Source organism: Opisthocomus hoazin, chromosome 1, assembly GCF_030867145.1.
Source record: "Opisthocomus hoazin isolate bOpiHoa1 chromosome 1, bOpiHoa1.hap1, whole genome shotgun sequence".
In the NCBI taxonomy this organism is placed as follows: domain Eukaryota; kingdom Metazoa; phylum Chordata; class Aves; order Opisthocomiformes; family Opisthocomidae; genus Opisthocomus; species Opisthocomus hoazin.
This window is the reverse complement of record NC_134414.1, coordinates 35,750,632-35,888,887: the sequence shown is the minus strand read 5'-3', so window position 1 is coordinate 35,888,887 and position 138,256 is coordinate 35,750,632. Positions and strand designations below refer to the sequence as shown.

Here is a 138,256-nt window from a genome sequence, read left to right as displayed (position 1 = left end):
TAATAAATCAAAGAGGGTTAATTTAATTAGCTCTCTGCCAGAACTTCCTATCAGGGTGCTATTTAGGCTTGCTAGCTAAGTACTCAGATGGCTTATTTAGCCTTGGTAATCCTTTTTCCTTTCAAAGCAGAATAGATAAAAGTAGCTTTTCTTTCTTTGCTTTGCCTCTTTTTAAACATGAGCCTGGCGCTAGGGGTGAGGCTTGTGCTCTGGACAGAGCAGCCCCTGTAAAGCGCAGGCTTCAGCCTGGGACTGGGTTGTCACAACTGCTTCTTCCCGAATCAATACTGCAATACTGGCTCTGCCAGACTGCAGAGAGCCTGTGCGTTAAAAAAAAAAAAAAAAAAAAAAAAAAGGAGGCGAAAAATATGTGGGATATTGTGAATGCTGGAACAGCTGACAACACAACACCCCCAAAAACATTAAAGATGGGAGGAAGATGTATCTCTCCGTACTTAGCATTTGCTTGTAAATGAGAACAGGAGATAATTTTTGCAGTGCTGAGAGACTCTTTGAGAATATTTTGAGACAGACTTAGGACAAGTGAGTGAATTGATTTGCTTAAATGTATCATTTTCTCTGTGCTCAAAGTAACTGTGAGCATCCAGTTATTTATTATTTATTTCTTCCTGATTTGGAAGTAGTTGGTAGCTGCACAAACACTTTATACTAGCAATTTCAGTCTGCACGTTATCAGTGCAAGTATTCTGCCAGCAAAGCCTTAAATGAGCATAAGGTGCTCATTATATACATTTATTATTGCTACCTAAATCTCCTGGGATTTTTTCTGTTTGGCTGATTGACTTCACTGAATGTGTAGCTTGGGGACCACAACCGCATCTGTGGGCAGCAGAGAAGGCACCCCTCACCCCTGCCATCCAGCCTTGGGGCTCTGGTGGTGCCATGACCCAGCCCCCCTGAGACCCAGCTGCCTTCCTGAGGGTCCAGAGAGGTGTCCCTGATCCCAGAGGTGCAGGGGGACACCTTCAACCTAAATATACATCTTGGCCACTGGGCTGGTATACAAAAAGGGTTGTCGTTCTTGCAAAGATAGGACTATTCTCAAGGGTGAACATGGGACATATGCAGTGCCCAAATCCCCATGCGCATCTGTGCCCATCTCGCTTTCTACACTTGACCTTCTGAGCAGCAGGTCCCCACCAGCAATATTTGTGCAGAAGGATGAAAATGAGTGCTCTGTGCTTCTGGAGGTCACTGCTGCTGAGAGCGTGAGTTCACATTCGTGGCAATGCTTTTGCGAAATTTTTTATTGCCCATATCGTTCATGTCCCGAGACCCCCACGCAGCACCCGCTTATTGCATTTCAGCACACGACTTAGCACCAGCTTGACAAGGGACCCTACATCTGCCGAGCTGCCACAGCCAGCCGTGCACACAGCTTCACTTATGAGCAAAAGCTCAACAGCGCGGTCCGGTGTGCAGATGTGGATCCAGGTCTTTCTTCTGCTTTTGCACCTGAGGGCTCTCGACCAGCATAATGCCTTTAATTTGAGTTTGCAGTGGTCTCATCCAGGCAAGGTCTGCTGCCCTACCTGGCCTCAAACCGTGGAGCGGGTCCTCAACAGCGTTATTTAGCAGTACGGATGCAGCCAGAGAGAGGAGGAACAAGTCCACCTGCAAGAGGTACTTGATGAACCTCACTCACCTGCTGGTTGCTGATGTCTGGAGACTGTAGGTCTTATTTCCAAGACCATTAATTCTGTAACACACAAATAGAATGTGGCAAAAGGCCATAGGTTAAACCATCATTAGGATCCAGATTTTGCGCAATTAGCGGCTCTAGTGGCATCACCATAATACTCGCAGGACTGTAATGCTCTAGCAACTGGTGCAGCTGCATAAGGTTAGCACGATGATAGGATCAACTTGACATAAAAACTGGCTGCAGCAGTGCTAGCTTTCTGGTTTGTCCACTTTGCTTTCAGCCCAAGCTGCCGAGGTGAGAGGGAAATGCTTGTGGGAAACCATGGGTGTCTGGGCACTGTGCGCCTTGGCAGGACGACAGCCTGGGAGATGTATTGCTCAGTCCAAACCCAACATTAAATTGCAGAGTCTGGGTTTCAGTCTGATCTCTTTATCCTTCTGACTTTGGAGGTGACCTTCCTACATGCTTCACTCTCTCCTTTCCTGACCTGCTAGACACCACAGTGAATCCAAGTCCCTTTTCATCCCTACCTGCAAAAACCTGGGTCAGCACCCCTCGCTGACATCCACAGGATGAATCCCATGCAGCTGGCACCAGGGTCCTGTCCCTTTCCAACAGCTGTAGGGGAAACCTATCACGCCTCAGATGACACCAACACTAGCCTCTATCCCAAGGATGGGAGAAGTGGATGCTGTTCAGGGCTTCATCTGCATCCATTCAGGCAGCTTAGCAGCCTGCTTGTGTGTTGCTGACTGCCAGTAGAATTTGTGGCAGGGCTGGCTGACATGGGATGTACTGTGGTTCCACTACTTACATTTCTTTGGGGAAGGAGCCAGGCCAAGCTAACCTGCCACTTCCATGTAGCTGGGACAGCCCATGCAGGTATCCCAGTGCAGGGAAGGACCCCTTTTACACCCTCAGCCCTGCCTTTTAGGAATGCTGGTTGGCTATTTAAACAGGTCCTTGTCCCCTTCTAGCCAAGGTGGGAGTCCATTTCCTGCCTGGCAAGGGGCTGGAGGAGCAGGATCCACGCCAAATGGGCACCTCTCTTGTGAGTGTCTACATCAGAGTGCATCAGCTCCTTTTGTAGTCTTGCGGGGGATGGGACGTGCTGAGGATGCATTTCCCCTGACCTGGCTAGGTCATCAGGTAGTTTTCTACATCTTTAGATTGGATATTAGGAAAAATTTCTTTACTGAAAAAGTGGTCAGAAGTTGGAACAGGCTGCCCAGGGAAGTGGTGGAGTCACCATCCCTGGAGGTGTTAAAAAAATGTGTAGATATTGCACTTTGGGACATGGTTTAGCAGGCATGGTGGTATTGGGGTGACAGTTGGACTTGATGATCTTAGAAGTCTTTTCCAACCTTAATGATTCCATGTTTCTATGATTCAAACTTAATGTATGAAGCTTCATCTGCTCTCCTGGGTCTCATGGCAGGTTTTGAGGACAGGTATTTGCACTGTTAATGTTTTCCTCTGTTGTCCACCAGGGCAATGCTTTGGTAATAGCTCAGGGCAATGCTCCCTCCAGCCCAGCACCTTGTCCCCAGCAGTGACTACAGCAGATGTCATTTCAAGATGGCTCATAGGCAGGGGCCACCATCTGCTGTCCATTCTCCTGGTATTCCCCCAGCATCTACAGCTGTCGTATCGGGGCATTGGAGGGCACATCCCTAGAGAAGCACAGCCAGTTATTTTTAAAACTGGGAGGAGAGTTGTAGCCTTGCAACCAGCTCTCTGTAAAGCACATGTCACTTCATACCGACAGCTTTGTTGGTGCTTTCATTGGAGCCCATCCTTTCCAAACAGCCTGGCTTTGAAGTTTCCCATGAAGGAGACCAGTGGCACCTCCAGGTAAATTCTTCCAAAGGTCATTTATCTTCACCACTAGCATTTTTTATCACATTTCTGGTCTGCATTATTTTCCTGCATAAGATTCTGTCTGCAGAGTCATTGTGCTTTCGCTTGCTGACCTGGGGCAGCCTCTGCCATCACACACCTTCCCCATGTGAAGACACAGTTTTTGCCTAAAACCTCCTCCAGCAAACCCAATAGACAGATAGTGTTTCCGTTGGAAAGCACCTTTCTTGCCCAAGCTCAGGTCACTCTTTCACCTTCTCCATGTATTTTCTCTACCTCCTCCTCATCTCTTCTTGAGCCTGACCTGCTTATCACCATTGATGAATCCAGAAGTAAAAGGAGCCATTTGTCTTACAGCATCACAGTGCACTGATTACAGGCACGACCCATCCACTCCTTTGGGTCCCCATTCCCGCTTGCAGGGCAGATTTCACACTGCTTCAGCACAGCCACGTGGGAGCCAGAGCTGCCTGCAGGCAGGGAGGAGGACCGCAAACCTCCCTGGAAAATGCATGGAGGTATTCCCTCCTCTCGTCTTCTCTGGTGTCTACAGTGATGGGAGGCAAGAGCATCAGAGAATCTTTTTCCTTCTTTTAAAAAATTATCCATTTTACCAAAAGCAAAGTGCCGTAAAAAATTGTTGGCTTTACCAAAATACTTTATTTGTGGTGGATTATTTTGCGACATCTGTTTTCAAAAATCCATGTTGACCCCATGCAAAGATACAAGCAGTAGCTGCAATGGAACAGTGCGGATGCTTTAAGAAGAAAGCGATTTTCAAGGTCTCAACAATTTTCGTTTTCTCAAAAGGACAGCTTTTATTGGGCAAGAACTATCAAAAGCAGTCTTTAGAGCAGTTAAATAACATGCCAATTAAGGTATCAGTGATAAATGCCATAGATAATCTCATACAACCAGGGAGAAAATGGAACTTGCTGAACTGGAACCAATTTACAGTTCTGAGGTTCTTCCCGACATTTCCTCACCGTTACCTTCCTCCTCTCTCCCAACAGCCTGTCTTCAGCCGTGTGCTCATCGCCCTCAGAGCTGCTTTGCAAGGCTGCACATCCAACTCCATTGCCGGAAGAACCAGGGACGCATGCAGCCCCCGTTCGCACCCTTGGGCCACGTCTCCCCCGTCTGTCACAGGGCAAAGTCATTTCTGCACCCCTCGACCTCCTGCAGAGCATCGTCAGTGCACAGCTGCTGAGCTGGGCTTTTCCTGCTAACCTCCCCTCGGCAGAAACTTACATTTCCCTCTGGTATTGAAGGACACTAATATGGCAAGAGGTGTTTTTCTTTTTTTTTTCCTTTCGTATCCATCCTTCCTACATTATTATTAGCAGTACACGAATTTTCTAGTCGCTGGGTCAAGAGGGGGATTCTTCATTTCTCCTTGGGAGACATCTGCTGCCCAGGGAAAAAGGTTGCTGCCTCCACTATCTTAATTTTGTCCCTTCACGCCTCTGCACTTGGTATGCTCTCCCTTCCTCTGCTCGCTTATGAACGGGAGAGTTTGTGGCAATATCTCATGCCACTTCTCTCTGCAAATGTTATACCCGAGAGAGCATCTCTTTTAACTCTCACCAGCAAGCTAGCAGCTCAGTAAGGACACTTTACCTTTTCATGCTGTTATTAGATAAAGTAACAGCCAACATTTCCTATGCACGGTGGCTGCCTGGTGCCCACATTACCATAAGGACAAATTGCTTTCAGCTGCCAGCCTCACGCAATGCCCAGCGGAGAGTCCTGTTGTGCTGGGCCATACTGGCATGGGGTGCGGATGGACCAGAGCTGCCTCGGTCGCCTTGTGCCGGAGAGAAAAATCTCCAGGAGCCAGTAGTGATGGATGGAGAGGCTCCTTTTCCTGCTGCTAGCCCAGGCAGCAGCTTGTTCAGAGACAGCCTCTAACTCTGAGCAGGTTGTAAGGGTCAGAGAGTTTCTGATTTGCCAGGGAGCCCACCTCAAAGGCTGTCTCTGGTCAGGCTCTGCAGGCTGGCGCTTCGCTCCCAGCACTGCACTGAGCTGGAGGACGCAGCAGTCGGAAACGCAGACCAGCAGCAGCACCGGTGTCACCCTTTAATCTCCTTAGTGTGCTCTCAGCTCCAGCGCTGGCTTGCAACAAGGATGCCGGGGGCCTCCCTAGCAGCCTGCCAGAGCCACAACAAGCTTTTTGTTGGTCCAGGTGCTTTCAGACACAGACACACATGCACAGAGACGTGGGAAGGACAGGCAGGTAGCAGGGACGAGACAGACTTGCTGTGCTCACGTCAAAGTGTGAGCAGCTTCTGGGCGTGCAGAGGAGCCCTGCTGAACCAGGTCGTGCTGCTCCTGCCTCCCCCGCAGAGGAGGGCCTGGGAGATGCAGAGGTGCAGGGCTGTATGCAAACAACCCACCAAGACAGGCTGAAGTCCCTGCTTTTCTGGGTCACAAGAACAATAAGTGATTCAGGCTTGCTTCAGAGCTTTGGACCTTACATCCACATTTTCCTGGTCTTGGACTTTTCTGTCTTCAAAATCTGGTTGAGGCAGATTGAAGAGACATTCAAAAAGGATTTTCCGGCCATCGGAGGTGGTACACATCTTCCTCTAGCGAATGCCTATGCCTGAGTCAGCCGGCCTTGCCTATCATGACAGTGGGAAGAAACAGGTCTGGGGCCTCCCTGGTTAAAGGAGATATCTAAAATGGGTTAGGTGACTCCCCACCCAAAAGTACTATGTTGCCTCTGCTGACTGTACACCTGCGACTCTCGCAGAAGTAGCACCACGCTCTTCCATAACCAGGCAAGATGAATCCCAAGCCCAGCAAGCTGGGCATTGCCACACAAGGAGGGTCTCCAGTACATGTCATCCTGCCACCCTGCACAGGCCCCCACAAGTCCCACCTGAACACTGAGTGCCATAGCACTCACTGCTTCAAGGAGGTCCTACTTGTCACCAGGAATGCTCGGCCAGCACTGCAAGAAGGTCAGTCCTGGCCCTCGCCGGGGTGAGCAGTCTCTGCGAGGAGTCTTGCCTGCTGTAAGCGTACGTGCACAGCCCATGCTGCTCTCCCCAGCCAGGGAACCCCCCTGGCCTCACCCTAGCAAAGACCCCAGAGTCCAGGAGACCCCAAATTAGTCTGGGCACACACCAGTACAAGTGTCCGCTCTGGCCCCCACCCTGCTTTGGGCAGTGGAACTCCCCATTGCCAGCTGTACACCAGCAGAGATCCCTTGCCAACACAGACTTGGGCCAGGGATGGCTGGACAAGAACCAGTTAGCTATAAATTTCAAAGCCCCTTTCTAAATTTCTAAAACCCTTTCTGTGAAAGTCTCTGGGGCAGAGACCTCCAGGACAAAGCCCAGCAGTAACCTCCTGTGCAGTTGTGGTGAGCTCAGGGGCCACCAACACTATCTGAAGGTCTCACCAGCTCCTGCCATCTAAAGGTTCACAGGTACCACTGATGACCTCTGGCCAGGCAGGACACCTAGCCCTTCCAAATCTGTATTTACTGGTTTGAAAAATGTGCCTGCCAATGCCAGTGTTGCTGAGGTTTTGATGCAAAGCCCAATTAGCTAATGGCATAGAGATTCAGAGAGCAACGTGGATGGGAGGCAGTACTCAGTGCCAAGTGCTGTTAAGACGATTACCACATCCCAGTGTATCACCAGAGGCATCCATCCCTCATGAGCTGCAGCCGGTAACACCTTGCCTGGACCACGTCCTTTCATGTCTATGCATGCACCAAAGGCACCCTGGCAGCTGGTGACATTTTTTTCAGCCCACAGATAGCTAAGGTTGAGCCCACCTTGGTCAGAGCTGGTGCAGGGGCTCATATGCCCAGAAAGTGTGCACAAAAAGGATGCTGAATAACAAGGGTCTCACTTGGAGCACCAAATCCTCTTCCCACATTCATATGTGGTGCTCCCAAGTCACCAGTGGCTTTTGTAGACAGGTATCTGATGGCAGAATTCCCTTCTTGGCCAGCTTATTTTACCTTCAGGATCTTCTCAGGAGGAAAACCAGAGGTGGCTGGTCCTCCCTGAAAAGGATTTTTGGGCTATCCTTCATCTTAATATACCCTTGCAATTATGTTGATGTCAGCAGAGATGAAGCAGACCGATGCCTGCTGTCACCAGCTGGCCAGCGCAGTGAAAGCCACCCAGCTCCCTCCAGGCTACGTCCTGCAGCGATCATTTCTTTCTCTGCATCTGGACCAGCGTTTAATGAGCTAGATACTGCGGTGATGTCCAGGACCCACATGACATCTGTCTTGGCTTGACTTACATGGCAAATAGCAAGTCGAGAAACACTGGGGAGAGTTGTCGAAGTATTACCTCTTTTTACCTCCTCTTTGCATCATAGGTGGAAGAAGGATGCTGTGCCGTGCTTCAGAGATGATCGAGGTCATGGATAGGGCAGAGGATGTTGGTAGAGCAGTGGAGAGAGGCAGGAGGTGAGAGTTAGGGGGCCAGAACACATTCCTGTAAATAATCCATCTTCTTTGGGTGGTAAAAGCAGATATATCTGGAGTTATTAACCTTGGTTATAAACCCTCAGTTGACTATTTCCTTGGAGCAAGATGGTACAACTCCCCTTCATGCAGGTGGGCATGCCACCCCACCAGATCCCTCTGGGCAGGTGGTTTCTCATCAGTGTAGGTATTCAACAGTACTTGAAATAAATTTGAAATATGTAGCACTGGAAATGACAACGACCAAATACATACTTGCAGCCACACTGCACTCTCGGTTTCCCTGGAGAGAGCAGTTTTAATACCGACAGTGTTGCCTCTGTTTTGGGGCACAGCCACAGGACAGACCTTATTGCTTTTCTTCCTGCCTTTGTAAATTTATCTAAATTAATTTGATTTATATAGCCAATAAACAGGCGCTTCTGTCCCCTTCTCTCAGACACAATTGTCAGCTGGACTGCTCCCACAGCCGCCCCTCTGCCAATAAGAACAATGTCTTTTAGTCAAAAATAATCATTTAAAGGGGCAACTGTCCTAATCGCCTAATGTCTTAATTCCAAGTCTGTTATTCAGAGAATAACTAATTTTTTTCATAACAAGATCAGTTATCATCTCTGGAGATACAACCACCCTCTTCCTGGAATGCTTTCCATGCTGGAGGACACGCATTGAAACCGAGAGCGACATTGCCGGTGAAAATCCCAGCTGACGCTACGTGTTTCTGCCTGTGATACAGCTGACTCCCGAGGGGCGAGCAGAGCCTGACCTCAGCGCAGCCAGCAGAGACTGCGGCTGCAAGCTCCCAGCCCGGGAATTCGCTCTGCTACTTTACGCTGAAGGGAAAACTCCCAGAGCCTGCTCTCCGAGAAGATATTTCCAGCAGAGCGCCTGTTTTCAGTTAAATGTCTTGATGTGCAAACATCCCTCTGCTGGCAGTAATAGCTGAGGGAGAATTCCCGGTGTGATTTGTGTGCAATAGCACTGGGACTAAAACTGCTTGCGTTGCTTATCATGGCACATCAAAGAGTCAGGCAGTAATTCAAGGCTTGATTTCTTTTTTTGGGGGGCTCAGTGTTTAAATTTCTGGTTGGCATTTCTTACAAAAAAAATCTGAGCCTTCACTAAAACTAAGCATCCAGATAGCTCAACACAAAGCCTAACAGAAGGTTACCAAGACCATCCTGACCCATTACTAGAAAATAAACCATTCCTGTGGATCTTTTCACCAGCAATTAGCCGGCGGACATCAAACTGCTCCTCCCCCAGCCCTCTGCCACTGCCACCTGCCCACCGAGCCATCGCCCTCCATCTCTGAAAACCCCACTGAGCAGACGAGCCCTGACCTGCAGCCTCGAGGCCACCGTGCTCTGGCCTGGGGGGTCTCGAGAGGCTTCCTTCCAGAACACACGCTGGTTTACATTTTAAATGGCAATTTAGAAAATCACTATAGAGCTGACACTGAAAACACAACTTGTTTGAAAGCAATCCCTGTCATGCAGTGTGGCAATGGCATGCCTCGGGGTTTGCCTTTTTTTTAAATGTAAAGATATCAAATGATCAGCTGACTCCTCCGGTGTTATTTCACCTCTCTGTACGAAGCAAGCCCATCAGAGACACTTTTCTTAATTACTCAGCAATCCCACTGAGATTCATTTATCTCCAGGGTTAAAATATGCCAGGAATTTAAAGTGCAAGCCAAATGGTTGTACTAAAAGTTTGCCAGAAGAACTATCAGCTTTTTCTATGTGTAACATCCCTGTTCAAACGATTCAGAAAGGTGGCTGTGATATATTCCTTTTAATTATTTCTTTAGATGGTTCTATAAATGTGCTCTCTATGATCTACAAGCAGTGTACATCTCGATTATATATGACATGTTTGTTTTTAACTAAAAGCAAATCAATAAAGAGACTCCACTTTTTATTTAATGTTTCTATTGGATGGTTGCTCCCAATAAAAAACCCACAAATATTAGTTGAATCATAAAAATCCAAACAGGCCACTTAACAAAGCATAAAAAATAGATGCCAGCCTTTGTTTTGGAATTAGATTGTAAACCATGCCCCTGCATCTGAAATGCAAAGCAGCAGAGTTGGAGGAACAGGCACGAAGCAGCACCTTCACCCCTCTGCCTGCCGGCGCAGTGGCTTCCGTGCATCAAAGGAGCCGTCCTGCGGTGGGGAGCATCTACTGCCTGCCCCGGTCCCATGGCCCATCTTCAGAAAGGAGGAGTTGTGACAAAGTGCAGTCCCAAAGTTCAGATCAAGAATTTTTAGGCTTTTTTTTTTTTTGATCCAGACCTCATTCAGGTGCGCAGCCTGGGGGTTGCCCCATCGTCTGCATTTCTACTGTGCCTGCTGAGGCTGAGATGCTCCAAAGTACAAGTTCGAGCAGAACAAAGTCACGATGGAGGACCCCTTTGGTGGTCTTGGGTGCCAAATCTATTTCCCTCTAACAAAGAAAGAAAAGAAAAAAAGTATATTTTTGTTCCTCTGAAACACCGCTGGAGGAGGTTTCGCCACCCTGTGTCTCTTGGCCCTTTGCTCCCCGGCTGAGGTGGAGCCTCTCGACAGGAAGGCAGAGATGTGGGCTTGGGGACAGTAGCAGCCAGGACAGAGCAGGACCAGGCTCTGAGAGTGTCTGGGCATTCCAGGGTGGGGAGACCCCATGGCAGCTGAATCTCAGCTGCAGGGGCAGTGGCAGCCCACGCGGGTGTCCTCAAGCCCCTTGCAGAGTCCAGCCTTTCCCAGCCCACGTGCTCTCCTGATGAGGTTTTCGCTCTCGCGGTCCTGTTTGCCTCCCACTGCCAGCCTTGGAGTGGTGATTTCTTGCCTCCCATGGCAAGTCTGGAAGTGGCCACATCCACAGTCGAGATGGACTTTTCCGCCTCGAAGATCAGGGCAAGGAGAGTGGTGGAGGAGGAAAACAGCACCCAGGTGAATTCACTCTTAGCAGTTACTGCTAATATTACTGGTTTTCATAATGAGAAAACAGCGTAAGCAAAGAAGAGGATTTAAATGGCTTCTGTTGCTTGTACATCTGCCTTTTCCACTGTTAGCAGATCCCTTCAATTAACTTCTCCTGGAGAGGAGAAAGCCCTTCTAGATCGTTTTCCAGGGCTTTGTAATTAATGTAAGCAGAGCCCGGAGGGGCATTCGATTTGTGTTAGAATGTCATTCTCATTTACAGTTAATTTGGGATGGATCCACTCCACTTTGCTTTGCTGGACTGTAGCACGGAGTCAGATCTGTTTATGAGATGCACTTTATTACCAGCAGAGATACCCTCAGGGCACTACATCAATTTACAAGTACTTAGTCGCTGTTTTCTCTTAACCCTCTGACTGCCAGCATATTTGCATTTCGTAAGTTAAATAAACAGTAGTCCCTGGCTGATGGAGGCAAACAGCAATTTCTTTAGCTGGTGGATCCTAACTAACGAGACAGGAGTAAGGCACCCACCCGCATCCTGGTTATGCTGTCATTGCACCGTAATGCTTCAGGTGAGGATCCCTGGGACCTTTACGTTACAGTGCAGGACACAGAAAGGGCACGGGGGTGCCTCGGTAGTGAGTACAGGAGTGTCCCTCTGCAGATGGACACAGGGGTTGAGCAACCCACCACTACCAGCACAAAAGATCTGGGCAGTGCCTGGAAGAGAGCCCGGAAGAAAGCCCACAAGCCCCAAATTCCAGAGCTCTGCTCCCCTCTCCTGGAGCCTGAAGTAAGAGAGGAATCGTCCAGGTGGTTTCACCCCAGCTCCAGAGCACCACAAAATCCTGCTGGTCTCCTGGGCGTTTAAACGATGCTGTGAGCCCTCTGCAGGAACTGAGCCAGGGAGCCACGCTCCTTTGACCATGGCTCCGTTCCTGTCGGTGGCAGAGAGGGAAAGGGGCATTTTGTGGGAAGGAGGCAAAATAAACAGAAATGAAACAGTGTTAAAAAAAGAGCTCAGGCTCCAGTGTGACTCGATCTGCTAGAGCGGAGAAGAAAACTGTCCCTGGTGGGTTTCAGTGAAAAACAGATTTTCCACTCAATAAACATTTTCAACATGTGTTACTTTCAGTGATTTTTTCAAGATCTGAAAAGTTTCCATTGCCAAGAAACTCCCAAATGTTTCAGTTTCTCAAGCTCTGAGTTTCTCATAGAGAAACTTGAAAAAACATCAGCACGGGCAACAGAAGTCCCTAATTCCATGGAGAGAAGAAAAACAAAAATCCAATCAGTTCTGGCTGCAATCTGTCCAGAAGCAATCCCACAGACAGGACCCAGGAACATCTTTCCATCACGGAATCACAGAACGGCAGGGGTTGAAAGGGACCTCTGGGGATCATCTAGTCCACCCCACCCCACCCCCCTCTTTGCTCACTTCACTGGCAATGAAAACTTTCCGCCTGATGAGGTCTGCAGAGCAGGCTTCCTCCTGCATCCTCACAAGAGGGAGTAAAGGTTACACCGTGTAGCACGGGGCAGAGGCAATGGCTCTGTGTCCTGCGTCAGGGTCACTCTTCTTCTAGACTTTTAATAGAAAATCATATGCTAGGAGAGAAATGGATGCCCACTCTACCAGCTTTTTGGCCATTTTTCTGCTCCAGTAACACTTCGATGAAAGTTGGGGCAGAAGAGAGGGGCGGGAAAACAGGGATCTGCAGGAAATGATAACAGAGAGAGTGTGTCAAGGGGATTTAAATGGACAGCTTACATGGGATGAAAGAGTAAAGGCAGTTAACACAAAGCATTTTAAAGCCGATGGTAAATGACAACTACGTTCCTTTGCTGCTTATTACTGAATCGTGTTGGATTAATCTGGCATTTAGTGGTATTTCTGTCTCTCTCCTCTGTCACACAGATGCTTCGTTCCTGTGAAGTGCTGGCTCGGGTACATTTCACATGAGCTTCAACAAGCAGCGTGGGATCAGCCTCTGTCTGCAGAGGTTAGAAACAGACTTATCCACCCTCCTGTTCTCATGACTGTGTTTCTTGACATTATGTGTGAAAAGAGAAGCTTGCAAAACTGGGGCATTGACTGTTCGGATTCGGCTTGGCTGGTTCTGTTCTTCCGAATAAAAATCTGGCTACCTTGGAGAAATTTTTCCTTGTGAAAACCACAGTGTACCGTCACCAGACAAAGTTGTGATGTTTGACCTTGGAGAAGACAGTAGAGAAGAGGTGACCCTCCAGGACACATTTTCTCAGCTGCTCCGGAATGTCTTGGGAAATCAGGAGTGATGGGCCTCAGCTACACACAGAAACAGACAGCTCCTTGAAGAAAGTCCACTTTTGTTACGGGTGCCCTGAAGAGTGAAAGGAACAGCTCTGCGAGCTGTGCCACTCCTGTGGAAGTGGCCCTAAGAATGTTGGGGGTTCTCCAAAATTGGGGGTTCTCCGCAAGATTTTCCACTGATTTCTCAGGTCATTTGGACAAATTCCAATTATTCTCTTCTGGACCTCAAAGCTGAACTACCAAACAAGAAAAAAAAAAAAAGTAAGCTAGAATAGCAGCTATTCCTGGCAATTCTCCTGAGGTTTCTGGTATGGTCCTAGTAACATGTATCGGGAAGCAGAGAATGACTGCATTCAGCATTTGGCATTGATTGAATGTATACATTGGTGATGTCTCAACTTTTGTTTTACTCTTTCCATTACCTATGGCATTTTTTACAGGGAAAGCCTTATTATTTAGAAACCCATTTCTATCAGCCTTCAAATAGATGAGAAGCTGCAGCATCTTAATGGAAGGTAAATTACTGGTGCTTTCACAGCCAGAGCCTCTCCCTGGTCTGATGGAAAGGTTAACCATTTAGCACCTCCTCAGTCTGAAAGCCATTTTCCAAGTGAATGAGAATTTGGCAGAATTTGTCACGGTGTATTCAATAGCGGGATAAGCTTCTCCACATCTGCTGTGAGGGATGCTTACTCCGGTGCCAAAGGGGGCTGAATTTTTAGCAGCAGGGAAATCCCATATGGGGAGAGCATCTGGCAGGGGAACGACTTGCGGGACATATGCGTCGGCGGGCCACCCCACCTACCAGCGTCGATGGCCCCAGTCCTGGTGACAGCCACCCCTCAGCCACCAGACTGGGGCTCTTGGCCGCCGGGGTAATTTGGATGCTCTATCCCCACCTCCCTGCCCCAAAGCAAATGAGCAATTTCACTCAAGTGTCAAAATCGGATTCCAGCCGAGGTGTCTAGGTGGGGAAAGCAATTGCTTTAATCCATTAAGCTACTTTAGCTCCCCGTCTTTATCTGAAACTCACAGACAGAAAGTGTCACTGGGAACTTGATGGACTTAGCGCAATCAGTGCTCCCGGGTGCAAATTGGGGTTTCTTGGTTACCTTTTTTTTAAAGGGAAACAGCCAAAAAGAAAAGGCTCTATTGCAACCTTGGATGCACCATTTTGGAACCGAATCCTCATCAAATAATCTGTGTCAGCCAAAAAGGGTCTCAGCAGAGGATAGCGATGGGAGTGGTGTGGGGTGTTTCGTCTGAAAACAGCTGCGAGCCTGAAAGCCCGTCTGTTTTTAAAAGCCTTGTAAATCCAACACATACACTAAAACATGTGGAGCTGGTTAAGTCAGTCGGACTACCCGCAGACACTGGTGTGACACGTTGATTTTCCTGTCTCTCCCAGTTATTTGGTAAACCACAGAGGCTTCCCACACCTCCAGCTGTCACAGATCCGTAATTTAAGGTGTGCACCAGCATCACAGCCTTTGGATGACTGTGAGCGGCGCAATGCTTAATGAAGGCTGTTTTTGGCATCAGATTTTTGAAGCCCACCCCCGACTCCACCCCACCCCACCCCACCCCCCACTATTATTTGGCTTAGATTTTGATGAGGGGGAACGCTAAAACCCACCTCTAGCTCTGCCTGTGGGTGGGCAGCAGGTGCAAGGCTCAGACAACCCCCCCTCCATGCTGCGTTCTTGTAGTCCCTCAGTCCCAAATTTCCACATGAAAGTCATGAAGGGACTAGGGATAATTTGGGAAAGGATGCGGAGATGGCACCGAACATGAAGGCAGCTCTCCAGGCTCTCAGGTGAAACCGCTGCAGCAGCGGAACCCTGTCCCCGGGGCTGAGCCTTGGAGTGCCTCATCCCCACCCCAGGACCCTTCGCAAAGGCATCTTGAAGCCTCAACCAGGTGTCCCAAAGCCCTCATGTCCACCCACACCACACCAGCCAGCCTGACACCAAACCTAAAATGCTTCGTTACCCTTCATGAGGTTATTAAAGGCAATGAAGTGGGGGGCTATGGGAGGTGAAGGCTGCTTCCAGTGTCACTAAATCGGGGAGGGGTGTAGCAGTTGAACAGCTGAACCCTCCTACAATGCTTTCAAAGTCGAAGGCAGAGGCATCGGGAAGATTTATCGTTACTTTGGCCTTTATAATCCACTGAGGCATTTTTCTTCCGTAAGGGATCCCTTCTGCGTTCTGCTCTGACGCCTTGACCAGGTGCCAGGCTGCCCACTTTGCACCCTTCCTTGCCTGGATCAGGAGGTGACTGATCTTTGGTAGCTACACCCCTGCCTGTGTTTTACGGGGGAACGGCGTTCTGCCCCTTTGTCTGCAGAGTCCATCTCAAAACAGTGGTCGTTGCCCAGAGTTTCACTCCATCCGTCCCTCCTGACTTCTTCTTCCTTACACACTCCATCCTGGGGCGGGAAGGGGGGGAGTCTCTTACTGTTTTTTCCCCTCTCATTCTTTTTCCTCTGCAAGTTGCCCATTTCTGGATTTTCTGGCCCTTCTCTCACCTTTGGGTCAGGGCTTTGCTCTATCCCTGGGCGGCAGTCACCAGCCTAGGACTTCGCAGGCTGGCAGAAGAGACAAACCAGCGGTGCCCTGGGGGAGAGACCACAGCCACTTGCAGAACAGTCCCCTCCTGTATGCATTTCCCTGAGCCCAGCTCCAGCCCTGAGGACAGCACAGCTTTCCCCGTGTTTCTCTCGTCACCCGCTAAGAAGACCTCCAACAGTTCCCTAACCCCATGGCTGTTACAGTTGTCCCCCCAAAATCGAGATGTGATTTAGAGGGTTTTTATTCCACAACCCAGCCTCTGTTCCCCAGACCTAGGACGCTGCTGGCTGACGGTTAATGGTAATAGCCGCGTGGATGAGAACCAGGAGTAAACTGAAGGCCCCCTTGAAAACAGGGGAAACAGATGTTTGGAAGGCTCACACTCCTCATCGTTAACTTCAGAATGTAAATGCCTGCTAATTCCTTGTTTTATTGCCCAGCCTCATGCTCAATGTCAGAGAGAACAAACCTGCAGGGATGCTCCATACGTCAGCTCTGAAGGTCACCGCGGTGGTGGAAAGGCACCTAAACAGGAGAGGGGAAAGGGGGCGGGGGGCCGCTGCTGCAGCCGGCGGGCTGTGGTTGGGAACAGCAGGGTCTCCGGAGCGACTGCGAGAAAATGAAATATCAGGGTATGACAGCAGAGAAGTGAACGGGGAGCCCTGTCCTGCACAAGCAGGACTACTGGAATTGAAGATTATAGTTAGCTGGATTCCTGACCAGTTTTGGTGTTCAGATTTTTTCAGTAAAAAGCCATGACATTCTTTTGCTTGAGAAGAAGATTGTGAAAGGCAGGTCCTTTAATCCAGCATGACTTTGCTGGGAGCTGGGTCTGTCCTGGAGAGCAAATGATTTTTCTCTGTGTAGAGGGGAGATTTTTACTATCTGATGAACAGAGATTTAACAATATCTGTTTTGTCATTTTCTCGCTCACCTGCTTCTTTTTCAAGACCTTTATTCATACTCCTTCCACTTCAGGTTTCCTTCCTACTCTTCCCAAGCACTGTCACTGTTCAGCGCCAGCTGACAGTGCTTGGGACTACAGACGCGGTGGTGAGCTGGGGGGGACAGGGTTTCACTGTCTCTGACATTGTCCCTTGGACCTCTGCACTGAACTTCATGCTCCCTCAGGATCTAACTCCTTCTGTAAGGGAAGAATCCTGCAAGAAGAGCACTCTTAAGGAGATTTTTACTGAGGACAGCACATGAACAAGTTAGTGGTGTTGCATCTTGGAGGTTCCTACACTTACTGCAGCAGCTCAGCTGGCCTCCACCGCAGCAAGAGGGACCTGGCATTGCTCGTGGAAGAAGGTGTCATGGAAAGCAAGAGCCTAGAAGACACAGAACGTGCAATGGGTCCTCCAACCCGCAGCACAATGGAGTGGTTTACTGGACCTTGATGCATGGCAGGGAGCACTGCTGATAATATTAAAGCTGGATTTACAGTGCAAAGGCTTAACTAGCGAGCTGTATTTCCATGCAAATGGATTTTTATGAATGCATGTATGGAAAAACAGCATCATGGATGAGTGGAACAGAGCTGAGGCAGGCAGCTGCATCCAGCGTGAGCAATTTATTGTGTTAGTTGAGAGATCAGTGGAAACTCCTCTCATGTTCTCTTAATGTCTAGAGCTTTGCTTAATAAGCAGAGAAAACATGCATATTTATTCTAACCTTTAACCGTGCATATGAAGTATAGGTCAAATATGTATTTGAAGACAGCATGACCACAGCGGTATTCCCTGGGGATCTGAGGAATAAAAAGGCACCTAAAAGTTTTCCACTTAACAGGCCTCTGTATATCGTCATGGACACTTGTCTGCGCTTGAAATGTGACAGTTTAATAACTATGAAGCAACTGGAAATAATAATTGAGAAGACGGCTGACTAGAGCAATATTAATTATCTGTAACAAGTACATCAAGTCAATATGCTGTTATACACATAAGATTAACTTTGGCTAGTACATTAAAAGGTCAGCATGAAACGAGGGATGAGAAAACATTTCTGATTTGTGGACATACACTGTAGACAGCAGTGAGGTATTCCAGCCCTCATCCCAATGTTTATAAAAACACAGGAGTATGTTATTCTAATCAATCATTTCCCATTTATGACTTCCAACTTATACTCGCCAAACACAAATCACGTGCACATGTACAAAGACTATTTTTGATTAGCAGCTAAGACCCATTCCTGAAAAGGCCACAGGCACAGGGGGACTCTGCAGCTGTGCCTACAACCATGATAACATCTTGACGGGGAACAAACCTCCATTATCCTTGAGGAATAAAAAATGCACAGTAATCAGGCAAGGGAGATGTCCAAAGTACAGTTAATTTTGGAGAAGCATATTGATCATTTTGCAGTAGTAATGAAGTGAGGCAATATTTAGCGGTCTCCAAGGGTATGCTAATCAAGAAGGTTTTGCCTTGGTGCTTCAATGTGGTGCATTAGAGACAGCATGGACAACACAGAGAAACCAGTCTACAGACCACTAGGCGATGATCTGCTCTATGACCACATCCCCTGAGTGCAAGACTCTTATCAATATTCAAGTGTGCGTAGCAAAAGACCATAAAATAAACCTGTAAGATGTCATAGGCTAGTCACAGAGGAGTCAGGCAAACTGGGACTTCGTCCAGACACGCCCAGGCTTTTGGTGAGGGGGAGCATGCAGTATAATAAGCCTGACGCCAGCAAGAATTCAGACAAGATAAAACCCTAACATCAAAAATATGGGTATGCATGAACGCATTTTTGTCACACTGCTACTTTCATGTCATAAATGTTTTGCCTAGTCTTTCTGAGATTGTTCCATACAAAATAAATGTAACCAGACATTGAGTACAATATTTGGATCATGGGATGCAGGCATACACAGAGTCAACACCTCCGAGTTGGGTATAAGGATGGCAGTTGGTCTCATGAGGGACAGGGACTGACATGGAAGTGACTGTAGCAGTAGACTAATATCCCTGCTGAATTACTAACACCAAACATTCAAGGGCACATTATTCCTTTCCAACCTTTCTTTTTACAGAATCTTTCTCTTCTCCCAGAAGATGTAACATGTATGTTAAAAGGGAGCTGAAGACGGTAGGTAACTTCTCGTGCAGGGAATTAAAATGCCTTTCAAAACAAAGCTATAATATTAAGTATGGGCACCTTGCTTCATGGCCGAGACCTGAGCGCTCACTACTAAAAACGCCATGAAGCACAAGGGCAATCTGGTCACTGCCTTTTACTGCTGCATCAAATTGTATCAAGCAGAAGGTTTATTCAACTCATTAATATGAAGATATGTTTGATCTTGTTTGTCTTTTTAGGATAAGTAGATGACATTAGAGTTTGCTTCTGCCTTCCCGCTCAGTGTAACCTGCTCACTACAGACAAGTGTGACAAGTTTAATTTATGCCGCAACAGAACAGTGATGAAAACCACCGAATCAAAATAAGGTTTTTGATATAGCTTTCTTACCAGAAGAGGAAAGAGCACAGAACTCCTGCACGCACGTACACTCACTCATACACACAGAGCCACTGAGTCTTATGGCATTATTAATGAAGATGTTTGGCTTTGTTATTTTTAATGCCTAAAATATCTTTGTTGGATGGCTAACTTTAATGTCATATTGGTCTCAGATTTCCCCCTGAGGGAACTTGCAGTCTGTATTAACAACCCAATTCAACAGAGAAGCCCATTTAACACTCTTATTAGCTCAGTACAATGATTAATTAAGCAATAATCTCTTCCAAACAGCTCCTCATCAGTGGTTAATAACATGTTTGTTAGTTAACTTCCTAAGGCTAGATCTGTGATGGGGAATGTTCTGGTGAGCTGGTTAACTGTTTTAGCAATTGTTAAAGGTTTTATTGCCAATATAAATTGTACTTCACGATTTGTAACAGGAGCAGTGTTCATAAAGTTATCCGCAGAAAAGCAGATTTAACCACGTAGACAGAAAGCGGATCATTTAACCAGCAGGGGTCTAAGACTCAATTAGAAAGAAGGCTATGCTGAAGATAACTATATGCCAACAATGATCTTTATGATATTCTTTACAATGTATTTTTAAATGCACCTAAGACTTCTGTTGGCTTTTTGAATGTTTTTATTTAAAATAGCTTTCTATTGCCATCTAATAACCCTTCCACGATTCCTTTTCCAGCAAGCCTTCATGGATCTGCCAGCCCGCAAGCGGCAGCATGTGCCAGCAGTGGAGGGACAGAGCGGGCCGGGGGCGACAGCTGAGAAGTAATTGGGATCTGGCTATATATTGCCCTACCCATCACTAATCCATGTCAAAAGCTGCATAAAATTTAATTTTTGTGAGGCTCTTGATCAGTAATGTTTTCCCAGCTCTTGATCAGTAATGTGTGATGAATCACAAAGCTGCCTGAGTCTTGTGGAAGAGAGAGGATAAAACCAAACAATTCAGTTTAGTTTAGGGTTACATTGATTTCTCCTCCATCCCTTTATGGGACAGTGTCAGCATTTATTAAAGTAGGTCACAATGTCTCCACATAAAATATTTCTTTTGGAGCTTTGGACCTCGTGCTTTTATCCCCTGCTTAAAAATGGCGGCATCATGTAAATCCTCCCAAAGATGCAGACTGCAAACACTCAGGACATGTGGGCAGCCCGAGGTGCGACCAGCCCCGCGGGGCAGTGGCTGACACGTTGATGCTCCTCGTCAGAGCTGCTCCGTCTCCCGCGCAGGGCTGGGAGCAGCACGCCAAGCCCATGGCACTGAGACTGATGGCAGAAACACTGCTGTCTCTGTGCAAGCCTGAGGCAGAAGGCTGCCCACGCTCTGCTCTGGCCTGTGGCCGGACCACACAAATTACCCCCTGGAAACTGTAACAAATGCACATGTATGTATTTCAATAACAATCAGGGCCAAAAGCCAAGGAAACTCCCGCTCTTCACCTAATATTCCTTTTTTGATACACAAATCAATACAACAGTCATTAGGCACTTCTAGAGCAACACAAAATATTTCTTAAAAAAAAAACAAACCTAAACAACAAAACACCCAATAAATCCTCCTCTGCTGTTCTTGGGTGAAGAGCTGAAAACCAATTTTTACGGTTCAGCAGCAAGCAGGGAAGGAAAACGTCTTTCCAGATACTGGATTTATCGCTTTGGTAGTATATCAATTTAATCATGTCATTCTCTTCACAGTTCACATTGGTTTATACAGGTGAAAATTAGAGTTGAATCTCCCGTACATAAACGTGATCTTTCCTTTCTATCCAGATGTGCATGGCTGAGCTGAGGCTGGAACTGATATATGCCTGTTGCCAGAAAAAAATGTCTGACTGAAACTCTCTGTCCTGTTGCCTTATTTATTAACTACCCAGTACATTTTATTACAGGCTCCAGCAATTTAATGCAAAATCAGGCTGTTTTTATGCTCCTGTGGCATTTGAGCAGTATTAAATTGCTTTTCCTAAAACGGTGCTGAAGTGGGACCCGAACTTGAGCGTTTCCTTTTGAACGAACCTTGTGGTTAAGCAGCACTCACTCCTGTGATGACATTTCCACGTAGATGATGCCGCCATCAGTCCCGCGTTCCATGAACAGGCTTGTGTGCCCATTCGAACACATACAATGAACAGACAGCTCTGTTTTTCACAGGTTTGGAAACGCTTTAAAAGCGGTGTTTATCAGCCCTTTTTTTTAAGCTTCAGATCTGATAAGATTCCATGCTCCCACCTGGGTCAGAGGATGCCGTGATTTACGCTGTCATCGGACAGCACTCCCCATTTTTTATGTACAGTTATGAACGCAGCGTTAACTAGATCAAACAAGATAGAATCGTGCATCACACACCACACGCGCTTCAGCGTCTACTGATGAATAAGCGAGGCCATCTTTATAATTTGTGCACCAAGAAAGAAAAAAAAAGTGGGTTAGATTATAGCAATAAAAATGGAAATTAAAGGGATGAACACAGCAAATAGATTATGCTATCATTCCAGAGCAGACAGCAGAGAAGTCACTGTTGCCCATTTATGTTTGACAGTTCATGCATCAGATGAGATTTGCAAAGAGGGGTACCACTGCTTAGGGAAAGTGGAGAATGGAATAGTTGCTGCTAAGTGTGAATTTAACAGTGCATTTATTATTTGGGCAACTTGCTTTTGGATAAGCTGGCAAGAAAGCCTTTTACATAAAGAAAAAAAAATCAGATCATGCAGGAAAAATGCCGCAGTTGGGGGTGTTATCTGTCAATTTATCTCTCTCTTACAGTGGTCCTAACCTGAAACCTCAAAGGAAAATGCAAGAGCCATCAGATATGGTCTCCTACCAGAGCTAGACACAGGCTGACATCGCCTTCTCAGCAGGTCTTGCTGTGTCTGAGGGATGAGCCTCTTAAGCGCACACATATGACACCCTGTGAGACTCAAACATGCCCAGGATGGTTCCCGAGCACAGCAACGCGATTGTCGGAGTCTTGAACGATTGCGTGACTGAACCTGGCCCCTCCCAACCTGAATTGTCCCCACGCAGATCCCCCGCGTGATTTGGCAGCTGGGCCAGGGGCTTTTCCTGACAAGCAGCCGTCCCACTTCGGGCGTTAGGACAGCTTCCTCAGACAGAAACAAGCTGCCGGGTACCAGGCGCTCGCAATGCCCGAGAGCCTTCCCCCTTGTGTATAAATTCATAGAATACAAGCTGTTGTAGCTGCAGTCTCGGTTTACCTCCCAGGAACAAGTGCATATACTCACAGCATGCTCTTGGAAATCTTACTAAGTTTTTCAGCTTCTGCAAGATCCTACAGCTTGAACTCTAAGCCTGATTAGGCATTGTGAGGAACACAAGAATTTCCATTTTATTCTTCAATACTGCCACTCTAATTTTACTGAATTAGGGCTGAGCTCTGTCATAAGAAGCAGGAAAAAAGTATCTTCTGTCCTCTTTTTTTCTGGAACACGGTTTCATATACTTTAATCGTTGCTACTATTACTCCTTTCCTTTCTAAGGACAGGTCCCAAGAATTTTAATAACTTTGATATGAGATTTTGTGTGCCTTCCACGAGTTCTCACCTGTTCTGCAACAACCTTTCTTGCATTAGAAGCCTACTCACAGGGCAGTTTCTACCTTGGCACACATCATCTTTGCTGTGTGTTCTTCTATTTTTGGCTTTATGCGTGTCTCTTTACATCAGATTGAAGTTATCCATAAATTTCTGGTGCTGATATTTCTTACTTATGGCACTGTAAGGTATAAAAGTTGATGAAATTTTCCCCTTCAGTGACGTGTCACTTTGCACGTCTTGATGCTGACTGGCAGAAAGACTTGAAATGAGCTAAATGAATGGGCCACATGGCAGCAAATGCAGCTCCGTGGGTTTTTCTCTAGTTTTAACAGACTTGCACATTTTCTAATTTTCCGTCTCGGTCAACTCCTTCCCAAATCACAAATGTACAGGGAGGTCACCCACTGTGAGCTGCTTCTGATGAGACGTGATTATTTAATCCTCTGCTTTACCTTCTGTTTCCCAGCTAATTTTTCATTCATCTCATTTCTTTATCCTCCGCTTGCTACAGCTTAATTTTTTCTAGTAACCTTGTGCGAGACATTTCAGAAGTCCCGTGAAACCTCCTGCTAACACGTTTTCTGTGAGCGTGCAAGACACAGACGCAGGAACGATGGCTAAGATAGCAGCAACTGTGGGTTTCATGCTGACACAAAGCACCTTCGCAAGTCTGAGAGAAGGTAAATCTCGTGTGCACCTATTCCGGTCCTTAGGGGGTTCCAGTATCCAACTTCAAGATACATATGGGCACCTTCGGCTCACCTGCTCTTTTGCTGACCTTCCATTTTCTCTTCCCATTTCTCACTTTCCCAGCTTTTTAGGAGACAGGAGTCATACTCCATGTTTCTCTTTACTTTCAGGGCTCCCTGTGTCTGTAGGTTGAATTAATCTTCTGCAAGCACAGGGGAGCAGCCCAGAAGAGACCGGGTGAGAATTCACAGGTACTACAGTGAGTAGTAAAACCACTTTTCTGCCTGCTGGAAACACCTGTCTTGGAGCCGTGTCAGGGCTACTCTGCCTTCTGCCAGAGGTCTTTCACCAGTGCATGGTGTGCTCAGCTAGGACACCTAGATCTTTCTGTCTCCATCATCCCAATGACCGAGCTCCCAGCTTGTAGAATTGCAAAGTCTCACTCCCAGGCTCACTCCCAACTACCACTTTTACTACTCATTTTGGTCCCATTTCTATAATTCCCTTCCCCAAGTACTTTCCACACAGTGCCCCAAGCACCCCTCAAATGCGTAATGTATTCAAACAGCAAATTTAATCATGAAGTAGATGGAAAAGAGCATTTTGTATTGCCCCCAAAGCTGCAAGTTTTCTTGAAATCCCCATCCACTACCTGTTACTTCAATCAACCCTCTGGTTTAGGAACTGCATGTTTGCAGCCAGCACAACCCTTTCACACGTGAACATATGCTTAGAATCTCGCACCCCATTGCTTTGTGCCACAGCAGTTTGTTCTAGCACATCTTCTGACACCTCAGTCTTTAAAGATAATCCCTCGTCATCATTACTAATGGAAAAGCAAGCCTGTGGTAGGTGCATCCCTGACAGTGAAAGGTGATGTCAAGAAATTAAACTTGCCCAGAATGCACTTATCTTCCCTCTTTCATCTATCGATCCCTACCAGCAGGGCAGAGGCAATGAAACCGGCTGTTAATTATAGAAAGACTGCCTTCTTCCAAAAAAACTTAAGCTATTTGGGTTTTGAATGCTATTTTAGCACTATTCTCGCTGCACATTTGGACTCCTTTATTGATTTTGATGGGATAAATTTCCAAATTTTTAGGAGGTCAGGTTGGTTTAAGGAACTCCTTGCATCTCAGTACTTGGTCACATTGTTTTACTTCTGAGTTTAGGGCTTCATTTAGAGTTTTTAATTACTATTTTAACAGTGTATTTGCCATTCTCATGCTATCTCCTGAAACTGCACCCGAAAAACCTTGGATGCTCACACTGCACACAAAACCTTACCTACTACACAAGGTGTGTACCAAGATCAAGCATTCGGTACAATCTCCTTGGGCTTCCCCCTAGCATTAAGGCGAAGACCCGTACAGTAGAAACAACTGTTTTGTACAAAGACCCTTTGAAGAGCAGAATTCGACCGTTACTGCAAAACAAAGGAGGTTCTTGAACTCTCTAAGCTGGTAGCAACCGTTTGAATCGAACACGCATCCCGTGCCCTGCCTCGTATGGGCAGAGCAGCTCCAGCCAGCCTGCTCTCTGCTGAAGGGCATCCCTGTGGCGGAAAAGAGAGAACACAACCACGTCAAGGCAATTCAAACAAAAGCCTTAATTTAGTAAAACTGCCTAAACGCCGTCTTTTGAGCACACCACTGTGCAGATGGCCCACTGTCAAAATGCGTCTCTCTCTCCACTAGCTGAAGGGTAATAGCCTGAAAGTACTATTTGAGATGATGAACTTGACAATATCCCAAGGTACAGGTCGCAGGCCCATTTGTGTCTCGAGGCTCTGAAAATCTGCTCTGTCTGTGAAATCATTACGGCTGCAAGTGCTTGCGCCTGGGTGGAAGCCTGCCTCAGCCTACCAGCACACGGCAGCTTGTTCTTCTGCGGCTCCACGGTCCAGACTGCACCTCGGGGATGCTTAAAGCTAATTTATCATCCAGCTAGGCGCAGCACGGGCTTAGCAGCAGAAAAGGCTGACATCTCTGCTTTGGCACAGGGACTGCTTTGAAGCTGCTGTCACAGCTTAAAAGGAGAAACCGAGCAGCAACAGAGGCTTCTCTGCATTTTCAGGCTTGGAGCCGGAGCACACAAGGGCGTCCAGGCACATGTCCAGCCCTGCCCTCACACTGCCGCCCAAAACATTACAGGCTGCTGCGTACTGCTGCTGGAGCCTTGCAAGACGAGAACCGGACTAAAACTCTTCCATCTACTCTTCTTCCATGCAAAAAATCCAGCTAGGAGAGAAATGGGGAGAAAGGAAGCAGCAGGTTAAAAGGCCTGGCAGACCGCATCAGAACAGTGATGACCAACACAGGGCAGGGGATGGAAGGTCCTGAAGCAACTTCTCAGATTCAGACAAGTTTCACACCTGGTTTTGTGAAACTGGTATGTGGGCAAATCTCCTCTTCCGAAAGTTTTTGTAAAATTACCTGAAGACAGCTTTCTACCTCACATTCCCTGTCAGACAGAATACCTGCAAACTAAACACTATTTTATGTTAAGTGGCGGAGATCAACAACATTCACACACAGGAACTTCACACTCGCTGGGCTCTACCTGCGCCGTAACTCCTGCCAGGTGAGAGGGGAATTGCTTGAAAAAAAATCTCAGTGCTTCCATCAGAAACAGGCATGTTTCCCGCCAGTACCACAACGTACTTCTGCACTCACAAGCACTGTGAATCAGGTAAAATCAAAGATGTGTCAGAGGTAATTTCAGCACCTTTTTTATGTAATTCCAGCAAATGATGGTACAGGTCAGCACTGGATTTAGTCATGGAAATAATGAATGTTCGGGGTTGGAAGGGACCTCTGTGGGTCATCCAGTCCAATCCCCCTCCCGAAGCAGGGTCACCTACAGCAGGCTGCACAGGACCTTGTCCAGGCGGGTCTTGAATATCTCCAGAGAAGGAGACTCCACAACCTCCCTGGGCAGCCTGTTCCACTGCTCCGTCACCCTCAGAGGGAAGAAGTTCTTCCTCATGTTCAGACGGAACTTCCTATGCTTCAGTTTGTGCCCGTTGCCCCTTGTCCTGTCACTGGGCACCACTGAAAAGAGTCTGGCCCCATCCTCCTGACACCCACCCTTCAGATATTTATAAGCACTTATTAGGTCCCCTCTCAGCCTTTTCTTCAGGGTGAACAAGCCCAGCTCCCTCAGCCTTTCCTCATAGGAGAGATGCTCCAGTCCCCTCACCATCCTTGTAGCCCTCCACTGGACTTTCTCCAGTAGCTCCTCATCTTTCTTGAACTGGGGAGCCCAGAACTGGACAAAGTACTCCAGATGGGGCCTCACTAGGGCAGAGTAGAGGGGCAGGATTTGACCTTCAGTGGGCACTACCACTTCACAAGATACTCGCAGCAGCCCACCAAGCCTACTTTACTTTGAATTTGCCAGAGTAGTATGAAATACTCTTCTGCAGACTAAGCACATATATACACCTTGACTGTTTTACAGGAAGTGTTTAAAGTAAGCACAGCATAATTAAATGCCACACAGTGAATCTACGTTGTGTACTGCAGTCTTAGACAAGGCTGTTTCTAGCTATCAAACATTTTTATGTCTTTTAGAGATGGAGATTAAAATGGGCTTTAACATAATTGGAAGCAATGATCTAATACTTTCAGCTTAAAAGCAGCATTATTGTAGCTATAAAATAGGTGAGAATGCATTTAAATGCTGAATAGAACAGGTTTTTAACTCCTGCTCAGGTTAGGGTACTAGTGTGTTTAAAAGACACACTATTTTTTGTAAGTGTATATAAAACCACCAATGACATTAAAAATAATAGCCTCCAAGCCCCTTAAAAATGTTCCAGTGAAAAACTTAGGAAAATAAAAGTTTTGCCTGGATCACATGGTTTAATAAGAATCAAACAAATGGTACAAATTTCTCAAGTCATTTATATTTGATAGAAGTACATATACACTGTGTGGGCACTTATGAATATAGAAATACCCCCCCGCCTGCATCTTCTTTACCATCAGTTCTTTAAATGTAGTATAAGAATATTTTACTGAATGCTTATGTACGAGGCATTACAGAAAAGCATTATAGTAAGAAAGCTTTGTATTTGAACCAGATTTTGCTACTCATATTTAGGGCTTTGCTTGAAGCCAACACAACCATCAGTAATCACGAGATGCGAGACAGGCCTGCTGTCAAACTGCACAGCCAACATCCCACCTCAGCGGCTGGTTCCAAGGAGAGAAAAAGGGTAAGAAACGAATACAAACCAACTGTCAAGAAATTTAGTGGTTCATAATTCATTTTCAACCTGAATGAGAATAATGAAAACAAGTTACACTGCAGCAAGCCAGTATCAAGGTTAAACTACGGATTTCTTGCCCACCCTCTGTGAGCAGAATTAGAAGCAACTATTCAGGTTTAAACCCAGGAAAAGCAGGGAGGTGTATACAGAGACTTAGCCTGTAGTTCTGGAAGTCTCAGTTTCAGGTGGAGGCCTCCACAGAGTACCGAAACATACCTGACTGGTATAATTCAAAGATTCCACACAAGATACAAACTTGTCTCAGACTGGAAACAATTCTAACAAAATTGAGCCCAGGCTTGACAAGCCTCTAATCAGGCCCCCGAAATCTGTAACACCCAGTGAAACGTCACTGCTCACTGGCTTTACCGCTAATGTCCGAAAACTCCCAAAACTCATCACATCTGAAATACCCTCAGGTTGCTCCACTGCATTGATCTGCCCTGATACTTCGCAGAATACAAAATATATGCACTAGTCCTCATCTGTAAGCCGCAGGCACTTCCAAAATGTTTTTATTCGCATAAATATAGGTATCTAAAACTGGTCATAAATGACTTCCTGGAAGTTCTTTTTACTTCTTTTCATCAACAAGAAGCGGATCCTTAAGTGACTAGACTAGATCTTTGTGTTCAGAAATAATCCGAGGAAATCTACACTAAAGCCGGAAACGAGCTAGAGTTTGGTCCAAATGCAGATCCACACCAGAGGCTGCTGTGGTAAGAAAGGGATCTGGAAAGTGGAGGTAGACCGACTCCCAGTTCCAGATGTGTATTGAGGGACCAGAGTGGTGGTGGAAAGACCCATTTATAATGAAGCAAGCGACACGCAGACAGTTTTCTTCAGTTTAATATCAGGTGCTGTTATAAACTGCTAAAACAAGACATCTTCACATTATTACACATGATGCACCATAAAACAGGTTTATGTTACAGTGTAAGATTCAATATTACAAAACTTGCAGAGAAGTTCACACAGATGTCTTAATTTTTTACCCCTTTTATTCACATCCAAATCCATTAATTCTTATCTGTGTACAAAGGGAGTATTTTCCACCATCTTCTACGGCTGCTTTCCAACCAACCAGTTCTAAACATCAATACCAACATCAGCAGGGGAAAATCAACTACAAAATGCCACCACGGTCATTTGCTCAAGACACACACACTTCTTGCTGGATAGCCGGCTGGGGAATTTTACTGTCCTCTGTCTTTTCCTGCCCAGGAACTTGGCACACAGTCTTTCGTTTGAATAACCGGAGACTCAACCGTAACAAGTCACTGTCCATTGCCGCAGAATTTGTGTAAGTTTGCTTTGTTGCACCCTGTTGACATGAAAAATTATTTAAGAAAAAGGAAGAAGTGAAAACAGTGGCTTTTAACGTGCAAGCTGAGAAATTAACCTCAAGTGTGCTCAATAATTAGGCGTTTAATCATACATATCCACTAGAAAATACTTTGAGAATTAATGATTTTTCTATTAGCATGCAAGACCATAAAACCTACTGTAGTGCAAGAAATGGCAAAAGTATTTTTACTTTCAATTTTGAAAAGAAAATTATCTAGGTACTTTTATCTTGAAAGAACAGAATCTTCTAATTCTTCTAAAGTACATGAAATCTTAAGCAAGAGAACTATTCAACCATTGCCTTGAAATTGTACTTTAACCAATTCTTTTTATCACGTATTCTCTACATACAGAAAGTGTATCTCCAGAATTTAAACCCCAAAATAAGAAACAGCACCTACCTCTAGTCTCAATCTTAAATTAATCTCTCACCCTAAATAAAAAAATAAAGACCCTACAATCTCTTTCAATAAAAGTTTGTTCTCTGTTATTTAAAGGACTAAGTTTGCTCCAGAAGAACAAACAACAAATCCAAAAATAATCTCCCTAGAGAAATGTTTTGCACAGTAGAATCTGCATTTCCATATTTTGACTGAGAACTGTAAACAAACCACTTGCCTTTTCATTCTTCATAAGCTGCTTACGGATTGCAGAGTCCCTTCGAAAGCACAGCGCTTTACAGCAGGGACCCAGGTTACTGAGAAGACCTGCTCTCTCTTCTTTTCGTAGAAGCGCAGCCATGTTTAGGGCCCCCAGTTCATGTTCAAAAAGGTTTTCTGCATCTAAAAAGAATTGATATATACAGAGATCAACATATACGTGGTATTTTGGAACAGCAATACACAGTACTATGAAATATTTCTCCCTTCTAAACAATACCTAGGTTTGGAAAAAAAGGATTTGCAGTTTATAGAAAAACACAAATAAATCCTTCACCATTTAAAGGGAAGGACGGGTACCCTTATATGTAGCTTCAGCACTGGAAAGCAATATTGAGACAGCAATCACTGAGAGGCCTAAAAATCAAGTGACAGCTCTCAGATAGAAGAGGGGATATCACTTACGATCAGACATGTGACGAAAGCTGTTTACTACTAGCATTGACCAGAAAGTGGTCTAAATTTCACTTCTCTCTAAGGCATAGGATAACTGTACCAGTGTCAAAACAGGGTTTGTATGGCTATGCAGAAGTGAAATATGACTGTGTGGAATAATTCTTTTATCCATGGTGGATGAACCTGGATAACAAGTCAACAGATGCTAACGAACTACCCCATCCTACTGGCTCATTTAAAGCCTTTGTTAATAGTACTCAAAGCAGCAGGATTAGTCCTTTAATACATTTACCAAAAGAAACAGCATGCAGCTAGAACACTTTAACCAAAGACAGCTCCTGAGGTGAGACTTATTCTGTGACATCTTTTTTCTATGAAATGTAGACAAAAAGAGTGCATGTGGCTGGACTGCAGCTCATTGATTTATAACCCTTTTACAATAAATAGGAAGATTATGGTATTATTAAAAAACAAAACAAAATGCAAAAAAATGGCAAGGTATGGAGCTAAGTCCAATCCAGCCACCTCTATATAGTAAAACACTTGGTGTTTAGCAGAGAATTTAAGACCTAACTATAGAGACACCAGCAAACCTGGGGAAAATTTAGCAGCTAAAAGCAAAGACTGCTACAGCAGTTTGGCAGAACGCACACAGAAGAGAACAAAGACGCATTTTTAAACCACTCGGTGAATTTGTGGTGAAGTCGAGTCAGACCAGTTTTCAAACGAGGTGAAAAGAAACAACAAAGTTACATGAAATCCAGGGCAGGTTAAAGAGAACTGCACTGAAGTCATCAAGACAACCTCAACGGACAATCAACACCACAAATAAGTGACAAGACATAAAAAGGTCACTTCAAAGGCCACTTGTGTCCCTCAGGGTTCAATTCTAGGGCCAGTCCTGTTCAATACATTTATCAATGATCTGGATGCAGGGGCTGAATGCACCATTAGCAAGTTTGATGATGATACCAAAACGGGAGGTGCTGTTGACTCTCTTGAGGGACAAGACACCTTGCAAAGGGATCTAGATAGATTGGAGCATTGGACTATGATTAATGGGATGAAATTTAACAAGTCCAAATGTTAGATTCTGGACCTAGCATGGTGTAAGGCCAGGCATAAGTATAAACTGGGAGAGGAGTGGCTGGAGAGCAGCCCTGCAGAAAGGGATCTGGGGGTGCTGGACAGCAGCAGGGTCAATAGGAGCCAGCAGCGTGCCCTGGCAGCCCAGAGGGCAAACCGTGTCCTGGGCTGCGTCAAACACTGCATAACCAGCCGGTTAAAACTGGTGATTGTCCTGCTGTATTCAGCGTTGGTGCGGCCTCACCTGGAGTACTGTGTGCAGTTCTGGGCCCCACAGTTTAAGAAGGAGGTGAAAGTCCTCAAATGCATCCAGAGGAGGGCAACAAATCTGGTGAAAGGGCTCAAAGGCATGTCCTGTGAGGAGTGGCTGAGGACTCTGGGCTTGTCTAGTTCGGGAAATGGAGGCTGAGGGGTGACCTCATTGTTCCCTGCAGCTTCCTGAGGAGGGGATGCGGGGAGGGAGGTGCCGAGCTCTTCTCCCTGGGATCCAGTGATAGGACATGTGGGAATGGCTCAAAGCTGTGCCAGGGGAGGTTTAGACTGGACACTGGGAAGCATTTCTTTACCAACAGAGTGGTCAAACACTGGAACAGGCTTCCTAGAGAGGTGGCCAACGCCCCAAGCCTGTCTGTGTTTAAGAGGCTTTGGACATTGCCCTTAACAACACGCTTTAACTTGGTCAGCCCTGCATTGCTCAGGCAGTTGGACTAGATGATCGTTGTAGGTCCCTTCCAACTGAAAGTCTATTCTGCCCTATTCAAAAGGTAGTAACACTGACAGCTTGTAAAGTCTGCCTGTGTGCCAGATGCTGAGCATATCTGGCAACTAAGCATGTCCATATCCTTAAAGGAAACAATTGCATATACTAGATAGAGAGTAAGTTACCCACAAATCTCAATTCTATCACTCACTACAGGCTTCTGTTTCCAAAGGAAATTAATTAAAAAACCCAACCCCCAAAACAAGCTATTGTTTCCTTTCTGTCTGCATTTCAGTGTATTACCAGAAACTTTTCATCCACAAATAAAAACAAAGAAGGGAACACCAAACTCAGGAATAACACATGGAAACAAGGTATACCACCATGAAGAAGTCCAATGTGAACACACTGCATTTTCACTGTAAAGCACACAGAGTATCTAGCTCAAACTCAGCAGGGCACCGTATTTGTGCTTTTGTTTAGAATACACGTGCTGCAGCTATGCAATCACTATACAAGGAACTTTAGCCTAGCAGATTACAAAGGAAATGCATACACCTGAAAGCCTACTGGCAGTTCCACATGTAGCAACTTTGATGTGTGAGAGACTGTACACACCACAGGGAAATCAACAGATGCACTTCGACACCCTCTCCTCTCCAGAGCAAAGTTCCACTGACTCTGAGTACACTTAAGACAGCCCAGATGCAGTGCTGGAGAGCCTCCTATTATCACCACTCCTCTGGACTTTATTTATTTTTAGAGAAGAATGCAAGGACTGCTGAGGTTATTCCGGCTATCACTTTAAATAGTCGGGTGGAGTGATTCTGCACTGCAGTTCCTGTTGCAAGGAATCCCTGATAAGAAGCATTGAAGAACACAGCAAAATTTGAAGCTTAGAGGGACAGAGATATAGTTCATACCTTACTGTATCAGAGAGTTTGCAAACTGAGGAAGACTCATTATGGTATTAATTACATCAGTTCTGTGAATTCTTAAGCATAAGAGTTGAGATTTTTTTTAAAACTAGAAGACAGCTAATGCTGCATAGAAAGAGCTGCAAATATTGCAGTGGGATGCTTACAGTACTTAATAACACCAAGTACACACCTCAAATTACACCATCTATGATGCATTAAAAATGCTTACATTTAATCTGACTTTAAAAAAAGCAGAAGCAGTAGCAACAGACCATGATTAACAGTTATACAATTTAAATGGCTCAAGCAAGCAGTGACATTCACGGAGATTAACAGGGTTGGGAGACATAAGTTGATTTCTTTTATTCCTCCCCACTTCTCCAACACTGTGACGTTAACAAGACAACTGCATGAAAAATACTGTTGCAAAGAATTAAAAAGTATTGTTTCAAACTAAGAACTAGAAATTACAGAGGAAAAAAAAAAGGGGTCAGAAAAATCCGCTATTCCCCAAAAACAGAGGCTCCACAGATACTATTGTTTGTAAGCGATAATCTTCTCACATTTACATCCCAGAATAATTTGCATACAGATCTTATAGAAAGCAAATGTTTCATAGTCCTAAAAACCCAATTCTACCATGCAAGTTGTTGCAAGTAGCATTCTCTCTCATGCAAAAACCCTGCTTACACTAGAGACCTGTAATAAACAGCACTGGCATAGCTGATGACCGTCCTATCTATCACACATATTTTATGCCACACACTTTGTCTAATTGCAAGACTTGTACGTTATTTAATTTCCCACTCCTAGCAGAGACATAATATACAAACTTCACTGAGCTCCTTCATTCTGACCCAAAATCCTATCTATGCATTCTGGAGAGGATCCTCAGAAGGACAATAAGATGACATGTAGAGGATCCTTGGAGAAAACAATAAATCTTCTTTCTTTCTCACAATATTACTGCAAATTCACTGCAGAAGATATTTAGCTCTCAAAAAAAGAGCTGACACACTTTAGGCCAGCAAAGCATGAATGATCTCAAAGAATATTCTACTAGGATGAAAAATTTTGTTTTTATTCAAGACCTCCTCACCACTGCTGGAATTAAAACACTAATTTGATTGACATGCAGCTGTATTACATTCCTGTAATGTTCAGATAATACTCATTATACACTTTCTCTGGTCTTGAAACCTAAAATAATGAACTAATGCACATTTCATAAGGACATTCACTAAGTACAGAAGACAGCTTAGTTCCCGCAGAAACAATTACCTTTAGGTTTTTCTAACACTCTCTGGCAAGTCTCTTTGATTTTGGTGAAGAGTTCTGGTCCTGCCAATCGCTTAGAAATGCCAACTCTTAACATAACAGCACCCGGTGTGAATTTTAAGAGCGCAGCCCCAGGCTCCCGTGGTTCTTTTGGCTGCTTTGGCATAAGACTGGACCAATCTACATCTATAACATCCACAGGATCTGCAAAAACAGCGACAGAGTGAGTTATCACATCATCATCCCTTACCACAATTGATTAGTTTTACATGTTGTGTAAATCCCTGTCTCCTAAAGGCAATATATATGAGGTAAACATTCTTCTGCAGTTCTCAAAGCAAGATCCTTGGACACTTCAGGTAAAAAGATCAAAACTCACTTAGACTGGTGGAAAAAAGGAGCAGACAAATATAAAGCTGTCTGGATTAAAAAAAACACCCATAATATTCTGCTTCATTTTTACTGTAACCCCTTTGCGGAAGGCTGCTTGGACCTTGCTTAGCCAGCAGATTTGGACACATCACTTATGTATCCACAAAAGTCAATTAAATGCTTGAACAGCTAGTATTTCAACTCTGGATGCTGGATGTTTTTTTTAAAGGAGAGATATATACTATTTATTAAATAACCATACAACTGTTTGTCTAGTACGTTTAGCATAGAAAATACGAACACTGATCGTATGGCCCAGATGACCCAACTGAACTTACAAGTAGAAGATTCCATGCTTCCCAGTGCATTTAAGAAGCACTCAAGTACAGATAAAGTCTGTTGATAAAAATATCAGTTCCAAATAACAATCAAAACCAAACAGGGTAAATGAAAACATGTTTATAAAAACAAAAAGCTTACCCTTCTAGCTATATAAAACAAGATAAATTACTTCACAATACAGCTCCCAGTACACTTTACTTACCTCTAGACTTCTCAGGCTTACTTGACTATTACACAGAACAAATGAGAAATACTGAAGAGCATACAAACTGCATTCCTCATTTAGAAATACTGTCAACATCACAACACCATTACATGTAAACTGATCTAATCTTTATATTCAAATAATCATAAAGGGGTTTTGCTATACTTTTACCAGGCATCTTCTCATCCTCCTGTTGATCCTCCCGCTTTTCAGCATCACCTGCCAGAATTTCATCCAGTTCATCATCACTGATTGGCTCGTATTCTCCAGCACCAGATCCCAGTGACTGTATATCATCAATCTTTGCTTCATCTTCTCCTCCTACAGAGACAGACACATACTGTAGCTTTAAAGCAATAATTCTTGTTTTCTAAACATGCTTTAAGCAGCCTGAAAAGAAAGAGGTTCAGCAAACTTAACTGCTAGTTTTTGGGGACAAGTATATCCAACATGGAAACAGAGAAGTTATTTCTCCTGTATACAATGCGATAGTTTGAATTTTACGTATCTCAGTCATCTTTTTTGGTGCAGTATTAGTCAAACTGCACACAGAAGGTCTTATTCAGAAGAAACATGTTGATTATCTGATAATCAATATGTAGTTAATAATACAAATCTAAGTTAGCACCACAAAGTCTTTCAGGTGCTTTTGCATATGAATCCAAACTCAGGATTCAGTCCAAAGGCTCTACAAGCAAAAGAAGCAACAAAACCCCAAAACACAAGAAGGTGCAAGATACCCTGACTTAAGCAATTATTCACAGAATTTTAGACTCTTTGTGGAAGTCACAAGAGCAGCTTTTAGTAAGCCACGCCAAATTTCTTTAGTTGTTCTTACACTCCCATCCATCCACGTACTATATGCATATACAAATACCCGTGCTGTATGTGTAAACACGTTCCTTGAAACCTGTAACCACAAGACACTCAAACGCTGCATTTTGCTGTTCATGAAAGGAACACCTGAAGATATTCTCTCACCTCCAAGACTAAAAGATCTGATTCAAGCTTGGAAACCTATTGCTCAAAACTCAGGCTTTCTTAGTGTTCTCCTCCACGGCACAGAATTTACAGAAATTTACAGAAAATCCCCTGTGGATGACTATTCTAACATCTTCCAGCTCCCTTATCCAGAAGGGAAACCGTTTCTGTCTTAAGTTGCCTGCATTTTTTTTTTTTTGCTTGCCTTTGTAAAAGCTACAGAGGGGGAAGAAAAAAAAATTAATCACCTCAACCAACCTAAAAAACAGCATGGGAAAAGCAAGTAAAAGACAGGTTAGCAGAGCATAAATTAACTACTCAGACCACCCGATCGTGCTTTGGAGGAAGCATATAGCATCTTGGGTATTATTTAAGCCCACTCCTAGACCAAACACATTAATATTGAAGATATTACAATAATCTAGTAGTTATATCCTCACGCATTTTGTTAGACAATACACTACAGCAATTTGTTCAAGTAAATATCAGATACCTCCTCAACATCATCAGATCTGGAAACTGCATTTAGTTTTCTTAAAAGTTTTTCCTTTTTAAAAGGAAAAGAAGGTGATCTGTACTAGATTTCATTTTGTGTCTTACGATTTTAAATATTCACTGCCTGTATGATCAATCTTCTGCCTCCACACTGATCTACCAGATACACTAGCTTGCCATAACTACATGCTTGGACAGCACAGAGGAACCACAAAAAAAATAATTACTGCATTAAGTCATCAAAAATAATAATCCATAGTTCTCAACACATGATAAAAAGATAGCTTTCCCAATTTTGAATTTCAAATCAGTTTGATAATTTCTAGATTACAATCTTATCACTACCTTTGTTGCTTTATTGCAGAAATGTGCTTTTATATTAATTCTGCCTTAAAAATGTGATACACTAGTCAGCTAAAAGGAGCAATGTAAACAGGAGTAATAAAGTAATGAAAGACCATAAAGTACACTAAACCTTAGAAAATCATAAACATGCTATATTCAGTATGCTTTAATAAAATGGAATGCCATCTAATATTTTACTAAAGACATTTTTCTAAAAAAATAATCTGAAATATACCATAACTTCCTACAGACAATAATTTTCAGAGAATTTAGAACAAAAACTCTGAAAAATAAACAGAAGAATACACACGAAAACACTTACAAGAAGTCTGCTGAAAGGCTAGACCTAAGAACATATTTAAAATCCACAGCCTGTTTACTTACAGGCACCCTCTTGGAAACAGATAACGTACCTAGGAATAGCCTTTCACCAACTCTTTTCTTAAGTTACCACACTGTACTCTCAGATTTATTGCACCATTTCTTCCTCTAACTTAAAAATCACTGACTTCTGTCCATTACAGCAAGACAGAGCAGAATTCCCCATGCTCACTTCAAACACTATCTTTGACAAGTGCTTCCACCCCACAGACCATCTCCTTAAATGGAATTTTCTCCATTGTACCAGCCAACCTTAACGACCACTTTGTGAGCAATCAGGTAGGAGATAAAATAAGTAATAAATATTCCTCATCGTCCTCTCCAGACAACATTCGATTTAACTGCTCAAATTAACAATCAACATCTACTGATAATTCTTATTAAGCATGCAAATATGACGAGATAGTGTTCTGTATTCTTGTGTAAAACTACAAAAGCTTAATTCATTTGTTTTGATTTGTGAAGACTATGGACTTCAGGCCTTACCATCCCAAATATCCAAAAATACCAAATTCTACAATGCCTTTTTTCCTCTCAACACATGTTAGAGAAGGTAACTCCTGCAATCACCAAAAAAGGCCAACTTACTGAACAGAATCATAACGTACACCAGTTACTCTGGATTTAGACTCTTGCTTCCTTTACATTGTTGATATAGATTAAAAGTACTTACCAAACTCCCTAACCATGCAAAGTTCAAGCTGTCTGATATATGTGACAAACTCTTAAAAAATTGTCAGTGTTTGCCCCTTACTTTATCTATTAAATCTACGCACATTTTCTACAGTACCATTAGGGCCACCAAATTGAGGCTGCCAAATTGAGGCCGCATTTAGTAAGATTACCTCAGGAAAGCCTTTTTTGGACTGTTGTGCCAAGCCATACATATGTTTCACCTACTAATCAGACAATCATTTCTATGGTAATTGGGCTCTGCAGAAAAAAGCGCCAAAGAACAGTTCCAAGCCAACGCTAATTTTTTTTTTCACTCACTACCTGTCACTTCCAAACTAAGAAAAAGATCTTATCATGATATAACAAGGCAATCAAATGTTGGTGTTACTCTTTAGCAAACTGCCTATTCAGAAACATTACACCTTGGTGAAATTATACCTCAGATCATTTACGTTTCTTTGCCCTAAGACTTCTTTAGAAATTAACAAATAACACTAACACAATTAACACTAAGGAAGATGCTCATCACACTTCTCTCTTACTGTGTCTGCTTCCACAGTAGAGAAGCTGGAGCCAATAAGCCTTTCGGTAGAAAATTATTCCAATATAGTTCAGTTCAGCACTATGCTAAAAGGGAAAGAATAAAATATTTGTCGGTCCAGGTTCTTTCCCAGAATATCTCACCTTCTAAACTCTCTACCTTTTCGGCCTCATTTCCGTCGTCAAAACCTTGTAAAGGTCCTAGATCTTTGTCTGCTCTTTCCTTCTCTGAGGCCACCGAATCCCGACAAACACCATCAAATTCTTTTTCGTGATCTCTGTCCAGTTTCGTTTCACTGTGTTTTGTTGATTCTTTTTGAGAGGAGATGTCAAGAGTTCTGTCTCTCTCTCTTTCAGTAGTATCGGGTAGTTGTCTCTCTCTCTCTCTGTCCAGCTCCCGTCTTTTCTCCCTCTCCCTCTCTCGTTCTCTGAGTCTCTCTCGTTCCCTGCTCCTCGGCCAGTCTTTGTCAACATCTCGGTCCCAGTCTCTCTGTCTTCCCTCTCTCCTGTCTCTCTCTCGTTCGCGATCATGTTCATGTCGATCTCGGTCCTGAAGCCTTTCCCTGCTATCAAAGGACCCAGATCTGGAATGGACCTGACGATCTGATTCAGGAGAGCTTCTTCTTGAACTGTGGCTTCTTGAATCTTGACGATCTGAATAAAATATTTTAAATATATGCATGACTACAGCATGTAAATGTAATACCATTTTACTAGACCAAAGCATTTAAAAGATTCAGCTATGAAAATGTACTGCTCGAAAGCATCACCTTCAAATTAATAATGCTTTCAGACTGCCTGTAGATTTAACATTACTTAAAACCATAAGGCATTTCTCCCACTCCCAAAAAAGATTTTTAGTGACTACTTTCTACTATGACAGAAGCCAAACTGAAGGTACATCATTATAACTGAGAAATTGAGATGGGGGAGAGGGTTGAGGGAATAATCTCAAAATTCAAAATTTACAAAACATGTATTTTAAAAGCTAGAAACGCCTTGGCTAGCAAATGATAAATTCAGAAAAATAATTTCAGGTATGTTATAACCTTGACAAAAACAGAAAGTCAAAGTGCTTTAGGAGGAAGATGCTTTCCTATGATGCTGTTTAAATATTAAAGCATTTTACCTTTTTTTTTTTTTTTTTTTTACAGGAACTACACAAATAAAACAAGTCAATATGTGATTATTTTCATTTGCAAAGATGATTTCTATATGCATTAAAAGTATGCCTAACAGGAACCACGACAGATTTACCTCAGTGAAAATAGCTCCTGAGATGAGAATGGATCTCTATCCCAGAGAGAAGCGACAGTTTCATTTTGCATAGATTTCAGAATTTCCATCTCAAAATGAATGTTAATAACGAATTTAAGAACATTATTTAGATTATAAAGCACCTCAATGTTCTGTTAGCACAACCATTTTCTCTATGAGTTTTTTTTGGCCTACTTTATTCCCCAGGCAGCATGAAGTGAATCTAACTGAATGTTTTGGTGTAAACAAAGTAATAATCCTGCCCACTGAGGATCAGCTTTTTAAATATGGTAACACCTGCAGGAACCTCAATTCACTATTTTTACAGTGAACGGCAGAGAGCACCTCCCCCTCCCTTCACACTAATTACAAATGAAAAGAGTATACAGCCAGGAAAGAATGATCTGGGATTTGTACCTTCACACTTTTATACAGAATGATAGGTCAGTCTCACTAAAACACATCTTGTTACCTGAAGATGTGCTGCGACTGGGTTCCCCTCGTTTCAACTGATCAATTCTGGACTTGCGTTCCCCAGTGATTTCTAAGCTCTTCTTCTCTCTGTCCCTGTCCCTGTCCCTATCCCTGTCTCTAGAGCTACTGTGCAGGATCCTCTTCCGTCCAGTCTGGTCGTCTCCACTGCGATGAGCTGACTCATTGGAAGGGGATCTAAGTCTGCTTGAAGCATGGCTCCGATTGCTACCAAGGCTGCTGCTGCGCTTCTGATCCACAGGTTTACGGTGTGGGCCGTCATCTATCGTAACATGAGGAGCTTCCACCTTTTCTCCCCTTGTCCTGTGACTTTTTCTATGGGAGTCCTCATTGCTTCTCTCTGGAACAACAATGTCACCGCGTTCAGGAACATCTTCATCTGACCAGTCACTAAACGTTGTATCTTCTCTTTTTTGGGGGACTTCTGCCACAGCTTTCTGAGGTGGTGCTTCAACCAATTCTTCCTTTGTTACAGGGGGGGTTCTCGGGCCTTTCTTCTTTTTATGATGTGGAACAATTTCTTCATCAGAAACTTCAGAATCACCCTTGGACCTCTTCCGCTTTTTCTCTACGTTTTTCTTTTTTTGACCTTTCTTGGGCGAAAAGACCTGGCTTTCCTCAGTCGTCGATTCATTAGCGTACCTTTCCACCACACTGTCATCATCTTTCTTCTTCTTTGTGGCCTTTTTCTGTATTTTAGACTTCTTCTTGCTGTCATCATGCATTCTATCAGAAGCATCTCTTTCTTCAGAGGGGCGGTGTCCAAGATTTTCCTGAACCCTGGACCGGGAGCTTTCTGAAGTATCTGGTTGCTCTCTTTGTTTATCCGCTGAAGAAACCCTCTCTTTAAACTCTGGTTCTTCGTAACGCCGGGAACTTTCCTTTCTGTCTGATTTTCGCTCTTCTTCTTTCCAGCGACTCTGACGCTCCTCTGTAACATGAGAGGGGCTCAGTGACCGGGATTCCTGTGGCCGCACAACCTGGCTCAGAAGTCTGTGCTTTTCATCTACAAAATGGGAAAAACGATATACTTGTATTGTTTAGGAAGGAGAACAGGTGAACATTTGGTATCTTGTGCATGCCAAAAAGTGTCAATTAAAACATTATAATCTATTAATTCTGTTACATTTCCTAAGGTCTTCTGCTGCTGCAGCAGCAAAAGACTATTTCCATTTAGGTAAACACGCATCTTTAATGACAGATGCGGAAGCCACTATCACCTGGCAGACACAACACGTCTTGACAAGATGAAGATAAAAGACAAACATATAGTTTAAGAAAAAATTGTGTTGTTCATAAAAATAAGGGGAGGAGGATACTTACAAAAGCTTTCCCAATGTTTTTTTCTATTTAAATTTGAAAATTATTTTCCACAAGCAGTGGGTAAGCTGGATCCAGTTGCAGAGATAGCCCACTCCTACTTACTTTTATCATCTCCACTGTTGTAAGCATCACTGTCAGGAGAGTGCTCACGACGACGTTTGGGTGACTGACGAGGACTTGGACTGCTTTCATTTCTGTGGCGCTTCCTGCAGAACAAACATGTATGGTCAAATTTCTTCAGGATTCTTTAAAGAAAACCTTCATTAATTGAGTTTATCATCAATACAATCCCTGAAGTTTAAGAAGACAACATACAGAAGACAACACATCTAAGGACGCCAGGAAATTTTGTAGTTTTCTAAGTTGTTGTTCCAAAACCTCAAGTATGATCAGTTTTCTGATCATACTGTAAGATACCTTAAACTAAAACTCCAACACTTAAGACAACTATCTTTTCAACAAAAACTTATGAAAGACTATTAAGATCAAATTTTCCCTGTGGCAATAATCCTTGCAGTAAGTTGACTGCAGCTGGCAGCTAAGCCCCCACCTAGACGCTTGCTCACTTCTCCCCCAGCAGAATGGGGGAGAGTCCGTACTAGATGACTTATAGGTATCCACAATTCCCTCACATAAAAGCTACTAATTAATTCCAAGCAACACAGCCATTCAGGGCAACGCTGTTTTGCTTATTATTGACAGAACAATGAGAATTTTATTGCACTAAATGAAAAAAAAAGAAAGGTGAATCAGTGCCACACACTTGCAAAAGGAAGCACCACGCACTTACTCACGATATTGTTCACCCCTTCACTGACAGCCTTGTGGCACTGAAAATTTATTAGCACAAAGGGTAATGTATGTTCCACAGAAATTTAATGAACAAAGCCATGAACCATAACCTAGTTAGCTGCTGTCTGACTTTCCAGGCTTCAAAAGGTACCACAGTCTGCTATTATGTTTCCAGGAATGCCTGCATTATTAAAGACAAGGCCACGTAAGTAGTTTAGATATAAGGAAGAATTTTTTTTTAACATAAGGGTGGTGAAACACTGCAACGGATTGCCCAGAGAGGTAGTGGAGACCCCATCCCTGGAAATATTTAGGACCAGGTTGGACGTGGCTCTGAGCAACCTGGTCTAGTGGAAGATGTCCCTGCTCACTGCAGGAAGGTTGGGCTAGATGACCTCTAAAGGTCTCTTCCAACCCAGAGCGTTCTGTGGTTCTACGATTCTAAGTATCCTTAGAAGGGAAAATTATATGGGTCTAACTAAATTGCTAATTCTGGAGTAGTTCCACGATTCTGCACTAACAAAGCATCAGATCAGCTTCACCAGCATAGTACTGATGTGGGGGCCACCAGCATATGCCACACAGATGCAGGGGATACATGGCTCCGAATCAGACCTCTGCACAGACAGGGTATCTTCTTCCTTATGACACTACCCTGCTTATTAAATCACCAAAATCAACAGTAAAAGAATGCCTTTTTTGGTTTTTGTTTGTTTGGTTGGTTAGCTTTTTTTTTTTTGACTGAAGTAATATTCAGATCCACTCACTTGGATTTTCTTTCCTCATGGACATCTCTTGAACTTCTTTCTTCTCTGATATCTTCTCTCTTATCCCTGCGGTCTTCCCTTCCTTTTTCTCTGTCGTCCCAGTCTCTCTGGCGATCTCTTTCTTTATCCCTGTCCCGACCTCTCTCCCTTTCTCGTTCCCGCTCTCGATCTCTTTCACGCTCTCGCTCCCTTTCTCGTTCCTCCCGCTCTCGCTCTCGTTCCTTCTCCCTCTCCCGTTCTCGTTCCCTTTCCCTGTCATGGTCCCTGTCTCGGTCACGCTCGCGGTCCCTGTCTTTGTCCCGCTCTCTCTCCCTCTCCCGTTCCCGAGCACGATCTCGTTCCAACTCTCTTTCCTTCTCCCTTTCTCTTTCCCGGTCTCTTTCTCTTTCCCTCTCTCGGTCTCTCTCCCTTTCTCGCTCTCTCTCCCGGGCCCTTTCATCTCTCCTATCATCAGACCGATCTACCCTTCGCTCTTCTCTTCTTTCATCCCGCTCAAGGTCATCACTTCGTCCTTGATGTCGTATCGGTGAGCTTGCTCTCTGATCTGTGAAGAGAGGTAGGTTTGGTCACCAAGTGCTAAAGTGACATACACCGCTTCCACTACACTAATAAAAAACCCAAGAGCTTTTGTTCTGACAATCTAGATACTGGTGTGCATTAAATGAAAAGCAACTCCCTGTAGAAACTTGGAAATTCAACTCAGGGATGGAAAAAGACAAAAAGCAGTACTAATTTTGAAATACTTTTTCAATATTTAGGGAGTGGGCTTTCCTTACTTTAGCCAAAAGTTACCACAAAAATTTTATTTTCTACCATATTTTTCTGAATGGCTTCAAAAGCTAATTATATGCCTCACAGCCTAGCTATTACTATTGCATTACTCAATGATTCAAAATCTGGTATAAGATCTCAAAAGTTCTGAATAACATATACATATGAAAAGAAATGTTACAAAAAATTTTATTTCCTATATCTGTTAAAGAGTCATGGGCCTTATAAGAACTCACTAAACTAGTAAAAGTTACTACAAAACAAGAAATACTGTCCTGTCTCATCAGAGAAGAGATCCCTGCACAGAAATACACAACCAAACACACAAGAAAGGGATAGATGAGTACAAGATACGGGAAGCAGAACTGCTAGAAGTTTTCATACATACTCACTGCAGTGTCTTACAGTTTAAGAATCTGAGTTTTTCATTGTTCAGATAGTGGATTAGAGTCAGGGAGAAAACTAAACTTATGTAGAAAACGACTGATCCAGAAGGACAGTGAAACCTGATTTATCTAATGGTATTTACTCTCCACAGAATTAGCTGCATTTTGTTAACGATATTTTGGATTTTTTTTATTATTTCTATAAATTATGATGACTTCATACAATTTCTATACTGATGTTAGTAGTATTTGAACGACAACAAATCAATAAAACAATTTTTCAATGACATATATTAAAAACACTATACAAAAGAGCAAAAAATGGCACGAACAGAGGTTGGTATTTTTCGGTCCATTACTCTGAGGCTGAGAGTGCACTTCACTGTAAATTGAGACAACGTCCACCAGGGGAGAGCAGGCAGAGTTTGCACAAGACTAAATCAATATAACATGCATTTCCATCAGTTTAATCAATTTTCATCTCTGAGTGAATTAACAATGCCTTAATGCTCCCCTGTTACCAGGTAAAATTAAAAGCAAACTTGAGTAACATTTCTGCCATGGAAGTAACGCTTCTTTTTTAAAAAGGTAAATCACCAATCCACGCAATTGTCTGTGAACAGATTTCACAATCTTTTAATGGTGCCTATAACACTACAATATGATTTACTGTGCATACTAAATATTAGATTTTATACAGAAGTTCCGTAACTCCTGTTTGTTATCTCTGTTTTGGTGACAAAACATCCACATGAAAGTCTTACATGAATCAAGACACTGGAAGTATATTAGACAATTAAAGTGAATAGTCAGAACCTTTTACATGACTTCATTTTTTGAAGCACTGTTCCAGTGGTTGTTTGAAACGCCTACGTATTTGCCTCAGTTGAATAAGGGCATCCAAATTCGCAAGCTTGCGTTTTAAAATCATGCTAAAAAGATTCCTTACATATCACGGAACTAAGTACCAACCAAAATCTATCTCGATTTTTCTCTGACTGACAAGTGTTAAGACTGTGGCCTAATTATGGAAACTATATCTTCAATTGTAACTCTGAGCAGGACTTACTATTAGAAAAAGTGATTTAAATTTTTAAGGGAGAAAACAACAAATCTTATCTCCATTCACGTTCTTTGTATTTCACCCCAAAAATGGAAACCCAACCCATTCAAAGCAACCTTCCTTCTAAAAATTTATTTTGTTGTGATGACATATTTTTATTTCTAAGATTTTTTTTTTTTAATTCTTAATAAATTAAGAACTTGGTGTGATATGAAGAGTACAAATTACATTTATTGGGGTTGGGGAGATGGAAGAGATTCAAGCTAGTCTGCCAAAGCCAATCCCCAGGACACATTCAGACTGCAGGATTTTTCAGCTGACAAGAAAAAGGAAGCCTGGCGATCAGGTTTGTTGAAATCCTGCCTTGAAGATGAGACAGAATCTAAAGCAGAGCCTTTCATAAGAGCAAGCAATAATAGATAGATTTCAATGGGCCAAAGAGTATATCTCAAAGTAGCATACAAAATACCCACTTGAAAAACTGAAGTTAAACAACAGCTAGAACATATCTGTCACTTCCAAATCAAAACTCAAGATAGAAAAAAATTCACTGTAATTTTATATTTATTCTTCACAGGTCCTCCTTTCATATCCATGCTATTTTTATTTGCCTGACTCCTTCTGTTCTCTTAATTGGTGAGCAACACAAATATTTTCCAGAGTGAAAGTTGGTACTAAGCTTCTTAGAGACAAGGCAGTACTCTTTCAGGTGCAGAAGTGTGACATCTTCCATACTGTGTCTAAAAGAAGCCTTGGATACTCTTTCCATGATCACTGGTATCTGTACCAACACTTACTAGCCAACTTATTGATCACAGCAAAGCATTCATCAATATTAAATTCCTAATTTTTGAACTAACCATAAATTTAAACTGTCACTTACTGTAGTAGTGAGTAGTCTGTAATTAAGTCAGTCTAGCAGTAAGACCTTCCCCAAAACACACTCAAACAATTTACACTGCAAAAGTACAATGTTTCTATACAGACAAACCGTAATGAAAAGCAATCACAACTCTAAGCTTACATTTGTATGCACATGAAGTGGAGCAGGAGGCAAAGAGGATGAAAAAACATTTTTACACTGAAGTTGTACTATGAAATCTCTTGAAGAAGTTTAGTTTGTTTAAAGACTACTTGGATGAATAAAAACAGAAGGTGCCAAAATCTAGCCACAGGAAGAGAGAAAGGCCATAGCATTCATGCATACACTGTCAATGAGAGATCTTACTACAGAAGTTAACTTACATCAAGGATAGGACTAGTGTCAGTGTGCAGCGTCAAATGAGTTATTTATGCATAAGTGGTGCGTGGGTGGAACAAGGAAGAAAAAGAAGGGGGATAGAAACACACGCATACATATACATTTGACTACATATATACATTAAAATACCTCTTTCTCTGTTGTCACGCCTGTCCCGTTCACCATGTCTTCTTTCAAAGGAGGAATCCCTTGCTTGTTCTCGACTATCATAGCGATCCCGATCAGCATAGCTACTCCTTGATTCCCAGCTGTCATGGTAGTTTCCACTACTGCTGTGACCATCGACCTGGGATCCTCTAGTCCCCCGGCTTCCTAATAGAGATGTATCAATATAAAAGATGAGTCTCCATATGTAAGGAAATCCACTGATATTTTACACCAACTAAAGTAGTAACTTCTAATAAACTTGAATCAACTGTTCACAGAAACAGCAATTGTACATAATGAACAATTCAAATTTTGCACATTTTAATTGCAAAGTTATTATTTTCAAACTGCAAACTCAAGAATTCCTAAATCACCATCCCCTGGTCACAGCTCAAGGTCTCCCGACCAGAAATATCATAACCAGTCCAAAAGCCAGTTCAGATTTGTTCCAAGTAGGATGTAAGCTTATAGACAGGGCGGCAGGAATAAGCAGAGAAAGTAGATATAATTTCTCCTGTAAAATTGTATGGCATTTCCCATGTGAATATGTCACAATAAGACTGAGAAAGCGATAAGTGAAGCTGTTCTACAAAGTGCATCAGACCTTCAAGAACACTGCCAAAGGTTACAATCCCACTGTTTTGGGTTTGTTTTTTTTTCAGTCAGTCAAGAAGGGGAAGGGCAGCAGGGGCAGCCAGAGATGGGTGTGTGTGAAAGATGTTTTTCAAGCAGCTGAGACATGCAGTTGCTTTTGAGAGAACACAAAAAACCTGCCGCCCAGTACTTTGAGACACACTACCCCCTACGAATCCTCCACTACACATCAGCCTCCTACTTGTATTTGTAGCTCATGGGAAAAACTAGGGTTGCAGAAACATTAGATAGTGTGGTGTAAGGGTTAGGGTTTGTTTTAAAATGGGATGACAGAATACCAATGTTATGCCACTTCAATGAATGGCGAACATGTAAGTGCTATAAATTTAAGCAACTATTCTAACTTAACGACAATACAAATGAACATAGCTTTAAAAGCATCAACTATTTGGTAACACTTCCATATCAAGTATCAAACAAGATTGTATGCATGTCATTATTCAGTCTGCAACAACAGGGACACTTGTTAATTTTTTAAATCACACAATACCCTTTTCAGATAGTTCTGGACCTCTGCCTCGACTTCTGCCAGTTCTATCACTTCTGCTCTCGTTTCTGGAGTCACTTCTGGAGTCATTCCTTGTTTCAGCACGAGAGCTCTCCTCTCTGCCATGGGATCTTCCATAGCTGCGCGAGTCCTCCTGATACTGGTCATCCTTTTTATGGGCATCACGACTCTCTCTGTCTCTGTAGTCATGAGAATCTCGTGTGGAGCGCGACTCTCTCTGATCACGACTGTCTTTGGTATCTCTGCTGTAATCCCTCGTATCTCTGGAGTCTCGAGTGTCTCTGGATTCCCTTGTCTCCCTCCGATCTCTGTTGTCTCTTGTCTCCCTCCGATCTCTTCCATCACGTGACTCTCTGTCATCTCTATGATCCCTGGAGGTACTCTGCTCCTGGTCATAATCACGATCATCTCTTGTTTCTCTTTCTTTTTCCCTTTTCCCTCTAGTTTCTGTAAAACGTTTAAAAGAATATTATATACCGAGCTTAATCAGAGTAGGCAAAAATTTAGCAGACATATAACATTAAAATAACAGTCAAAATACACTTCTGACATAGACATAGAAAATAAAAACTAGTATGTAAGCAGGAGACGATCATGTTGGGTAACTACCTATACATTCAGTAGGCTTTAAAGATCCTTTTGTGAATTTGAATCTGTACTTTACAAAGATTTGCCTGTTCAAAAGACAGTAAGTATAGTAAAAATAAATATCAAACGTATTAGAGAGCAAGTACACTTCAATAATTTTAAGGTAGCATTGTTTCTCCTCCAATCATAGGGGAACCTATCAGGCTTGCCAGCGACAGGCTAGGGGAGGATACACAATGGTCAGAGGGATGGGGGGCTAGTAGGAGCCCTCAACCCGTTGCCCAGCAGCAGGTGAGGGACACTGCAGCAATGTGGAAGTCTTGCCGAGGGGAGCTGGAGGCGCCTGAGGTATCAGGTGCCAACAAGAAAATACCCATGAAGCACCTCAAGGGAAAAAAGGGTTCTCTGCTATGAAGGTAATCAGGCCGACAGCTCAGATGAAATGCCTCTACACAAACGCAAGCAGCATGGGAAACAAACAGGAGGAGTTGGAAGCAGTCGTGCTGCTGGAAAGCTACAACCTGATTGCCATCGCGGAAACTTGGTGGGATGAATCCCACCACTGGAATGTGGCTCTTGATGGCTACAGGCTGTTCAGAAGGGACAGGTGAGGAAGGAGGGGCGGGGGCATTGCCCTTTACATCAAGAAAACACTACAGAGTGAAGAGCTGTCCCTGAAGAATAGCTACGAGCAGGTCGAAAGCTTATGGGTAACAATCAGAGAGAGAGGCAACAAAGGGAACCTAGTGGTTGGTGTCTACTACAGGCCGCCAGATCAAGAGGAGCTGACAGACAAAGCGTTCTTCCTCCAACTCCAGGAGGCTTCGCGCTCACAGGCTCTCGTCCTACTGGGGGACTTCAACCACCCCGACATCTGCTGGAAAAGCAACACAGCAAGCTGTAGGCAATCCAGCAGGTTCCTAGAATGCATTGAAGACAACTTCTTAAGCCAGGTAATAAGCGCCCCTACCCGAGGGGATGCAATACTAGACCTGGTGGTCACCAATGCGAGTGAGCTTGTTGGGGATGTCAAGATCGGAGGTAGCCTGGGCTGCAGTGACCACGCGCTGGTGGAACTAACGCTACGGAGGGAAATGGGAATAACAAAGAGCATAGTCAGGACCCTAAATTTTAGGAGGGCAAACTTCCAGCTCTTCAAGGAGATAGTCAGAAGAACTCCCTGGGAAACGGTTCTCAGGGACAGGGGAACAGAACAGAGCTGGCAGGTCTTTAAGGATGTATTCCACAGAGCGCAAGAGCTCTCGATCCCCAAGTGTAAGAAGTCGGGCAGAGAAGGGAAGAGACCAGCATGGCTGAGGCAAGAGATGCTGGTCAAACTAAGGAAGAAGAGGGAACTGCACAGGCAGTGGAAGCAGGGACTGGCTTCCTGCGAAGAGTATAGGGAAGCTGCCCGGTTGTGTAGGGATGGGGTCAGGAAGGCCAAGGCACAGCTGGAGCTGAACTTGGCAAGGGATGTGAAAAATAACAAGAAGGGCTTCTACAGGTATGTCAGCCAGAAAAAGATGGTCAAAGAAAGCGCACCCCTGCTCATGAGCGAGACCGGCAAACTGGCAACAGCAGATGAGGAGAAAGCTGAGCTACTCAACAACTTTTTTACCTCAGTCTTCACTGGCAACCTCTCTCCTCACCCCTCCCGAGTAGATGGATGGCATGAAGGAGACCAGGAGGGTAAAGTCCCTCCAGCTGTAAGTGAAGACCAGGTTTGGGACCTCCTGAGGAACCTAAAGGTACAGAAGTCCATGGGACCTGATGAGATGCATCCCAGAGTCCTGAGGGAACTGGCTGACGTAGTTGCCAAGCCACTCTCCATGATATTTGAAAAGTCATGGCAGTCAGGGGAAGTCCCCAGTGACTGGAAATAGGGAAACATTGTGCCCCTTTTCAAAAAGGGCAGAAAGGAAGACCCTGGGAACTACCGACCTGTCAGCCTCACCTCTGTGCCTGGGAAGATCATGCAACAGATCCTCCTAGAAGATACGCTAAGGCACATGGAGGCCAGGGAGGTGATTCGAGACAGCCAGCATGGCTTCACCAAGGGCAAGTCCTGCCTCACCAACCTAGTGGCTTTCTAGGATGGTGTAACAACAAGGGTGGACAAGGGAAAACCTATGGATGTCATCTATCTGGATTTTTGTAAAGCCTTTGACACAGTCCCCCACAACATCCTTCTCTCTAAATTGGAGAGCCATGGATTTGATGGGTGGACCGTTCGGTGGATAAGGAATTGGTTGGCTGGTCGCAGCCAAAGGGTAGTAGTCAACGGCTCAATGTCTGGATGGAGACCAGTGACAAGTGGAGTCCCTCAGGGGTCCGTACTGGGACCGGTGCTGTTCCATATATTTATCAATGACATGTACAGCGACATCGAGTGTACCCTCAGCAAGTACGCAGATGACACCAAGCTGAGTGGTATGGTTGAGACACCAGAAGGACAGGATGCCATCCAGAGGGACCTGGACAAGCTGGAGAGGTGGACCTGTGTGAACCTCATGAGGTTCAACACAGCCAAGTGCAAGGTCCTACACCTGGGTCGGGGTAATCCCCGCTATCAATACAGGCTGGAGGATGAAAGGATCGAGAGCAGCCCTGCTGAGAGGGACTTGGGGGTACTGATAGACGAAAGGCTGGACATGAGCCGGCAATGTGCGCTGGCAGTCCAGAGGGCCAACCGTGTCCTGGACTGCATCAAGAGAAGCGTGGCCAGCAGGTCGAGAGAGGTGATTCTGCCCCTCTACTCTGCTCTGGTGAGACCTCACCTGGAGTACTGCGTTCAGCTCTGGAGCCCTCAGCACAAGAAGGACATGGAACTGTTGGAGCGGGTCCAAAGGAGGGCTACAAAAATGATCCGAGGGCTGGAGCACCTCTCCTATGAGGACAGGCTGAGAGAGTTGGGCTTGTTCAGCCTGCAGAAGAGAAGGCTGCGGGGAGACCTGATTGCAGCATTTCAGTACTTAAAGGGAGCCTGTAGGAAAGATGGGGACAATCTTTTTAGCAGAGACAGCAGTGACAGGACGAGGGGTAATGGTTTTAAACTAAAACAGGGTAGGTTTAGGTTGGATATAAGGAAGAAATTCTTTACAATGAGGGTTGTGAAACACTGGAACGGGTTGCCCAGAGAGGTAGTGCAGGCCCCATCCCTGGAAACATTCAAGACCAGGTTGGACAGGGCTCTGAGCAACCTGATCTAGTTAGTGGTGTCCCTGCTCGCTGCTGGGGGGTTGGACTAGATGACCTCTGGGGGTGCCTTCCAACCCAAAACTTTCTATGATTCTATGATTCTACAGATTCCCTTTTTTCTCTGCACACACATATTTTCAGGAAATTTGTGCTGTATTTAGACCACTTGCTTCTAAGACCTCAATGCCCTGCTAAAGTCTTTCTCTTTGTTATTTTTTTTTTAATTCCATATTTATAATGTTACCACTACAGGAAGGTAAGTTTACAGTCAGTCTAAAAAAAGGTGACATCTGTACTCTGTGTAATCTGTCTCTTGAGAGAAAGTGCATATTTGCCCATCACAAACTGCTTAACCAGCTTTACAGATTTCCAGAGGGAACAACTGTTTCTTTGCTCACACCTCACTTAATGTCAGTTAAGAAGACAACAGACAGAGCAATCAGTGAGGACTGGATTAGCACTTGGACACTTCACAGAAAAGAGTAATAGTTACTTACAAATATCCTGCTGTCACTCAGTTGATCCACTAGCATATGCCTGATACCAAGAGATCACTTACCTACTGACTAACACCACCATTACATTACACAAGAAACACCTAGACAGATGCCTACAGGATCTTCACAGTCATCTGAGCCTACATAAGCAGCCCTAGTAGGAATACTCCATTGCACAGTCCCTGAAAACAGCACCACTGGCACAGGAATGATAATGCAGCCAGTATTTTCTTCACCCCCTAGCCATTGGGACAGGCATAGACAATGCCACAATCTGAAAATGAAGTTTCAAAATGCAATTTGCAAACAAATAAAAATTATTCTGAAGTGCTATTTCTTATTCGTACCATCCCGTCTTTCATGGCGCCTATCATGAGACTGTGAAGTTCGATCACGATCATGTCTTCCCTTTTCTCTTCCAGGAGATCGGTGTCTTGAAGGGCTTCGCTTCCTCTGAGGAGAAGAGGACGAGTGTGGGGGATAGGGAGAAGATGATCGCCTTGCAGGTGGGGAGGCTGTCCTTTGGTAGGATGGAGAAGGAGTTCTTTTGCGGTGTGGGGAAGGAGAATGTCTTTGAACAGAGGAGCCTGACTGTGATGAAGAGGAGTGATGTCTGGAGGATATGGGAGAATGATGCTGACCTGATGGGGAAGCAGACCTGCAAGTAAGAGTTAGAATAGGCACACATGTAATAGCTTGATCTGAAAGGTTCTTACCATACCCTACAAAAAAAGCGTGATTAAAACAGTTTGTGCATTCTCTACCCTCTATCTGCGGAAAGTAAGTGCTGTTTCTATAAAACATCAAACTAGCCTTCCCTCAATGGTACTAAGGATATCTTCTCAAAGCATGCTTATCTTTAAATGGTTATAGTTTATTTAATACACAAGAAGAAGTTGTCCAATCAAAACTATATTACACAGCTATCAGAATGCTTTCCTGTGGGAAGGGAAGAGTCAGAAAAACACATGATCTTCTCCCTGACCCCCAAAGCAAGAACAATTGTTTCATTCAATATAAAATGCTTTTTTGGAGTTCATGGTAAAATTAGGCAGTTAACACTGTAAAAGTTATCTAAGGGGAATTTTTCTTCTTTTGTTTCTAACACCATCCAGTTTTTTAGAAAGCAACAGTGTCTCCTTCTTGTGCACTTTTAACTTCTTTTATTATCATCATTGATTTTTAAACAATTTAGGCTTGAATCCTGAACACCCATATGCCTATCTACTTAAAATTTTTGCAGACATAAATTTTTACACAAACAGGGAAAACTCATATGTAATAGAATAAGAAAAAAAATACAAAGCGCGTCTCATCTCCAAAATCCCGTCACTTCACTAAAGACCATTTACACAACAGTAAACACATTTCCTCATAACATGTTATCTCACACACAGTCTAACACACACTTCAAACACACACTTCAAGCCTTTGAGATCAGTAGTGCTTTTTTGCTTATTAGCATCAAAGCAACTTGCAAGTATTTTTTCTCATGAAACATCCATTGCTCTTAACTCCCAACTCCCTTCCACCTCACAAAATTCCAGAGACTCTAAAAAGAAGAACAGTCAGAAAAACCACACAAGGACAATACATCTTCAAAAATCCCACTTAAGTAATTTAGTTCCTGCTTTTGAACGTCCATATACAGTGTTTGCGACTTCAAACAAACATTCAGACCATATAGATGAAGCTCTCAGATTCAGGTGACTCACAAATGAGGGACTACTTTACCAAATGCAGTGGTACCTTCCTGCAAACTTCTGCAATAGCCCAGCAGCTGGTAAAGATATGTATGTAACACAGCTTTTCCTGAATATCTTGCAAACATCACAAACAATTCTTCTCAGTGAGACAGCTGATGTCAGCTGGGCGCTGAAGAGAATGAGCTCTGGAATAATTCAGGTTAGCAGGCTTACAGCCTGCCATGAGACTCTCCAAGAGCCAAACGGACAGCTGCCCAGCCAGTGCTACTCAGCAGTGGATCTCCTGGCTAAGGCTTCTTAAAGACCCAGACTCTACAGGTAAAAAGATTCTCCTCATGTCAAGAACACAGAGCAATGATTCAGCTTCAAAGGAGCAAAGCTTTAGACACAGAAGTGAAAGCACTGGCAACCTGAGGTAGTAACTCAGGTCTATAAGGAAGGCCTTTTTCGGTAAAAGACAACATAGTGATAATCTTCTATTAATATCCTCTTTCCTTCTAGTTAATGTCAGGGACTCAAAAAACTACCTTCAGAACCCCACAGCATAGTATGTTGATTACCATAGGACTAATCTCACAAAGATGGTGGTTTTACAGCCAGATTCCATTACAGAACCAAATATATTCACTAAAGGAAGCATCTTGACTCGATTGTTGAGGCACTTCAGACTTGTCAATTGAGAGAATTCAAAAGAGATTTGCAGGACAGGCTGAAATAACACTTCAACTGAGCCACTTCTTCTCTGCTAGAAAAATATACCCAGAAAAGTAGCAGAAAGAAAGAGGTGAGACAGAAAAAAAAATAAATAAAACCAGCCTTTGGAACATGTTTAACTAGGACACTCTGAAAAATGGCCTGCATCTGGTTTTTTTTCAATTTAATTCATACTATGTCTGTAAATTTGTATGCTCAGATTTTGCCAGGCCTGGAGACTATCCCACTGAGATGTGCTTATGACACCCAATGCCAAAGAGTATTTTGCACACCTCAACAATAGACTAAGATTCTGTATCTCCTCATCTGAAGGCCTAAAAGCGCATGGGATCCAGCGCTTCCCCACCTCCAAGATAGAAGACTTTCCACATTTTCTACTTTCTAAGAAGGAAGAAGGCGAGGAAGCAAAAAAAGTTCCCAAAGGTTCACAGACTGACTATGTCTCAAATCAGACTTCTGAAGTTCCACCTGAAGCCAGAACATTCGAGAGGAACTGATAAATGGAAGTCTGCACCATGACTTGTGTTTTTGACCTGATAGGTACTCTCAATGTAGTAATTTGGCAAAAGGTCTCAGAGCTCAAGTGTTTGAGGCACACATATACTCACAACAGACACATATGAACAAGTAGTCAAACCAATAGACGAAGTTTCTAAACTAGAAATATTCATGGAAATAAAATACATGCAATTGACCTCCCACCTGCGAGAGGGTGAGAAGCTATGTTTGTGAGTGGTTGACTTGGCTGGAGCTCGGGAGGTTTGCCTTCGCCTTGCAGCAGGTGGTGAATACTCCCTGGAAGGGGAAGAATTACTGCCAGAATGATCCGCAGGACTAGGAGAACGCTTCTGTCTATGGGAGCTTTCTGAGGGATCCCTGGGAAACATAAACAGCAGCTTGTTTAACAGGTGTAATATGGCATTAGTACATTTCTAAGAAATTACAAACAACTCCAAGACAGAACATGTACTTACAAGATCAAAAACTATCTTATAGAATTATTTGTTCCATCTATAATTTCATATATGAAATTACCTTAAGCTAGCAAAACTCACGAATGCAAGATATGCACTAAGTTCCTTGCTAATCACTGGACTGTAAAATACAGAACTAGAATACGGTAATGCCAAAAATATAGTCTTGTAATTTTACCTACTATTTCATGTGGTGGTGAAACAGAATTCCTATCAATGGAGAACTATCTTGTTACCTTATTTAAAAATTTCATTAAAGTCAGAACTTTATTTAAGAAGCCTCAAGCTCACAGACATTTTCGAACACTAATCATAGTTGCAAATGAATGAAAGAGGTCTGTCAGAATCTTCAACTATTTAACTTACTGCACATCATGAAGATCTGAGATTATTTCTTAATTTTTATTTAGGAAAAAAAAGACAAAAATCCAAACACTGAAGTAAAAGCGTGTAGTCACCACAGCAATACCGATTACAGTACAATGATAAGCCAAGTACTCTCTTGATCCTTTCAGTACTACCTAGAATGTTCTTTTCTACTGCTTACGACCTTCTCCCAGTAATGAAGTGTGCAGGCATGAGGGAAATACATTTTAAAGTAAGAACGGTGCCATTTATTTAATCAATTAAAAACAGACAATTCACAGGCCTTCCACTCTTTAGTCTTTGCTATGCCAGTTACAAAGTAAACATTTACGAACGTGTACTCTATTTTTGTCAAGGGAACACAGGACTTAAAAATGCAGATGTTTCATTTTTCAACTTAAATGGACACCTATGCTTCAGAAAATAATGGAAATAGTCATATTAGTCCACCATTTGAGAGATATATATATGCAAAAGCGGAGTAATTCTAAAATCGCAGTTGTCTCCGACTACTTCAGAAATACTTTTAACCTACTGAAGATTAGGGAGAGTTTCAATATGTCACTGCCAATTTAGAAAGATATTAGTCCTCTAAGATTTCAGAAGAGCAGGCAAGCAGACAAGTGAACGACTTTGACCCAGATTTTGGCAAATTAATTGCTCCACTGGTGAAGGTCCACCTTCCTGAAAAGTAATGAATCTTTGAGAAGGACATTTTACAAACTCCTTAAGTTATGTAGTTAAAACCTACCGATCTGTTAGTTATAGTCTATCAATCCATCTATATAAAGCACTTAAAATATCTAATGAGTTCTGAAAAGGTTGTTGGCAAAGCAGGTGTAAGTCCCTCATTATTCAGTGTTCTATGAAAGATAACTTTAAAAGCAAGGTTACAGTAATGTTAAAAGCTAATAATGCAACTTAACTTACCTCTGCTTCTCTTTTTTCTCCTTGTGCCGTTCAAAGTCACGTCCTCTCTCTTTCACCTCCCTTGCCTTTTCTTCTGAACGTTCTTTTGCTTTATGTTTTTCTTTGTGTTTTTTCCCCAGGGGAGTTTCCTCTTGTACTGGAGGAGGAGGACTAGGGGTACGAGGGCCTTTCTTTTTACTCTGGTTACTTTTAGAACTCCTAGAGATAAATTAACAGGAGGGAAAAAAAAATGAAGGACTGCCAACTATTTCAAATAATGATTTCTCAGATGCTGGCATAACCTAAAGCGCCTTGAAGCTTTTAGGATAGGATTTACCACTCCATTAGCAATCAGCGCTCAGTAACTGTACTTGAGTGAAGGGTGAATGCAGCTGGTAAAAATTCACATTGAGCTCTGTCATTTATAACCTTTATTTCTGAAGCAAGTGAACAAAAATATGAATTGCTTCCACTGAGACAGAACCAGTTTTCCCAGTTAAAATGCCCTTGCATGACCTACGCACAACAGAGGACCAGAACTCTACAGAGTATCACCCTGTCTGTTTAGACTCCCGTTTCTGCAATGCAATACCCCAATCACATACACAAAATGACTTGAACAATTCATGTCTTTGATTTAAAGTTAACTACCTGATGGAGGATAAAGCATTCAAAGCATTTTTGAACATGCATCTCAGAGTATGAAATAGTATGTTTTTCCATACAAACTACCACTGACATAAACCCTATAAACTAGATATCACTGCATACTGAATGTCAGTAGCATACTAGCCCATACTGTACATTCTCATAGCAGAAACAACATTGTTTTGTCCCTATTTTAAAGGGGACTTTTGCTTAGCAAATACAGATGTGTCTGCGTACACTGCTGCAGTAATTTCTTTCCTATCTAAAAGCTGCAAACAGTGATTCAAAAGGTCCTGCAGCCAGCAAGAACTTCAAAACAGGTTTTGGAGACTGACTTTTTGTGGCATGGCACTCAGTTTGAACTTCCTGCGATCTTCACATGCCTTGTCCTTACTTTATTCCCCTCCCCACCCCATCCCCTACCTCTTTCCCCTCCCGAATTCTGAGAAATTCCTTGCCTTGAAAGTCATACGTTATTTCCTGAACAGAAATATGCACTATCAATAGAGTGTGCAGTCAGCCAAATTATAAACATTTCACTTCAGTCTAGCAGAGCTACTTCACAGGCTGCAGCATCTCAAACAAAACCACTTCCCACTTTTTAATGGTTTACATTTCCTGACCACCTCACAGAAACTCTGGACATTCAAAAAGAACTGCTTGTAAACCATGAAACTGATCAACTGACAACTACAGGCATATAACAATTTTCTGCAGAAGATGATTCACAGTGCACAATTTAGAGACCTTCCCCTAAAGTTACATAATCAAAAGTCCTGAAAGCAAGGAAAATAAACCCCCATATTAATTACGAAAAAAACAGTAATAAAAATCAGTGCAGTTCTCTGTTCTCACTTTCTCACAAGATGCATCTACATACTGACCTCTGTTGATCCAAAAGCGGGGAAGACACAGTAGATGCTTTCTTCTCCTTCTTACTAGCTGAAGATGATGATTTGGGACTGGATCTTCGTTTTGGAGATTTGCTAGACTTTCTTGGTGATGGTGATAATTTAGATCTAACCACCTCTGGAGAAATCTTGAGGAAAAGAATACTTTAACCGATAAGATACTGATGCTCAAAAGCTTACCTGTATGCTGATATATGTGTCAAACACATAAATTCAGTAACAGCCTACATCTGAGATCTTAACCATGTACACATCTACCTCAAATGAACTAACCACATGGTTTTCAAAGAACACCATAAAAGGAAGATGACAGGAAGAGAAGATAATGCACTCTGTAATACATTACAAAAACCATAACTAGAAGACTAAAATCAGGACCTTCCCAGTTAGCACTCAAGTTTGTCTGAAAAAGAAAGACCTCCTTTTCAGGCTTTTTTTTTTTTTTAATCTTCCCCAAAATTTTAGAGCTTCTAACACTTACAGCCTTGCCTCTGGTCACTCTACTTTACTCTGTTACTACAAGACATGTTTGAAAAGGAGCTTGGCAAATGCCTTGTGTTCTTTTCTACCTGTTAAAGGTCTTATTAGTTTTATATCATTAAAATGCATTAAATCCTACTCATTTAATAGCTGATTTCATAAAGCAGAAAACTTGTTATGGTGCTGGATGATTGATCAGATACAACTAATGTCCGAGCCACATACTAAGTTATACACATGCCAGTTACTTACTACTATGTAACACAACAGTACATTTGTAGCCCAGGAAGCTCAAGTCTTCCAGCAAACAATTAGAAGCCTACAAAGTGGCTGACGACTTATTTTTCAATTTCACATTTATGGAATACAAACCTCTTTTTTAATGACTATTTCCTCTCGTTTCTCCATGTTTTCCTGTTCCAACTTCATGAGTTCTCTCTGAATCTTTTGGCGCTTCATTTCCAAAGACAGCTCATGATCATAATCATAATTAACATCTCCATTATCAGAGTCTTTATTAAAAAAAAATTAAATAGATTGGTAAACAATCACATATGAAATAAACAATAATATTTAGCACACTGGAGGTCAAGCATAAATATTTCTGTGACTTTAAGCACTGCATGAATGGATCAATGAAGCTAAGCCAAATCTCTTCCACATAACCTGCAGTTAAATTCTCAAGCTTCATTAAAAAAACCACCTTAACTTAATTCAGAGACTTGTATCAATTATTAAGCTGAGGTAGCAAGGGAAACCCAGTAAACCATTTATTTATATTTAAATAACAAAAAAAGAAAAACGTGTGTCTTCACAAAGACTAAAAATATGTAGAGCACTACTTAATTGGGAAATCCCACATGAAATGGATTTAAATAGTGATACATGATACTAGAGGATTTTGTTTGATAGAGTATCCCACGAATCAACGGATACACTTATTTAATTACGCCTAGTAACTGATTTTAAAATAAAAGAAGAGGCCTGTATGACCTCTTTCACTGGATAAATGCACACTTCAGGAGTTTATTTCTGTTTTTAAAACATTATTATTGTTTGGTTTTCACATCAGAAAAGGTACTATTTCTCTCACTTTTTCATTAAGTCATGGCTAGTTAACATCAGATGCTTCAAGCCTTGCAACTGAAATTTTACTGAGAATTAAAGCAGTTTTACTCACTGTTTACATTTCTTATTTTGTTTATGGCTATTTAAGTCTAATGCTCAAAAAGCACTTTATGAAAACAACTGTGAGAGAAAAGATGACTTCATTAAAAAGGCATTAGCTTTCACTCCCCTTCCTACACACAGAATCTATATAAAAGGTTTTTCAATAACTAAACTCTAAACTCAAGTCTACAAATTCCCTTCATGTATCATGAACGCATGGGAACAGCTTACAGAGAGGCGAGCTGCCAACTGCATAGGTTCTTTTCCAGTCCATCTGTCTGCCTACACAGCCCTCACTAGAACTTAACAGACAGTAATTCTACTTCATCCACCTAACTATGATCAACACTATTTTGAAAAAAATCATGATTCTCAAGCTGAAAGCCTCAGTGTCTTAAGACTTAAGACATTATTGCAAATACATTCATTATATCTGAATCCACTCAGAATGGATCAGGATTCCCATCTTCTCTTGCAATATTGTAACTACGTAAACAACACAGTTCATGAGAGCTGTCACAACCTCACTGTCAGGTGATCTCGGTCTCTAACAGTGCAACTCAGGACAGAGAGGGTGAAACAGTCATTTCCTCAACTGTGTGCATATTAAACAGGCACGTATTATTGACAAGGACAACAAAATCACCTTTTAAACTATTAAAAACCACAAAAACCCACCCACCCAAACAAAAATTACTACAGAAGGCTAATGCCAGACTCTTACCACTCGAGTGTTTTCAAAATATAAATAGCCCACCAATTGCTACCTCTAGCTGTTTTACTCATTCTAATGGAGCCCTTGTTAATGAGACAGTTCACACCATTACAAATGATGCAACAAAAACCTGCTGACTTTTCAATTCAAAGGAGTTATGCTCTCTCCTCAGACCGATCAGTTACAAAATTACATTGGATGTACCTTGGATTCAACCAGTGATCTAATGGTTCAGCCACAGCGTAGCCTATGGCCAAGTTCCTTGTTGTCAGACGAGTCAAAAAAAAGCAAAAAGAAAAAAAAAGCATGTTTTCAAAATAAGTTGGTTTTACCACTGTAGCAGTCTAACTCAGATTGCTTCTTTGCTCTCCTCCAGAAATAAACACTAATGGCTACTGCATAAAAGTATTCTGCTTAGAGACTATATCTTTAAATATTCTGCTTTATATACAGTCCAGTAACCTTGCAATTCTTTGAGCTGTAGGGGGACCATTAGTTTAATTACACTTACCTTCTCTATTTGTTTCCCAATCCCCATTTTCCTCTTCACTTTCTGGTGTTCTCTCCTTTGTGATTTTGATATCTTCCTTTTCTCTATGTCTTCCTCGTGAAGACTCTTTCTATAAAGGGAAAAATACTGCATTAGAGTAAACAACTTTATTTTAAAAGAAGCCTGAAGAAGTAGGTATATTTTACATGGTATTTGGGCTGGCTGTTTATTATAGTACAAAAAGCATTTTCCCCTTTCGCCTGTGGAACAAATACCTTCTTAAATAAGCAGAGACTCCACAGGCAACATGTTCTAACGCATTTTCATACAATCAATATGCAAACAGCAGACAGGGAAAAGGGAAAAGAGAAGAAAGGATCCATAAAATAAGAAGGTTTAAAGGCAGGGCAAGAATTTAGCATGTATCGGAGAATAAAGTTTAAAACAGGAACCGAAAGAATAGATCAGGCTCTCAAGACCAGAAGTTTAATGAACATTTAAAGAGTATAATTTTAGCAGCTTGAGTAAGAGTTCTCAGCTCTAAATAAGAGTACTGATATGCAAGGCAGATGAGCCTCAGAAGCTGAACCATTTAACTCTCCAGAGGATAAAGTGGGAGGGGGGAATAATAAAATAATAATAAAAAAAAAACCACCAGAAACACTTGGCTGGCAGAAGGAAGGGGAAAAAGTCTGAAGTAACACACTGCAATCAAGTTTTGTTGATAGCTTTATATTTGAACTTTCACTGGCCCCGAGTTGTTAGACAAGTCTAATTATTGCAGTAGCACCCATATTGCATGTGGTATATGGTCCTGTGCATACCTAAGGCAGCCAGAGACTGTTCTTACAGGAAAGAAGATAATTTCAAAAGGCAACTGAACCTGTGCTGCCCTTCTCCCCCTGCTAAATTTCAGTAGTAAAGCAGCATAGTTGCATTCTTGTCTCTGCCAAACTGACATTCTCTAAATTATCTATGTGGCTCAAGTGGAGTACGGGACAAAGATTTTTCACTATTTGCTAAACAAGAACATTCAAGCTTAGAGAAGTATCTCAGGTTAATTTATTAAGCAGGAAAACAGAAAGAGCAAATAATGAAAGTCTGTCCCATATCTCTTTTGTTCTCACCTCCCATAGTGCCTTATTTTGTCTTTTGGGGATTCTTCAGTGTCGATATGTAGGAACCTTTGTTTTTACGCCAAGAAAAGGAGATGCCTGAGAATTTCACTAGCTATTCCTTATTGGGACTTAGATCTTGACTTAATTTAAATCCTTACCATCACCTTAGAAACAGAGTAAGGAAATAACATTGTGGATAGTCACTCCCAAGTGTGGATAGTCACTCCCACGTGAGTAAAATCCAACTGTCCCTTTTTATTCACAAACTACGTTAAAATCTTATCTCTAATTTAATGACGTAAATGATGACAGAACAAGTACTGCATTTATTTTAACCAGTGAACTAGAAAAATTCTTCAATGGAACAGTTATCTTCAAGACTCTCATCTTGATGTATTCAGTATATCATAGCCAAAGCCTCAGAAGGTTTGGAAAAAACTGACCGGTTGCTACATAACACGAAGCAACCTCACATTAAAGAACTAATTTGCGTCATGTTTAATTTAAAGCAGCTTGTAGAATAAGGAAAAAAAAAAAAGTTATTTTTCTCTATTTCATGACAGGATCTTTAAAACGATGCACAAGCTCCTAACCTATCAAGTCGTGTTGGTTGCTGACATCAACTGCACACAAGTCTACACCAACTAAGCCATCATCACAACATGTACTAAAGGTATTTCACTCTTAAGAATCAAAGTACTGTTCTACACTCCAAAGCAAGTTACTTTAAAAGAAACTGACTCTGATGAGATCTGAAAATATGTAACTTTATCAACAAGTCTCTCCTGCAAGCACTCTTTTTTTTTTTTTCTTAGATTATCTTAATTTTTCTAGACAGCTCTCCTTGAAGGCTGCATCTGTTCTATTAAACTGTGTAGTTCTGCCATATACTCCAAGTAATTCCTACAATATAAACAAACAATGAACACACTTTTTAAAATAAAAATACTGGTTTCTATTAATTCAACACTTTGTTACTAGCAAACTTCAATACACGTTAGAACATCCTCTGTATACCAATTTCAAAAAACTTCTCCAAGCCAAATCCCCAAATAACTTGTCAGCAGAGAATGTGCAGATAAATCAGAATGCTTCAAGACCAATTTAATAACCCACTTTAAAAATACTACACAACTTGTATGCATCTCGCCTACATCTCCAAACTTATAACCAAACACAAGCGTCTTGAAACTGCCTGTATTTTCTCCTTTCAGTGGAGAGATGCAGTAGTGGCACAATCATACTTCCACAGAAGAACTGAGAACAAAAACATCTATGAAAGGAATTTTATTGAATTACGGAATATAAAGGAAGGGAATAGACAATTTTTATGCAAGCATGCTATTTTACAAGTCGGGACAACTTGGCCCGAGCCCTTTCATACACTAAATGACTTCAGTTTAGTTGCCAGGAAAAAAGACTCTGGTAACACTGCATCTTGAAAAACAAATCTCAGTTTAGAAATTGAGTATATTTTCCTGGGGCACACAAATCAAGAATTTAAGTTATGATAGTTTAGAACATGTGTTTTGATTTTCTCATGAAAAAGTCTTCAACATATTCCTTTTATCGTACTTGTTCCACTTACAACACATTTAACTCTCTCATACTATGGGGAGTAAGTATTTCCTTCACATCCTTCTAGACCCTCTTGCATTTTACACAGGTTTTTTTTGTCTCTCTCTTAATAAGCCAATAACAAAATAAACCAAGCTCCTAATGGCCAATAGCATGCCTTTCACTCATACTTGAAGATGCTGTATCCACTTCAGCCACGCCTGTAAACTATTTCTCTGCAGATTCTGAAACAATGCCTTTTACTAGCTGAGATATAAGTAACTTTCATAATAGTACAATTATTTACTTAAAAAAATTGTTGCAGATTGTCCTAAGAGTAAACAACAACTTAGCAGACTGTCTATGCTGTTTTCAGATATGTGCTCACAGTTAAACTATTTACATGTGTTGGACAAATTATTACAGTTTAATGCTGACATTCAGGAGAAATGCTACTTAAGAAATGAAAAAAAGAAAAAAACCCCACTACAGTATGGATGAATGCTGTGAGATTTTATTTAATTGACTGTCTACTTAAGTCGAAGTTCCACACCCAGTAAGATACGATCAGCACTGTACAGCACAACACTTGATGTCTACTTGAACCAATTTCCCACTCCAGACAGAAGAGTTTGGCCAAGCACAATAGGAAACATCCAGTCTGCAAAACATGCTTCCAGCCAAGAAGTGCTATTTTGCCAACACTGATGGAGAGAATATTTAAAAGACTCTTACAACCTACAATTCTTCTAAGGCAGAGGCTTCGGTTTCAGCCTCATCAGCACATGTACATGCAGCAGAAATATAAACTTATTCAAAACAGCAGATTCCTTTAAATCTAGAACAAGCTATCACATATTACGGCTAGAATCTTTTGGGCAAGCACAGTGCTATTTTGCTCTACGTATGATACCTTTATAGTGTAAACTACCACCACACTACACAAACATACAAGAAAATGAATCTGAAGTTTCCCTGAAATGAACAGGTATTGTTTGCATTCCAGAGATGGAAGACAATGCTGACTTCCATTTCCAGTGGAGATAGTCAAAAGCCAGTGACAAAAAGCACAGACATGAAACAAGTGATACACATACCTTACAAAAACCTTTCCTAAATGTACATTAAGTTCTTCCCACTGTTTCTCCCAAATGACACACACCTCTCAGGTAACACTTCAAAAACTCCAATGTAACTGTCTTCTCATTATATGGAGAAAAATTCAACATCAAAATTTCCAACTAAATACAATAATGCCAGGAACCTTATCTAATTATTTGTATAATAATTGACACACTAACATACAGTGGTGAAATAATTCCAAACACAAATTTGAGAAACACAGAAACAACTGAGTTCAATGCAGTTGTCCACGTAACGCAGCATATTATCTCTGAAAATAATAGTTCGGCACAGGAAAAAAAAAAACTGATGTGGGATATATTCTATAAACTGTATTTATAAGAAACTCCCTATACGGACATACAGATTGCACTAGTTATCTTACATCTCCAACGAACAAGAACTCTCTTCTAAAAAGATTTTATACTAGTTATACTGTCTCAACTTTTTGTGTAACCTACTCAGGTTTTTGACTGTATCTTCTAGCAATCAGGCAGAATTGTCATATATAACGTAAATAGCATTTCCTCTTGTCATTTTCAAGTTTGCCACGCTTTCCACTGGGATAAAGTTTGAATATGACGCACCTAATTTACATTCTCTCAATCATACATTACATACATTCGCCACATGTCCTTTCTTCTCTCCAGTATCTTTCTTATCTCCTTGCCCACTTCAAAAAGACTGTATTTTCTTGCATACAGATGATCCCAACCAAACAGCATTTCAAATAAAACTGGACCATTAACATAATATTCGTCTACAACATAATATTGATAATTTTCTATTCCATTTTTATGTATCTGAGGGTTTGCTTCTGCAACTGTGACTGCACTTGAAGAGATGGTTTCATTGAGCTGTCCACAATAACTTCTTTTTCTACTGGACGGTTTCAGTTACTTTTAAAATGTTCATTCATGATTTTTTGTTTTAAATACTTTCTTTACTGTGCATTACTTCGCACTTGCCAACACCAGGTTTCATCTGCCATTGTACTGCCAAAAACCTTCCCCAATCCCTATGGCATTCCTCAGACTTTAGTAATCTCAACTACTCTTTTTGTATCTTCTGCAAAGTTTGACATCTGGGATGTCCAACATTTTTTCCACACTCTTAAAAAGTTATAGCTCTTTAGATGAAGCACCATAGCATCCTCTGTAAATTCATCATTTGAAATTAATCTAAAAATGTTTCCCCTAGTTGGCTTCTAAACCTGACAATATTATACCTGTTCTTCTTTGACTATCTGTATGCTTCAAAAGCCTTGTTTTTTGAAGCTATTTAAGGTTTCACCTGTATCAGACAGTTCTCAGTCTTCTCTCTCTACTCTCCATTATTCAGGCTAGTACTGGTGAAGCACAAATTTTGTCTGCAGGAACAATGCTGCTCTTTTTTTTTTCTCAAACCACAATTATGAATTTTTTTATGGAACAAGCTACCTTTTGTAATCTCAAACAAATTTAAGATATCTTATCCAGCTCCTCTGTTATCCCAAAAGCTTTAATAAGAGATGGAAGTGTCAGATATCAGATCTCTACCATAACAGTAGCTCTAATGATGGAGCAAGATTTTGGTCAGCAGTTCAGTCACTTCAATCTTCTGTTCTTTTAGATATCCTTGTTCTCTGCAATGTAACTCTTGACGACTGTCCCTCTTCATCTATTTGTTCCAGAGTATTTTCTTTGGATATCCTGTATTTTGAGAGTTGCTCCATGCACCTAGTACAAAAGCTCAGTGGTTTCCTCAGCCTTCTGTTTTACAAGATTGAAGCAGAGTAATTTTTCCTCTGCAGAGTGCTTATGCTGTAAATAATTCTCTGGTACTTTAACAGACCCACTAAGTTCTTCGATTCCTTTTGATTCTTGCTTCCAGTTCATGATTACATGGGGTTTAGCTGTTTAACAGTGTTTTAATGTCACATTAATAGAACACTATAAAAAGCACGGATAACTAACCAAAAGTAAGATTTACATCAAAAATAGAGTTGTACCAGGACAGAAGTTGTTACAGTAAATTTTTAATACCAGTCAGAAAAAACACTTTTCCCACCAACCATGTACTCAATAACTGAACATTTTATTCAAATCATTAGAAAATAAAAGAAACACATTTAAGCAATAGAGTAGAAAGATTGAAAGTTTACACAACAGCAACTGAAAACATGATTGGAAGGTAAGCCATTCTGTTAATTTAATGATAGCAGCTGCTGTTGATTTCTTTACACCTGACATAAAAACTAATTTTACATAGCAAGTAGGAACAGATTGAGAGGAAAAAAAAGGAATGTCGTTAATACCTGCAGAAGCAAAATTGATTTTTTACAAATAAAATCTTTAAATTATTATTCATATGAAGATGGTCTTAAAAAACATGATGCAGGAATACACTGGTGCTATTGTTACACAGGTGCAGGATCACACTACCAGCTCTGCTCCTATTTCTTTGTAACATCAGTGCAGGAACAGATAACACAATTTAAAAATAAGTAAATTCCCATATTTGAGGGGTATTGAATTGCAGAAATATGCTTGAGAAATGAGAACAATAATGAATTTTTTGCAAAATCCAAAAATGAGTAGTTGGGATGGGTCATGAGTATGTAAGGAGGAAAGTGAAATGAACCAGCACAACAGTAACTGCATGGTCTCATCAAAAGCATGGGATGAACAGCTGGGGTCAAGATGCATGTGAACAATGGGTATGAATATATGCCAGGTAAAAACAGCGCACGATTGGAACAACGGGTAATATATTTGCTTGCTACTAATCAAAGAATCTGCACTGTTATTAAATAGCTGTTTATCAGTATTTGTAACATATTTTAGTCTAAATCTTTGGGATCCAAAAGATCAGGAAGTGCTATAAAATTTCAAAATCATACAATTGTTAAGACACTTCATAATAAAATACGCCACATGCTACGTACAAAATGATCAAGTCATTAAAACATTGTAAATATTACAAGTCACCACAATCAGGTTTCTAGGACACACTGCCCAACTGCTACTGAGGGATTCTGGAGTTCTGCAAACTCCATTCTTACCCTAACAGGAGAGGACGATTCCTCTGTACTTCGTTTCTGTGGCTCTGCCTCAACGTCTTGACGTTTGTTCTTCATTCTTTCCCGAAGATCTCCAGTGGGTCTTTCTGGTGACCTGTATAATACAGAAACATAATATAACCAGTTCTATGGGACTATTTTTAAAGGAATACAATCTGTCTTTTAATTATTTTTCTAATTAGTATATACAGAAAACCTCGCATATAGAAGTGAAGTGCATGAATAAAAAAAATATTCAGTTCTGATGGGCTTAAGCATTCCAAAAAAAAAACCAAACTCAGAACATTAAGGAAGACTTGACTCTACGAAGAAAAATTACTTATATGTTTATATGGCATGACTCAGTTACTACACTAGATCAGCTTCAAGTGATCCTACTCAGAACAAGTCGTCTTCTGATCATCATGCAAACATGTTTCCCAATCACTCCTACCAAGTCTTTCAAGATGTCTTTAGCCTTCTCCATATTCTAAGCTGCACCAATTATTAATGTATAGATAATATATATATTTTTTATACATATAAAAAAATAAAATTCATGCAGAGTCAAACTATTGTAGACTAGCAATGACAGTCGCACAGAAGCACAACTCTGAATATGGATGAAGTCCACAAGTGGAGATAACCTGACCTAGGTGCCATCCTCCTATGACCTTGGTGTGACTGATACACAAAAAATGCTGTTGCAAGACTATGCACCAGAAATTCACTCTTGGAGGCCTCCTTCATTTTCCATCTTGCAGTAACACAATTATTTCATTATTTAATTACAAAATATTGGATGAATTCTACTAGTCATGCAACTTTAAGGTGTATCTTCTGTAAAAGATATTACTGTGATGTGGGAAGGGAGGGCAAACAATCTACACTACAAGACATCTATATAATTTTGTCACCTCAGTATTCCCAAGTTCATTTATCCACTATGGGTTAAAAGAGAACAACCCTCACATTTAAACAAGTTCCTAAGCAAAGGAGATGTAAGAGTTGCTTCAAAAGATCTTTCCATTCAACAGAAGAAATTTTCTCTTCATATACATCTGTCTTGATATTGAGTTTGGTACTTCTGTGATGGCTGTTAGCTGTAATTACAGATTCTTCTGTGAAATGGTTGCCTGAGAAGTACTGGATCTGTACCTACCAGCTGACACTAAAGAATCACAAAGAGATACTAAAGCTGCCTCGCTGATTAGAAGAGTTATTAATAATATCTGAACAATGAAATTTGCATTTGTTTTGTTTTTCAGACTGAATTAGGGTTTCCATTTGGAAAGGGCTGTTTCTCTCACCCTTCCTCTGTCACATAATACATAAAGGGTAAATTGTCTTTCGCAGACTATGCATACAAAAATCCAAATTAATATGATTTCATTTTCAACCTGTGCATACTTGAAACACAGTAATTGCTTTCCATTTCCTCTTTTGCAAAGTTATCTATATATTTCATTATTTAAACTTTGTCATAAGTTTTAGGATCTAACAAGAAAAAGAACAGTGACTGCTCACACTTTTAAATGCATTTAATTCTTCACAAAGTTGTAAATACAGGTCACTAGATCAGAGGAAAGGTACAAAACAGTAGCATGCTGCTTCTCTCAGCACTAAGAAGGATCAAATAATATCCAGCATACAAATATAAACAAGTTATCTTCTTTGCATGCATGATTATATCATCTTTAAAATGCCTGGCTTTAGCAAAGGTTATGATTCAAAGTATCTTTCTTTTCCCCCTCCTCTCATCTTAGAAATATAATTCCTTTGCATTATCAAAACTCTCTGAAGCATTCCAACCATCAGCTACCTCAACAAATAAATTCTCTTTCAACATTAAAGCAGCAATTCAATGCCTTAATTTTGAACAATATTTCAGCTATGGCATAAAGGATTTTGATTTGTGAAACTGAAAACTAATTTAAAAGTCAAAAAGGTTATAGATAATGTACTGGTAACATTGTTTCTCACCAGAAGCAATTTCAGGAAAAACCTCAGCAGCTGAAGGAGAAAGCAAGAGAACTGAATGCATCTCGTGTACTTTCTAGAGATACATCTGACTTTTTAATACTGGGCTGTTATTTTTTAAAAAAAGTTATATGCTGGAGTGAAAAAACATCCAAGCCATTTCACTCTCAACTAATACATTTTTCAGTATGGGAGGGAAGAAAAAACTTACTTTGTTAAAACATTATTCAAATCTACTTAAAGATTACAAAACTTATCAAGAAATCACAGAAATTTAAAAAAGCTATAGCTTCAGGGTTGGGCTTTGTTCGTGGTTTTTTGTTTGGGGTTTTTTTTTAGCTTTAGGAGAAAGCTGGAGCAAAGTCATGGTAACCATCCTACCCCTCCAAGAAACATCATAACATCATAATCCCCCCCAAAAAGACTAATAAAGTAAGACTGAAAATTTGTCATATATTTTAAGAAATAATTACTCAGGAAGCTGTGACTTTTTTAGATACTTTGGCTTAATGCACAGAAAAACAAGCTGGCCTACTAGCTGATTTTTCTTTCAGATGTACCCCAATTTTAATGTTTATACAATGGCTTCTTTTCTACATAACTTTTTTTTTTTCCTCCTCCCCTCCAAAAGGGGCCTTTGGTTTTTCCAGGTAATGAACAATACTGAATTTCAACAGATAACTACAATTTTACTTCTACAGTTTAAGACGATGTGGCTAGACTGCAACTGGTAGAACCTTTCACGCAAAAGGCTCTACAGCATTATCTCTGTACACTGAAAGAAGAAACTATTCAAAAAATTCTCTTTAATAACTTAATATTTTGTGCTGGGGACATCCTTTAAATAAAGTCTAAAACGCAGAATTTCATCATTTCAAATTTTAAGCAGTCCAATTAAGTGTATTAAACAGCATTACTTCCTGCAACAGTTCAGTTCTCCATATTCGGCAGCTTGGTTAGGAGCTGCACATTCATAGCAGCGCCTCCATTTGCAGAATTCTGTACCTCTTACAGTGTCAGGAACAACTCCCTAGCAACAGGCACACTATCCGGGAATATCTGTGCGTATGTGTGTGCATGTATAGGCAGCTGACAATTATTAGTGTATAATGCACACATTATGACTGAATGCTCATGAAATACTGTCCTGCTTTTTCAGTTTCCCATACAACAATATTTGAACCTCACAAAATCCATACGTTCTTACCTAATATTACTGCTGGTTTGGTTTTTAAATCCAGTGTAATGTTCCAGAATGACGAGGATTAGACAGGTTAAGGGAGGGATGCTACGATGGCATGGATGCTGACAACAGTATAAAATAACCAGCAGGAAGCTGCCAAGCAACTAACAAACAATCTATGAGTGGAGCAAAAGAGCAAAATCCCTTGTGGGACAGCATGTTTACACACAGCTCTTTCCTTGTTAGCTTCTCCTTACTTCAGATGCCTAGAAGACTGTCAGGTCTATTAATGAATTCTTAATATCCTTATCAGGAAAGCTTTATATGTAAAAACATGCTAGGTTTTATTTTTATAACAGAAATATTAAAATTCATGCTATGAGAGGCAGCATTAATGTTGAAATGGAATTTTAACGAAACTAGATTTAAGAGTTTTTCACACTTTAGAGTCAAGTTTTCCTACTGTCTTGTGATGTTCTGAACTATGGGAGGCACTATGGCCAAATAAAGCCATTAACAACGAGATTTATTTAAGACAGGTATGAAATTAGAGGGGCAAGACAGAAAGGCAAAAAGACGTGCTTTGTCCTCCCAAACTGCTCACAAAGCAGACAAAAGACTTCACCAGCAGGCCTGGCTAAGCACACGTAGACACGCCACCATTATGCTGTCCCAGACACTTTTAACAAGAATACTGTTTGGACTGATGTGGAAGCAGCAATAGGCTGACTTGCAAGAAGCCAGTAAAATTATATTCAAAATACCTGGATAACATTTGTAACAATCTCTGTAGTGTTAAATGGCATGAAAATGCCAACATTTTATTATATACATAAACCAGCTTTTTCTGTGCCTGACCAAGAGCTATCAGTAGAAACTTCGAAAGACAAGCATGCTTCTTTTGTCTGTTTTGGGGGGGGTAGTCAGAGGCTTCCTCCCCCTTTTTATTTTTAAGAACACCTCTATTAAATGTTGAATGTATCAGACAAATAAGCAGTAAGATCTGCCCTTTGAATTTTTCATACAGTCCTCATAAAAAAATGTTAGCCATAAGAAGCAGCAAATCAACATGATTCTTAAATGTCAGTGGCAACAGTAAAGCAGAAATAAAGCTTTAATCATTAAAAGAAACGTGACTGTTCTTCAACTGACCAAGCAGAACTATGCACTAAGTGTTCCAAACACTGAAATGAAGTAGAAAGTGACATTCTAACAGTTTTTCAATTCAATCTCTACCACTAAATCACTGTTTTTTTTCCCATTTGGAACATTCAGTACAGAACAGAGTACAATCTTTTACACAACAAAAGAAACACTAACTCTACGATATATTTTGTACCCCAGCTGCTACCATCTTAGAAGCAATGGAAAGATCAAACAAGCAAAGTCAAGATCGTCCTGAGAGTATGCCACAGGAATAGGAAAAAGAACCAGAAACAGAACCCTAACCTCATGCCATCCTTCCTGTTGTTGCTTTACACTTTGATGCTTCAGTGTGCCCATCCATAATCTAGAGGCAACACTGACATTACTGTACCATTATGAAGCACAGTTGTTTGTAAAATGTGAAGTCTTCATACAAAGAGGTATTATGCTAAAACTGTACTATCTTTTTGTCCTTTATAGTAAGAATATCACAAATTTACTCCCATATTTAGTTTCAGTTAAGTAAGGTGTTATGCCACACAAAGGACAGTAGGAAAAAAATGTTTAAATTACGGTAAAATATGAAAAGGCAGACAATAAAAAATTTTCTCTTCTGCAAAATGAAGTAAATTCTTGGATCTCTTACTATGACATAGGGTATTTGTTCTGTATTTGACAGATAAAGTCACAAAACTATGTTTTGAAGAGAAGTGTTTTCTCACAACAGGAGAGAAAAGGATAGACACCTTATTCATCAAGCAATATAGCAAAGGTAGAAGGGCTGCAAGTATATGAGTACTGCTGTAAGTAGTTGCAAAGCAGTATTTTAGTAAAGGACAGAAAGGCATATCCGAAGCTGCAGTTACACTACGGCAAAAAAAAAAAAATGTATTAAGGTACTTGAACTTCCCATTTCAAGTCATATAAGAAGTTAATCTGCATCCAGCGGACTCCATTAATTTTTTACAAGCTACATACACACAAAAATCCTCAGAAAACCCAGTGCAAGTCGCCAAATTAATTGTTTTGAGCAGCTTCACAACGCAACTGGTTATCAATAAAACATACCATTAGGCACACCACAGCATTTCACTTTTTTTAAAAAAAACAGAAGACATAGTTGCAAAAACTATTTTCCTACAGCATGTGAAGAATTCAAAGTGAGTTCTTGATTTACCTTCTATAACTGCTGCTATAGCCTTTACCTCGTGGTGAAGGGCCATGTACGAATCTACATGTGTTCCCATAGAGGCAGTTGCCAGTCTTCAGCCAGTTACGGCACTGTGTCTAAGAGACAGACATTACTGGGTGAATTTCACACTCATTTCTGGAAATACCATTGGTGTGAGTGTGGCAGAACAAACAAATGACTCCACATTAACTCCCATTTATCTGTAATTTCTGTCCACCAGTAATATAAATAATTTAAAAAAAATAATCAACAATGAGCATCAGGTCTGGCAGAGAAAAATTGAGGTTGGTGGAAATACTATTGATAGGTACAGTACTACTGCTCCTCTCCAGAAGCTGGGACAACACACGTTATTTGAAAATTCTAGTATTAGTATGATGAACATCCACGCTTTAAGGAGTTCTTTTCACCTTTACTAACATCAGTGACACCCAAGTATTTGGTACTTGTGAGCTACTCTTTCCCACCACCTAAATCCTGGAAAAGAAGATGCTGGGGTGGGGAGGAAAAGAAGAACACTTTCACAACTCACCTCTGCAGTACTTCCAGTGCTGGGTCCAAGCCTTTCAAACACACTGGGTCTTCGGGATGTGCTATCGGATATGGTCTTGGTATTTTCCACTGTGACCTTCCTTCTAATTTTTGACATTTTGTACTACTTCAACCAAAAAAAAAAGCAAAACTGTAAAATCCTTCAGTTTGGGGCTATTGATACTGAACTCACATGAATAAAATGGTATGATATACATTGTAAGAGTTGCTGCAGAGGTGATGAAGAAAGAAAAAGAAGTCATAAATGAGTGAAATGTATCTAATAACAAGGAATGCCTCTGATTTGAACTAGTCAGCTGAACACCAGTAATGAGAACTTTTCATTTTATTTTATAACCTGCTTTGGATTCTTCAGCTTCCCTTTGGGAAAGATCATACAGTATGTTACTCATTTAGGCAGCAAACACCCCACAGAACAGACACTTTCCTTCGTCATGTATTTTTTGTGCACCAACTCAAGTGAATTCAGGTGAGAAGAACTTTTAATGTTACTTCACCAACCTCTCGGAAACATGTTCTGACCACTAAAAATGGCTCCCATCTTCAGAAACAAACCTCCAAAAACAAGAGCTCTATTTTCCCAGTCTTTGTTGTGTGTGACAACCTGCTGAAAACCACCCTGATATCATCCAGAATCTGTGTTTGTTACTGGTTTGTATTCTACAATTATTTGAAACCACCTGAGTTTATGAAAAACAAAAACCAAAAAACTCCACAACAGTGATACATTTCTTAAGCTTCTCAAGAAATAACTCCTTTTTATTAAGAAAAACAGATTTTGAAGCAAATACAGCATAAGTTTGATAAATAAGAAGTCACAATTTATCTTACCTGAGAAAGGAAGGAGTTATTGAATACAGAAAGAAAATCATAAGTATAAAAAAAAAAAGAAGATATATATTGAGCACTAGAGACAGTTTGTAGAAAAAAGGCAAAATGGGCTCAAAAATTATTGTCCATTCTTCAAGTATTACTTGATCTACATAGAAATAAATTCAATTTGGGAAAATGTTCCAGTTGCTGGACGATTTATATACAGCTCAAAAAACCACCTCTTTGTTGTACAGCAAAGTGCCATCATGCTAGAGCTTCTTAGTCAGTATAACATGAATAGTCAAACACTAATCTCCCTACTTTTCTGCTGTCTCCTCTGCTCCTATCCACGTGTCTCTGCATTTAGAACACACACACTTAAGCTAATTACTCATACAAAAACAAGTTACAAATGACAAAAAGCTCATCCATACAGTCAGTATAATACAAATTTAAACTAACCCCTACCAGATCAGAATAATACAAATTTTCACTGATCTGATCAGCAGTATGTTCCCATAGCATTCACATTGTTAGGTTCCATCCTACAGCAAAAAAAAATTATAACGTATAAATGTGGACAAATGTACTTCAAATGTAATACTGCTGTAACTTATATTTTACATTTGACACTTCGAGAATGCCTGGATTTCTCCCTTGTGCCTTGGTGAAACTTCATTATCTGAATCCTATGGTCACTTCAATGGCAAGACCTCCCCAAAAGTCAGACGCTGTGCGCTTTCAAACAAAACTGTGCTGAAGCTCTTGCTAAGCACTTCAGCTCTTTATAAACAACAGGAGAAAGCTTATACTATGTACTTGAAAGACTTCTCAGCTCAGCTCTAGTGACTGCTTCTCCAAGCCTACGATCATCTGAAAAATTTTCTCTCGCAAGTAAGGTTCAGATAACCAAGACGTTAACCAAGATGCTCAGAGAGTGTAGAAGTTAACCATGTAGTGTACATCAGACATTAAAAACAATGGTTAACATTGATTAGTGGAAGCAGACAGTGAAACAGTAGAATTTGCCAGTAGTAGGAAACTATTTGGGTTAGTAAAAACTGTGGAGAATAGAGATTTCCAGAAAGATCTAACTGAGTTAGAAAACTGAGTAATACAACAGCAGATGAAATGCAAATAAATATAATGTAATGCACACAAGGAGAAATGATTTTTATCTAAATACTTGATGAGTTCAAATTAGTCCAGTCTTCTGAGAAAAATAATTAGGAGTCATTGTGGACAGCTCAATGTGCAGCAGTAGTTATAATTCTGACAGGATAAACCATTAAAGTTAGAAAGCAAGACAACACCACATCTCACCTAACTGAGCAGCCTTCCATTTCACGATTGTTTCCCACCATATTTCAGAAAAAAACCCCACTGAACTTGTAAGGCTTCATGCAGCTACACTCTTTAACAGAGGATACAAAAATCGACTGACATATGCACAAGCATTTTTAATAAGACGATCATATATCAAATACTGAATTTGGTTTAAATATTTACAGTAAAAAGAGCCAGATCTGAAACAAAAAGGGTTAGAAGAACGGCACTGGCAATGGCATAGGGAGAGGTTTCAACACATGAAGGACAGATAAAATGAGTGCATCCACTACATAAGTACAGTACACACCGACATGATAGCAGTATACAAATACAAAAAGTTTACATTCATTTTGCCTCCTAATTTGAATGTCCTTTTATTTTCAAAGAAACAGAGGCCAAACATCTTTTCCTAGATGTTACTTTTTACCCAGCAAATAGTACCTTCTTGGAATTAACTTCTATAGGCAGTTATGATGATGACTCTGCTTAAAAGGATAGTTATAAACATGGAGAGAATGAAGGGGGTAACATCATCATAACTGAACAGATAATTTAATTCCAACTACCTGCTTCCCTATATTTTGCCTGACAATTTCCTACAAGGAAATTGTCAGAACACCATCCAATCCTGCATCTTCAAAGGTTTGTAAAGCCACCTATCTTAAATAAAATGAAAACTTGGAACATGAAAAGAAAAACTGTACTATTTCAGGCAGCATTCTGTCCATTCTATTCTTACATTCTGACCCACACCCACCAGTTTGCAACTAAAACCATATATTTTATTAACAGGAGAGATATTTCATGAGAAATTATTCTAAGCAAATAAAACCACCATGCTGTGACTGCACAACATGTTACTTTCTGTATAGGCGTATTATCACACGAGGGTCTCACTCCTGCAAACTGAACTGCATAAATATTTCACTAAGTGAATATAGCTGTTATATGGGCTACAGGATTAGAGTCCAGACACATTATTCAGAGGCAAACTGAGGAATTTTCACTATGTCAAACATTACATTTTCAGAGACTGTATCTGAAAATGGAGTCTCTCCCATTTTCATTCCTCAAAGACCAAGTAAGTTGGAAAAATAAAGAGACAATTAAAACAATACTGCAATTGAAACCTCAGAAGCATAGGGGCAGCTTTATATTACTGACAAGCTTCCTTGCTTATAAACAAGTACTGTGAGGTGAAAAAAATTAAGCATTTCGTTTTCAAATTTTTCAGACTACACATCAATGGATAATCAAGAACAACTTAAATGGAACATACCACAACATTTCTCATAACTTCCTCCATAATCCCACATTTTCATCTTACATTGCTTTAGCCTTGATGAACACAGTCCTGCTATCAATCCCACACTGATGGCCAGTGCAATGATTTTCTTTTCCATCAAACTCCTGTGCCTCGGAACTACCATCTCCTTACCAAACACTCAGGCAGATTAGACAGCACTGAGTATCAGTGTGGACTAAGCCTTGAGCATTCATATTTCAACATTTCAAATAATTACTACCATGCTTTTAAAAAAAAAAAAAAAGTTCCTAAGTAGAAAACGATGTATTTCTCTATTTCAGGTATATGACACTGCACTGTTAAATCTATTTAGGGGCACTGATGCTTCCGCAACTTCTGCAACAGCTTACTACCACTAACCGAAATTAACTTTACACTGCTAAAATAAATTCTATAGCTAAGGTTTTAACTGTAAGGTATCACTTTTCCATACATAAATGAGATCCACAAGACTCTCTAATAATAAATTAGAAATACTTTAACACTAGGATAACTTACTCACAGATGCATCTATGTCATTCTTTAAATGGGGTAACCTTTCCAGGGTGAGAGACAATGTGTTAATGACATTAATTATTTTTCGATTCAAATCGTAGTATATCTCAGAGTGTTACTTCATGAATAAATCTAAAATGTAGACAGACTTGAGAGAAGTGAGTATACCTAGTGGAGACTAATCAAGTAACTGAAATCAAAGATGCATGACGTGATTGACACAATATTCAGTGAAATTCTATATTTTTATTATCAGTACCCCTACATTTTGGTGTCAAGCATGCTTAACGTTTTTCTTCAACAGAAGTATGATATTACGTAAGCCATGATCAAGAGAAACAGATCTGAAACACCTGATTTTCTGTCAGAAAAGCCTAACCCAATCCTCTGCAAAAATTAATCCTGCTTCTACAGGAAAACTAGCAACTGAGACATAACAGAACAAAAGCAAAGTTCACAAAAAACTGTAAGGAGATAAAATCTCTTTAAGAAGTCCAAGACATCACTAGTAAGCATGTCAATGTCTCTGCATGCATACGTGCACACCACACACAGGCTAAACCTTACGTTGCTTAAGAAAATCCTACTTATCCTCCAATAAATAATATGCCATTTAAAATAACAAGCAAAATTTTAACTTCGAAATCCTACAGAAGTCCAGCTACAAACTAATTACAGCTCTAGGATAAACTAAATACCTGTTGACAACTAAATAACAGCTTAGAAAGCAGAAAATGTCAGTACTCCCTCCACATTTCCAAATCAAGAGCTTTTACCTGAAAAGGTTTTGTTTCTGATTACAATGTTAATGTTCCCATGTCACAGTACTAATAAAATACCAATATCTGAAGGCGCTCCACAGGTTTACTACCTAAAAATAACACTAAAAATAGTAAAACACGTTGTTAAGTAACTTTCAAAAAAACAACAAATGCTGGATGCACATTTACGCAATGTCAGTCTAGCATTCTTCAACTCACACAAAGAAGCCTGTCTGACAGAAAACTAGAAATTATTCCAAGTTTACTTTGACAGCTCCACGCTGTTAACCCACCACCATATTAATTTGAACCTATCCCTCTAATTTAATATATGGTATTTCTCCATTCGTAGTGATAAGCAACTGCTAATTATGTTTTCACAAGTATAAAGTCATGGTTGGCTTTCTACATGTAAACAAAAAATCAGGCCCTAGTATCGCAAAAGAAAGTATATAGTATTCCATATCCTGCCTAACAAAGTCCTCATGCTCAAAGAAGATGTTTTACAGGACTAAGGGACAGTCTACACAGAGTGGTGCAGACAGACCCAAGCTCAGTCAGCCTTCACATCAAGTTTGTTGGATACACATCATCTCTAATCTGTAAATTGGACTGCTACATCGACGTGCTGTCACACTCCAGCAAGTGTGCTGAGAAGTGGGGTGCATTCCCTCAGAAACAGGCACGTACAGCCACACTGCTACAGCTTTCAGACACACTCCATTTGCAGGCTGCGTCTGTCCGCTCCCACCTGCAGAGAGGCACCCTAAGCATCTGACCCACCCTGAGCTCCTGCTCGCTAACCCACCCTCTCTCACAACCCGTTCTTCAAACGGCCTTGCAGAAGGGCGACAAGAGCTGGAGTGAGCATCCAGCAGAGAAGCCAAAGGCGAGGACCTAAGCTGCCCGCCCGCAGCGCTAACCCCGCACGCCAGCCCAGAAGCTGTGGAAGGACGGGAGTGAGCTGTAGCCGCTAATTAAAGAAAAGGTGATGAGCGATTTTATACGAGCGGAATCAGCAGCTTCCCTAAGCGCGTGAAGCAGAAACGCTTTCCCTGCCGGGAAGCGGGAGAAGAGCCCCGCTGGAGCGGGAAAACCCCCAAGAACGGGGACGATCCCGGTACGTGGGCGGCGGGCTCCGCCACGGCCACCGACCCACGGCAGGGCCCCCCCCCAGCGCACGGCCAGCCGGCCCCGCTGGGCACCAACCCGCCGCCGCCCCCCGGCCCCGCTCCTCGGGGCGCCCGCGGCCGCGCACCGGGCAGGGCCCCCGGGGCGGGAGAGCGCGGCCCTCCCCCGCGGCGCAGCGCCGGAGCCCCGCCGCCTGCCCCCCCCCCCCCCTCCGCGGGGCGGGGCTACGGAAGGGTAGCCCGCCCCGCCGCCTCCCGCCTCGCCTCGCCTCCCCTCACGGCCCTCCCCTCCCCCACCCACCCTCCTTCCCGGCGCCCCCGGCCGCTCTCCCGCACTCACCTGCTCCTTCCGCTGCCGCGCCGCTCCCCGCCGCCTCCTCCGCCGCCGCCCGGGGCGGAGAGGGTGGGAGGGGGCGAGGGGGGAGTCCGTCCTCCCGGGCCTGAGCGCGGAGCGACGCGGAGAGGAAGACGAGGAGCGGCACGCGCTCCCGCAGCCCAACGGCGCCCGCCGCTCCCGCCCTGCCCCCGCGCGCCAGGGCCGCCGGGTAACCGCCGCCGCCGCCACCGCCGCGCGCGCCCTTCCCTCGCGCCGCCCGCCGCGCCGCCGCTGGTGATGACGTCGGAGGGCGGGGGAGCAGCGGCGGAGCGCCGGGCGGAAGCGGCGGCGCCGCCATGTTGTGGGCGGGCGGGCCGACCCTGCCTGCGGGCGGGAGGTGCCGGCCCGTTCCCCGCCCCGTGGACCGGCCGGCGGCGGGGGTGGGGTGTCCCCGTGAGGTGCCGGCGTGGGGCGGGCCTGTGCCTCGGCTCCGTGCGTTTGCCGGTCAGGTTTCTCAGCCTGGGATGGTCAGGATTGTGGGGCTGAGGTGCAAAAAAAGAGTTACAGAATGGTTTGGGTTGGAAGGGACCTTACAGGTCATCTCGTTCCACCCACCCTGCCATGGGCAGGGACACCTTCCACCAGACCAGGTTGCTCAACACCCCGTCCAGCCTGGCCTTGAACACTGCCAGGGAGAGGGCAGCCACAGCTTCTCTGGGCAACCTGTGCCAGGGCCTCACCGCCCTCATAGAAAACAATTTCTTTCTTACATCTAATCTAAACCCACTCTCTTTCACAGTTGCATTGCCCCTTGTCCTGCTACCACAGGCCCTTGTAAAAAGTCTTTCTCAATCTCTCATACAAGCCCTCTAACTACTGAAAGGCTGCAGTATGGTCTCCCCGCAGCCTTCTCTTCTCCAGGCTGAACAGCCCCAACTCTCTCAGCTTTTCCTCAGAGGAGAGGTGTTCCAGCCCTCGGACCGTTTCCGTGGCCCTCTTCTGTCCCTGCTCTAACAGCTCCACGTCCTTCTTGTGCTGAGAGCTCCAGAACTGGATGCAGGACTCCAGGTGGGCTCTCACCAGAGCGGAGCAGAGGGGCAGAATCCCCTCCCTTGACCTGCTGGCCACGCTGCTTATGATGCAGCCCAGGATATGGTTGGCCTGCTGGGCTGCGAGCGCACATTGGTGGCTCATGTCCAGCTTTTCATCCACCAGGCTGCTCCCAATCCATTCTCCACTCAGCCTGTATTTGTGCTTGGGGTTGTCTGACCCATGTGCAGGACGTTGCACTTGGCCTTGTTGAACCTCGTGAGGTTCACATTGGCCCGGTCCTCAAGCCTGACAAGGTCCCTCTGGATGACATCGCTTCCCTCTAGCGAGGGTCTCTGTCTGGGTCTCATCTTCAGCATGATTCTCACATTTAAGGAGTGCGCCAGCGCGATGGCAGCTTTCCCAGCCAGCACTGCAGCAGTTGAACCAAAGGGCTTTAAAAGTCAAAAAGGACAAGCTGCTTGAAGACTTAAATACTGAGGCACAGCAACGCGATGGCCTTCTTTTGGGGGCTTAAAACACTGCCAAGAATTAGACTGATCAGAGGTTTACAGTATCAAGTGCGTCTTTAGACTTGTGTTGGTCCTGACCAGGAGACCACTGTAATGGAGAAGGTGGTGATCCTGGTGAACCTCAGTAGACCCAGGTCGGTCCTGCTCTGCGCTGCGTGTATGGCCGGGCGTTCAGGCCTATGTTGTGCTGCACAAACCCTTCGCCATGAGATAAATAAACTTAGCTAGCTAATTGTAGCAGAGGAGCCTGTGGGCAGCTCCTACTTGGTATCGGTGATTTGGCCACCTGTGTGTCCTTGCCTTTATCTAAACAAGCAGCAAGAAGTTCTCATGTGAACATCCTTTCTGTTCGACAGTGGAAATGATGGACAGGGTTGTTTTTGTGTAAGAAAATCCTATAATAGCTCGAATGACTGAAATGGGAGAATTTCTTCGATGTATGGGGTCTACCCAGCAGGACACATGTCAATCAGAGGCCCATTTGATGCTACAGCACCTGAAGCTCCCACTGTCTAGAGGGACATAAGATTATCTATCCTATTTTCCCCTTATAGTGTGCACTATATATATATATATATGTAGTGCACTGAACTACCATTGTAACTATAGGTATGTAAGTATGGTTGAAAAAAACTGATGTATTCTAAAATGAAGTGTAGGGGGTGCAGTCATCCTTTTTTTGCCTATATATAAATAATATTAATAAAGCAGCAGGCTTTTTTATTATTGTTTGAGCTAACTAAATACAGTCAAGCTGGAATAAATTACATTCAACATCACAAATTTTGAAGAACATGTTGAGCTATCTCTTTGACAGCAGAAAGTGCTTCTAAGCAAGTTGGTTTAATTTCTTGAGGGGGAAGCAAAAATCCATAAGTTCCTGTGTCCCGAAGCTCAATGGTAAAAGAATATTTAATACCAAGATCGTAAGCCCAGTCGTCTGAACCTCCAGGAGCCAAATCTATGTGAGGAAGGGTACATAGGTATCAGTTACCTGAAACCACAGCTTCAGTTTTCTGTTCAAAAGCTGTCCTGTGCTAGCGAGGACATGCTATCATGCCTGTTGTAGTAAAAATCATACTTACAAATTGTGTGTGCTCCAGGACCATGTCTATAGGTTTTCCTCGTTGTCCTCTTTATAGCTTTAGCTGCTTTCTTTGCCAGACTTTCCTGAAATTAAATATAACATTATTAGCTTTATATCGTTGTGATAATGTTTATGCAGTTAGGATTTATTTACACTGTGCTCTAGATCTCACATTTGTTAAATACTCTCATAAAAGGCTGTAGAAAACCCACAGAAAGTGTTTAAAATTTTCAGCATATGTCCATGCTACAGGTTGCGTTTCTGCTGTAGCTAGATAAAAAATATAGATGGGATCTTACCACCCACTTCAGGCAACAAACTATCATCAAGCCACTTGTTCCCACTTGGCTCATGTTTTCTCCTTTTCTGCCACAGTATTTAAGTCACTATTGATTCATGTAGTATTGGCAAAAACAGCAGAAGGAGATTTTCACTGAGTAAATTCTACTCTTAAGCCGTGAAGAAGACTTAAATGCGCAGAATTAGTTAATCTCTTTCTGCTTTACAGGAAAGGAGTCACAAATGCATTATTACTATTCACTCACAACTGCGATGTTTTAATACATGTATATAAAACAGTTTGTTTTAGGAAATTAAACAGTAACCAAGACAGAATAAGAATGTGTGTTGTTTGGCATCAGTTTGCTCCATGTTTACATAACTGGATTTTTTTCATTTCTTCTTCTGAACACACTGGCACTAGTTACCAATGGAAACGCTATATTGGACTGTCTGGGCTTTTGTCTGACAAAATAGGATGCTTCCAATGCATAAACTGTATACATTTATGTTAAAAAATAAAATGTTGTTTAAATACGATTTTTAAAAACAAAATAAGTTAAGTGACATGGGAGATGCATGAGGTTGAAAAGCAGTAAAAATGACAGCTGTAAATGAATTGTTGCTAGTGTGTGCAATGTTGTAGAATCATTAAATAGTTTGGGTTGGAAGGGACCTTATAGACCATCTTGTTCCAACCCCCCTGCCATGAGCAGGGACACCTTCCACCAGACCAGGTTGCTCAAAGCCCCGTCCAACCTGGCCTTGAACACTGCCAGGGAGGGGGCAGCCACAGCTTCTCTGGGCAACCTGTGCCAGGGCCTCACCACCCTCAGAATGAAGAATTTTGTCCTTATATCTAAAGCAAATCTACCCTCTTTCATCTTTATAATCTTTCTTACTGGCTGTCCTTATGTCTTGTAACATACGAAATGACCTGGCCACCTCAGACATGTGCTGTCTTCCCATATGGCAAATCTCAAAGCCTGCAAACCTGCTTTCTGGTCCCTTTTACACGATTTCTGCTCCTTTCTCACTCCTATGCAAGAGACCATGCTGCAAATGAAAGAATTCATTGCCTCAGCAGTTGGAGCTAGGCAGTGCAGGACTTGCATAAGAAGAATATTACATACAAACATAAGAAAAATCTTACTAAGCTGTCCATCTACTCTTACAGCTTAATTACTTTGTGTTAGCAAATCCCATTTTAGCCTGGATAGCCTTTCCAGATCCAAACAAAATTTTTCTAGTTAGTGGGAAAAAGCGGCAGCTACTTTTTCTGTTTTGAACTCTGCCTGTCTTCTATGAGAGTTTTCTTCTGTGTGGTCTGATGGCTCAAGAATGTAAAATTCTACATTAGCAGGATATATTTTCCATCCTACTAGTAGGACCATTTTAAGTAGGTCTCCTTAGTGGAACACCTTAATAAAAATAGCAAGTGTCCACCAGAATACCTCATTGCTTACTGAGGCTGTTTTTCAGAGTTACGCACCCAAGTAATTTTAGACTTTGTGTAAACCATACAACATAATCAGGAATTTGCACAAATATCCTTTCAAGGTGTCCAAAAAACTGAGACTCTAGCCTCAAAGTGTCAGAGATTGATGATGTGCTATCATTCCAGAGTGACTATTTTCATTTTACCATAGTCTTCAGAAGACACTTGCTGGCTTAGAATCATAGAACCATAGACCCATTAAGGTTGGAAAAGACCTCTAAGATCAAGTCTAACTGTCAACCCAACACCACCATGCCTGCTAAACCATACCCCAAAGTGCCATATCTACACGTTTTTTGAACACCTCCAGGGATGGGAACTCCACCACCTCTCTGGGCAGCCTGTTCCAATGTCTGACCACTCTCTCAGTAAAGACATTTTGCCTAATATCCAATCCAAACCTCCCCTGACACAGTTTGAGGCCATTTCCTCTCATCCTATTGCTTATTACTTGGGAGAAGAGACCAACACCTGCCTCACTACTACCTCCTTTCAGGTAGTTGTAGAGAGCAATAAGGTCCCACCTCAGCCTTCTCTTCTCCGGACTAAACCTCAGTTCCCTCAGCCACTCCTCATAAGACTTGTTCTCTAGACCTTTCTCCAGCCTCGTTGCTCTTCTCTTGACATGCTCCAGCAACTTAGTGTCCTTCTTACATGCTGCTAGACCATCCCAGACTTCTTTATGTTCTTAAGAACATCAGGAGAAATCTCATTCTCTAATCCTTGATCTTCAGAGCACTGTCACTCCCTTATTACAAGCCTAACCAAGAAGGGTAAGAAGTTCTGAAATAAAAGTGAAACTTCAATAGATAGGAAGACTTACCAGCTCATCGTGGTCTTTGCTTTTGTCCGTAGTGTAAGAATATGGAAACAGTACCAACTGGGAGTAAGAGTGCATGGTTATGTATCCTTTAATGATGTCTTTGTGATCTCTGATAAAGCGAGCAACTGCTTTCACTTCAGGTTCAGACTCTGGATAAGGTCCACAGTATGTCTCCTGGCATTCGTAGGGAGATGCTCCTTCCCCTGTAACAAAAAAGCGTGCAGTTTTACTCCTCAGCTTCTTCCCTTCTGCATTTCTGTTTGTCTAATGGAAGAACAGAGTGTGATGCTAATACACAAGAAACTGTGGACCCTGCCATGCAAGGAAATCTGTGTGAACCTACTAGGATTTCTCACCTACTGTACTCCTGAAAAAATTGGAGAAGGTGCACAAAAAAAATTATTCAAAGACTGAACAAAAAGTCTTAGAGCAGAGGATGAATATGCTCCATTTAAATTCATCAAGAGCAAGATCATGAGATCCCTTCTTAAAATCTAGAAGTGGATCTAGAAGTGGCCAGACTCTTTTCAGCGGTGCCCAGCAGAAGGACAAGGGACAATGAGCACGAACTGAAGCACAGGAAGTTCCACCTGAACAAGAGGAAGAACTTCACTCTGAGGGTGACGGAGCCCTGGAGCAGGCTGCCCAGGGAAGTTGTGGAGTCTCCTTCTCTGGAGATATTCAAGACCCGCCTGGGCAAGGTCCTATGCAGCCTGCTGTAGGTGACCCTGCTTTGGCAGGGGGATTGGACTAGATGATCCCCAGAGGTCCCTCCAACCCCTCCCATTCTGTGATTCTGTGAAGTGCTACAGGAAAAAGTGAATTCTAAGTGATGATATCAGGGGAAAGCCAACTGCCAATTGGAAGTTGAAGAAACACAAATCAGACTGAAAATGATGTACCAGATTTTTAAGAATAAGGAGGACTAAGCACTGGAACAAGTTACCAAGGAGATGACTAGGATTCACTATTTTGCTGTCTTCAGAATAGGACCAAATAACTTTCTGGAAGGAGCCAGGATTTTTTGTGTTAAATATCAGCTCTTCATGTTTTAATAAATTTTGTAAATTTTCCCCTTTGTTACTGTCTATATTTTAAATGAACATTTTAGCCTTAAATCTTGTGCAGGAAAAAAGCTCGCTGAGTTCTTTAACGCCCAAAAGACTTGCTTCATCCCTGGGCATTGGGACACTTTAACAGATGTCCATCTTCCAGAAATCAGTAATGCCAGTACATCTGCAGAGTTACATCTCCGTACAAGCAATGCAAGCTGTTATAATATGGTACAGGAGGGAATGAAATGTCTTCTGGTGCCAGTGATATATAGGGAAGATCTATAGCATGCTACAAAGTAGTGAGGAGCATATCTGGACCCCAAAACCACTTAACAATTTTGGTAGATATATATATATATGCTTTAGTCAAGTAAAAGTTGCAAGGCTTGGTACTGGTGTATTTGGGTGAAATGTAACTGTGATAGACAGAAGGACTAAGCAATATGGTGATCTCTGGCTGTCAATGTTAAGAATAAACCTGTATTTTCATGCATTCATCTGTTCCACAGATACTGCAAGCCCTTTTGTAATATCAATGGCTGAAAATAAATCCTTGGATGATCTACACCCTCAAATGACACAGCAGAAGAAGCAGAAATAATATAGTGAAGAGAATGGACTACAGGGGAGAAGTGCTGACAGAGACACTGAGTCTGAGAGATACAGACTGGGAGGTCGGAAACAGTACTGGGGCAGAGAGGGCTGTAGTGTGTTTTATGTTCTGGGATACACGTATAAGCCTTCATGTTGCTGAATCGAGGGGGATTTCACAGACAGTCCATGAAAATTCATGCACATGAAAATACAAACAATTCCTGGCATCTATGCGAAAACATACAAAAACGGCAAAATGAGAGTGTTAAATTTTACATTGGTTTCTTTTGCACAGAAGTGAGTACTGTCCAGGGAAGAAGGCAATGAATTGTTGGCTGGCAATCTTGGTTGAATATTCTGTCTGCTTTCCAAACTTCTTGGTCGTACAGAGAACAGCCAGCTAAGGAAACGATATTAAAATGTGGAGAAAAATTTAAGTCTGGGTTTCAGTCAAATTTAGTTCCACAGAGCAAATTCCAAGCTAGTGCATTGCTTTTAGTAGAGTAATTTTGCTTTTTATTGGTAGAAAAGAAAAACATAAGGTATCAGTGCATTTAGTATATTTTGCTCTTCATAAAAAACATGAGGGCTTTGTTCCTAAAGTTCATGAAGTTGTTATCTGAGCATCTGAAGAGGAAGAACAGATAAACATGGTAGTACATTTCTAATTAAATGTGTAGATCTAAACCGTTGAATTTTGCAGTGGCACAAAGTGTATTCACAAGCAAATCTGAAGCCAGTGGAAGTCTTAACATTTGGCACCGCTGACAAGAACTTTTCTGTGTTTAAAAGTATGTGAGTAAAGTTGAAATTGCAGATTCCCATGAATTTGTGGTCATTTCCCAGGAACACAATTTAGTTATTGTATTCCATTGACACGACTAATAACAATTACAACATTGTTACAAAGTGATAAAACTTCATCTTGGTTCTTCTGAAAATCCTGTTGAACTAATATTTTGCACAGCTGCAGCAACAATAGAGATTCTACAGTTACTGTGTTCTGGATCAAAGCTGCTCAATCGTTGCTATCAATTGCTAAGCAAAGATGTATCTGATTCAGCGGAATCAATATTTTTATGCTAATTAGAAAAAATGGATTTTATTTTCCAGCATTTAACTGACTGCATAACTAAAAGGAGTAGAAACCTGGGGAGATTCTTACAGTCATCTGCTTAAGTTATTGTAAGCACCTGAATTCAATGCTTAGGTTTATCTGTACAGACAGTTTTTTCTTTCCAATGACTCTGCAAGGTGCTGAGGTTTCTCTCTTCTATGTTTCCAACCATGTCTGAGAGGAACAAAGCATGGCTGAAAACAGCATGAATAGTTCCCTACTTAATAAAGTAAGATGCTCTGCTTTAGCCCAGTGTACATTGTGTCCAAATACTTATCTAGAGAAGAAGCACTTTCTGATCTACCTGTATTCTTCTGCTCTTTGCAAAGCATTTCTCTGCTTCAGAAGTTATTCACCACCAAAAGTGCATGACAAGTTAAACGCAGTACGTTATATAAACTTTGCCTGAAACTAGTATCTGTATCCCATAGTTTTTTGCTGTTCTTTCCTCAGACTTCTCCAGATTCTGGTTTTATGACGTATTTATACTGAATATCACATTCAAATCTACTTATTTGGTCCCCATCTTTGTAATTTCTTGCCTGAAAAAAAATGTTTGTTTTTCTACATATAATAGCCATAGATGGTAAATCATTTCATACAACACAGTGAAGCATCTACTCAACTGGGTGGTGCAACAGGCATTGGGTGACATGGCAAGGGCCACATCTTCTCTCTTTCCTCCTTCCCCCCTAGAGCCCGTGCCCAGTGTGTCATGGTGTGATGTAAAGAATGGGATCCAGGGTCCTGGTCCCTCTCTCTTGTCATCGTGCTGGGAAGAGGTCCATCCCCCATGTGGCATATGAAGAGGAAAAATCCTGGGTCCCAACAAAAAGTATCTGAAGTTGGGGAGTGTTCACTGGTTCATAACAGATATTCAGCTGCATTTGTCTCTATGTCAACTTTGTGAAATGGTAAATGAAAATGTTTTCAAAATAAAGAGTTTCAAAGGCTAAAAGTGAGGCAGGGTTACAATATGAAGGAAATGATGTCATACCACACCAGCGTGCATCAAAATTCCTGTTCATGTCAGTACCAATGCACTTGCTGTTACCATGCGATGAGCGGCTCTTTCTCCACAGCCGATTCTGTGGAAAGAGACACACAAGCCACATTCAGGGAAAAAAGCTGAGAAAAACAATGCACTGTGTCACTGGTTAGTTACAAGTGGCTTCCCACTTGCGCCTTTACAGGTCATGTGCCAATGAACAGGCGTAAGACCAACAAAGAGTATAAAACCACAAACTGATTGCCGCTGAGGCTGGATGATAAATGGAAATGCTGGGTAGGGTACAAAATGGTCATATCTGGTCTGATTTCAGTGGATTTAGACTGTGGAAGGAGGGGAGAAGACATACTGTTTGGCCGTACATGAGTTTAGGGGTCCAAATCCAACCTTTCTGTAGGCATTGCTGACAGCATGTGTAAAGGTGGAAATTTGGTGTGCAGCTGTTAAGGTGTATAGACGTTGTTATCCAAATGTGAGCCAAGCTGGGTTTGAGACTGAGTGAAAGAGTGGAAGAGATGGGTTTTTTTAAACTTAAGTGAAGGATCTAAAAATCAAAGAACTGTCTCAACAACTCAGAATTTCCCTCCAATGAATAAAATCCTGGACAAAAGATATCTGTAGTACCTTCATTTATCTGAAACAAAAATTGCTTGGAGAATGGAGCTACCTTGCAGGAGGAAGAAGTGACCTTGCAGGAGGAAGAAGTGAATTATTGACTGTGCTCTATCTGATGCAGCACGCTATTCAGCTTGTGCTGGACTGTGCTAGTATTTGTAACCTTGCTGCTGGAGGCTGACGGAGGCGTTCCCTGACATCTGGAAGCATTAAAATCCCAGGATGAGATTCTGTCATTTCCAAATGCATTTCCAGCAGCTTGGAAGATACAAAGGTACATGCCAATTAACTGCCGAATTTTCTGTGATTTAAAGAGGCCAGATATGCCGAAATTCCAAGCGCAGAGTTCAGAGCATGTGGTTCCAGGATGGAAGTTACACCCTGAGCATGCACACTGGTAGTTCCCATAATAGCGCATCAGTACGTTGTGCAGTCTGTCGAACAAGCTCTACGTACGGAGGGGTGGCTCCACGTGTACTCATAGCCATCCACATTCACCACAGGCATGACGTAGAAATCAAAGTGCTCCAGAAGCGTTGTCATGGTCTGATCTCTCTCACGCACATGGATTGCCTATGAAGCACAGGGGAAACTTTATTAAAAGCCATCATAATAGTGGTTTTCTTACCTTCCTAGAAAGGCACCTGATGGTGTTTGTAAAATAATTGTGCAATTAGCAGACCAGTCTACTTCCCGATAGAGGCACATTGCATCAGAGACACTCCTAAATAGCAAAGTAGCTCTTTGAAGTGCCAGGGAGAGGGTAGGAATTGAACTGATACAGTCAGTCAAATACACTACAGTCTTTTAACGTTAATGGATGGTCATGAGAGAGAGTTGAAGCCTATTAATAGGAAGGCTAGAGCTTTTGCTGCTTGTGTAAATGATAGGAACCCTCTTTCCCACCCAAAACACCACAAAAGTAGCATAAAATAAAGCAAGCCCAAAAATAACAAGTAGCATTTCAAATGGCTGCTGTACATAGCGCTATTTCTTCTGGTTGCATTATGAGTTCAATGCACTTGTGTGCCAAGAGCCAGTAAGAGCTGCATTGCTGATTTTGCTTCACAGCCTGTTTTGAAGGCTTTAGTGATACCTAACCTGGTTGTTGGTCCACGACACAGGGATAAATTTTAACCTGGATAAGTGGTTTTGTCAGTATTAAAATAGTCAAAGTCCTTTATCATATCTTTTTTTTCTTTATGCCTTACTTAAACCACCTTCTTTGATTTTAAATCCTTCCTAGTTTTCCTGAGGCAATAGACTTTCTCTGACTAAATGAGAAATGTCAGTCTTTCTACAATCTTAACAACAACATTAAATGATAAAAAGTGGACCCCTTATAAAGAATGCCTAGGATTTGCTAGAGAGAGCTAGTGATTTTACTGTGTGTGTGCAGATGTGTATTAATGTCGGATTTTAAAATGTTACTTCATGAAGTGATGTAGAAACAAAATTTGAATTTAAAACACGTAAATTACATCAAGGGGATGGAGAACATAAATGTTCAGCTTGTTGCTTCTGAAAAACGCTGCAGGGACATGTCACTGGCAAACTGACAGCACAGCTGGTAATTATTTGGAGCAGCATGAAAAGGGCAAATGCATTTCTCTCCAAAGGAACTTTGAAGGCTGGAATTATCAGTGGGTCACAAGGTGCATTCAGCTGTATCTGTCCCTAAATCCTGCCATCTCCTTCCAAATGTTACAGTCATTGAGGTTTTATAGTTGTTACTGGGGACAGAAATAAGCACATTTCTTCTATTATTATTATCATCATCATCATTATTTAGTTCCATCATGGCCAAACCATAATTCATGTTTCAAGGACTCATCTATGTTGTTTCTCTGGCTACAGTACTGGTGATTGTGGAATGTCAATCATCTCATCTGTCTTGATTTTGCTGTGAACTTTGCTTTTGTGAAAAAGTAACAAAAAAATAATATATCATGACATTAACTGAGCAAACTGGGCAACCTTGTGTGGGCCAGAAGGGCCTTAGGAACCTTTTCCTGGTCCATACTAGGAACTGGGCCAGCAGCTCAGCATGATGAGTTGAGCAGAGATGTCTTAAATTCGAAAAGACTTAGGCAACATATGTTAAGCTCTAGGTGCAAACCATGGATGTTTGTACCTTTTGGTGTACCTTTGTTCACTGTCATGAGCAGTGTAGATATTAAAGATATTAAAGATCAGATGTGACCATCAGTCTGCGGCTGCACATCAAGGCTGGTCAGGCTAAGCCTGTACTACAGTCTCATCCCATCAGCCATTTACTAGTTTCCATGAATTGGTGCTGTGTGCTGTCTGGCAGTTGTTGGTCATGTTCTGGAGGCCTGAAATGAAGGTGTCTCTAGCAGGGATGGTACCTTCAGAATAAGGAGGCTTGTGTGGCCTTATTCTCTGAATGAGGCAGATCCAGAGAAAAGCAGGAGTACAAACAGAAAATGCAGAGGCAGGAGGCAGAGGAGCAGTAGCAGCAGGCATGGCAGCAGGTGACACATCACAGCAAGTGCTAAGTAGAGATTGCTGGTGTGCATTCTGGTGTGGAGCTCTGCCATGCCTGGAGCAGGCAAGTGTTTCTTTAGGAAGGCATGCAGAGAAGAGCCAAGGGTTGTAGGACAGCTTGAGCTCACTCTGGGTGTCCTCTGATCTGCTCCAGGCAGTGCCAGCTGGACTAATACGGGCATGGGCCACCATGTGCTGTATGACCCAAAGGCAAGATCGTTCCTTGGATCCATCTGGCAGTATAGACATAGCCCTAGTAGATTACCAAATAGTTGCTTTTTCTGGCATATCCTCTCCATCGCTGGCCATTCATAACTGTAAAAGTCTCTTGAATTTGCTGCACATACCTCAAAAAGTTTCTTTCGTACTTGAGAATACATCTGAGCTCTTTCGCATTTGATCCATACGACTTTCTGTCTCTCTTACACACACACCCCTTTGTCTACTGGCACACGTACATACAGACACACTCATGTTATGTATGCAGCTTAGACACAAATCTCATGTCTTGGTGCTGTGGAAGTAAATGGATTAAAACATTATGGAGCTTAGAGCGCAACTGGACAGAGAAGGTAAATGGCATCAAGATATTTTGCTTTGCTTTGAAAACAGTAATCAGATGTGATTATCTACTCACATGGCCTATGAACCATAGGCAAAAAGCAGGAGAAATCCATTCTCTAGCGTGGATACCACAGTCAATCCATATGGCACTTTTGGATTTTTCCTGGCTTTTAGAAAGCTGACAAAAGAGAAATGGTATTAGAACGTCACCGTTGTAAAGTGTACCACATAAATGTGGAAGTGACAAGGGTAACCAAGATGGAACAAGAAGCATCTGTCTTGTAGGGAGATCTTAGGCTAATCCTGGGCCAGGACACTGCTCTCAGTTTTGTTTGCATACAGAGAACCATATTCAGACTGCTTGCAGCAAGCTCCTAACATAGAGACCAAGACTGCAGCAAGACTGGTTAAGAGTGTAGATCAGCAACTCTGCATGGCAAGAAACTAGACTGGCTCCATAGTCAACAGAGAAGGGTATCCACCATGCCAGTATTTCATGCCTTTGAATGATGGCCTAGATGTGATAACTTCTTTGTGACTCAACAAGGAACGTAATGTGGTCAAATGCCTTTGCAAAGGTAATGCACCTCACTAGAAGAACTTAAGAAACTTCTAAAAAACCACCAAAATATGTATATAAGTGTATATTTAAGAAAGTGTTCTGACCGAATCCCATCAGTTGCTTACATTAGTACTTGGAAAGTTTTTGCAGTAAGTCATAGCTGTACCTTCAGAACATAAAGTGGTCGCTTTTCGTATGATGATCCAATATATATTTTCTGGAGTAGATCAGAATGGACTTTCACTACTTCTTCCATCCAATGATATATCTGCAAGGATGAAATTAGTAAATACATCTTCTCCCTGTTGTTTTCCTTCATCCCTGAAAGTAGTCTAGACTTAAATTCATTCTTCCTCCCAAAATCCTGCCTCTTTAACTGATGGGAAAGAAAAATCAGCAATTCAGCCTACTTAACCACTTACCTGATTAATTTCTCTTGAAACAAACAGTAAGATACAGTCACAACACACCCCAAGTGTAGCCCTGAAATTCCTCTTTAGTTCTATTTGGTTAAATTACTATTCATATAATGTTTTAAATATTTATGTGTAGTTTTGTGACTTCATTTTGTTTCTGTATTGACTGTGTTTGAGTGGCAGTTTGAGGCAGTACATGTGTGAGAGGTTTTGTCTTGTGCTTCTTTGTCTATGAAGGCATTACAGTAAACACAACGCTCAGTAGTTGAGCAATACAATGGTAATTATTTACCTGTTGATGATTTCTTCCCTATCTCCATTCTCAACCATGAGACAATTTTACCTCTTGAATCTACAGAGAATTACGACAAAAATATCTTACTTCTTTCATCGAATGGTAGTTTTCGTAATAGGAAGAAGATCTGCGTGGGTTGACTGTGTCATTGACAGTCTGTTTTTCAATAAGTCCTTGAACATCTCCCATCAAGACTCTGCATAACAAAGAAAGAGCACAACCTCCTGTTAAATAAATGACAAACAACTTCACAGAAACATTCATGACAACAAATAAAAAATACATACTTGTTTTGGATGGTCAGTTGCCTTAACTGAGCTTTTATGCTACTTATGCTGGATGCCCTGACATAGAAATGGACTTCTCTGTTCTTCTGGATGTTTTGAACTGCAACAGGTTGCCAGAGAATGACCTGCAACGTTTCCAAAAGCATTTTATTTTTTTTACCGGGGAAAGAAAAAATATTCTTACTAACACTTAATAAGTAGTTTGAAAATAATCAAAGATATGTTTTCAATTTAAAAGATCACTTGTAACAAGTAGTTTTATGTACCCTGTGTTGTGTTATAGCATTCTGCTACTGCTGGAAATGAAACGTGTGTATTTAAGCAATGTTTATAATGACTTCTGCACATAAATCAAGAACAAAGACAGGAACATAACCTTTTCTGAGATAGTATTTCTAGTGTAATAGATACGTTTAGTCAGTTATTATGTTACATGTTTTCAAGTCTGCTGAGAGTTATTTTCCCTGAGGGTATTTGGAGAATTAATGAATATCAGACCAGTCTTTGTAGTTATTGTATTCACTGATTACTTTGATCAGGGAGGAAATAAATGCCAGAAGGGGTTTGAATGTAAGTCAAGTTGAAGCAGCAATACGGAGATTAGAAATCAGAGGAAAATAAGAAAATGAGATTCTTCTTGGTAAAATTAAATCTTTTACAATAATGAAATCAGAAGGCAACATACTTGATAAAGGACTGAAACTTTAGAAACAATAATACCAAAAGATCTAGGGGTGACAGTGAGCAGAAAATTAGGCATGAATTTACGATGTGAAAAAGGTCAACATAATTCCTGGATGTATTTTTTAAGAGATACAGCATGGAGTCAACAGACAATAGGGGTTTTTTTTTCCTGTCTGGTGCAGTTGCACCAGCAATATAATATTCAACTTGGGGCACCATGTTTCCGGGCATGTATCAGCTGTCAACTGTTTATCTCATTTCTCAGAGAGAATGTGTCTGCAGAATCATGCAGAAAACTCATCCATGCTTTTAATCAAGACTTTGGAACAATAAATGGTAAAACATTTGCCCCCTGGATATATGACTGCAATGTGCTATACAAATGGCTGAGCTAGTCTCAGTGTAGCCTTCTCAGACATTTCCATCTGAATGTGAGGAAGAACTTCTTCCCTCTGAGGGTGACAGAGCAGTGGAACAGGCTGCCCAGAGAGGTTGTGGAGTCTCCTTCTCTGGAGATATTCAAGACCCGCCTGGACAAGGTCCTGTGCAGCCTACTGTAGGTGACCCTGCTTCAGCAGGAGGGTTGGACTAGATGACCCACAGAGGTCCCTTCCAACCCCTCCCATTCTGTGATTCTGTGATTATTGGCAGGGTAGCGACAGCATCGCAAGGCTCAGCATTGTTTGGAAAACCCATCCAAGAAGGATGCTGGATGCTTAGCTCCTCAGAAATGACTTCCCTGTTGCCTTGGCTAGCCTGCTGTCTGCACTGACGTGCACCAGTTCAAATTTAGTTTCTCTTTGCTGTAGGCATTCTTTGAATTGAGAACAAGAAAACTAAGGAACTCTGCGTAGACACAGCTGAGGTGGCAGAGGAGCAATGAGTGGGGGGATAAATGGGAAACTTTGATAACTCATAGGATTACTGATCTCTTTACCCATCATCAGCAATGGTCAATACTGCCCCAGGGGCAGCTGCAGAAGACTCTGTTGTAGGTGTTCCTGCATCTGGGTCTTCTGATGGGTGCTACATGCAATGTGTGTGCTGTAAGAACAAATCATTTCCTTTGGTTTAGGTTTTTGCTTTCCAGCTTCTGCATGAGTAGCACCTATAATTAGTCTGATAATTCTTCTTGTAAGATGTTAATTTTCAATTACTTCTTTTTTGCTAGAATGTAACCATGAAAATTTGTTGGGAAGTACCGTTTGTGTCTTCCCTCTTCCATTCCCATTCCCTTTTCTTTTGCTTTCCTTCTCCCATTCCCTTTCCCTTTTCTTCTCATAACTTGTCCAGTTCATTACTATGGGAAGAAAATGCCCTGTCTATAACCCATGAAAAATATTCAGTTTGCATATTCACATAAGTGACTTGGTAGAAACCACAGCATGCTCTCTCTGCACTGAATGAGCTGCAGTTGTTCTTCATGGCTCCTTGGGGAGTACAAGAAGTGAAGAACGACAATGGTGAGGAAAAGATGGAGGAGGGGAGATTTATTCTAGTACAGCAAAGGAGATGGATATGTGAGTTGATATGTGGAGGTGGAAAAGAGCAAGGCTTGTGTGAACTGAATGGAATCACACAGAATAACAGAATGGTAGGGGTTGGAAGGGACCTCTGTGGGTCATCTAGTCCAACCCCCCTGCCAAAGCAGGGTCACCTGCAGTAGACTGTAGAGGAGCTTGTCCAGGCGGGTCTTGAATATCTCCAGAGAAGGAGACTCCACAACCTCCCTGGGCAGCCTGTTCCACTGCTCCGTCACCCTCAGAGGGAAGAAGTTATTCCTCATGTTCAGATGGAACTTCCTGTGCTTCAGTTTGTGCCCGTTGCCCCTTGTCCTGTCGCTGGGCACTACTGAAAAGGGCTTGGCCCCATTCTCCTGACACCCACCCTTCAGATATTTGTAAGTATATATTAGGTCCCCTCTCAGCCTTCTCTTCTTCAGGCTGAACAAGCCCAGCTCTCTCAGCCTGTCCTCGTAGGAGAGATGCTCCAGTCCCCTCACCTTCCTCGTAGCCCTCTGCTGGAATCTGTCCAGTAGCTCTTCACCTTTCTGGAACTGGGGAGCCCAGAACTGGACACAGTACTCCAGATGAGGCCTCACTAGGGCAGTGTAGAGGGGAAGGAGAACCTCCCTCGACCTGCTGGCCACACTCCTCCTAATGCACCCCAGAATGACATTAAAGGATCACAAGATGCTAAAAGGGACAGCAGAAGAATAGTAGGGCTTTCAGGTGGACATAAAATGAATAGGAGCCAAGCAAAACGGAGAAGGACTGGGCATAGGCACTGTTAAAAACTCTCAGTTATCTGAGACACAGCCTCAATCATCTGTAAATTATGTTGGTTGAGGGAATGGTTACACATTTGTTGCCAAGTGTGTGACTGGGAAAATGCTTTTGAAGAAGAAGAGATGCCTCTTTTTAATTAAATACTCTGTAGTGACAGAAGTAATAATAAAAAAGTGTCACTTAAGAGATTTTTATATTTTAAATGCTGCTTTAAGAAAAATGCCACAGAAGTCCAGTCCTGATCTCCAAAGCTGTGCAAGTCATATAGGTCAAGACTGTATTGGTCTAAAGTGCTGAGGTTCCATAACAAAAGTGTTGCTACTTGCTGTGTATTGGTGCTTTGCCAATTTTGCAGTGTCTTAGCACACAAAAGCAATTGCAGAAATCTGAGCTCTGATATAATGCAGTACTATAACATTATGAAAGAGGGGTCTTCTCATGTAAATCAGAAGGAGGCAGAGCAATGAAAACCAAGCATTTGCTGAGTTGCTGTTTTAGAACAAATGAATGAAAGTGGGCTAACTCTTTCTCTGGGGGGAGAAGCACTGTTAGTGGACTTGGGAGAAGAATTTGGCCTAGAGACCAGAGAGACAGAGGGAACTGTTTACCTCAGTGGTGTTCAGTAAATCCTGAAGGGCTTCAACCTCTTTGTCTGTTTGTGGGAGAGCCCACAAAACTTCATCCCTGAAAAACAAGGGTATTTAGGTAAAGCACAGGTACATGGAACTACACTAGGTCACGCAGAAGTAGAGAAGAAGGCTTGACATTTCTCATCTTCCCTGGCTTGGCCACCATGAACTCAAAGAAGATTCAGTAGTGAAGATGCTGAACCCCGTTCCAGCCTCTGCTTCTTCCAATCAGTAAAATCCATGAAAGAGGTGGTGCAGGGCTTTGGTAGCCAATATTACTGCTGGACTATGAGATTGCTCCTGGGAGCTGGCACCAGCACAACAGCTGCCAGCCCCAGCTAATCCAGTGTACAGCAGCACCTGTGGAAAAGTAGCCTGGACCTGGAAGACAGCTCTCCCGTTCTCCCCGGAGTTTCTCGGTCTCAGTCACTGTTCAGCAGAGACATGAGCCCTCCCAGTCTCCTGCAAAAGCCAAACATGATGTTTTGTAGATGTGCAGAGGCTACTACCATCAACATTCCTACTCAATTATTCTTATCTCCTCATGTCTGTCCCTCTGCCAGGTATGGCTTCAGTTGGTCTCTGCCACTGTCCTCCCTGTCATTACCCGGTGACTTATATTTCCCTTCTACTTGAAACCCATAGTCTGAACACACTCAGGGGGATGTCAGACCCCTATTTCCATTTTCTGGGCTGGGGTGGCTCTCGGCCCTCTGATCATGCGGAGTTGGTGGCAGTGCATAAGCCAGGCATGGTGGAAGTCCCTGCCAGCCCTATCTGCAAAGACTCTTCTGAAAAGAAAACAGGTAGGGCTCTCAAAACTAGTGTTTTCAAGCTGCATAACATGGTTGTCACAACTCGTTGTTGTGACTGATTTCAAGCAGAGACCTGACAGCATCTGGCAACAAAGTGATTTATCTTTTCTACTTTTAGCCAGGCTCCAAGCAATCACTGTTGTTTCTCATGCAGAACCAACAATATGCCAGCCCTATTTTTGCCTCCACCATCATTTGAGAAAGCATCAAAAAGCAATCAGGGATAGGCAGGGTTGGCAGTTTGCCTATTTCTTTAGGCAAGTGCACTCCAAAACATGTGTTTGGGCATACTTTAAAAATAAATGTGTCTTCTTACATCTGGGGAAGTCTCTTCACAGAGGAGACCAGAAAAGTGCTGCTGCATCTGGTTTCATCCTATGATTCCCACAGCCTGAGAGTACTATAGTGAGGAAGCTGGTATGTACTTGTACCCCACCATTTGTTGCACAAAAATTTCAGCTGAGTATGGGAAGTACTGGACAGGTGGTAGCTAGCAGTGATTCTTCTATAGGTCTCGTAGGACATGAATAGAGTGGATAGGTAGGACATGAATACAGCAAACAAACTGATCCAAGTTCTCCCCTTGCTCTTGTAGTCATGTTTAACAAGGGGATTATTAACAGCCATAATTGTAACCATTGGGCTTCTCAGTCCCTGTGCTTCGATTTAGCATTATACCCTCTTTTATCTGTCTTCTGCCCCACTCCTGCTAGAAAACATTCAGACAAAAGCTCTCATTATTGCCTTTATACCAATCTCAAAAGCAACCCTCCACCCCTATCTTCCTTGCCCTGATGCTGACCCGGTACAGCTGGACATGTTAATTATGAACACACTTTCACTTTCACTTTCTTTCCTCGTGCCCTGCTTCCCTGGTTGCTCTTTGAGTTTGTCCTTAAGAGCATCCCTCTCATTCCCTTCCTCCAAATTTCTGACAGTGTCCCAATGGACTCGATCACTGTCCCCATCTCTTTTTCCTCTCCCTTTTATTTCTGGGTAAATAGAAGTCCAGCTGCCATCCGAGCACGACAATGCTCAGATCTTATCCCATAGCTATGACAAAGCAAGTGGGATGCATTACAGTTCATTTTACATGGTTTTGATATCTTAATCTGAGCTAGTCACTCTGCTAATAAAAAAACCAGACATTTTCAGGGTCTGGTTAAATGTAGGAAACCATATAATTTGAGACAGAACAGCACTGTCTCATGACCCTGAAAGATCAGCGCGTCCTGTGCCTCCCTTCTCTGTTCTCAGGAGATAAGCTGTTTTCACACATCCAGCTGCAAAAGATCCTGGAAAACAGCAGCCGTGAACTGGCATTCGCAAAGCCACGAATCCAAAGCTGATTGGCTCTAGTAACTTTTGTATTAGTATATAAGGTATTCACTTGAGCAATAAAATTATTCTGATCCAGCACAAGACTGGGATCCGTTAAGTCATTCACCACAGTTAACCAGAGATAATTGGGATGCCTGTGCTAAACTGGAATGAATTATGACCTAAATGCACATATTTTTCTCCCCTAGCTCCACCAAGAAGGTGAAGGGGACTTGTTCCCATGCAAAACTGTGTGGAAGTCCCATACAGTCAGATGAATCCTATCCAGGGGCCCCAGCCACCGTCACACAGATAGTGCTGGCTCTCTGCAGGCATCTCAGTCTCTTCACCCCTCCTCTCCCTTGCATTTCTCAGTCACTAGGAAGGCCATCAGCATCACATTGTCACACAGGCCCACAAAAACAAGGCATTAGCATGGATGTGTCTCTCTGTCCTCATAGTCTGGCTTCATTTAAACCTTGGATGTCCTTTCTGAGTAACATCTCCAGAAAAGAGGCCTCCCTCCTTGTCTCCAGCTGAATGTCTTTACTCTGGCTGTAGCAGGTAGTGTCACCAGACGAGTGCTGCCAGCATCTTCTGTTCTCCTGGACCAGGTAAGCTGTTTGTCTGCCTGGAGCACAGATGGCTGCCTGTGGAGTCTCTTTTCTCCCACCTTGCTGGCTCTCCAGCAGCCTCCAGCCTTGCCCTTTCCCTACAAGTGAGCTAGGTGCATTTCCAGTGCCAGCAGCTCTTTCACAAGTCTCACAATGTTTGGTATTTTTCTTAGAAGTCTAGGTGCAGTAATCACACTGTAACCTTGCAAAGGGAAGCTTTAATACCTGACTGTTATATCCTCCAACACTAGCACTCAAATAAAAGTAAAAAGTCAAATGTAATATATCACCTTTAAAACCTCATTATTTTAGCTGTTTTCATAACTGGGGCTGGGAGGGTTAGACTCATGCTTTCCAGTGGGAAATGCAATATTCTTCTGTAAGGGTCAGGTATTCAGTGTTTTATTTAAACATTAAATAAGTGGACCTTCAAGTAGCACAGAGCAATATTGCTCCACTGAATTAACCTAAAAACATGTTTAGCTTTCACCCTACTTTCACTCTCACACTTCCATAGCAATCCACAACAAAAGATTGCAACACAGAGATGAATGATCCTCTTTGTAAGGCACAAGCTCCAGAGGTGTTCACCTGTCACAGGTCTGCCACTGGCTTGGGGTGTGGAGCCACAGAGGGCTGTGAGACATAATTCACTATTATTTGTGTAGGTATTTCAGTCCTGGGAGCAGTCTGTGTTTATCATGATTTCTGTAGATTGTTTAGCTTGCTTAATATCACCATGAGGGTCTTATCCTTTTGCTTATACTTTTAGTTCTACCTGTTAGAACATTTCAGGTTTTCAAACCACCTGTACATGTAGAGAATAAAAGCAATTTGCCTGTCTTAATCTCTGACATATGTTCTCATGTTTTAAGAAAGCATTTGGTTTCAGGGCATTTCTGAAGTTTATCGATAGGTGACAATAAAGCTGCTTCTGAAACATTGTACAAATACCAAATGGTTATTCAAAAATGATTTATGACTGAGAAAACAATCATAAAAGCTGCTTTAGAAAGAAAACAGATTGTTAGCACTTTCTGAAATGGTTTCTCTTTCTACCTCAAGAAGTAATTCATTTAAGGTCTTGTTTTAAAGCAAATGAAGCAAATTATTTTTTCCCATTAAGTTTCAGAATGCTCTTTATTGGCATTCAAAAGCACTGAATGAACAGAATTGATTTGCACTTAGACTGAAAACAATAGTTTTAATATGATTAAAAACGTAGGATTTATGGATGCAAAGAAGACTTAGAATAATTTCATTTCCTCTACCATCTATATGTTAAATTGAACCACATATCCAATTACAAGAGCAATAAATAAATGTCAACCTTTGCCAAATGTTTTCTTATACAACTTGGAGTTATTCTGCCTCAATAATTTCCCTGTCCCAGTCACCGCACTCTAAAAGCCCAGTAGCACCAGCAGATATTTACCTTGGAAGAGGGAAGACATGCTTCTCTTGAATCCTGATAAATAGGGTAAAAAAGAGCAGGTAAAACTTCATCTTCACGACATCCGCAATGAAACCAAATGCAATTGGAAAGCCAAGGGTTCAGGACCCACATTATTGATTTCAAAAATGTTATTTAAAGAGTGGTTAAAATTTAATACTGTCTCTCACCTCAACTCCAGACTCCTGATGGGTAAGTCAATATGACAGAGCTCCCTGTGGAGGTCCTGCTCATATTGATGTCATCCAGCTACAAAAGGATAAGGTACATTTTGGACATTTTCATGTTGAGAAGTCATGTTGTCATCTCAGTCTTTGTGTCATTTCATTGCAGCTACGAACCACAGAGATAAGAAAGAACACCGAATGCAAAGATTTTTTGATCCTCTAATATTTACAGAGGTCCAGCAGCGTGGTCTGCATTCAGCACTCCTATAGCACCTCACAGCCAAGTGTGAAGCTAAGTGAGAAGAGTGGGAGTGAGGTTGTTAAGTCCAAGTGGAAAAATCCTGAGTAGGAAAGCTTCTCTTGCTGGCAATTGCTAGCAGAGAAAACAAGGAGCAAGTGGGACGTGATACCTACTTGCTACTGAGGGCTGTTCCTCTAGTTCAGGATGGAGCACGTCATCTGGATTTCCATCTTCTGCAGCTGACCTCTGCCTCTTTGGTTAACACCCAGTCCATCCAAGGATTTCAGATTGCTTGTGCTGCTTCACGTCCTCTTTTCTGTGATGTTCTGACATCCACATGTTTTCCATATGTCATCCTGGGTTTAGCTTTTCAAGAAAAAGTACCAGTGACTCTTCATCTCGTTGCTATTAATTTTTGCATGCCCCAGATTTACCTGCCATATTTCTATCCACAGTTGTCCAGACAGAATATGCCAAAAAGCTGAATGAGTTTGACATGTCCAGGATAGATGATCTCCATCTGCGTTCTATGCTTAAACAGTAAATCCAACTTTGCTAGGACACAGCTTGTTATCATGGTCCAAGTCCTCTTCTTCCATGCACCAAAATAAGAGTTACAGGCATGGCACTGATTAGAAAATACCCCAATGGCAGCCGTATGCGGAGGAGAACTGCTCATTTACATCTCCAGCATCAGTTTCACCCTAATGTTAGCCCTTGGCTGAGCGTGTTGTATAGGTGCAATGAGGGAACAAAGCCTGCTGTCTGATATAAAAAGTTTTCCAGGTGAGCAGTCCCCAGAAACACAATATGGTTTTCTTCTAGAGGGAGTTCATTCCAGAAGAGGACTGAGGAATGAATCAACATACTTGCAATGGGGACACCAGGGGACCAAGACCTGGGCATCAAAGGGGGAACTAAATTATTTGATGCTGTAGGTGTAGATTAGGGCTATAGCTATACAACTGGGTGAAAAATGCCTAGGAGCAAGCCCTGAAGCTAAGGTTAGGTAATGTGGACTAGACTGCGACCACTTATCTCCTCCAAAACAGCTCTGGCGTGGTCTGGATCAGAGTCAGTGCTCCAGTTAGGCAGGCAGTTGGGGCTCTGGAGCTCAGATTCAGTCCTGGGTCTCTTTTATTTGGGAGAGCAGACCTGCCCTAAGAAGCCAAACAGCTAAGTTTTTGATAGCTGAAGTCAGCAGAGGTGAATCATGCTCTCCAGTGAGTACCCTGGGGTAGTCTCTGTGAAAATACACCAACACTGAAAATCCCCAAACTGGACTTGAGCACAAACTGGACACCAAAGGGAAAGCTAAATCACTGACACCTTACCTAGATTTTGTTGTTCCTATTTTATCTTTTCTAGATATTGTTCAAACAAATAGGAAGTTCTGGTAAGGTACAGAGGCTGTTCCCGGCAAGGACAGTGGGCAGCACTCTGCCAAGGGGTTGATATTTAAACTGACAGTTCAGAAGCCCTTTGCTCACGTAGGCAAAAGGAAGCTGCCAACAGAGGATAAAATACAGAAGACGAAACTTGGTCATCCAGGCACACTTTCGTCTGGGAATGTCTGATGCACAGATATGAATTTAAAGAAAAATTGGATCTATTGACATAGGTGTAGCAGGGGAGATTGATAAGACGATGGAGTGGGGTTGCTGGTAACAAAGGAAAGGAAAGGAACATATTTCACTATATTTGAAAGTGTTAATTAAGTGGGAAAAGGCAACACTTTCTGCTATGTGCCTGAGAAGAAAGTTTTGGACAAATGGTAGGTGTCAGATATTTTTGCAGGTTGGTGGTTTTTCCTGTGGGTTCTCCAGCTTGTTGCAAAGAGATGGTTCACACGCTGTTTGAAAGCTGCTGTTTTCCTACTTGCTCTTTGTTTTCCGGTGTGCACTGGAAATATTTCACACATACAAAAAAAAAGGAAAAAATATGTGTTTGAGGAAACTAAAGGCACTAGCGGAAATTCTGAGGGAATGACAAACCAGAGTCTTGCGGTGGTTAAGGCATTGCACAGGTTAAAACACAATAAACAGAAAAATAAATGTGGGATGAACAAAAACAACCAAAAAATAAAATGGAAGATGTGACTGACCAGGAGGCAAAAATGTATATCCCCATGCCTCTTGCTTGTCCGAAAGCCTCAGACATCTTCTGACTCGACACATTGCCTTTCAGGCGTCTGCTCCACATAGCTTATTTGGATCAATCGTCTTTCTGCTTTTTGTTTCCTTCCATGAGTGTTAAACAATGCAGACAACATCCTTCTCTCCATTTTTGGTCACACTGTCCTTGGGTGACTAAATGGCAGTTCCACACCCACTGCAGCCCCTAGCTCCATCCCAGCACCACCACCCCACCAGCAGCAGCCAAACTGTTTGAATCTGAGTGCCTAAAATGAGGTTCCTGGTCAGCAAGCACCTCCATAAAGTGGGCTGATTTTCGAAAGCATGGAGGTTCCCGTGGCAAAGATATTTGTGCTGTGACACACATCACACACAGAGACATTTTCTGTGACAGTTCAGTCTCTGAGCAGGTCAGATTTCCTTTCCTGATTTGATCTAGTTATACTGTGTTGCTGCTGTCTGCTCTAATGAGCAATCAGCTATTCATTGATTACCCCCAAAACCTTATGAGCTGCTGAGGAGCACTTTAGCCGTGCCCAGGCAGAATGTCAGTAAAAAAAAATACTGACATAATAGAAAGGGATGGGAATGTATTTAGATGCCAAACTTAAGCATTAATGTCCCTGTTTCCACCCAGCTGTTAGGGGTTATCATTTGTCCTTTGCCTTATGTTGACATTCCCCTTATCCGCTCATCTCATCTGCTTAGAAAGAGAGAATCACCTCCTCTAACGTTAGTCCTTCCCAGTGCAGACTGCTATACCTGAGTAAGTCATCATCTCGTACTGCTTGTGTAGGCACTGCGGAGAAGTGGGCATTTCAATTCGTCTGTGACCTCCTGTAGACATCTCAGAAGGTCATGAAATGCCTGGTCCTATTCATGGCCACTGGAGCTGGAGTGACTCGCTTGGAGGTAGGAGGCTGCATTTGTTCTAGATTCTATCTCCCTCCCTTGGCTTGGACACTTCAGGTGCTTCTTATGGTCAGAAGCAATTTGTGGTGTTCTGGGCTACAAAAGTAATACATTAAGATATACTCACTCTGCTTACAACAGTAAATTGTTTATTAAACTTTAAGAATTTCTGAGAACCTGGGAAGTATTTCCCAGCTAAGCTGGGAAGAAAAATGCAGTCTTAGAAAACACTGTGAAGGACAAATATAAAAAGAATGGGGTTAATCAAAACTTTTCATTTTGGTAGTTCCAACTGTTGTTTGATTTTTGCTCAGTTTAAAAGCTTTTTCTTAATTTTATTGAAAATTAACTCACATTTCTATGCATTTTTTTAAGATCTGGAGGAAATAAAATTGAATTTAGGAACTGTTGCAAGGGGAGATTTCAGCTGTTTGAAAGCTTCCTTTCTTGAACAAATATATTTTCCTCTAATTGGGAAATTCTTCAAAACTGATCATTTCCAGTAACTCTTTTTGTTTCTGATGAATCAGCAGTCCCTGACGAAGAGCTGCTTGGTCAAAAATTCTGGCTGAGTTCAAAGCTTTGCTGCACCTGGATTAATTATTACTTCTACCCTGAGTAGACCGTGGACTATGCTGAACTGGTGCCTGCAAGTGTTAACGTAGCAGATGTGACCAGGAGCCTTGCAGTAATGGGGGACAGTTTGATCTGTGTTGGTTTCTATTAACTTTTAGAGTAGCTCTGGGACATTCACGGGCTTTTATTTAAAAAGGGATGATCAGGTCGTAGCTTTTAGAGCAGGTAATTAACAAAGCAGTCTCTCGATTTCTTTGTTGAAAACTGCGCATGTGGGAATTAGGACTGGCAGTATATAAAGCTTCCTAGTGCCATTTCTATATTGCTTTTTAAAGTATAATCACACTTTAAAGGTAATTCTAAAGAGATATTTCCATTCTTGGCTGAAACTGCTGTCTCTCCCCTCCTGCTCCACATTGACATGTAGTAACACTCATATCCTCCTGATGTTGCGTAGGTGTTGTACCTCACCCAGACCAGGCTCTGGCACATCTTCGTATGGTGGTTTAAGATGTCAGTGCCCAAAAAGGCGGCAGCAGAATAGGCCAGGCACTTGTGTCCCAGCTAAGTCAGGGTATCTATCACTGCTCAAGCACCCTCTAAACCAGCATACTCTGAGATGCTCAGCAGTGCCTGGCCACCGTGCTGGGCTCCTGCAGCTGCTCTTGCTGGTGAAGGAGACCCAGACTCCAGAAAGTGGTCAGATAAAATATGTCAAAGGAGGAACTGCTTGAACTGCTGCAGCCAGATGGTCTTGAGCAGGTGCAGCGGTGCTGCTGAGTGATCTCCAGTGACTCCCATTACTGGCACCTTGGCTTTCAGCAATGAAGTGTCACAAGATTTCCTCTAAGCTCGGACAGGACCTAAGTGTGGCTGTCGTCTTTGATCCCGGGGCTTGTGCAGTGTCCAGCAGCAAGATTTTAAATAACAAGCCTCACCCTGCATTGAGATTCTGAGACCCGAGTCTATATTTCAGCATGTGCCCGAGCCCAAGCTAGGCTGGTACTGTCTGTTGGTAACAGTAAAGCTGTTAACAAGCACACAGAAGGGGCAGGAGGAGGGGAAGTCAGCTGTTATCAGCAGCTGCATCCCTCAAATCTTTTTTCCTGTTTGGGATTAGCATATTCTGCTATTGTTTTGGTCCTCCAGAATCCTCTTGTTTCCAGTTAATCAGCAGCAAGTCCATCCAGGGATGGGCAGTCACACTGATGGATCCATGTAAGTGAAGCAGAACACAAAAGCCAAGTGAGTCTGTGCTGTCCTTCTTGGTGTGATGGGTACTTGTGGTGGGTGACTCCCTGTTAAGGGGCACTGAGGCGCCCATCTGCAGACCTGACAGGGAGGCACACGAGGTGTGCTGCCTTCCGGGAGCTAAGGTCCGAGATGTGACCGAGACGGTGCCACAACTTGTGAAGAGCACAGACTACTATCCACTGTTACTCTTTCACGTAGGCACAAATGACACCACAAGTCGGAATGTTGGCAGAATTAAGGAATATTTCAAAGCCCTGGGGGTGAAAGTAAAAAGCTTTGGTTTCCTCTGTTTTACCAGTTGAAGGAAGGGGATTAGCTAGAAACAGGCACCTTATGGGTAACACCTCTTGGCTTCGTGGCTGGTGCTGACGTGGGGGTTTTGGTTTTTACAACAATGGGATTTTCTTCAATGACAATAACCTGTTACAGAGGGATGGGTCCCACCTGTCTAGAAAAGGCAAGGAGATCTTTAGCAACAGGCTAGCCAACCTGGTATGGAGGGCTTTAAACTGAAGGACTCAGGGGGTGGGGGACAAAGTCACAATGCTCAAGCCATCCCATCTGTCTGGGGATGAAGTGTGGCTAATCCGAGCAGCGACAAATATTCCTCAGCTGTGTCCCAAGCTGAGAAGCAAAAGACCAACAACCTTAAGGGTGGGCATGGACATGGCAGAACCTCTTGCATCCCTCCAGGGAAATAAGTGTGCTCGCGTTCCTCCCTAAAACGTCTGTACACCAATACATGCAGCGTGGGCAGTAAGCAGGAAGATTTAGAGGTCTGTGTGCGGTCGCAGGGCCATGATCTCGTTGCAATTAAAGAGACATGGTGGGACAGCTCGCATGACTGGAATGCTGTCATGGATGGCTACAGACTCTTTAGGAAAGACAGGCGAACAAGGTGAGGTGGTGGAGTTGCTCTGTATGTGAGGGAGCAACTGGAATGTATTCAGCTCTGCCTGGGGGCGGATGAAGAACGAGTTGAGAGCTTAAAGGTTAGAATTAAGGGACAGCCTCATATGGGTGACATTACTGTGGTTGTGTACTACAGACCACCTGACCAGGATGAGAAAGTTGATGAGGCCTTCTATAGGCAGCTCAAAGTAGCCTCACAGTCATAGGCCCTGGTTCTCATGAGGGACTTCAATCACCCTGACATCAGCTGGGAAGACCACATAGCTAGGCAGGCGCAATCGAGGAGGTTCCTACAGAGCATTGATGATAACTTTCTGATGCAAGTGGTGGAGGAACCAACAAGGAAAGGTGCTCTGCTGTACCTTGTATTAACAAACAAAGAGGGACTGGTGGAGGATGTGAAGGCTGGAGGCAGCCTCGGCAGCAGTGACCATGAAATGGTGAACTTCAGGATCCTGCGTGGAGGAAGCAGGGCAATAAGCAGAATCAAGACCTTGGACTTCAGGAGAGCTAACTTTGGCCTCTTCAAGGAGCTACTTGGAGGAATCCCATGGGTCAGGGCTCTAGAAGGCAGGGGGGTCCAAGAGAGTGGTCGCTGTTTAAACGTCACCTCCTCCACGCTCAGGAGCGGTGCATCCCCTTGAGAAAGAAATATAGCAAAGGAGGCAGGAGACCTGCATGGATGAGCAAGGAGCTTCTAGCGGAGCTCAAGTAGAAGAGAAAGGTCCATGGAATGTGGAAAGAGGGGCAGGCCACTTGGGAAGAATACAGGAATGTTGTTAAAGCATGCAGGGATGCAACGAGGAAGGCCACGGTCCCCCTGGAATTGAATCTGGCAAGGGATGTCAAGGACAACAAGAAAAGCTTCTTCAAGTACATCAGCAGCAAATGGAAGACTAGGGAAAATGTGGGGCTGCTGCTGGACAAGGTGGGTGTCCTGGTGACGGAGGATGCAGAGAAGGCAGAGCTACTGAATGCCTTCTTTGCTTCAGTCTTCACTGCTAAGGCTGGACCTCAGGAATCCCAGGTCCTGGATGTAAGAGAGGAAGCCTGGCTTAAGAATGACCTTCCCTTGGTCGAGGAGGATTGTGTGAGGGATCGCTTAAGCAATGTAGACGCCCATAAATCCATGGGCCCCAATGGAATGCACCCACGAGTGCTGAGGGAGCTGGCAGATGTCATTGCTGAGCCACTCTCCATCATCTTTGAAAGGTCCTGGAGGACAGGAGAGGTGCCCGAGGACTGGAGAAAAGTCAATGCCATTCCAATCTTCAAAAAGGGCAAGAAGGAGGACCCAGGGAACTACAGGCCGGTCAGCCTCCCTCCATCTCGGGAAAGATGATGGAGCAGCTCATCCTGGAGGTCATCGTCAAGCAAGTGGAGGAAAAGAAGGTTATCAGGAGTAGTCAGCATGGATTCACCAAGGGGAAATCATGCTTGGCCAATCTGATAGCTTTCTACGATGGTATGACTGGCTGGGTAGATGAGGGGAGAGCAGTGGATGTTGTCTATCTAGACTTCAGCAAGGCTTTTGTCACTGCCTCCCATAACATCCTCCTAGGGAAGCTCAGGAAGTATGGGCTGAATGAGTGGTCAGTGAGGTGGATTGAGAACTGGCTGAATGGCAGAACTCAGAGGGTTGTCATCAGCGGCGTGGAGTCTAGTTGGAGGTCTGTAACAAGTGGTGTCCTCCAGGGGTCAGTACTGGGCCCAGTCTTGTTCAACGTCTTCATCAGTGACCTGGATGAAGAGTTAGTGTACCCTCAGCAAGTTTGTGGATGATACAAAACTGGGAGGAGTGGTAGATACACTAGCAGGCTGTGCTGCCATTCAGCGAGTCCTGGACAGGCGGGAGAGCTGGGCGCAGAGGAACCTGATGAAATTCAACAAGGGCAAGTGCAGGGTCCTGCACCTGGGGAGGAACAACCCCATGCATCAGGCTTGATGTGGACCTGCTGGAGAGCAGCTCTGTGGAGAGGGACCTGGGTGTCCTGGTGCATGACAGGTTAACCATGAGCCAGCAGTGTGCCCTGGCTGCCAAGAAGGCCAATGGCATCCTGGGGTCCATTAAGACGACTGTGGCCAGCAGGTCGAGGGAGGTTCTCCTTCCCCTCTACACTGCCCTAGTGAGGCCCCATCTGGAGTACTCTGTCCAGTTCTGGGCTCCCCACTTCAAGAAAGATGAGGAGCTACTGGAGAGAGTCCAGCGGAGGGCTATGTGGATGGTGAGGGGACTGGAGCATCTCTCCTACGAGGAAAGGCTGAGGGAGCTGGGCTTGTTTAGCCTGAAGAAGAGAAGGCTGCGAGGGGACCTAATATATGCTTATAAATATCTGAAGGGTGGGTGTCAGGAGGATGGGGCCAGACTCTTTTCAGTGAAGCCCAGCGACAGGACAAGGGGCAATGGGCACAAACTGAAGCACAGGAAGTTCCATCTGAACATGAGGAAGAACTTCTTCCCTCTGAGGGTGACGGAGCAGTGGAACAGGCTGCCCAGGGAGGTTGTGGAGTCTCCTTCTCTGGAGATATTCAAGACCCACCTGGACAAGGTCCTGTGCAGCCTGCTCTAGGTGACCCTGCTTCGGGAGGGGGGTTGGACTAGATGACCCCCAGAGGTCCCTTCCAGCCCCTACCATTCTGTGATTCTGTGATTTTTTAAAATTTAGATTCAAATACAAAATTAATCTCCTGAAAAATATTTACGGGCTCTTGCCCAGTGCATTATCAGTACTGATGATGCCAAAGGTTAGCATCCTTCCTACATGACGCAAAGGACAACTAAAATCTGACTAAACTCTCATCTCTGTTGCTTGCTGTACAATGCAGCTGAGTGCCATTGCTCATGGGCCACACAAGCATGCAATTAGTTTAACAGCTTTTTATTATGAATGCAGCAGAACAGAATTAGAACTCAATTTACAAGTCTCCCTTTCAAACCCACTCAGCCGTTAAGGCTGCATAATCTTTCAGTTTTCCAAGGCATATAATTGATAAATGATTTCTCCCTGCACACCTCAGCTCCTCATCTTTATTCATGAACCAATCAATCTCTGTAGGACACTGTGATCATTTACATACATGGCCAGTTTCACCAGCCTCTGTGATTTCATTCTGGAAACAATTTTGCAGCCCATGAAACCACCAGGAGGGGAAAATCTGGGCAATGTCTAAATTTCTGTGGTTCTGTCATTCCTCCCTCATGTCATTCCCAAATATAAAAATCAGATGCTACCTGTGCTGGAAAATGATGTGTTGACCTGGGAGGAAGCAGACCTCTCGTCCCCGGGTGAGTGCTGTACAGGCAGTAGGTTTTAGTCGTGGATGATAGGTGTGAGCAGAGGCTGAAAACACATGTTCACTCTGCGGTCTTGAGTACATAGTTATGCCAACCTACTTCATGCATTTTTTATTCTATTCTCCTTGCTGTTTAGCTTTCCAAAGTCAGCAGAGAGAAAGATGCTGTAGTGTACGTGTTGTTTTGGGGTGGTGAGGCTGTGTCTGTACTGATTAAACACTTTCCACATGAGCTTTGTGTCCTGAAGGTCTATTATCAACTCCAACCCAAAACAACACGTTGTCCAAGTGAGTCATGTTCTCTTACTGCCAGCAGATACTGATTTATGTGCCAGTATCTTAACAAGGCGCACTTGCAAAACAAGTTTAACTTTGTTAAACAAATTATATCAAAGGGAGCCACAGGAGCACTCCAGGCAGAGCTTCTGAGGACTTGAGAAAGGTGCTCCAAATACCGTGTACAGAGAGCACCCTTTGACTAAAGTGCAAGTGAGCAGATGCACACCAGTCCCCCTTTCTGCGCACACAGGTACGTATGTACATATCAGGAATGCAGTTAGCTCTGGAATAGTGGTGCGTTCTGCCTGTCTCTGTGTGCAGCAACAGTATTTTCTGCTCCTCTCTGCACTGCTTGCACTTGCTCATGTTTCTTGCATTGCATCTGCCAGAGGTTAGAAGAATGGGCCCTTCCTTTGGGCTTTTGGAGGATGCTGGGACCTGTTTGGAGGATGCTGGGACCTGTTTGGAGGATGCCGGGACCTGTTTGGAGGATGCCGGGACCTGCCTGAGGATACTGGTGAAGAGAAGCTCCATGGAGCAAAGCTCTGACCCCTTTCATTCACCCCTCTTGGCTTGTGTGGTTCGCACTTCAGAGAGGCACATCGCACTCAGCCCATGCTGACCAACAGTCTGCGCAAGCAGATCCACACAGATCTCTCAACTCATCACAGTCCCAGCAGAACAGCCCTTGTACCAACACATCCAGGTAGGCACTTCACTTTTCTTCTATCCATCCAGGGATGGGAAAGGGGAGAGATGAGTCTCCATACAGTGTACTCTGGGTCTTGCAGTTGCAGACCCCCAGCAAAGCAGTGACACCGTTGCGTGGCTGCTCCAACCCCGTGTGGTCCGACTGGTCCAGCAGCTGAGGGCATCTGTGCTAAAAGCTTCTGCAGTCTGCATCCAAGGACCACGCCCCGAGAGCCCTGCGATTCCTGTTTGGGGTGTCATTTCCAAACTTTTAGGAGATCACTGTGGGCTAGAGAGGGATTTCTGTCATGGTGCTGGGTTCCTCCTGCCCAGAGCTTGTTTGAGAAGTGTGGAGTGAAACAACCTTATGAGAATTTGTTCCTCTACCAAGCTCAAAGCCTCCAGGTGCTCCTGAATGGATACCACCGGGTCAGCAGAGGCTGAACCTGTGTTAGTAGGTTGTTCCCATGTGTTTTAAAGCTTGGCAAGCCAAGCAGGTTTCTGACTGTACAGGTCCCAATAGCATAGTTCACAACCTTTACAATTAGCAGAACCTACATTCCTAGCATTTGGCTCCAGCAGCGAGATTGGGAAGTTTCTAGATGCATTTGACTGTTCTGCAAGGTCTCATCACCATGAGGACAGCATTGCTCTATGTTGGTCTGAGAAGGATTGTGACTGAAGCATTATGGGGCACTGCGGCCACATTTCTCTAACATGAAACACAGTGCAGCAAGCAGTGGAGGTGGGGCTGGTGGTGTGGGCCTGTTCAGAGATCTCAATTACTTTTCACTAATGTGACTGGTTACGCCTTTCACTGGGGTGTTACTTATCCACAGGGCTGTTTCATGAGCACCCAAGCAGCTGCAGGAGGAGGCATGGAGAGATCGATGCAGCTAAGGCTTATTCACCACCCAGCAGACGTGCAGGGGGTTCTGCTCCAGGGCTGCAAAATGAAGGGAGGGCGTGTTACCGAGGGGCTGGTGAGAAGACATCTTCTGACCTCAGTGACAAACCAACACGTGCTCTGAGGTGTCTGCTTTGCTTAACTGCAGTGAAAAGCTGGGACAACTTCATTGGCTGCTAGAGGTGCCTGGCAATGGGACATCGCTTTTCTGCCTGTGCGAATCAAAGCAGCACCGTGCATGTCAGTCACCTGCTAGGAGATTTCCCGGGTGGATGTGTGGGGTTTCTCTCCATGATTCGTGTGTTTACAGATATTCATTGTTGTATTCCTTTAGATATTTATCACTAAATGAGTGCCTGCCCTGAGGGAGTTCAGTGCTTATATGCATGATCAGTTATGTAGCTTTCAGCCCTTTTCACAACTGCAGACACATCATTACCCGTGAGTACACGGCCTGTGGGATTTCTGGCCATTCTCAGCTTGCAACAATTTGTCATGGATCCATAGTAGTAGTAGCGTGCACCCTGGGAGCACATTAGGTTTTCTGTAAGATACTGTTGCCCTTAAAAGGTGATCAGGGCACAAAAAGTAAATAAGGTGTGATGAAAACCAGTGCTTTAAATAGTAATTTTACTTCAGAGCTGTGTGTTACTTCCTGAGAACCATCAGGAGAACTACTCAGTTTTCCTGGTGGCAGAAGAGAACTGCCACCCAGCACGGATATATGTAAAAAATATGAAGAAAATGAGAACATTATGAAGTTATTTTGGTCCTAATTCAGAGTTTGCTTGCACTAAGCTATATCAAGCCTATCACCTTACCAGTACACAGAGCTCCACTGTTTCCTGACTTGCTTCATGAACTGCTTCATAGTTTTATGTATAAATTTTAACTCTGACGTTGCTCACCACACAACAGGCGATGAGGCTCAAGCATCCAGTGACACTACTCTCTACTTCTCACCTTGTCCGCTTGTCTGAAAAGAACTGGACTTAAAAGTGGCTGAGCAACTTGGAGGAAAATGCTCCCATATTCTTGACAAGTCCGTTCTCCAGATGGTGGAGGCTGCCAGAAGATGGGGAGCTGGAGAGTCTCAGTTGCAATTCAACACATGGGTTTTCAAGATCTGAGGCACCAGGATCCATTTCTCCATCAAGCTGAAAGCAGTGGTAGCTGAGTGCTTACTGTGGGACCAGTGCTGCTTGTGTGTTTTTTGCAGCCATCTGCCAGAGGCAGAGTGCTGTTTTCCAAGCAGGAACCAGACAAAGCTGCTGAATGGTTAGGCAGCAATGGACATGAAGACCTGAAGTTTGTGATGAGGCTTACAGCAGAATTAAGCTGCACTTGGAAGGAGTGATGTCAGGTTGGGGTTTTGGTTCAGTTCCATCTCTGGAGGAAGTAGAAAGACAGCTTTATCTGTACAAGAGCACAGCAGCCAGCCATACTCCTTGCTATCCCCTTTCTAAGGCCAGAAGAGATGATTTCTAGCCAGGATAGATGATTTACAAGAAGGTGTAAAACCCTCATCATGCACCTAATTATGCTCTACTACACTATGGGGGGATATTTCCTTCTGAGTCCATCTGGTGATCAGACTGTACCCTGAAGCAAGTGGATTGATTGCCCTCATGGTTTTTTCTCCTAGTTAGTCTAACTGCTGATGCTTTATTTTTATTCATGGGAATGTCTAAGCCTTTTTGAAGCCTTGAAAATTATAATTAATTGTGCAATGAAAATCAATAATGGAAGTGCTTACAAAGCTAGTTTGATTTGGGAGTGAATCCCAAAGACAGCTGCTTTCTGTAAGAGTGATGGAAAAAGTTGGAGAAAAGCAGCAGCAAAAAATTCCAGATCCTGAGATTTTTTGATGTTTGTCATGGGTTTAACCCCTTCAGCAGCTGCTGAGAGCTTTACTACAGACTCCCATTACCAGTTCATGAAAGCAAAACCTCAAGTTCACAAAAAACCCAAGAATACCCAGTTAAACAGAGGTGCACTGAAAATTGAACATGTTTATACTGGTGTACCAGAATGTGGCTATTCCCACAGCTTCGGGTCCATGACAGCTTTATTTTTCACGGGAGATTATAGAGATAAGGATGAAGATCTGCTAAGGCATTTGCTATAGTATCCCTGCCAACAGCACTTACCGCCTTTCGCACACTGGCAGGTGCTAGCGTTTTGCCTAGGGTTAAATATCCCAATTTTTCTCTGTTTGCCAGAAGAGAGGATTTTTGGAGCTCGCACAGAGAGTGCGTGCCATCTGGTGGTTAGCTCTCCCTGCGGCACTGGTGCCAGGCCTGGTGCCAGGGCTGGACGGGGTGCGGAGCTGCAGGTTGGGGCTCAGTGGCAGAACCCCAAAACGCAGCCTGGGGGCAGGGGACTAGCGATGTGTGGCAGGGTGCCTGGCTCCAGTGCTAGGGTGCTGAGGAGGAGGAAAAGCAGCCCCCTTCACAAAACCGGCTTTGAAGGACAGCGTACGTCACCTGGCCCCTCTCCAGAGCCTGAGCTGGAGGCAGGTCTTGATCTCCAGGGACTCTGAAGTCCCACATCTTGCCTATGGGAAATGCATGATGCGTGAAAACCTCCTCTCTCTGCTTCCCTCAGCAGGCTCCTCTAAAAATCCTACCCCTGGGCAAAAATCTGAGTTCTAAGAGAGGGTGAATGGAAAACGCTTGAAAATCCCTTCTTTTCTTTGGGGATAGCATGTGCCCACGTTCATTTGGGACCAAGGGAAAAGCCCCCCTCACGCTCTGGTGCTGCTACCATCTCCCATCCGTCGCCTACTTCATCCCTCACGTCTGCCCCCAAGTCTGGGGTGAGGGCATCTCCCTAAATCAGGGAACCCGGAGCAGGGCTGTCTTTGGGCAGGATTACCTGGCTTTTTCAGATCTACACTGTCTATCCAGCCGAAAATGGCCCCTGCAGTTTGTGGACATACACACGTGCATGCAACACACACAAATAGACATCCGCTGGAGAGAAATGCTGTGGTCACAGTTTCTGCCTGCAGTTTCCTCTCTCTGGTTTACCTCTGCATGAGTCTCAAGTCAAACAACGAAAGGGAAGAGGAGACGCCTTTTCAGTGCCACCCCTCTTGTACGGCAGCAGTGGGTCCTACGCCTGAAAAGAGGAGGAGCAGTGTAGGGACCATGCTCTGGTAACTCCCCATTGCTGAGCAATAAGCTGGGGTGACATCTCTGTCATATAACACTCGAGATGTTCTCCTCCTCTGCCAGCACTGGGAAATACTGTGACCAGACGGAATGGGTCTTAGGACACCACACCTTTCCCACCCGATACACAGCTTCATGAGAGGAACAGGGCAGCCAGATCTGATCAGGAACAAGATCTGGCCATTAGTATGGAAACCAAGTAGTATGTTTGCATTGCAGAATGCTTAAAGAAGCAATGTTAATGAGTATATGAGCAAAGGAAGAGGATGACAGGTATGGTACCGAATGGGGAAAATCGTAACTGGGTCAGACTGCAGGTCCAGCCAGCAGAGTGTCCCATCTATGGCAGCGTCTCAGGGTGGCATGTTCAGAAATGACCTAGGACATAATTATTCCTGCTTTCTGCAGTCTATGGTTTCAGTAACAATATGGAAGACACATCCTTAGCAAGCCCACTGTTGGGTTTTTTTAAATCTGTCCTTATTTCAGCTATATGATACACACTTCCACATTAGCAATTGCATTACTAAAAGCAAAGACTACACATTTGGCTTTGTAGAACATTTTATTTGGAGAGACTTTTAACATCATTGAATATCGATTCTTTATTAAGGCAATTCTGAAGGGGCTGGAGGGAAGGGAGAGGGAGGGAACTGAGTGTCAGCGGGATTGCATTAAGGCAAAACTCCCTCCTTCTGCATTTCACCACAGTAAAATCCACGTAAAGGCCAGAACAGTAAATGACTCATGCCAAGGAAGAGATTCAGTGCAAATATGTCCCACTGACTATCCGTAGTCGGGGCTAGGTCCTCAACTGAGGCAAATTGACAGTGCCTTGTCAGCCGCAAAGCTATGCTGATTTAGCTCCGTTGAGGATCCCAGCCTGGGTTCAGGGAAGCATTTTAGAACGTGTTTCATACACAAGCACAGATTTAAATGCTCTCCTGAATCAGGGCCACAGCCCTTTGAGTGCAAGTGTGTGAAGTTGAGTTCAATTTTTATTCACAACATAAGTAAGTCATTCTGTGTCCCTTTGGTTCACTTCTCATCGTATTGCTACTAAGTGAGTATATGCCCTTAGTTTCTTTAACATGGTTTTCATTTCTATCATGCTTTGCAATCTGCTTATGCTTTAAGTGCATTATGACATAAAAATGAATTGTCCTTTGGAGAGCATTTCTTGCAAAGATTCCAGAGTTTGGGTGTTCTTGGAGGATCAGGTTATGGTATGCTTTTTTAGTGAGTAGTAATGTACTCTGTGAGTAATGCCACTGACAGCAGAGGCATAACTTGCAGAGAAAAGTACTGCTCAGTTCACATACCAGCAACACATCGCAGACCCCAAATACTTCTTTCCACAAGAATTTCCTAAGAGGATCCTACTGTTCCAAAAATATAGTCACTAATACTTGCATTGGCTTGAGGAAACCCCTTTTGTTATCTCAGGTTCAAACCAAAGGAAAGTATAGCAGAAATGCTACCAAAAGCATGAAGACATTTTCAGGCAGAAGCAGTATATAACATTTCATAATCCTAAAAGTTGTCTGTACCTCCTGAAACAAAGATTTCCAGGTGACCTCTGACAGAAAACCCTGATATCCATTAATAAAAGGATATGTATAGGCCTCGCTACTGAAAACTTATTCAGGAATATGAAATGGTTATATCTAGCAAAGTGGAAAATAAGGCAAAGAAATCAAGCACATATTACTGCTCAGAACAAAACATTTCCTGGATACATGTGGATACACAACTTTTGTACGATCTGAAACCATCTATAACGTTCATGCCTTAACAGCATGAGCACCCTGCATATTTCCTTGATACGGAGAAGAGCATCCAGTTTGAGGGAATCAAAAGGGTGAATACCAGGCATCAGAACAAGTCTTTTGTGCTTTAAACTTTCTTCATGCCTTTTCCCATAAGGCAAGCAAACACTGTCATGACCATTTTGGGTTTTACTTCAACCAGGTCTTCTGGAAGGGCATAGACTCTTGCTCCAATTTTTCTCGCCATAGAGATGGCATATCTGCATTTTGGGAAAAAAAAAAAACCCAAACCATCAAACAAAGAAATTAATTAGTGCAGTAGCATTAATTTTCCCTCTATTAAGAAGTTTTTTGCATGATCAGTACCAGAGTTGGTTGGGAACTTTCTTACTGATTCATCAAAATTAAACTTTTCTATAGGAATGTAGGAGACAGGTTCATAGAGAACTAATTTCTAGTAAAAGATAGAGTATATTCTCTGATGGCTAGAGCACTGATTACCTGCAGCATGACAGACTGCAGGTCAAAGTCTGGTATGAAACATTTGTCTCCCATCCCCTGAAAGATTATCCTAACAAGCAGCCATTCTGGTCTTGCTCCCCCTCAATCTCTGCTGCTCAGTCTTTGCACATGAACAAATTGATGAGGTTGGAAAGCAAAACGCTGATGTTGGTGGAGATCAGTGTTTTGGCAAAATCAGCATTCAGGGACGTCTTTTCTGCTTGAGTCACACCCACAATTTACAAGCTGATCTTCCCACCTCCCTGTTCTGAGTGCACTATTGCATGGCTACTGGCTGTTCTCCAGTGGGTATGTCTCTTCTCTCTATTTTTTAATTAAAAAAGCTAGAAAATCCCAGGTTCTTCCCACTGAAGAGCACACACATTTGTCAAATTCCTCCCAAAATGCAGAGAAACATGCAGGGTGGGGAAAGAAAGGGAGAGGAAAAGAGGAAAACATCAACAGAGGGATGAAGAAATTAAGTATGTAGAGAAGGACAAGTAGGATTGCAAGGAAAGACAGAGAACAGATGATAGGAAATGGAAGGGGAAGAGAGCAGTGGGAAAAGTCTTTATAAAAATTATGGCAGCTCTCATTGCTTTATAGACATCCTTTTCTCTTTTGTAGTTGCCACATAGCAAAGGAGAAGCTAAACTGATGATCAGACCGGGAGGAGATCTCTATAACTCTGAAAGGAAAGGCAGATGCCCCCAGGTTTGGTTCTCTGCTAGGAAATGGTTTGCACTCAGGGGAAAAAAAAAATCAATATCCACATCCATAAAAACCGTTTCTCAGGCATGAATCCTGTCCTCCCTGTCTCTCTTAAATATGCTCTTGTTCCCCCTATATGTGAGTAAAGAGGTATTATGACCTCTAATCACTGCTTTCCATGTCTCACTGTTGTTGGCGCTGTTCCCTGATCTCTGAAAGAATTTTACATTTAATAAGATAAAATAGGAGCTTGCGAGGCCAAGTGATTTTGATCCCTTCAAGGGAATTATAAAGCAGGAATTATAACATTACACACTTCGTTTCCATTGATAGTCTTTTTTTACTGCCTAACTTCCTAGCTTCTAACTCACGAGGCATTTCTCAGTTGAGGTTGTGCCAGATCAGAATGATAGCAGAGCAGTTTTCAAAGACAGTCAGGCAAGCCTGAGCATGTAACTTGTGTTAAGTGGCACGAACGTACTTAGCATTATTTAGTTTCTCCTCATCATTCAGGTCCTCTGTTTTCAAGAGGTCATATTTGATTGATCCTGGTTGAATGGCATCAATGAGATCCAGGACTGGCATGCTGGTGCTGATTTTGCTATCCTGCAAAGATGAAGAATACGATTAGATGCAAGAATAGGATGACAGATCTCCCACAAAGCCAGAGTCTAGGCTCGAGAGCAATGGACAGTTCAGTCAAATACCATTTAGATCTTCACAAAGGGCTGCTTAGCACTGTTTCTCATCTAAGGCAGACTCAGAACCCTTTCAAGGATTTTTTTTTTCCCCCTCAGTGGATGAGACATCATTAAAGCAAGTGCTGGGCTGGTGAATTTGCTTCCTGCGGGGAGATGACACTGATACATGTCTACTGATGGGAGTGCAAGGGGGACCAGCTGTGTGACTCCTGAGCTCGTTACGTGAAGCCTGATGGATCTGTCCTCGCCTGGTGCCAACTGCTGATTTACATCCACTGACCGTTCCCCAGCTTGCGAAGTGTCGCAAATGCATTAGCAAAATTGGAAGCTCTCTGGAATTGGTCCATCTCTGCATTTACATGGTACTTTGCAAAACTGGGCAAGGTACCCCTGAATGGCACTACCAGATCATAAACATATTGCTATCGTTCTTTTTAATACTGTCATTTGTAATTGCTGTTGTTTAATAATCAACAACACAGCAGTCCTTGCTTAACTCCAGTCATCATTCCTGGCTCCATACTTTGATTTCCCATGTCAAACTGGCATTCAAGGTGTCTCCTGTTATGTTCATACCATGTTTCTGTTACCCTTCCATAATAAAGCCCCTTAAATAAAATCTGTATATTTAAAAGGAAATGAAGAATAATCAAACTATGTAGTTAACTATATCATAATGTAGCGCGTGCAACTATATGCATATATGTCTATATACAGGCAATGTGAATAATATACACACAAACACACTAAGATATTCCTAAGCAGAGACTTCTAACAAAAAACTGTACCTTGAAACTGGAGATAGTTGAATCCTTCCCGGCTGCAGTCAGTGTTTCATTGACCCAGCTGACAATGATTTCATCATTGACCTTCTCTCCACCACCAATGTCTTCAAGGATATTCAGGGTATACCTTAAGAGGGAATCCAGGATACCTGCATTTGCTCGAAGTCTACCATAACCTCAGAACCATCTTGTACATGCGCGGCTTGACTGGGATCATGCCAACAGTCCTCTTAGACCTGTTGTTCCCCTGCTTCCCACACGCTCACAAAGTATATGAATTAAATTATAAAGTGATAATTAATCTAATGGATCTAATTCATCCCCAATTCCTTAATCACTGTTTTGGGAGTGTCAAAAGTTTTTGATGCTCAAAATTTCTAAAAGGTCCCTCTTAGCGGATCTCAGTGTAAATGACCCATTCTCATAGTGCTTAAAAAAATAATCACTGACTTCAAGGCCAGAAGGGAATTGTTGTTCTCATCTAAGACTGACCTTCTGTGTAAACACAAGCCTGGAATATTTTGCTTATATGTAAGCATACACATTGGAAAGACATCCCAAATTGACGGCAAGTAATCACCACATCCCTAGATTAATTACCTGCCTGATAAACCTACCCCTTGCTTTATAGACTGAATTTAGTCTGTATTCAGTTCCTAACCACTGGGTTGCTTCACACCCAATTATGGAGCTCTTAAACACACACACAAATGCACACACTCACAGAATTACATTAAAACGAGGAGAGCTACTGAGTTGCATCTGCTTCAGGTAGCAGATTACAAAACTTCTGCATCAATTCCTTGTTTCCAGTACATTCTCCCCAGTCCCTGATACAGAGACCTGTCAGCTTCTTTTTGTCTCTTCCATGCAATGAACATTTATTCACACTGTACAGATAGTGACAATAATAATCTTCTGCATGAGCTGACTGTAATGCCCTTGCCCACATGATAACGTGCTTCCTGATGGCATCCCTAACTAGGAGTGAGCAAAAGGTTACTTTGTCTTTCCACAAGAGTGCAAACAGAGGAGTGAGAAAGCTGTAGCCTGTAGAGCCTGCTCAGTGATAGCATGAGGAAACCATTACAATGCAAACTGAACATATACCAAAAAACTCTGAAGTTTGTGTCTGACTGCTATACCTTCTCATCAACTGCCAGATTAAGGCCAGCGTGAGCGTACGGTTTCCTTCATTAAGATCTTGCCCAGCGATGCCAACAAGGGAAAATTTGGCTTGATTCTTTCCCAGTTCCACTGCGTAGTTGCAGTTTTCAAGCTGTTAATGACAGTGTCAATGCGGTTCAAAAATATAGAAAAAAAGAAGACAAGATACTGTTACTTTAAATTCTTTGGATCGCTTAGCCCTGATGCTCCTGGGCAAACAGGAGCTTTAGGGCTCTGTGATAATACAGCTGTCTGACTACCAGCAGCCGGTTCCATCCCCAAAATACCACAGTAAACAGTTAACATTGAAAGAAATGTTACACTTCGTCATCAGGGCCTGAAAAACTGATTACCCTAGAAAATACAAATCTATGGCTCATGGGTACCTGCAGCATCATGGCATTGCACTGAGACAAAGGATTAGTGTCCCAGTCAATATTGTAGGTCAGTTAATCACTCTGCCCTAACTGGATGGAATTACTCATCCAGATAGCTGGGAGAAAGCTTTGTATTTAGCAGCAGCTCTGTGATCGGTTCTTGAGGCATCTGGTCAAGAACGCTTATCATCACTGTCTTCATTTGATGTGGAGGGCACTGATCCAGACAGCTGCAATTAAGCCTGTGCCATATGACTCATGGTGAAGATGCATTATAATTGGTGACTAAGACAGCAGCAAAAGTGGTCTGCAAATACAGTTTTTAAATATTGACACAAAAGGTGTCAAGTCTTTTTACTTTACAAATCTTGTTCACCTGTCAACAGAGCCAGTGAGTCAGTCTTTTGCAGGATGAAAAATTATTCACTGACTAGACAAAAAAGAATTTAATGTACTGTACTTGGGACTTGAGTGCAACATGAGTGCCCACATTGCTGTTTGAAATTATATAGGCATCCTTTGAGGATAAGGCAATGTTACTGGAGCTATTCCAGCTTTTTGTACCTTTTTCATGTTGCCACCCAATTTAGGATATGGTGGTTTGTTGACTCTGTTCCAGTCTACTGGCACTTTGATCTTTTCATAGAGCTGGAAGATAACCAAGGCATCTGACAGGTCACTGAAAACAATAAAAAAAGATATATTATTGTCCAAAGCACAGAGGAAAGGAACACAAATAACCCAAATAAACTATTAATAGATGTAAACTTAGTTTTCTGAAAAAAAAAAAAAAAAGCAGCATATATTCTTACAGGGTCCAAAAAGTTTTAGTCTGTATTTATAATCTGAAAGAAGTGTAACACCTCCTCTTACCTATATAAGTGATTTACACGTGGATTAACACCCAGGGAGTTCATCCAGTTCCTGAACGTCCTCTCTTCCCTTGTTTCACCTAAAACAACAGATACATCAATCAACAGGCCTGCAAAGCACAACACTCCAGCAAAATAAGTGTCTTGTGATGAAACCATAACTCAGAATTTACAGCGCACTGAACCATAAACAGAAGGAGACGCAGGCTGACATGTGAAATAAGAGAGCACGGCGCAGCTTGTAGTATTTCTTTATGCCCTGTATATTACAGTATTTAGGCAGATTGGCCTTGAAATGCCTTCAAGATTTCAAGAACAGCCTGCGCCCTGTTGTGAATAGTTTCACTATGAGGCTGAGAAAGAAGGACCTGAAGCTCAGCAAATGATCCACACAACAGTGGTCCTGACCCCAACCCAGAGCAAGCCAGCAGCAGGTTTATGCAAGACCCGATTTTTAAATTATATCCTCAATTAAGGGAATGCCAGATCAACTCTAATTTTAACTAACAAGCATGCTCAATAGTCCATACCGGTTCAGACATCCCACAAAAATTTTTGCCTTTTAACCTGTGCCATCCACAGAACAGACCCCCAACATACCAGAAGCCCCATGCAGGTAAAGAGCAGCCTCCCCTTCTCAAGGCTGCCTGTGCTAATGGTGCAGTGAATGTATGTCTGAAGGACATAAGGTTAGGTTAATGTATCACCTGCTCACAGCTAGGGATACTGTGGCACGGGTGGCCAGAAACATCCTTTACTTGCATTTTCCTTACCTTCAATAGAGCTCCAGTCGATGTCCTGGTTCTCTGGCTTATGCAGGGCAGGGTATTTGTTGAACAAATTGGCGATGAAGGCCAAGTTGAGCTTTGGGTTCCCCCGGACAACGTCAGTGGCCGTGACGAACTGCCGGCAGCCCAGCCGCTCCGCCTGCTGCAGCATGCACTCTGCTCGCTGGACGTCATCCTTCTCCTGCGCCGGCAGAAAACGGGGCCATCAGCCTCACCCCAAGACATCCCCTTGTCTTGCACACAAGACCCACTCGGAGTCTTTGCCTGTGGAGCTAGGTGTGGGGCTGCTACAGCAGGTCCTTGTCGGTTTTACAGCTATTTCCTTTCCCACTTCTACTAACGGCAGGTCTGTGTTTTCAAATGGGCTATACCTACAATCCAAGCACCTCACCATATTTCTTTGACAGTTATATTCCATATAAAAGGGGATGGTTTGATGAAATTCCCAAATAAGTGCATTTAAATATACTTGTTACACATTAGTAGTTTATCGGTGTCATTCAATGTTTGTTAAAGTTTCAACGATAATATCTAATAAAAGGCAAAACACATCATTTAATTCTTTGAAGGCTTTGATTTCTGAAATACAAGATCATGTTGCAATGCTAAAAAGAGTTTGCTTGTTCTGGCATCCCAGTGCAACTCTGTGTTGGCCAGCAATGCAAGTAGCAGACAGAAAATATCGGCATTTACTCTAAACTTATCTCATCTTACCCTTAATCCTGACATGTCAATAGTAATAGCCGGAATGCCTTCTTCATCTCCCTTGGGGGCAACTTGGTTCAGCAAATGGTAATAAGCTCTTGAGTCCTGTGACAGACAGAGAAATGAATGGGAGGAAAAATTACATCTAAAGCTCAGGTTTTGCGTGCCTGCGCTCCCCTGAACAGTGATGTGCCCGCATGCTTCGTTTTTATTAAACAATCATTGGGCTACATAATTAAATTAATGATGCTGGAAGCACTCAGCAATTCCTACTTTATGCTATATTTGCTAGATCTATTTCTTCCCTAAGCCAATATATATATATGCTGTAGAATGCTCAACACATGAGACAAGATGCTGTGTGTGGCATTTAAAGGACAGCAACAACAAAGAGATATTAGAATTGACTTAATCTGAACATTAAATAAGAGATAAGAAAATGCATACCTTTATAATACTGTAGAAGTCAGGCTGCCGAGCATTTAATAAAAGAAAATGCAGAAGGAGAAAGCAGATGTTTAAAGCAGATTTCAAAGCAACGCTGGAACAGTTATGGAAGAGAAAGCATAGTTTTCAAGGACAAAAGTCAACACCAACAACAGTATCAGCATTTTTCAGGCAAAAGGGCAGGAACAAGACAAGGATTTAACATGTTGTGTCTTTAGTCTTTTGTGAAATGTAATGTTGCTTCCATGTGTGGAAAATATTAATCTCACTTCAGAAATAACTCAAAGAATTGAAAATAAAGCTACATGTTACTGTCCAGGGACTTGACTAATTAACCCAATTAATACTCTTCAAAATATAAAGCAGATTACCTGAATTATTTTAACTCTTATACATCTGCATTACTACCCACCATATCTAGAAAGCAGTTATTTATAACAGAAGTGAGGTGAGCAGACGCACTTAATTAGAGAATGGCTGTAAAGGCTGAAGTCTTGGCCTCTGAGAGTTAAATGTGTGCCTTATTTTCCAACTGTAAATATGGTAAGTGCAATTTATCTCTCAATTGCAGATAGGATTTAATCAGTTGCATTATAGTCCTCTTGTCCAGCCTATAGAAAGATGGGAAAGTCTCCATGCCTTTCCCTTTCCATGGATATTCTCCTGTCACCCCCACCCAGTGAACCAAAAATCTGTTACACTAAAAATTGTATTGTTGAATGCGACTCTCGGACTCTCCTCTTGCCTTCTCTGGTGTTTTTTTCCGTATCTCAAGTAAATCACGGTAAATGGCTTTCCATGCTTCAGTCCCTGGTAAAGCCTACAACCAGGTATCTCTGAGCAAGGCTTTTCCCATACTGTGCTGGGAGTGGGCAGGTTGGGCCATGGCTGGTGAGGCTGGTGTGCTGGCCAGCCCCTGGCTTGCCTGGAAGCCAGCTCAGACACCCTCTCTGATACACCCCCTGCAGCCCTGGGATGCTGGCTGGGCCTCACACTGTAGCTTTAGTGTCTGAAACTCATTGGTGTGCACCGCTGAGGTTGAAATACGTCTGTCTAGGAAGAACGAAGGTCCTACAGAGAAAGCTCTGCTGAAATCTGCACCCACAAGCTCACGAAGTCCCAAGTATGTGAAATATTCTGCACAGACTAGACATCCATCCCTGCAAGTGCCTCCCCATCTAGCTATATTATTGTGAATAGTCCCACTGAATTAAAACTTGCAGGTAAGTGCATGCAGGGTTATAGCAAAGGTGGGGACAGAGCAGCACATAACCCAGGTGCTGTACTGAAGGAAAGATCAAGTTGGGGAATTGGAAGAGCCCCATCCTCTTCCCTTAGACCTAGTTACATGTCTGCATAAGGTCAAGCCTTTTCCAAACCAAAGCCAGGTCAGGAGGCATTTAAAGACATTTAGGTAGTAGAAGAGCAGTAGATGCAGGGAACTGAAAATTCAGTGGTAGAGTCCATACACCCTGTCCAGAGCCAGCAGCCGTTCCTTTCCCAGGCATTTGGTGTGCTGGGGCTGGCAGTGATGACTGGGAGTTTGGGAGGAGGAGGAATACTGCTGAGCAGAATGGTAAACCCCACCAAATGATTTAATGTACCCAGCTTCATGTGTTCAGCAGAGCAGTCTCATCTGCTTGGATTGTTTCAGTGCACAGTCCCTGTTTGGAGGACAGATATTTGGGTGTGGAGCTGCTTTTTTGCTATTGTTGGTCAGTGTTTCTCATACCTTGATGTCTGAGCTGAAGTTGTTGACTTTGTTGCATCCTGCATTCTCCAGGTGATAGTTTGCCCACCTCAGCAGCAGTTCCTCTGGAGACAACTTCATCAGATCCTCCAGGCTCTCTCCTTCTCTCAGAAGAGCGATCAAGGCTAAACAGGGGGAAAAAAAAGTAATGATGTTGTGAAGACTTGCAGAGGAGAATGTATAACTATTTTCTTTTACACATTTGGCTACCCTAGTTTCTAAAAGTGAGCGACCAAAATGTTGCCAAAATTCAAGCTGGGTTAGCGTGACAGAGGACATAAAAGAAGAAAGGTCTCATCAATAAAATGAGGACAAGGCTTGTAGCTGTGGATCTAGCAGTGGATCACATAGAAATGCAAGACAGTTTCAGTGTGGTCTAAGAACTGCCCGGTTTCCTTACCTCAGATCTTAATGAAACGAAAGATGATCATAGAACCATAGAGTCATAGAATCATGGAATAGATTGGGTTGGAAGAGACCTTCAAAGGTCATCTAGTCCAAGCTCCCTGCAATGAGCAGGGACATCTTCAACTGGACCAGGTTGCTCAGAGCCCTGTCCAACCTGACCTTGAATGTTTCCAGGGATGGGGCATCTGCCACCTTTCTGGTCAACCTGTTCCAGTGTTTCACCACCCTCATTGTAAAAAATTTCTTCCTTCTATCCAGTTTGAATCTATCCTCCCTTAGTTTAAAACCATTACCCCTTGTCCTGTTCCTACATGCCCTAGTAAAAAGTCCATCTCCAGCTTTCTTGTAGGCCCCCTTTAAGTACTGGAAGGCTGCTATGAGGTCTCCCCACAGCCTTCTCTTCTCCAGGCTGAACAGCCCCAACTCTCTCAGCCTTTCCTCATAGGAGAGGTGTTCCAGCCCTCGAATCATTTTTGTGGCCCTCCTCTGGACTCTCTCTGACAGGTCTACGTCTTTCCTGTGCCGAGAGCTCCAGAGCGGGACACACTGATGTTGAGCACAAGGGCAAGATGGGAATGAAAAAATGAACATAGATGTTCTGCAGAGAGTGTGTCACACTACTCTGATCTCCTTCTGATATCTTTTGTCATTCCTTGAAAGAAATATGGATTTGCTATATAAAGGAAACAGTGTTGACCCACTCTATCTGGATTTCCACAGATAATTTGATATAGGGAGCTATGGGGTTAAACTGAACCAGAAGGGGATATTTGAAATTAGTGGATTTTATGAAGAGAACAATGTTAACACTGAGAGAAGTGGGCTGGAAGAAGGAATCTTGTGAAGTTGACCATGGATTGATTTTTGGATTAATGCTTTCTCTTTTTTGCATGAGTTATCTTGGCAAAAATACTAGCAATGTGCTAAAAATTTGATGATGATATTCATTAGGTGACATAGTCAATACAGAGGATGATCGGAAAATCAGACAGAAATAACTAGATGACAGTAATAAAAATTGAATGTAATTTAATAGGGCCATGTTCGACGACATTCACTAGGAAATTAATATGAATAGCTGCTATTAGCTAAAAGCTTATACAAACACAGGATGAGAACAACTTGAGTGTATTAGATGTCTTCTGAGCTACTCTGAGCCGCCATGTGTTATGACCAGGGGAAAATCAAACATAATGTTAATGCATCCCAGGGATTTCCCATGGAGTTTGAGATGTATTACTGCCTTGATACCATGTGTTCATGAGAGCTCATTGGAAATACAGTGTCCCATATTAAGAAAGAGGAATTTCACCTGGAACAGCTGCAGAGAAGGGCTATCAGGGAAAGAGAGAACCTGAAAAGAAATCAAAATGATCTTAGTTTGTCTACCCTGACAAACTGAAGTCTAGGATGAGACGTGAAGGAGAAAATACCAGAAAGGGAAAAATAGCTATGAAGCAGGGCAAGGCTGCCTACAAAGGAATGTAGGACCATTAGGAATGGGAACTGGAAACTCTGGAAACTGGTGGCTCTGACTGTGAAAGGGATAGAAATGTGCAGGGGGTGAAGCAATGAAGGTAACATCTGTATGGTAACTGGAGGAAAGAAGGGTCATTGTTGGTTGAGCACACTACCCAGAGGCGCAGGGAACAAAGCAGTAAGATGAGGTACTGTCTGGACTGCATGTACACACCCACAGCCTCACGCTGAAGCTGTTTCACAGAGCATGTTGGCATTGGTGAGACACATGAGGAGTGTTGTGTCCAGTCTGGGGCTCCCCAGTACAAGACAAACACAGACAAACTGCAGCGAGTTTAGTGGAGGGAGACCAAATGGTTGAGCTGGAGTACGTGATATATAAGAAAAGGATGAGAAAACTAGGTTTGTTTAGCCTGGAAAGAGATCTGAGAGTTGAACAAATATTGTCTTCAACAATTATGGAAGGGCCAGAGCTGCATTTTCCCAGTATGCACAGCAAAAGGATGAGAATTTACAGTCACAATGTGCAGGAAGGGAAATTCCAACTAGATATAACAAAAAAAAAACTTCACAGCGAGAGTGGTTGGGCTCTGGAACAGGCTTCCCAGAGAGCACTGGAAAAGGCCCTGAGCAACCTCATCTAACCTTGAGACTGGTACTGCTGTAAGTGGGTAGTTGGATGGCTGAACCAGAGGACCTCCAGAGTGGACCTTAAGAGGTTCCTTCCAGCCTGAATTATTCTGTGACTCTTAATTCTGATGGCACAAAGAAAGAGGGGATGTTTGGCAATGGTTTCGTCAAGAGCAAGAAAAGAGCAAAGCTTCCTCAGTGCAGTGTAGCATTTTCTTATCCCAGATTCAGTGCCAAAACACCAATATATCTGGGTGTAGATCATCATTCCTGACACAATGAGAATGAAATTGGCTCTGCACATACAAGCCTACAGATGGCTTTGGACTTTGGAGTGCTGGAAGTTGTGAAGAGCAAGGGAAATGACAGCAGTCAAGAAGACAGGCAACAAATACTTGAAAAAAAAATCGAATCAACAATTTTTTTAAAAGAGCTTTATCCTAAAGACTGTTCAGTGATAACAGTAGAGCACTGAAATGAAGAGCCATACATACCTTCGTTCCTGCTGATCTCTATGTCGGCAAAGAGTCCAATTTTGATGACTTGCCATAAAAGACCCAAAACCAGGTAAGGTTTCCCTTCTTTTAAGTCTTCAGCTCCAATGTTAACAACATGGCACCCAATGGCTGAAGCAGAGTTCAGGGCCAGGTTCAGATTTTCCTAGGGAAAGAAGAGAACTTCCGAATGATGCAGTAACTGGAGAGCGGAGGATACAGGAAGCGAACACAGCCAAAACTAGTGAAATCCATGAGCAGCTTTACTGTGAATGTATTTACGTACATGTCTGCTCACAGGGAGCAGGGGAACGCAGAATGTCCTGGGATTGCAGGCAAGTTCTGGGTCCCAACACAAAGACAGAAAGGGCCTCTGGCAAAGGTGAAAGGCTCAGACATCTGGCCTCGCCATGTTACAAAGCATTGGACCTCAGAGCCTACATCTGCATTCACAGTGATGTCCTGGCTCAATCCTGGTGTCAAAGCCAGGCCTTCCCCACAGCCACACTGCTAATGCACAAGCACTTGTTCAAGTGAAGACTTTGGCTTCAGTGCAGGGCAAGCTCTCCTCCACTCAGTCTTGCACACATGGAGGAATGAGGGAGCTACAACCCAGTCAACGAGCAGACATTCCAGGCTTGGCTCTCCCTAAGCACTATGCAAAAGCCTAACACGTAAGAGACAAATAATTTGCTGGTTGGCAATGTATACAAAAAACACATGGTCATAGGAATCAGTATGAATAAGCCTGTTGAGTTTTTAACCTTGCAGTTCAGCCAAGGTCAGCACTGGTCAGGCCTGGATATTTTCTTTATGAATTTTGGAGTATGGAGTCCTGTTTTGGGAACATTCAGTAGAAGCAGAGGGTTTCTGTGCTTCACAATGAGGGGCGGAAAGAAAGTGATGTTCCAGGAACCTTATGTTCTTTCACCACTTCCTTCCCATTTAAAACAAAGGGTATAAGAAAATCTGACCCACAGGTCTGCACCATTCAGAAAGGTGGCTTAGTGAACAAAGGGCAGGCAAAGGAGGCAAAGAAGCCTAGAAAATATAATTTATCACGCAGATTTGCAATTTTTCACAATTCCATTACTGCTGGCATGACAGAGATTTGATTAGATACAAAATGCAGAGAGAGACATAGTGTAAATGCTCATAAGCTAGAAAAATTGGAACATTTCAAATTACTTACCTTTTCTCCACCAGACAGCTGTAAAAGGGTTAAGTTAAAGTGGACGCTATATTGATCAAATCATGTCTATGTGTGACAGGGATTGATCTGGGCTGCATCACTAAGCTATGCTGCTGACCAAAATGATTAGAACTGAAAAATGTGGTATACAGCATAAAAATCCAATTTAATGGCTTCTGAGCTTACTTGAGCCTGGCTAATGTTCCATCAAATCTGAGTAGCTGAGGGCTAAACTGGGTTAGGTTCATATCTATTCCACATATCTATTCATATTCTGTACTCAGATACATAGATGTTGTTCATATAAAAATATCTCTCTACATACCGCTGTGTGAGAAACACAATAAACTTTAAATAGGTGAAAATTTGCTTATTTGACCAATTTTAAATTATATATATGTGCACGTAATAGAAACAAAGAAAGGATTCCGTATTCAAGGTGAAAAAGTACAGATTGTAACTGGCAGGCAAAGGCTGTGTTCTGCTCTCAGGCACATTGCACACCACGGTACTTCCAGGATCACAGTGAATACTTTGGTGAGGGCATCGGACTGCAACACAGCCGTTGTGAATTCAAGTCCATGGCCATGCCTGTGTGACTTTGGAGGGGGGTTCAGCCTTCGGAGAGCTACTCCAACTGGAATTGGTCACCGTATTGTCTAGTTGCTCTTCCGTTCGTACGACATCTACCACAAAGGTATCTAAAGCTTTGAACTGGTAAACATTTAACCCATTTATACATTGGGTTAAGTGCAAATACAAACACGTTTGTTTAGTCAGATTTCTCATATGTTTGGAAAGAAACAGAAATATAAGTCTTTATGTTTGTATGATGTGGACCTGGGCACCTCACTTTGCCACAAACGACTTTGCCTGATTGTGTTGGGCAGGACCATGGTATCTCCAGCCTTTGCTCTAGGTGATTATATCCAAGTATCCAAAGGAGAAAAGCAAGGAATCTTGTTACATTTTAGTACCTGTATTGTGAAGGGTGTGAGCTTCTTTTTGTTGATTGTTCTCTCATCTATGGTATCTGGCACTGAAAAGTTGATCATCTTACTGGAAATAAAAGAAAAAACAACAAGAAATACACTACTGGCTATGTGCACACAAAATACAGATACAGCTTTTGTCACTACACTGTAGGACAAGTCAAAGAGCTGCAGATTGCTGATCAAATACAGGTAGTCAGCCTCTGTTTTCACATGTATGCACAGAGACATGCATGCAGTACTCAAGCAATTCTTTTGTGTTACATGCAGATTGTACTATGGGGTGCAAGGCCAAAAATGCTACAAGGTGAAGTTGTGCAAGAAATTTATTGTGCAGAAATTCCTGTGAAAGCACTCACTATCTTGTGCTGCTTCATGTGACCCCCCCAAAAAGTCCTTGGACAAAAATAAACCCAAATAACTCCTCAAATTTCACTGACTTCATCTTATTGCAAAGGTCCAGAGGCAAGGAAAAACTCTCACTTAACACGAAAAAATCTTTATATTTTTAAAGATAAATGAAGCAAAAAAACTAGCATTATTAAGGACCTGAATCTGCAAAGATTCATGAGCTTAATGCAAAATCAGCAGCTTGTATTTAAGCAAACATGAGTTTCTCCAGACTCATGGTTCCCATTTGTGAGAAATAGGGGAATTATTTACCAAAGCACTATGCCATCACCGACTGCCTGGAAGAGGTCATCTGTTTCTGGATTCATTGGGACCACGTGCTTACAGTCAGGGTCCTTCTCCAGGGCTTTATTAATCCAGTTGACAAAGGCATACTTTTCTTCCTCTGTGGAAACAATATCAAATCCATCAGTTTGCTGTGCAATGCCTCTGCCACCATTTTACTTACAAAGGCAGAACTCCTGGGGGAGAAGACTCTCCCACCAGTGTGACTGATCAACACACAAGAGAAGGCGGCTCTGAGGAGACAGGTACATGAGCTGAAGACGGCAATGGGCTTGAGCTGGTTAATACTCCTTCCACCCTCCTTCCCTTTGACTGGGGTTGCCCAGTGTCATGACGGTGGGCATATTATAGAGGCTGAATGAATTTCATGTGATTAAAACGTATGCTGCCGTTGCTATGCTCTGCTAAGAGTCATTTGGACTTGCACCATAATTTCAATGCATTGTTGTATCACTCTGCTAAATTGAAATCCCATGTAACTTCAGATAAGTTCAAATCAGTGAATTCTGCATTGTACCTTACACTCTCCATATGTGGAATATCTAGAAAAGCCTGGCCAGGACTGGACTCTGACAAGGAGCATTCAGAGGGTAATGGGCAACTGAAGTCCAATAGGGCTGTAACGTAGCTATCCTGTACTGGCAGCAGCAGCTCACACCACCCCTAGTAGCTCAGAGAAGGTATCCTCTGTGCTCAGGTGGGTGAACACCTTGGAAGCATCCTCCACTCTCCCTTCCCTGGAGAGAGTCAGTTCCCCAACCTTGCTCCTGGAGAAGACAACCAAGGGTGGGACCTCCTCCCTGTGGAGCTGCCTCAGAGTGGGCTGTGCCCAGGAGGCAGCAGAAGCAACCATGGCCGGCCCCAGCCTTCAGCTTGGAGAAACAGGCTGGGAGAAGAGCCCTGATGGGGTTGTGCCCTTTTTAAAAAAAGGTCAGGAATCATTTGGTTCCAGGTGAGTTTATAGAGAGACTACCAGACAACTGGTAAATGTACAAGGAAATGGGTTAGCAACAGCAGGGAAACTGTGCCTTTCCTCGACAGTGAGCAGGGCCAGCAAAGGGCCAGTCTTTGTGCTGCTGTAGCCATGCTGGGAGGCTTTTCTCCAGCAGAGCTGCAATGCCTTTGTGGTACGGGAAGCTAAGCCAACTGGAGCTTCCTCCTGTAGCCGCAGCTCTGTCCACCCTGGTAAGCTGGCTCACCCTATTTTTGACAAAGACCCTGCTCTGGTGCTTTGTCACCGTCACAACTCTTTGCCTTGCACCAGACTCCCCTGAACAGCCACCAAAGTTCACCGAGGCCAAAGCACCTGGGTTTGCACTGAGATAAGGTGCAGATGGTCTCCAAGGGTACACTTGTTCTTAGTTGATATCAACGTAGGACAGCTGTACCTACCTGAGTAAGAGTGCTGTGTGCCGGCACTGGACTGCTCTGACGTCCCACCGATAGCACAAATCCCCTCCTTCTTGTTGATTTGTTTTCGGAATGACTTAGCAACATCGTCACTCTTCAGATTTTGGAAAATCTTTCGGGCAAAAGAGACAATTTTAAAATTTCAGAGAATTAAACCAAGCTAGAACAGCGAGCTCTTGGGTCAGGAGACAAGTCCTTTCTGCTTCATTCACAGGGAAGCACAGCTTGCATGATATTCAGTGAGTTCCTGTGTAAAATCTGTGTATGTGCTGTGGTAGAAAAGGATCATACACAGCTTTTATGTTTTCAAAGCAGTGAACAAAGATCAGCTAAGTAACAGAAATGTATATGGTATGAAACCGTGGAGCTAAAATGTGCAGGAGGAGGGCCTTTAACAGTTTTGGTTTGCAGAAAGGACAAGATAAAAGCTGTTTCTCCATCCCAAGGGAAATTCCACTATTTTAGTATCTTCTTTTGTCCCAGTTCAGACCAGAAAAAGAAGAAGCCTTTTTAACAGAAAAATATGCCCCATAAAGTTTTCAGTTTCAATCTGCTGACATTTTTCATAACCATCTAGCCAGAACATAATCTTTTTGCAACTTACGACTGAAAAACTTTATACTGCTGCATCAACAAAACTGAGAGATACTAAGTCTATTCAATGCGCAGCTGCATTCATGCAACTTGTCCCAGTTAATTGCAGGATTTCTAGTTCAGTTACCTCCTGCTCTCATCTTTTCCAGTGATGGGACTCCTTGGATTAACTAGGTGCCCATGAGACCCTGTGCTTGTGCCTCTGCTGTGCCCTGGGGACCACCATAAGTATCCCACCTCGCATCTTGCTTGCTGAAATAAATAACATCTTACTTACTGAAATAAATTCCTCAAAACTGATCCTGCCATCCCCCGTGGTTGTCAAATTCTGAATGAGTTCTCTGGCTTTATATCCTGGGAGAGGGAGATTGGCTGCCTTCAACACGTCTGTTAAATCATTGGCATGGATGAAACCGTTCCCACTGACATCTACAAAGATGAAAGCAAACATTTAGATTCTACATCAGCCCAATGAAATTTTATGCACACAAAGGCTGTTGTTTTTATTTTACCTACAGGGTAACATATGGTACATTATATATAAATATTTGCTATCCTGAAATCCAATATTTTCAACCACTGTGGTGTCGTTCACACCTGAGAAAAAATGACAACCACCATTTAAAAAACAAAAACACACAGTGATGAATTTATATGTTTTAGACATATAGTCATACCTTACAAAAGCTAGGTTTAGATGGATATAATTGACTTGCCAAGTTTTACATATAGACAAACGTGTGATTTACAGAGAGAGTATCCTGTCTACAGAACAGCTAAAGACAATGGAGTTGATGCAATACAGAGTTACACCTTACATGTGCACATATTCATAGATATAACTTGTGATTTTGGCCTGTTTTCTGCATCTAGTATCATCAGAAGTCATGAGTTTAGAGGCTGGGAACTCCATATGGTCATCCTTGAAATAAAAACCTGAGTGCCTCGCTGCGATGGTGCTAACATGGATAGTCCTGCTGAGCCTGTTGCAAGATTTGGGGTAGGATTTTATGACAAGATCACCAATACAGGTTAAATAGTCCTTTCTTCTCCACTGGTTTGTGAAAACCTCAACAAATGAAAAAGGAAACTGAATCTATCGTGTGGAGAGTTTCTATTAAAATGCTATGGTTATGTACATAGTTATATATGGAGTTATATATGGTTGTATATTTATTTGTTATATATCTGGGTGTTTCTCGTTCTGCAGGCTCTTTTTCCCCAGCCCAGAGGCCGAGGCAATTTCAAAGAAGCACGTGCCGATTTCCTGCGTGGTAAGTTGCAATGTGAATCACTTGTTGCATGCTGCAAAAAGGGACTCAGCTCTTCAGCATCAGTAGCACAGATTAATACAGATTGCAAACAGCATCCTATCCATTTCTGAAGTCACACAACAAAAGGATCTGGACTTGGAGAGGGAAATGTCTGGGAGAGGAACGAGCGCTTCCTTCCAGCATTTGCCTTGTCAGTGCATCGGGTGTATGGAGCACATGCAGTGACCAGATGTTTAAGATTGCCAGCCTGGACTACTGTGTCCTTAGGAGTCAAACAACCGTCACCTGAAGCAGCAAGGACAACTGATTAACACATAATCCAGTGAGGCTGACAGATGAGTCTAACCTAATAAAAGTTAAGTGAGCTGTGAGAAGCACAAGGACCTTTTCTTAGAATTTGGGTAGACAGTGATGGGTCTGCATGACTTCAAAGAAGATGAATCAGATGAGACCTTTAAAGGCTTGGAAACAAAATACACACTTTAAAAATATATGGGGCTTGAAAGGTCACACTAAAGGGATTACAAATCTTGTAGCCATTTGCACATTCATCCTCTCCAGACTCTTCCTCCCCAGAGGGAGTACTCAATTTACACTAAAATAAAAACATTTTTCCTTCCAAATAATTTGCCAGGAATAAACAATATCCTTAGGAAAACACTTGAGAGTATTTCCAGCATGGTTTTCCGCACAGCTTCTGAGATTATTTCGTAAACCCTGCTGCTCATTGCCCTGCCACCTCTCTGCGGTAAGGGGCCATTGCTCTGCAGCGCGCTGGGGTGGTTTCATCTGGGAGGCCTGCAGCGGCAGGAAAAGGACTTTCTGTGGTTTCTGTGACACAGCAGATCAGCGCTGGAGTAACCTCTGCTTCCTCACGGCTGGCCAGTACATGAGAAAAGAGCTTGCTACGGCTTCACACTTCTGCAGAGTCTTTCCTGTTTGCTCTACTCACCGACTTTGCTGAACGCCTCTCGTAGCTCTGCCATCTCCTCCTCCGAGAAGTGTGCCGTTGACGCCATTTCTTATTTCTGCGAGTGGCAGGTCTGCAAGAAGAAAGCACTTGTTTTTGTTTGGTGCCTTTTTGGATTTGCTGTCGTGATGGAAAAGAGGGGTTTTCACTTGGATTTTCAAAGTTTCGGAACAGTTCCCCACTGCTGCATGCTGAAATCAAGTGGGGGTAAAATCCTGCATACATGAGACACAAATCCATGTCCGTCCTGTTGTTTTGCCAGGCCCTGCTCAAAATCCCAACAGTTTTATTTATACTAATTTAACTGGAATTAAATCCTACCTCTGCTAACTTTCATTTCTCACGGAGAAAGCAGCCAAATTTTGCTGGTTCTTGTTATTCCCCCTTTGGAAACACCATTCACCATGTGCTTCTTCAGCAGCGCTGGCAGAGATGCGGCAGAACTGTCTGCTCCCGGGGCTCCGGGTTGGAGCCAGAGCCCTGGGAGTTATTTGCACCTCCTGCCTTTGGGTACCTAATTAGGAAGCTGGTCACCCTTACGGGGTGGAAGCATGAAGAGAAGCTCCTCCACAAGGTGTTCAGAGC

The 138,256-nt window shown here is 42.6% G+C and overlaps 3 protein-coding genes and 1 long non-coding RNA gene across 10 annotated transcripts; 1 reads left to right on the top strand and 3 right to left on the bottom strand.

The window, feature by feature from the left end:
• Positions 1–28,626: 28,626 nt before the first annotated feature.
• On the bottom strand, positions 28,627–80,583 carry ZC3H13 (zinc finger CCCH-type containing 13). 6 transcript variants are annotated; one of them, XM_075422123.1, is made up of 20 exons: positions 80,367–80,583; positions 74,173–74,295; positions 73,626–73,735; positions 68,143–68,254; positions 61,324–61,432; positions 59,300–59,439; positions 58,421–58,575; positions 56,910–57,107; positions 55,342–55,515; positions 52,567–52,877; positions 47,919–48,383; positions 46,757–46,939; positions 43,147–43,690; positions 41,690–41,793; positions 40,245–41,270; positions 38,660–39,169; positions 35,264–35,419; positions 34,183–34,383; positions 29,759–29,922; positions 28,627–29,117 (listed from the first exon to the last, which is right to left on the bottom strand). In XM_075422123.1, the coding sequence occupies exons 2-20, from the start codon at positions 74,287–74,289 to the stop codon at positions 28,947–28,949; spliced, it is 4,950 nt and encodes a 1,649-aa protein (XP_075278238.1). In that variant the 5' UTR covers positions 74,290–74,295; positions 80,367–80,583; the 3' UTR covers positions 28,627–28,946. The 6 variants fall into 6 exon arrangements, with proteins under 6 accessions (XP_075278238.1, XP_075278217.1, XP_075278222.1 ...); XM_075422102.1 differs by having other exon boundaries at positions 74,173–74,298; positions 80,367–80,457; XM_075422107.1 differs by having other exon boundaries at positions 35,270–35,419; positions 74,173–74,298; positions 80,367–80,457.
• A 2,015-nt stretch (positions 80,584–82,598) lies between these two features.
• CPB2 (carboxypeptidase B2) lies at positions 82,599–102,506 on the bottom strand. The gene is made up of 11 exons (XM_009942843.2): positions 102,399–102,506; positions 98,194–98,269; positions 94,614–94,738; positions 94,414–94,522; positions 93,782–93,883; positions 93,127–93,231; positions 90,438–90,554; positions 89,355–89,445; positions 85,592–85,794; positions 82,990–83,074; positions 82,599–82,865 (listed from the first exon to the last, which is right to left on the bottom strand). The coding sequence occupies exons 1-11, from the start codon at positions 102,467–102,469 to the stop codon at positions 82,681–82,683; spliced, it is 1,269 nt and encodes a 422-aa protein (XP_009941145.1). The 5' UTR covers positions 102,470–102,506; the 3' UTR covers positions 82,599–82,680.
• A 3,153-nt stretch (positions 102,507–105,659) lies between these two features.
• On the top strand, positions 105,660–125,189 carry LOC142361494 (uncharacterized). 2 transcript variants are annotated; one of them, XR_012764144.1, is made up of 3 exons: positions 105,660–105,871; positions 112,576–112,892; positions 114,702–125,189. It is a non-coding gene; the product is annotated as an uncharacterized LOC142361494 (long non-coding RNA). The 2 variants fall into 2 exon arrangements; XR_012764143.1 differs by having other exon boundaries at positions 113,716–125,189.
• Positions 118,856–137,743, bottom strand: LCP1 (lymphocyte cytosolic protein 1). The gene is made up of 15 exons (XM_075422079.1): positions 137,654–137,743; positions 135,705–135,856; positions 134,816–134,945; positions 133,391–133,523; positions 132,713–132,794; positions 130,544–130,709; positions 127,515–127,657; positions 125,345–125,440; positions 124,616–124,811; positions 123,844–123,922; positions 123,535–123,649; positions 122,572–122,705; positions 121,430–121,553; positions 120,422–120,546; positions 118,856–118,988 (listed from the first exon to the last, which is right to left on the bottom strand). The coding sequence occupies exons 1-15, from the start codon at positions 137,718–137,720 to the stop codon at positions 118,856–118,858; spliced, it is 1,875 nt and encodes a 624-aa protein (XP_075278194.1). The 5' UTR covers positions 137,721–137,743.
• Positions 137,744–138,256: the final 513 nt, after the last annotated feature.

Bases quoted from the DNA above. Each gene is read 5' to 3' on its own strand.
- ZC3H13 (XM_075422123.1), bottom strand. From the start codon at position 74,289: ATGTCAAAAATTAGAAGGAAGGTCACAGTGGAAAATACCAAGACCATA. The intron at 58,576-59,299 runs GTTTGTATTCCA...CTTTTCCTCAAG, and splicing joins AAATAGTCATTAAAAAAGAG to ATTTCTCCAGAGGTGGTTAG. The intron at 35,420-38,659 runs GTGAGATATTCT...CTGTCTCTGTAG, and splicing joins AAAGGTAGAGAGTTTAGAAG to GAGGAGAAGATGAAGCAAAG.
- CPB2 (XM_009942843.2), bottom strand. From the start codon at position 102,469: ATGAAGTTTTACCTGCTCTTTTTTACCCTATTTATCAGGATTCAAGAG. The intron at 94,739-98,193 runs GTAAACAGTTCC...GAAACGTTGCAG, and splicing joins ATTTACTGAACACCACTGAG to GTCATTCTCTGGCAACCTGT. The intron at 93,232-93,781 runs GTACAGCTATGA...CTCTTTTGTCAG, and splicing joins GACCACTTTATGTTCTGAAG to CTTTCTAAAAGCCAGGAAAA.
- LCP1 (XM_075422079.1), bottom strand. From the start codon at position 137,720: ATGGCGTCAACGGCACACTTCTCGGAGGAGGAGATGGCAGAGCTACGA. The intron at 123,923-124,615 runs GTAAGGAAAATG...CTGTTGTTTTAG, and splicing joins CGACTGGAGCTCTATTGAAG to GTGAAACAAGGGAAGAGAGG. The intron at 120,547-121,429 runs GTACAGTTTTTT...TCATCTTTGCAG, and splicing joins CAACTATCTCCAGTTTCAAG to GATAGCAAAATCAGCACCAG.